This window comes from Mytilus trossulus, chromosome 12, assembly GCF_036588685.1.
Source record: "Mytilus trossulus isolate FHL-02 chromosome 12, PNRI_Mtr1.1.1.hap1, whole genome shotgun sequence".
NCBI classification, from domain to species: domain Eukaryota; kingdom Metazoa; phylum Mollusca; class Bivalvia; order Mytilida; family Mytilidae; genus Mytilus; species Mytilus trossulus.
The window spans coordinates 29,947,034-30,091,212 of NC_086384.1; the positions used below are offsets into that span (position 1 = coordinate 29,947,034).

The 144,179-nt window shown below is 34.5% G+C and overlaps 3 protein-coding genes across 3 annotated transcripts in view; all 3 read left to right on the forward strand.

Moving 5' to 3' along the window:
* The first annotated feature begins 3,115 nt into the window (after window positions 1–3,115).
* Window positions 3,116–48,278, forward strand: LOC134693436 (mitogen-activated protein kinase kinase kinase 3-like). Its single transcript, XM_063554260.1, has 7 exons — window positions 3,116–3,254; window positions 5,143–5,321; window positions 6,236–6,384; window positions 7,432–7,560; window positions 9,404–9,533; window positions 44,198–44,387; window positions 47,513–48,278. The coding sequence occupies exons 2-7, from the start codon at window positions 5,189–5,191 to the stop codon at window positions 47,826–47,828; spliced, it is 1,047 nt and encodes a 348-aa protein (XP_063410330.1). The 5' UTR covers window positions 3,116–3,254; window positions 5,143–5,188; the 3' UTR covers window positions 47,829–48,278.
* Window positions 48,279–118,605: 70,327 nt separating this feature from the next.
* LOC134692349 (myosin-2 heavy chain-like) lies at window positions 118,606–119,844 on the forward strand. The gene has a single exon (XM_063552804.1). The coding sequence runs from the start codon at window positions 118,606–118,608 to the stop codon at window positions 119,842–119,844; it is 1,239 nt and encodes a 412-aa protein (XP_063408874.1).
* Window positions 119,845–137,835: 17,991 nt separating this feature from the next.
* LOC134693135 (neuronal acetylcholine receptor subunit alpha-3-like) overlaps window positions 137,836–144,179 on the forward strand; it is a 6,624-nt gene continuing 280 nt past the window's right edge. The window contains exons 1-6 of the mRNA XM_063553842.1: window positions 137,836–138,008; window positions 139,208–139,359; window positions 140,920–140,964; window positions 142,404–142,513; window positions 142,961–143,490; window positions 143,946–144,179. The exon at window positions 143,946–144,179 is cut by the window's right edge and continues 280 nt beyond it. Of these exons, the coding sequence (XP_063409912.1) occupies window positions 137,912–138,008; window positions 139,208–139,359; window positions 140,920–140,964; window positions 142,404–142,513; window positions 142,961–143,490; window positions 143,946–144,179 (1,168 nt within the window). The 5' untranslated portion in view covers window positions 137,836–137,911. The remainder of the gene's footprint in view (window positions 138,009–139,207; window positions 139,360–140,919; window positions 140,965–142,403; window positions 142,514–142,960; window positions 143,491–143,945) is intronic.

Genomic DNA, 144,179 nt, shown 5'->3' on the forward strand with positions numbered 1-144,179 from the left:
AAAAACGTTTAGAGAAAAAATGATGACTAGAAAAATTCAAGACTATTGACAAGATAAAAAAGATAAATAAAAAATGAAAACAAAACAAGAAAAATGAAAATAAAATAAAATATATCATAGGTACATTAAACAAAATTATAAAGTCATTGTTTTTATATGACAGTTGTACATAAATATGGTTGGACTAATTAATTCTTAAACATGTTGAAGATGCCATTTCCCATTTAGCACAAAATGTAAGGGCTTTTTCAAATTTTCTGCCGAGACTCTTGTTCCTTCGTTAATTTTAATGTGAAGATCATCTTTGTCATAAAGATTCATCTTGACATTATATGATGTGCTGTCAAGACAAAAGTTAGAGTTGTCACACCGTGTAACATTTTTGTTGTCTCTTATTTTTTAGTACAACGTTTCATTGAACTGGAAAATATGTCTAGCAAGCCTAGTTGTCCTCCATGGTAATAGCGATGAGATGACGATTCTTGCGCCAAGTCTTTCAAGATTTTCAATTATTTCTACATATTTATCCATCGCCGAATATACCACATTAGGTGAATGTCGTTTATCATTTTTGTTCCTATATGACAAATTACTGGCAGTCAGATCTTCATACTGTTGAATATATCCTTCAAGGTCTGCTTATGTGGCGGTTCTTTTAGCCAGACCCTCCAACTAAAAAGATGCTTTCAGCCGCTTGATATCAATGAACTTTGGGATGGAACTATAAAGAAAGATAACCCTGTTTTAAACAGGGTTTTGTTTGAGAGTGGAAAAATCAGTGAACTACACTTCTTTCTCCTGAATCACTGAATCCCTTGATTCTGAATTTTAATTTACACACAAACATGTAACGAAATGATTCTTTATTATTGGATTCAACCAATTAACGCCCACCTTTGTTTTTGTTTCCATGTTAATACTTTATCTTTAATTGACTGAACCCACTATTTTGGGTTCTTTTGTAACTGAATAATGTGGTATAGACTTTGCTTTAGAGGTTGATGAGAGTTGTCTCATTGGCAATTATACCACATCTCCTTTTTTTAATACATGAGTAACCAATCTAAAGAGAATTGGTTGAATAAAAATGTCACATGAAAACAGGTCAAATCGATCACTAGGTAATGAATTCATCATCGATGTTTGATAGCTTAGTTTGACAAATTTGAACGAATCGTGCTGCTGAAAGCGAATTATTATTTAAGATTTTCATTTTAATTAAATGAATAGTCAAACAAAAAAATCATATTTTTTTTTTAATCTCGTAGTCATTAATTTGAACAGAAATAAAGGCAACAGTAGTATACTGCTGTTCAAAACTCATAAATCCATGGACAGAACACAAAATCGGGGTAAAAAACTGAAACCGATGGAAACGCATTTAATATAAGAGGAGAACAACGACATAAAACTAAAATGTAACACACACAACAACGGACCAAGCATCATACACAATCCCACGAGAATAACAAATATAACTTCAAAACCAAATACATGAATAAGGGATAGACAAGTACCATGACACGTCTTATCGCAATGTGAATTTATACTAAACAAATAAGAGAAAACAAACGCCGCAACGTTAAAATGTAACACACACAGAAACGAACAATAAATAATATAACAATGACCATATTCCTGACGACAATGTACATGCTGCAAGTATTTAATACACAATGAATTCCATTTTGAAGATGCATCTTTAAAGAAGTCATGACTATGTTTTAAATATTTTGCAGGTCCATCTACAAAAATCGTTGCATTTTCTGCCATTTTAGACCATACAGTCACTTTAGGACCGCTACAAGTAGTTAAATACATCAAGATTTTTTACAAACATTGGCAATGCATATGACCCACACCATGGACATGCCATTGTGCGAACAAAAGGAATATACTTAGTTTCTGTGACCGGCATGAATGATGGTGCGAAAGCTGCTCACTTAGAACTTGTCCGCAATGATGATTTGATAGGATCGTTGTATTTAGCCGGTAGTGGATGGTCTTCCATGGGTCAAACATTGGTGTTATCTCTTGATGAAAATGACCTTATGTGGGTTCATGTTTATAATAATAACGCCTACGCAGGTCATAGTATTGTTGGTTCTTCCAGTCAGTATTTCAATTCGTTTTCACTACTTCTTATGACTCCTCTCTAAATATATGACACACAAAAGTACAAAATGTTAAGATAAATATTAGAAAATAAATACAATTTTTTATTTGTTACCCTGAGGTAAAGTTAAATGTTATGACTACCTAACTTCTATGAGAAAGAGAAAAAACAACGTTAACGTTTTCAATCCAAAGTTGTTTTCAATGAGTACTCACATCTTAAATTTTCAAACGAACTTACAATTTATAATGAAACCAACAGCAGAAGATCTGCCACATATCTTTATATTTTCATTGGCTCGTTATTGACAGAGATGGACGACGACTTCAATCTAGAATCTTTGACAATCGTGATGATTAAAAATTTTCATTTGTCGACTTCCAATGTTTGGCAATAGGATACTTTATGCTTCGTCGTTTGCTTTTCACGCATCATTATGAAGAGAATTCCGTTCGTTCACGTTCATATTATACGGACTGCTTTTAAAGGAGCCGTTTCCTTAGTCAAAAGCTCCACCATCATAGGTATGAGGAGGGACAACTGAAATCGACGATACAAGTGTTTCCTGGCCAATATAACAAATTAATTAACCGATACGAGGTGTTCGTGTTTCAACTAACTTTACAGACATCTTGTCGAGGTATTAAATCATAGATATACTGTACCATTTAAATCGAATGTCTGAAATTTTTATTTATTTATCCATAATAAAGTTGCTACGGTCCAAGTATTTCGAAAATATTTTTTTAAGAACAAAAACAATTGTGGTCAATCCGAGAATAGAACATGAACTTGATATCATGGTATTTAAACTTAATTTAGATAAAACGAAAACAAATAGGAAATATTAAGCCGGAAATTTCTTAAAAGTTGGGTTATACATCAGTAAATTTGTTATAAATTTCTTTTGAAACTCAATCATTCAAATCATTTAAAATACATTTAAATCATTGTGTTGCAAATTACCACCGTCAATGTGTATTGGCAAGGTTTGTATTTGGACTAGATGGAGGAAGTTTTATTCAGGTGAAAACTTATTACAGGAAATCTGTTCAACATAAAATTGAGAACACCAATTTTTATCGATCAAGCAGTACATAGAAGTAAATTGCGAACACGTGGACATTGATATTGATATGTGAGTATGTTTTAAAAAAATTACAGACAGAGACTGCACAGGGCCAGTGATAAGACAGTGTTGACACAAAAATTAAAATACACATAGAATATTTCTTGAATGTAATGTCAGTACTAATAGTACCTTCATTTGATATATAAAGATATCAGAAGATGTGGTATGCATATGTCTGTCTTTAAATTGAAACATTGGATTAAATGACATGTGCTAGTAATCAAAAGTTAATAAGATAAATAATCCATGACGAAAAAAGTGAAAGTGACTATTTTATTATCACACCTTTCAAAGTAGTATAGCTCAGAATGTGTAGGGTAACATACTTACGCTGTCATAATGACTTCTATTTAAATACGTAAACGGCATAGTTAACTAGTCGAAGATATTTGCAAACCGTATTGTTGGGTAGTTACAAAAGTTGGATAATAACAGTTCTGAATAGACACAAAACTTCACGAGGAAGTAGTATACGTTTATATATTTTTCTCTTGTATACGTTTACTGTCATTTTATATTTAGTGATGGCTTTTAAATTTGATACTAACTTTAACAAAACAAATTCTAAAGTTTGTCAAATACTTTTTTATCGGGAACTTATTGGCTAACTTTTTTCTTTCCTACAATTGTGCTGAATTGTAGAGTAGATTATTTTTCGTATTTGACAAAGACTGATAATGAAATTGCAGTATTATTTGGCAATACTATGATTGAGAGAAAAAAAATGAGGAATTAACCCTGTAATACAATTTGACTGTGATCAATCAAACAATTCAAATGCTTAAAACTACATATATTTGTTACATCAGAATGGTAAGACGATCTTTAATGTATATCATTGTGTATCGTTCTTCAATACAAATCAGCTCATGTCAATTAATCTGCAAGCCGTGTTGAAGGCCATAATTTGATATATATTTTTTAAACTATTGGACAAGTGTGTTTTACAACAGTTATGCCAAAAGTAAAATAACATTGATCAGTTGCTAAAAAGATTATATAGATTTGAACCGTGCAAAGGGTGTATTACTTTGGTATTTCGAAGCTAGTCGAGTATGGAGTCTCTTTTATAGATTATCATGTTTCTCTATCAGAAATGTTTACAATGTTAAACGACCTAAATCACACATAAAAGTAAGATTCTACATAGACGAGCAGATACTGCAGTTTATTACACAGGCGTGACGAGTTTCAACTTCAAAGTTTATAAAAATCTGGAAAAAGTGGGGCCCTTATCATACCTTGTCCTTTCCTATTACAAAACATTTTCGTAAAAGCTAAGAATGTTCTTATTCAAGGATTAGATTTCCTTACCCGTATTCGGCACAATTTTTTGGAATTTTTGATCTTCAATGCTTTTCAACTTTGTACTCGTTTGGCTTTATAACTATTTTAATCTGGGCGTCACTGATGAATCTATGTACACCCTGGGGTCGATGCCCCTGCCGGTGTCCTCGCGGGTATCACTAGCCCAGTAGTCATCACTTCGGAGATGACATGAATATCAATTATATGATCACTTTTAAAAATTTCCTGTTACAAACTTTGAATTTTTATCGAAAAACTGAGGATTTTCTTATCCAAGGAATTGATTACCTCATCCGTATTTGGCACAACTTTTTGAAATTTTGGATCCTCAATGCTCTTCAACTTTGTACTTGTTTGACTTTATAACTATTTTGATTTGAGCGTCACTGATGAGTCCTTTGTAGACGAAATGCACGTCTGACGTATTAAATTATAATCCTGGTACCTTTGATAACAATGTATCTACTCATATCAGGTGTTGACGAATGTTTTATATTTCAAATTGTTTAATTGCACCCACTATGTGCACTATGTCCCGTAAACGTAGAAAAGTGAATTAATATATTATGAACCATTTCTTTTGCAGAAATTAGTTACTGCAGGATTTCGAAAAGATACATGTCAAAACAAATATGCAGTTACAAAATCCGTTTATATATGTACCTTTGTGCCAACCACAACAATTACCACCTGTACCTATTAATCCTTTTCTACAACCTATGTTCAATTTCCAAGTACCTCTTTTCCGAAGGATAAATGCTACAGGTAATTGACGAAGACATATTCAACAATATCATAATACAAATTATTTAACCAGATACACTGTACTAGTTAAACTATACTGATCGTATGGGAAATGAAATGTTTCTACAAATTGAATAAGCATACACGTTTTATAAAATTTCAATCAATTTAATTTGATACAAAAATGTTCTAGGTAAATTGAATACAAGTAATCTTTATCAATAGGTCATATAATCAATGTTATTGCAACTGATCGGGCGGAGCTAACGTTTTAATTTGCATAAGGACAGTCTATTTGAAGATGTGTGTGATAAGGATGATTGCCGTTATAATTAATTAGCTGATTTCTAATCACTTATAAATAAAGGCAACAGAAGTATACCGCTGTTCAAAACTCGTAAATATATGGACAAAAACAAACTAAAACTGAGGGAAACGCATTAAATATAAGAGGAGAACAACGACACAACATTAAAATGTAACACACACACAGAAACGGACTACGCATTAGACAACATCCGATGAGAAAAACAAATATAACATTAAAACCAAATACATGAATTTGGGATAGAAAAGTACCGTGACACGTCATATAGTAAAGTGAATTCACACTCAAATATAAGAGAAAACAAAAGACACAACGGAAACACAACGTTAAAATGTTACACACACAGAAACGAACTATGATATAACAATGGTAATTTTCCTGACTTGGTACAGGACATTTTAAAAGATAAAAATGGTGGGTTGAACCTGATTTTTGGCATATCAGTGTCATAAAAGGAATTAACAAACGACTGACTGGACACTTCATTGATAAATCGAGTAAAACATGTAAAATATGAATTAAAACGATTGTAATTGCATTGATTTTACGAGCATACACTTACAGGTATAAAGTTATGACGTAAATTTACTACATAACTGTATTTCAGATGAACTATCCCCGTATGGTTACATATTTGTCAGACTTCTTGGACAGGGATCATTTGGCAAAGTATATTTAGCAAAGCATTTGAGTTCTCAAGGGTTTTGTGCAGTTAAATGTGCATCGCAAACACTCTGGAACCCACAGTCACAAGTGGTAGGTACGTTTAGATTTGAGAACATGATGTCCTGTTTATTATTATCATGTTATTTTAACGGTACATGTACGAAATTTCGACCTCAATGTGAAAGAATATACCATTAACATATCACTTTACTCTATACTACAAAAATATATCAGATAAGATACGGTTTTGATCAGGTATAACATGTATTAGGAATAACTATTTTGTGCTGTTGGGTGCTTTTATATATATTTCTGTTAAGACATACGTATTGCATATATTTTGTCAACCAACAGATAATTAAACTTGCATTTAAAGGTTTATGTCTGAGCTTTCTGGCTTTTCAGATGGAAATACCCTCACCCCGTACCCCCTCCAAAAATGCACATTGGTTGCACGTGATTTATTATGCCGGATTATAAGTTACCATGATAAAAAGTACAAACAGAAACAGAATGAAAAATGTTAAACTTTATAAAACACAAACCATTTGGGATGTTCGCACCTCTGTTATCCCGCCAAACTATTCGTCACTTAGTCAACTTGTTATAAAACGTATTCACAGGTTTTCACGCAACCATTAAATGTTAATTTGATGACAATGCCGTGACAGATATAATGCATAATACAAGTTCAAAATTACATAAAAAGGTCAAACAGATTTCTTATGCCTTGATAGAGCGTTATTATTATTGCTGTCACAGGACGTCATCGTTGTCATCAATCCACAAGTCATCGTCACAGAAGTATACGATTTTTCAAACTTTCTTTTTCCTTTTTTACTTTGTCTCCTCTTTGTTCACCTATGAAAGCTAGTATTATATTGTATAAACTGTTTGTTTTATATGCATGTCCATTATATTATACTGTTATTGTAACTTTATATTGTATTATGGAAAAGACTTCATAAGTATGATTTACTTGTGTCTAATCCATTTTGCTTTAATTCAGCAAATAAAATATGTTTAAACTAGATATAATGCATAAATCAAATTGAATTATCGAATTAACGAATTGCATTTAATATGATTGATAGCATGTCAATTGCTTTTATTGTTATTTTATTAATTTTTTTTCAGAATGTAACAGCATTGACAAATGAATACACCATTCTTAGACAGATGTGGCATAATAATATTGTCAGTTGTTTAGGTATAATTACTTATGATTCTTCGACGTGGTATCTGTTCTTGGAATATATGGACATGGTAGGAATTTCTGTTCTATTTCCTTTATGATTTCATTTTAATCAGTTTTCCAGGTCGTGTCTGTTTGTATATTTCTTTTTACATACAAAACAAAGCAACAAACGTTTTATTTTGTAAGAGTTTAATCGATGATAAAATTTAAAAAAAAAAAAACACGTAACTTGTAAACTATGTATACATTTAATCTGAACACGCTAAAAGACATTTGGAAAAAGTTTCTAGAAAAAGCCCCGTTGGTGTGAGGTAAACATTAATTTTGCAGTAATTTCAGAATGTTTGTATTAGCATTTTATACTAATAAATACAATATATTTCGTGTCTGTTTCGACGCGATAGCGATATTTTGTAAAGGATGATGAAAACCAGAGGTTTTGAAAAGTAAGATAACAAAAATACTCAACTCCGAGGAAAATTAAAAAGAAAAAAAGAGCTTGAAAAAATATTTAATTTTAATAGAAATAAAATTCTGCGTAATTTCATAAATGATTCTGGCTAAAAAAAAGTCATATAAATAGAACTTACAAACTAAATGTTATCATTTTAACTCTATTATTCAAATGTTGATAAATTATTTCGAAACGACGATTTGTGTTGTTTTATTTTTTGATAATATTGTACATTTTTGTAGTAATCAAACATTTGTTGATCTAAGTAATTAACAATGATGGATTTCCCCTAGTTATTTCTGGTCAACTGTGGAATTGACGGTAACTTTTACCCAATAACAAATAATATTTTATAAAAATTACATTCGAATGAGTTCTTATTATATATTTGCATTTTTTAATTATTTTTATACATTAACAATGATTAATTAGGCCGTTAGTTTTTTCGTGTGAATTGTTTTTCGTTTGTGACTTCGGGCCTTTTATATCTGACTAGACGGTGTGAGGTTAGCTGATTGTTGAAAGTCTTACGATGAGCAATAGTTTTTTTAAATTTCTGTGTAACTTACATTGCTCTTCAGGGCGTTTAACAATTTAACATCCTCGGTTCAAATTATCCATAATGAAGGTAAATCCTGAAAATTCAGATGTAAAAATTTAAAGTATCATCTTGATTCGAGAGCCTATTAAAAGATGAATAAAGGCAACAGTAGTATACCGCTGTTCAAAACTCATAAATCCATGGACAAAAAACAAAATCGGGGCAACAAACCAAAACCGAGGGAAACGCATTAAATATAAGAGGAGAACAACGACACAACACCGAAACGCAACAGCACACAGAAACGGACCAAGCAACAGACAATACACCACGAGAATAACAAATACAACACCAAAACCAAATACATAAATATGGGACAGACAAGTACCGTGCCACGTCCTATCTCAAAATTAAGAGAAAACAGAAACGACTCAACGTTAAAATGCAACACACACACAGAAACGAACAATATTATAACAATGACCATCTTCCTGATTTGGTACAGGACACTTTTAAAGGGGAATAAAAGTGGTGGGTTGAACCTGGTTTTAAGGCATGCCAAACCTCGCACTTAAATGGCACAGTTAAATATAACATAAATATTACAGGACTACAATACAAATAAAAAGCAGAACACATTAGACAAAGAAAAGCATGATTAATAGATAACAAAAAGCATCAGGTTTAAAATTCAATACGCCAAAAACGCGTCTATTCCACACGAGACTCACCAGTGACGAAAAAAAAAATTACAAAATTGTACAGCACTGAAGATCTAAAGTTGAAAAGGTTTTGCCAAATACGGCATTGTTTGTATGCCCAGGATAAGGACATTCATATTATATAAAACAATTACAAGAACAGAGACATAAAATAAAACTTCTTTTATATCCTGCTGTTATTCTTTTTCAAACAGGGATCCATTAAAAGTATATACAAACAGTCTGGACCTATGGCTGAGATTTGTGTGAGTTATATAACACATGAGGTTTTAAACGGGGTTCTTTTTCTTCATGCAAAATTAATTGCCCATAGAGATATTAAAGGTAAGTAACAACACATGCCTACACTATGAATAAAGTAGCTGACAGATATGGAACGCCGGAACTGTCTTATAGTGTAAATATGATATGTGTTTTGTCGCTTTGCCTTTACGTCCTGTCATTTCTTCTTTATGTTATGTGCAGATGCCTTTATATATTCTGACACGGCATATCTGTGTTATGTCAAATAAGTAATTTGTTTGGTCAAACAATTGTATGATATGTCATTGCTAAACTTTGTTGTGTAAAATATGCATTACATTATGCTGTAACTACTATATATTCTGTGAATACTTCGGAACTTTATGGTCATCCACCTTTACATTCTCTCATCTTTTATCTATGTTGTTTCTATTCTTCTTTCACGTAAGTCAGTTACTAACTGCGTCCTGTCTCAAGTGTTATTGTTATGTCAAATGTTCTAAACGTTTTGTTTTGATACACCTTTGTTCTATGTAAATCTCACGGTAATTTAGTCTTTTGGCGTTATGTTGTGTTTATACATATGCATCTCCAGTGCAAACAACTGATACGTTTTGTGCAAACCTCGTTTACCTTATTTGCAAACATCGTTCACTCTATGTGCAAACATCGTTTACCTTATGTGCAAACACCTATTACGTTAAGTGCAAATACCTAGTAAGTTATTTATAAAAACTACATCATTATGTGCAAACACTATTACGTTATGTGCAAATACTGCTTATATTATGTGCAAACATTATGTTTGTTATGTTCCAATGCCTATTACATTATGTCCAAACACCTATTACGTTAGGTGTAAACACCTATAACGTTATGTTTAAACTCCTATTACGTTATGTGCAAACACCTATTATGTTTTGGTAAACGCTTTTTTGAAACAGATTTAAAAAAAAGCATCAATGATATGCATTTTGAAAATGAAAAAAAAATAAAAATTGACCTTTCTAACAAACTGTGGATTTTAATAATTATATTGATTGGTGTAAAAATGCTATATACATACAATGTATCAAGTTTTATTGGAAATTACTTTGCTCCAATTTAAAAGTGTGCGTTATGCATCCATGCTGTTGTTTTTTCTATGGTCGGGTTGTTGTCTCTTTGACACATTCCCCATTTTCATACTCAATTTTATTTGAAAATTTGTTGCATTTTTGTTAAAAATTTTAACAAATATACAGACACGATTCTAGTTTCCAAGAGGTGCAACCGAAAGGAACAAAACGATATAAAAAAGAAGATGTGGTACGAATGACTATGTGACAACTCTTCACAAGAGACCAGGATGATTTGTTATTACGTATACCCTCCCAGTATGGTTTTCATCTGTACTAGATTAATGCTATAAATGTAATGACGTCTCCCACGTTTCATGTAGCAGATAATGAATCCAACAAAATGTTCAGGATATTTTGATCGTTCATTTCCTTTTACAGTTGTGAATATTATTCTGAATAACCTTTCTAAGATTTATTATTTCCTCCGTCCCTGACAAGGCGTGTTGAAAAGGTTGGAGTCCTGAAAAAGGGTGGTCAGGTGACCAACCCCTCTTATCTGAAAATATTTTTTTTTTAAACTCACAGAGATGTTGGAAAAAATGATCCGATTTTAGATCATACAGGTAGACAAACGGGTTAAACAAAAACTCCGCAACTTGAAACTCCAGATAATGACTTTCATTTATTTGTATTTGGTTGGTATCTTTTCGAATCCTGTCATCAAGAACGATACAAAACAAAATACATATCTAATAAATTGTTATTGTTTTCTTCTATTATTTTTTTTTTTAATTTATCATATTTTATTGAAATCTGTACATTTGTTAGTTTTAAAACATCAAGTACCGGTACCTTATCCCGGCCTCGTTAACATTAGTAAATAACATATAATATACAACTGTTAGTTTTTGTTAGTATTGAACAAACAATTTTCTATATTTGAAAATATTATATACCATATCAGTAATATCAAAAAATGAAGTTTACCATTAAGATAATCAAACATAATTATCTAATATAACAAATGCACAGGTTATGAAAAAATATATAATATGAGTAGTTGAAGTAATAAAAAATAAGTGTCTATAAGCTATATATTTTTAGGTATGTCTGTAGATTATTTTGAATTTAAAATTATGAAAAGAGAAAACAAAAAAACAAAAAAAAGAAAAAAAAAAGAAAAAAAAAGAAAGAAGAAACAAAATTAAATAGATAGGTAAATAGATAATTGAAAGATAAATATTCAATTTTAAGGAAATTAAAAGTTTTTTGTTTGTTTTTGGTTATTTATTTGCAGAGATGAATAATGTAGTTCTTTCTCATGTGAGAAACAATATATCATATGACATTTCTATTTCTACTAATTTATGTACACACATATACAATGTAAAACAAAATATCTGATCATTCGTCAAACAGAATGGCAAAAGCATTCCAACTTTGTCAAAAATTTCTACTCTTGTATTTTTAACAGCAATTAATTTTTCAGTGTTGTATAAAGATTTTATTTTACTTTGCACTGCCTGCATTGATAGAGATTTCTTAAAATATTTGCAGTTGAAAATATATTGTTTTATCTGCATATAAATCAAATTTGCAGCATTCCCCCTAAATGATTTTGTAATATCCCTAAATAGAAAATATTTTATGGTAAATGGAACACTTATACCATTTGACAATAACCATGAGTCAATTTCATCAATGAATGTTTGAACAATCTCACAATTCCAAAATAAATGTACAATAGTTTCTACTTCTTCTTGGCAAACAGTACAATTTGGGTTGTCAGTGACCTTAATTTTATTCAAAAATTTATTTGTACCTAAAATATGTTGATTTATTCTATATTGTAACCACTGCAGTTTGGTATTTTTTGTGACTTTAAAATGTAATTTGAAAATTAATTTCCATTCCTTTTCATCTACCTTCACAATTTGATCCCATTTTTTCTGCCCCGTTGAAACTATATTATTTTTTTATTAACAGTGAATACATGTCTTTAGTTACCCTTGAGCTTTTAAAAAAAATCTTGTCAAATGAAGGAATAAATGTGTGACTAGTTTATAATTATCAAAAACATATCCCTTTCTTGCATTCTTTACTGCAGAAACTATGCTGTTATATTTCATAACATTTCTATCAATTTTAAATGTTTCTTCTAAATGTTCTAAACTGAAATAATTTCCAGCATCTGATACAATGTCATTAATGAAAAATATACCTTTATTATCCAGTTTTTATAAAATACAGGTTTATTTTCTATTTTAATACAATTATTCATCCACAGTGGACTTGACAAAAAATATTCCCACATATTCTTTTCTTCTTTATCAACAATAATGTCCCATGAATGGAATACATCCTGCCAAAATTTATTTTTCATGATTACTTTATTGTTTGACAGATAACCATTTCCAAACTTAAATATTTTTTCTTGATTTATTATGGAAAATAAAACATTTTTCCATTTATTGTTAGATTGAAAAAGTTTTCTAACCCATGTAGATTTGAGTGCTATGATGAAGGAATTAAGATTGATCATTTTCAATCCACCTTCACTGTAATCCTGTTGTAACAGATCTTTCTTGACTCTATGAACAGGTGAATTCCAAATAAATGTAAAAATAATCTCATTAATCTTTTTCACAAGTTCTTGATTTGGGTTTGGCAATGTAATTATAAGGTAATTTTGGAGAGGTAAAATCAGAGTTTTCACAACTGTAATTTTACCTATTACTGTAAGATTTCTTTTTAACCATATTTTGATTAGATTTTTATTCTGCAAAACTCTCTCACTATAATTGATGTTAATAATTTTATCAAGATCTACGTCAAAATTTATACCCAATAACTTAAAAGATGTTGCACCCCAGGATAAATTTCTGTTTGGACAAAGTTTGTCACTACAGTATCTTTTACTCCCAATCCAAACTACCTGTGTTTTAGAAAAGTTTATATTTAGCCTTGAGAGGTTTGCATACCAATCTAATTCATTTAAAGTTTGATTTAAGGAGTGTTCACTTCCATCTAAAATAAGTGAAGTATCATCTGCAAACTGTGATAACTTATGTTCTATCCTAGCCACAGTTATGCCAGTAATATTTTTATTCCCTCGTATTCTAATTGCCAAAATTTCTGCACAAAGTATGACTGCAGATGAGATATTATTATAAAATACTTTAACCCAGTTAATAATAGATTCACCAAAGTTAAAAAATTGCAACACTGACAACAAAAAGTCCCACGATAGAGAATCAAATGCTTTTTCAAAATCAATTAAAAGCAATAAACCTGGAATATTATGTTCTTCTGTATATTGTAAAAGATCATAAATCAATCTGATGTTATCCCCAATAAAACGCCCACTTATAAAGCCAGTTTGATCTAAATCAATCAGTTTGTCTAAAACTTTTTTAAAATCTACTAGCAATAACCCCTGAACCAATCTTGTATACAGTATTAAGTAAGGAGATTGGTCTCCAATTTTTGAGTAAATGTCTTGGTTTATTGTCTTTTGGTAAGCATGTAATGATTCCCTGCCTATGAGTCACTGATAAATGTCCCAAATTTGAACCATAATTTAAAGATTTAACAACAAAAGCTTTCAAATCCTTCCAGAAAAACTTTAAAAAATCTGTTGAAAAACCATCTGACCCTGGTGATTTATTATTATTCATTTTTTGTAAAGTAATGCTAGCTTCATTAATAGTTATCTCCCCTTCTAAATCCAATAGTTCATCCACAGATAGTTTATTAAAATTTAAATCTTTCAAATCTCTCTTTCTAAATCACTCAGTTTACACCCATTGCCAATAGTAACCTTATTTTTGTATAAATTTTCATAGAAGTATTTTGTCTCCTTTAAAATATCAAATTGGTTTGTAATAATTTTACCATCATCCTTTTCTACTTTGGGAATTATTTTGCTTGTAAACTGTTTTGATTCAAGACCACAAAAATACTTCGTAGGTTTTTCACCTTCGTCAATCCACTGCACTCTAGAGCGTATAAATTTACCCCTAATCTTTTCTTTTCTTATACTTTCTAATTCTTGTTTTTTTAATTTCGAAGCTATGTAATAAATTTTTTTCCAGTTTAGCTTCTAATATTTCAATATCACATAATAGATCTTTTTCCTTTTTATCCTTTTGTTTTTTCTTATAGCTTGAATAAGATATGATTTTACCTCTAATTTCTAACAACAATGTTTCAAGAAATAACTGACTATTTACTGTAAAATGAAGATCATCGTTACAAATCTCATGTATATTATCAAAATTATAAACCAATGCACCATACTGCTTTTTAACATCTAAAATCTTATCTTTAACCATATTTATGTATTTTATTCTATTATTTTTTTATAAGTGGTGTGCATATCGGTTTTTTTGGTTTTCTATAAGAATACATAAATAATTTCGTTGCTAAAATGGTCATCATAACATAATTTTACCTTTGAATTTCAGAAAATACTGACTATCTAGAAAAAAGATGAGGTATGAATGCCAATGAGACAATTCTCAACGAAAATCCAAATGACAAAGAAATAAATAACAATAGATCCTCTTATGGCCTTTGACAAAAACCCGTTCCGCATAGTCAGCTAATCAATTCATTTTTTAACCCATTTATTTTTTTCACCAGTTTTTTAAAAAAATGTTAAGAGTTAAGTAATTTGCTTTTATCCTGCTATTAGCATGATTAGCTAGTTATTGTATACAAATAACAGGTACACAACATGTTTTTGATTTGTTTGTACATGTTCAATTCCTGCTACCCGCTTCCATGTTGATCAATCGGTAATATGGATTTCTTTCTGGTAATATAAAAAAGAATAAATTTCCCGTTTACAAACAAAGTACATTTAAAATCAATACATTATTCCACAGTTGTTGATATGAATTTATCTTTTTGTTCAATATTTCAACGAATATCGTGACCGTCGTATGAATTAGAAACATAAACTTATTTTTCGAACGGAGAGTCATAAATTCAATGAATATTATAATGGGATATATACGGTATAAACGTTAGGCTTCGATGCGTTTAGTTATGAACGCGAATGATTCTATAAATACAGCTAAATACACAATCAAGCCAAATGTTCACAAAAGGAATTTGCTGCACATCATTATTCTGTCAAATCTTATTTTAAACAAGAACCATCTTTAAAAAAGATATCCGACGTATTTAAGTTTGAGTATATGTTTAAAAAAAAACCGAGGAAATATCACATGCATAGATGCGTTCTAAAAGTCATGTACGTTCGTACAACAAAGTTTTAAAAAAAAATATATAATTGATCAGAATAAACAGCTGGCATGGATACAAAGAGCTATCGGAGAAACAATTATTTGAATAAAAATATAAATCTTTGTAAATCTCGTTCAAATATTTATAGTTTTTCACTTGCTTTCCATCACGATATAATTAACGAGACGTTTCTTTTTTTTTCAAACACAACCAAATCACCCACCATGACAGCATTTTGTCCAATCACAGAAAGGATTTTCGAGCATGCGTATTGTGTTGCCATAGTTAAGCGTCCTTAAGTTCAAAGGGCACAAACCGAAACTATACCGACTACGTCGGAAAAATATAAAATTTCATACAAATATATTGTATGGGATCTAAATGTTATCATTCTAAAATATGTTTCGACAGTTTCCGTTAAATATTGCCATTTTTGTCCATCCTTCGACTTTAGTGGAAAAAGCGAGACATATCGATCCTACATTCCGTCGTCGTCGGTGTCGTCATCGTCGTCGGCGGCGGCGTCCACAAATACCACTCTGTGGTTAAAGTTTTTTAAATTGTAATAACTTTCTTAAACTATACTGGATTTCTACCAAACTTGGACAGAAGCTTGTTTATGATCATAAAAATTTGTAAAAATAAAATTCCATTTTTTCCGTATTTTACTTATAAATGAGCTAAGATTTTCTGCCAGGAAATATTACTATCACTCTGTGAAACAACATATTCACTCTGTGGTTAATGTTTTTAGAATTATAATAACTTTCTTATACTCTTTTGGATTTATACGAGACTTGGACAGAAGCTTATTTGTGATCAAAAGCTAGTTTCTGGAAAGAAATTTTGTTAAGAGTTTTTATACCTGTGTTTTACTTATGAAAGGACTTCCAGCGATCCCGCTAACATGTTTAACCCCGCCACATTGTTTATGTATGTGACTGTCGCAAGTCAGGAGCCTGTAAATCAGTGGTTGTTGTTTGTTTATGTGTTACATATTTTTTTTCGTTCATTTTTTTTTTACATAAATGAGGCCGTTAGTTTTCTCGTTTGAATTATTTTACATTGTCTTATCGGGGCCTTTTATAGCTGACTATGCGGTATGGGCTTTGCTCATTGTTGAAGACCGTGCGATGATCTATAGTTGCTAATGTTTGTGTCATTTTGGTCTTATTTGGATATTTGTCTCATTGGCAATCGTACCATATCTTCTTTTTTATATTCTTGTTAACATTACTGAAGTTCATTTTTTTAAACATTTATTAAATTAGCCTATATTTTTACCAAACGTGGACAGAACCTTCTTACAATCAAAGATCGTATCAAGAGGAATATTTTTATTGATATTTTTCCTCATTTTTGTTGAGCCTGCGATTAACCGTAAAAGTAATCGAGACACTGGGTTCCACGGAACCCTTACGAATTTTTAGATATATCGATCCCCCTTTTCTCGGCTACTGTAAAAGCGGGACGTTTTTTTGTGTGTGTATAAATGGCTAGCGAGGCATAATAAGATTAATTAAGTACCAATTTTCTTGCACCAGATGCGCATTTCGACAATACATGTCTCTTCAGTGATGCTCGTTGCCAAAATATTTGAAATCCAAAGCTTATATAAAAGATGAAGAGCTATAATCCAAAAGGTCCAAAAAGTATAGCCAAATTCGTGAAAGGAATCAGAGCTTTGCACGAGGGAGATACATTCCTTAATTTATAATAATTTCTATCATTTTGTAACAGCAAATTTTAATAACACAAAAAATCCGTATTTTCATAAAGTTCATATGAGTCAATTAAAATTTTCCTCCAAGTGCGGAAACAATCTTGAATTGATGCAATCTTGTTCGCCCTGAAATCGACGTAACATATTTAGTCAAAATTATTTTTAAAAAAATCACCTAGGCTGTATAACGAAAAGAAAACTGTGACAGACTTTAACACCAGAAGGGAAGGCTAAAATTCTTCTGTAATTTTTCTGCCACTGGTTATGATTTAAGAAAGTTCACTAGTCATGTTTTGTATTACTGGAATTTCGGAACCCTCTTGTTCATCCGTTTAAGGCACCATGAAAAAACTCCCAGTTTTCAAAAATCGTTAAATGTGCAGTATGTCATTGATACGATATGAGTTCTCAAAATGAATCAAGATAATATAAGGGCAATAAGACATTTGTAAAAATATAAAACCCTTGTTATGTTTTATTTCTATTTGAGAAAATCGTTATGTTAAAGATATGAATCAAAGTACTGAAGTACTGAACATCGGATGACCGCAAGTTCTTGTGGACGGTCACAAACACTTGTCTCGGAAAACCAAATCACATCTCTTTACCTGAATGTGACGTTAAAGTACAGATATATATTTTTTTTCTGTGCGTGGATGATAAATTCAACCTCATCGTAGTATTGATATAAATCAGTGAACTCTTTTTTTGTTATACATTATTTTAATATTTGTAAATTACAGTTACATGTATATATAATTTTCATCCATTTGTATATCATTATATTGCACCAATTAATTATAGTGCTGTGCAAGTGCATGGTGGACAATCTTCTGTATTATTTCGATTTTTCTAATAGATTACATTTGAGTGGGCACTCATATTTTCCAGCAAAACATTCAATGTCCCAACCAGAGAGAGGGAGCAAAGACAGATAACTCTGCATGGGATATCGCAAACGTTCTTGAGATATTCTTCCGCATGCGGTAACACACTATTTCTGTACGTGTGTATACCTATTAAAGATTTTTTTACTTTATTTATGTTTCTAACAAGTTTAACAAACCTTTCATATTATTAATTTATTTAAAAAGTTGTCTCGTTGGCAATCATACCACGTCTTATTTTTATATCAACTTACTTTCCGTTCACATTTTCCGTAGAGAAATGAGGTTGCATTTTGTTTTTTACATGTAGCTTTATTTTGCTTCGAATAACAGTGCATAGCTTTAAGTTTCAGTCGGTATACACGCCATCTTGAAATAATTACTTGTCATATATAAATTATGTTTTGTTGCTTCATGATGTGGCTGAAATTCAGCAACAACTATTTGCTTAAATGAGATAAATATTTACAGACTGTTCTCTTCTTAGGATATTAAGCCATCAAATGCCGGAAAATTAACTGTGTGTATTACATTTCAGATCAAATTTTATTAATTCATGGTCGTTTTATTATGCATATATTACACACTGAAATTGAAAATTGAAATATCAATCATTAATACGTTTTTACTTGCATTGCTCATCTGCAATATGTAAGATTTGTTTGCTAAATAAATCGAACAAAATATCAATAGACATGTTACGAAAAGGTATATTCTCGTCGCTGAGGTTGACAAATTAGACTTAAAATTTGGGGACGGTGTCAAAACATTGATTATAGATATAAATAGGTAATATTTAAATCCTATGCGTCTTGGTTAATTTAAATTACATTTATTTAGACCATCATTATGCATTTAACATCTTATACGACAATTGCTTTTGATATCATTGCTGGCTAAAACTTGTCATAAGACATAAAAGGTGTACGCTCGTAGGAGTAGGTGGTATGCATGGAAAAGGGGGGCTGAGGGTTATACAAGTTCTTTCAATTCTAGATTGATAATATTATACATAGAAAGCAAGTTAAATTTTATGTTTTTTTTTGCCAAGTTACGCATTCTGCCTTTTCTTAACTCACAAATCCCGTCCTGCCTTTTCAAATTTAATCCTAGTCCCCCTCTCCCTGAAAAAAAACCCAACTGCGTAGGGTAGTAATAGGTACCCATTCAACAGATTTAATTTTTAAAAAAACATGTTTGTTTTAGAGAAACTCCTAGCAGGAAAGACCCATCGGTCATCGGTGTCGCTTTTATTTTCATATTCTCGTTTTCTTATGAAATGGTTGGCGAATTTCCACAATTTTTTTAGGAATTTATGAAATACAAAATATCTGCATAAGGTGGTTTTAAGATGTAATTGCAAATCTAAGTCATTATGCAATGCTTTTGAAACTCTGCAGGGTTGTTCAACCGATGAGTAGCGAGTCATATTTTACACACACCTCTTCTTGTTCTAAACATACATGAAATATTTGCCACTGAACACTAAGCAACCAACAATCAATCAATCAATCACAAACTATTATACAGAAAATACAAAATGAGCTGAAACTTTTGAAATTGAGACAAAGTTGGAAGCCTGAAATAAAGAAAGAAAATACATGCCTTCGAAGCTATATGACCGGGCGAAATTTTTCTATATAGTGCAACATGCCTCAAGTTGAAATCGTGTTTTAGTTATTTAAAACAGACCCTGTTATATAAGAATTTAGGTGGCAAACAACTGGATCAAAATACATACACTGTTTTTTTTTTGTTTTTTTTTTTAACTATATAAAATTGATCGTTACATATATATTCACGAGTAGGTTCATGAATACAACATATTATAATACTTAAGACTATTTATAAGATATATTAAGGGCTCGCCAAAGAATTCACACACGTATGTACCCCGTATCTCCGTTGCCCCGCAGATCTACTGCATTAACATGAACGTCCCCCCTTTTTGCAGTATTATTATTGTTACTTAAAAAATATAATGGAAATTATTAATATCTATTTCTTATATTTCTAATCGTATAAATGTTATTGAATATTCGTTCCATACGGAATTGCCTGCGAAAGGATAAATACAGTTTTTAAATATAATACAATGTATTCACAGGTAATCTCTTTGGTGTTGTGACACAGTCCCCACATTTAAAGTGTAAATTGTCAACCTCAGCGTCGTGAATATACCTTTTCGTAACATGTCTAATAGAATGGATGTATATCGCACATTCTTTAAGAACAAAAAACTAAATATTTATATAACATTTTTGTATCAATCAATATGTGTATATAGATACAACGGATAAGCGTTGATTCTTGAAAAAGAAACCATGAGCCCGCAATGCGAATGGTTTGTTTTTCATGAATCAACGCTTATCCATAGTATTTATAACTTAAACTATTGTGTGATGTCTTTCAAAATTATAGCCTATTCTTAATTAGAAGGCATTGTAAGTAAGTTTAAATAACCATGTTATCGTGACAAACGATGCATTAAAATAAATTATATATCACATTTAAAGGTTAAAACAATACACATACATGTTTTACACAACACGTCTGCCCTTAAAGATTTTCATTTATCAGGCATCTGAATATTATAATTTTTGACAAAATGAGACATATTTGATCTTATTTCTAAAAAAAATTGAGAATGAAAATGGGGAAAAGTCAAAGCCGGGGACAACAACTTGACAAAAAACATATATATAGCATATAAATAAAGCATGTGTCTGTTATTTCTAGCAAGAAGTCTTATTCTTGGAACATCACGATTTTCTAGCATAAGAATTTGCGAATAAACAGATGAAATCATACTGTATCGATTCATAAAACAAACATCGACACCTATAATGTTATAATTATTTTCGTTTTAAACATGTGGAATAGCTAACAATGATCAGATAATAAACGACCAAACTCGCTTTTATGAAACAAAAGATTCAAAATAATTTAAAAAACAAGAAATAAAACAGAAAAACTAGAGAATAGGGACAATAAAATTTTTTACCAGGGTTCGAACCTAAGCCGACAACTTCTTACTCATTGAGCATATCCATGAAACCTCGCGGCTACCAACTCATACTATACGATTACCTATTATTGTATATATAAAGGTACAATCCATGTGTGTCCGTTGTACCGATGTATATCAAATATTCATTTATATCTAAGAATTACACAGGTAAATCGTAACGAATTGGTAGCCGAGAGGTTTCGTCGATATGTTGATGTTAGTGACACTTAAGAAAAATCATGGACGGGTTCTACTCCCTGTGCAGGCATATATAAGTTTTTAAATTAATTCCATTACTGAACAGAAATCAGTAAATTGGCCAATTCAACCTTAATGTCATTAAGCACACAAAGGAAACAAAAGAATATAAAATGGTGAGTCTATTTCAGCGACGAATGGAGAAGGCGTTGATTCTAGAAAAAATAATCCACGGTAAATGAATAGGCTGACCTCACCACAATGGTGTAAATAAAGATACGTCATTTCCAATACTATATCAACAACCCGATGCACACATATTACCTTCAGTTCACAGTCAGCATCCAATGGATATTACCTTGAAAAATAATACAGCGAAGTAGGTCAGAGCTTTTAAGAAAGCTAAAACTTATAATTTTCTTAATTTTCAAAGTGTATGTCACTGATGCGTTTTGTTTTAATCTGTGTCAAAAAAGCGTTTACAGAACGTAATAGGTGTTTGCACATAACGTAATAGATGTTTGGACATAATGTAATAGGCATTTGCACATAGCGTAATCGGTGTTTGCACATAATGTAAGAGGTATTTGCACATAACGTAATAGAGTTTGTACATAATGATGTAGTTTTTATGCATAACTTAATAGGTATTTGCACATAACGTAATAGGTGTTTGTACATAAGGTAAACGATGTTTGAACATAGAGTGAATGATGTTTGCACATAAGGTAAACGAGGTTTGCACAAAACGTATTAGTTGTTTGCACATAGTGTAAAAGGCATTTGCACATGATGTAATGAATGCTCACAGAGAGTATCAACTGTCCGGCAAAACGGATATTAACTATACCATGATGTATTATGTTTTTCACTGGAGATACATATGCATAAACACAACATAACGCCAAAAGACTATAATATCATGAGATTTACATAGAACAAAGGTGTATCGAAACAAAACGCTTAGAACATTTGACATAACAATAACACTTGAGACAGGACGCAAGTACTAACTGTATTACGCGAAAGAAAATAGACACAACATAGATAAAATATGAAAGAATGAAAAGGTGGTTGATCATAAAGTTTCAAAGTATTCACAGAATATATAGTAGTTACAGCATTATGAAATGCATAATATACACAACAAAATTTAGCAATGACATATCATACAATTGTTTTACCAAACAAATTACTACTTTGACATAACACAGACATGCTATGTCAGGATATAAAGGCATCTGCACATAACATAAAGAAGAAATGACAGGACGTAAAGGCAAAGCGACAAAACACATTAAATATTTACACTATAAGACAGTTCCGGCGTTCCATAGTTTAAAGCTAATTCATCGATCATCATCACATTTTATTATATTCTTTTGGATTCTAGACTTTGAACATGAATTTTTCGAAGAACATGTTGAGTGGAACCGAATTTAAGAACCACTTAGTTGTATGACTGCTGTTTATAGATATGTTATATTGACAAAATTTAGTGGGCAACCCAAACAGATATACAAGTTTAATGAGCAATTTCTAAAAGTAAAACACCGTGCTTTATGCCTTAGATTGTGACCTGGTTACGTCTCAAGTCTGTCAAACAAAAACGCAAAATAGCATGAAGACAAATAACAGGGCAAATAGTCAAATTACCAGTATCGTGACCCTTAATACCGACAATATAACAACATATAATAACAAAGAATTAGAAAATGGAAAAATGGAAAAATATCATGATGACAAATATTACATATATAATAACAAAGTATTATAATTATGACAAAGGATTTTCATATAATTAGACAATATACGTATAGTGTCTTGAAATATGAAATTTATTTGTATGAGGCTTTGAAACGGAAAAATGTGAGGTTTTACCAAGCATTTTCCCGTTTCATGCCGAATACAAATAAATTTCATATTTCAAGACACTATACGTATATTGTCTTTATACTGAAATCGAAAAAGAAAATTTAAAAATAAAAATAAAATATAACAAAAAATGTTAAAAAAAGCGTTTGGAATTTCCCTCTTGGGGTACCATTTTGGGATATTTCCCTATGAGCGTAGTCCAGGCGATAAGACATTGACATATTAAGGAATTAGAAAGGGAAAATTTACTTAATTAATAACATTTGATAAAAATGGTATATAAATAACCAATTTGAAGACATAAAAGTTTAATTTGGTCGGGTTGTTGTCTCATTGACACATTCCCTATTTCCATTCTCAACTTTATTAAATTCATAAAAGTTTGACCATTGTTACTTTACGTTGTCATGGTCGTGACAAGTGACGTTGTTGATGAAATACAATAAGGAGGCGGGGCTTATATGTTAGTTGGGGTCATTGACGTATAAAGCTAACGTGTATACGTATAGCTTTATTTGTATAGTAAAATAGCTGATTGCAGTATAATGACCAAATATCAGCACAAAATGATAAATTATAAGCATATATATACTGACAAAGTATCAGCACGACTGAGTAGCATAAATTACATGCTGATACTTTATCATCATGCTGCATAATGATCGAGTATCAGTTTATACTATTAAAAATAGAATTAGGTTTTTTGTTTGTGAAATATATGTTTTTCGTAAATGCTTGCTTACTGTATAAATAATCATGTAAGTTATATAAATTGAATCGTTTCATTTGCTGATGCATTTCCTACACTACAAACCAGTAACAGTCTGCAATGACCTATATCCTTACTCGACTGTACTGATTTTTACTCGACCAGTCTGAATTGTTCTGAATTTTACTTGACATCACACGACCCCAGTCTTAACCGTACTCGTCTGTACTGATCTGTACTTGACCCTTATTTTTGACATTGAAAATAGTCTGAAGTGTTACTCGACCAAAGAGTCTTAACCCGTTCTCGACCTGTACTCGACCTATTTTTTAACTATACTAGACCAAAGGTCTGAACAATACTCGACCTGTCTGAACCATACTTGAAAACATAATCTATTTTTTTAACAGTTAAAAAAAATCTTTTTAACTGATTTGACAACATCCACAATAAAATAAAGACTCAGACGTACTTATGAATATAATTTTTTTCTGTGACTGTATCTTACATTAATTTGTAGGATCCTTTACTATAGATAATTTAGCTGATCTGTAACAATAACATCTTCATGCCTTATATATCATGTAATGTAGTACGCCGCTAGATTAAAACTGACGTGGAAAGGTAACACATGGCTAGCGAAAGCTCTTTTTTTTAGAACCCAGGTGGTCGTGTGGTCTAGCGGGACGGCTCCAGTGCAGGTGATTTGGTGTCACTATATCACAGTAGCATGGGTTCGAATCCCGGCGAGGGAACAGATCTAACATTGTCGGGTTGATGTTTAGACGAGTTGTATATACATTATGTACACAGCCATGTATCACCATCATTGATGGCGATCAGATGGATACATCTGTTGTAGGGTTGTCACTGACTCAGACGTACTTATGAATATTATTATTTTCTGTGACTGTATCTGACATTAATTTGTAGGATCCTTTACTATAGATAATTTAGCTGATCTGTAACAATAACATCTTCATGCCTTATATATCATGTACTGTAGTACGCCGCTAGATTAAAACTGACGTGGAAAGGTAACACATGGCCAGCGAAAGCTGATTACCGAGGAAGGATATCAGTTTAACCAAAATATCTAACATATTGTTCGTTTCAATGTGTTTTTGGTGGTGTTGTACTCTTTTAGACTTGTTATATATTATATTTTGTAGTGTACTGCATCATGTGTATATGATCCATCGCCCCAAAAGATTTATCGTTGACTATTTATTCAGTCATTTTATATATATATATATATATATATATATGTATATGAGTCTGAATGTCTGAAAGATATATATATATATATAATAAAAACTGTAACACAAATTCGCATATGTTTCGGCCATTACGGCATTCTTCATTGGAATAAATTTTAACATTGAAACAACAATTACATCACTTGGATACATTACGTTATAATAACTTCTGTGACGTTCATTTGACGCGTTTTTCGCTTTTTTTTATTATAAATCTGTTTATTACCGTTTATACATTGTGTTGAGTTTAGGTTCTAAATTTTTTATTTTTTTTTTTATTCTAAAGACTTCTTTAGTTTTTCTGTAAGTTTCTGTCCCAAATACTCTTTCTACAATGTATGGCGACAACTTTTAAATTTGTTATTGAACGAATGTTCTGAAGGAAATGGTTGGCTACTGAATCTACTGTTTTCTTTGTTCGTATTTTTGAAAAGTTCAATAGCATTCGTTTATAAAGTGTATCACCCGTTTGTCCTACAAATATAACTTTTTTCACATTTTGTACAAATAATTGCATATACTACCCCTACGGTTTTACAATTTATTTGTCCTTGAATGTAAAATTTTTTCCTGACGTTGTCACAAAAATATAAAGTCAATTTTAACATCTTTACATGATTCTCATATTTATCAAATAGAGAAGGTTCAATTAGATTATCTTTTATAATAATTTTATTTTACTAATTTTAAAGTTTGAGAGTTAGATAACATATTTGTTTTACCTAAAAACTACACTTACATGTATACTGAGGGTAATACAACTGTAGTAAGGTGATTTTTGCTTGGCATTTTTTTAGTCTTAATTTTCTAAAATATCGAAATAAAGGCTACATAGGTTTCATGGTTAAATATAGAAATATATTTTTCTTTTAAATGAGGTACAATACGCAACCGCCAACACAATCCCTTAATTTTCCAACCTATATTAGAAATATATATCTTTTATTATAATTTTGGATATGTAATTGTGATATAAGTCAGATTGAAAAAAGAATAAAAAAATAAAGAAATGAATACAATTAATTAAATTGTTCTTCTGATTAGTGTATAAACTATAAACTTACCTCTTATACATTTCTAGGAATGTGATTGGTTAAAAGCGTCCTCATGGAGATCGTGTATTTTTCATATTAGGTTCTGTTTGTCTTTTTCTTTTTTAGCCATGGCGTTGTCAGTTTGATTTAGATTTACGAGTTTGACTGTCCCTTTGGTGTCTTTCGTCCCTCTTTTAGTAGAGAGGCGGAACATATTTCATACACGGTTAGTAGTGGAGTTACGTCCCTTTATAATCCATATTTGGTAGTAATAGGCGGGGTTTATTTCATACACGGTTAGAAGTGGTGGTACGTCTCTTTATAAAAAAGGCACTGAGAAAAAATCGTAAAGGTTTCAATAGACGAAGAAATTTATGATTAAGATTGAAATGTACAAATAAAACACATTTAAACCTAACAAGTTTTTATTGGTGGTATCTGTTTTATAGGATCAATTAGTTTCTTGATTCAAACAGTATTGAAGACTTGCTCATTTTGATGGGTCTCAATTGCACACGTAGATTTTTAAACTACTGCCACTTTGGAACACATTTCCACGGATTAAAAAGGTTATTTATAATGATTTTATAAATTCAAGGTTTTACAAAACAAAGGTGTCAATTAAATTGATTATATGCTATTTTACACAAATGTTACATGCATATGTATTTTATTATGAAAACAAAAATGCACTGCATTATTTACTTTACTCAACTGAAATCTTAAATCTTCACTAGGCTTAAGATGCTTAAGTTTAAATGATTAGAACTGTCCAGTTATATTAAAACATAAAATATATTTGAAAATAATAGTCATAATTCAGTTTTTGAGATAATTTGATCAGCTTGCTTTATTTTATTTTAAAGGCTTGTTATACAGCTACTAAACCACTCAACGTTCCCTCTTACACGGAACGAAAACGGAACGAACACGCGAGTGGAATGGAATGAGAACGATCGAGTTAAATCAGTCAGAATCGTGTTCCTCCACTCATTTCATTCATAGAAGTCAAATCGTGTTTTCCGCTCACAGTCGTGTGAGAACGAAACGAACGAAACGATCAGTATATTCCGTGTAAACAAACATGTTCCGTTCAGAAACGATACTATCTCACCTGATTGGTTGTTTGGCGATTATGCTAGTTTTCAAATTTCCAAATGAAACGAATAAATATACTAAAATTAATCGGTATATTATACTACTCATTATATTTATTTATGAATAGTTTTATTCATTACATTATTTCGTTATTGCATTTAAAATAAAAGTAATAAGTCTGAAATTAATGTATAAAAAGACAAGTAACATAAAAAAAAAATTAAATTATGAAAGGCTAACAAGATCAATCTAAATATTAAAATACTTTCTCTTCTTTTGCCGGCTTGTTATACGAGTTCTTAAAAAAAATGCATATTACTTGTAAACAAAAAATGTACGCAAACATTCTTTATTTCATTATTCACATCTATTATTAAAGTTGTCATTTTTTCTACTTATTTTGCTTAGGGATCTTCATATTAGTAAGTGAAATATACATCGTAAAAGACGTGGACAAATTTAAAAGGGTATCTCAGAAACATAATTTAGTGACAGTCGCTCTCCCTGGTTAAAAGATATAGAAATTATTATATTAACATTTGTGTTTCAATCTTTTTCGTTTTCAACGTCAAACGATTTGCATAGGTTTTTTTTCATTAAAGAAATGAATGACTGTATTCGTGTTTGTAATTAATCTAACGCATATTACGGTTTTACGAAAAATAAAATAACAAATCTTCTTATTCCGTTTCACGTAGGGAAACCATGTCTTACCATGACTGTAGTGAAAACATATCCCTTTTTTTTTTTTTTTTATATTAGCGTATGAACAGTATACATGTATTTAACCGTTTTCAAATCTAGTACAATATACTGCAAACGACATTCTTCAATTAAACCATTAACTAAATTCTGTTAATATATCTGCATAAGCAGGCCAAGTCCAGTATTATCTACATATACAATGTTTTTGTTTTTATTCAAGTGCAAACACCGGTAATGATTGGTTGTTGGTTTCTTAACGTCCAGTGGCACATATATCATGCATGCTCAGGACGAATTACGCTCACTGATATACTGATATGGAGACTATTCAGTGAAGAACATAATCATTCAATATATAGTACTTTCTGTTTACCTATATGGCTCAAAACAATTAAACGGTTGATAACAAGACACAAGAGAAGGGAGTCATTCTAAAAGTGTTTGAAAAAGAAATAAAACTGCTTTGAATATCTAAAAATACTATGAAAATATTGGAATTGTCTTAGACAGTAAAATAAATACCAAATATGAAAAAATATATACTCTTATAAGATATTTGTTTTGATGTAATATGCAAGTAAGTGACGATTGGCTTGCCAGTTGGAAATAGAAATAATCATCTTTAAAATAATCTTTATGATCTTTTAAATTAATAACATCACTCTTAATTTGTGCTTTTTTTGCGTTCTTCGCCGACCGCAAATACAAAGCTTTGATCGGAATCTCGCTAATTGATAACAGTTTCCAGAATAACTTCATACTTGAAACACCTTTTTATTTCTCGTTCATCATGTCCATATAATGTACATGTTGATTTTTAGCATCCGTCTATCACATCGTCACTCTTTGAAGTTTCCCACCTTGGGAGAGAAATAACTAGTCGCTATCTATTTCACAATTTGGAACTTTTAGGTGTTCGAACTAAAATCGGAATAATGTTTCAGTTTAATCACGTTTATCATCGATAGTTTACCAATATTATGATTTAGTTTAAACTGTTATAAATCAGAAAATTTTATTTTTTTTAAAAACTTGTTTCGTTAAGATTTAATCGTTACAAAATTGTTATAGCAAACTTAAAAATTGCCAAAATGTCAATATGTGTATATATAAAGGGACCCTTTATAGCTTGTTTAAATAGAATGCATACTAGTATGTTATTTTTCATGTCATAAGCTTTGACATATTAATGTATACCTTTAATATAAAACATGTTTAGCCCCTCCGTATTTTGTGCTTGTCTCAAGTCAGGAGCATCTGGTCTTTTTTAGTCTTGTATGCTTTTTAATTTTAGCTCATTAATATATTTCGGAATTGAGTATGACGTCCATTAGCACTGAACTAGTACACATTATTTTGGAGGCCAACTGAAGCACGACTGCGGGTGCGGGATTTTCTCGATGTCAGGAAGACGCATTTGTGGCCTTTGGCTGTTTTCGTGTCGTTAGTCGGGTTGTTGTCTCTTTGACACATTCCCCATTTCCATTCTTAATTTTACGTCATGTTAAGTTGGAAATATCCAGTATTTTCAAATCATGGTCATATACATACACGTATCTATAATGGAAATAGAAAATATTCTTGGTCGGATCAAGCCATTTTAAAAAAAAGTGGGGTTCCAACACAGGATAAAGAAGAGTTCCAATCATATGACCCCATCCAAAAGCATTGATCGTAAAAAATAGTTGGTCCCAACCCCCGTAACCCAACTGAATAAGATTTGAAAGACTCCCTTATATTTACGACAGATAGGTACTTATTCAAACTTTAATACTAAAACATATGTCTTCGAATTTTTTTTTTTATAATAGAATCAAATTATCAATTCTTTTTATTTTGTCAAGTAACATAATGTATGATAGCTTTGTGAATCGATTCTTAGCTTATTTTGTTACGTTTTCCAAACGTACAGTGGCAAATATTTCACTTCAATTCCGGATGAAATAGTGGTAATAACAAACTCTTACAATACTAAAATGTGTTCATCAAAATAGGGTAAGAATTTGACAGCTACTGAACATTGGAGAAATATTATAAAGGGGCATACATTTTGAAAGTACAGCAGGCCACATATATACGATCATTCAAAGTGTTGTTGTAATTGTTCGTTAATTCGCATATTGCACTGTAATGTACCTACTCGATGTTACACGAGTCGTCGGTTTTAGCGTCCGTTTTCAACGAAAATTGGATGTCTATACTGCCTGCTCATCCATACTTATATCTCTGTTCACGGCATTTTGTTTTACTGCTAGGTGGAAGGTTCGATGATGTTTTTCATTTTACACATATACATACATGTATGTACTATGAAGACGACGAAATCTAAGCCATAATAATTTATCAATAATAAAGCGGAAAGGGTGCTCTCAGAATTTTCAAATGGCGGTTTTCTTTTATCAAAGACCAATTAACAGATTTTTGTTTTAATATTCGGGACAAATTGCATGACAAGCAAGTATCATCAACGATCTATCCTCTTTTTCTAATGGTGAAACAGACTCGAAATAAAAGATATAGTCATATAAGCACTTGGGGTTTAAATCAAGATTTTTTTAGCACAAAACACTTTATATGCATTTGGTTATCAAAATTATTGAAAAAGAACTTGGCAAAACTATGATTAAATGTTTAGAATAGTTTAGTGGAAAATAAAATGGACCATAAACCAAATATTGTACGATACAGGAATTAATTTATTGCGTGCTACGTATACAACTCCAATGAAGATAATAAACATTTCATTTCATATTTCATAAAATATATCTCTGGCATTTTATAAAAACATCAGTTTTATAGACAAAAAAAACCAGAAATATTCAAAACAGGGAGTTAATTGAATAACACCTTGCATATTAGAAACAAAAAGAGAAAAACATTAAAGAAAAACTGCGAAAAGATACGGGAACAGAACTGAAATTAAATGTATCTATCTCTGATGTTTAGATTGTTCTTTTTTTAACAAAATATTTCTCTTTTCGCGAAAAAATTAAGTTAGACACACAGCAATGCCGTGCAGTAAGCAAAAGAAAGCAATTGAAAAATTGATACTTTCTTTGAACCATTTAATTCATAAACAAAACTATTATGAAGTCTTTACAGCAACAGGATGACTTATTATCTGGTTTGAATCGTTTTGTGTCAGAACCTTTTTAGAGCTTACTATTCGGTATGGATTTTCTGTATAGTGACTTATGGTTGCTTTCATCTGTCATTAACTCTTGTGGATAGTTGTCTCTTTTGCAATCATACCAAATCTTATTATTTAAGATTTATGTCATTGTCTGTATAATAAAACTATTAAACTATTCCTTCGGAATATATACAATTTATGAATATTAATTGTATATCATTTTGATGTACCCCTGTCACGTACGTAATTGCAGCGAAATTTCAACTGAAACGTGCGTAGGATTTAGAGATCGTGACCTATAACAACTAACATCTATAATAACTGGATCCCTGAACATTGTGTTAACTTATCTCTACACTAACAGTACAAAGATATAGGTAGAATTGCGGACCAGTTTAATATCTATAAGTCATTTGGTCTCTGTTGGCAGGGCCGGATCCACCCATTTTAAAAAGGGGGGTCCCAACCTAGAGTAAAAAGGGGTGTCCAACTATATGCTCCAATTCAAATGCATTGATCGTCCAAAAAAAGGGGGTTCCCACCACCGGAACTCCCCCCACCCCTGAATCCGCCACTGGTTGGGTAGTTGTTTCATGCAAAATATAGCTTTTTTATTCGTTTTCTCGTCCTCAATACACTTTAAGTATTGACCAGTCGATAAAATGCAACTGTAGTATATTTCTAAGGGTTTTCATGACTTTGCGACGACGCTTTTTGTTTAATATTTATTGAATATTCTTTTCTACGATCATTGCGATTTTTTTTTATCCTGGTTTAATCTTAATATTACTTATATAATATATGATATATGAATAAACGAAAATTCAAAACTCTAAATACACTTTGTACTTAACACTAAATATGACTTTTTGTCCTTACTGACACAAAAGTGCAATATTTGAGATGATTTGTTGTAAAATTTCATATTGCTGTAAGTTATGAGTACACTTGATTAGAAAAGGAAAACTTGTTTATACCAGTTCCTTGTTTCAAACAGTTTTGATTCAATATTTGTAGGTACTTTTTTATTGAAAATTTAAAGACAAAGCTGAAATATCTACACTACATTATTCATGGTTTTCTAAAATCTTTCATCGGCAACATTTAGGATTGAATACCAATTTCTGGTTTGTGGGAATTTGTAAAAGATCAATTTTTTTTTAAACATCATCATAAGCTATAATTTACCCCCCCCTAAAAACAACCCCATTTATTATGATTGAAGTTTTTTAACGAACTTGACTGGCTTTACAGCCCTTACATACATGTATCTACAGGTTTGCTATGCGTATAAAAATTAATTTTAAGCGTCAAATGACGGTAATAGTAAAGGTTTCAGTAACTGAAAAAGCAACTGTCAGTGAAAAAATCGACCACTTGTTCTGGTTTATGCTTTTGTTTACACAACACATATCATGCATATATATAAAAAAAGAAGATGTGGTATGATTGCCAGTGAGATGATTCAGAGCTCCACAAGACACGAAATGACACAGAAATTAACAAAATTTTAGTTATATATATAACGGCCTTCGACAGTGAGCAAAACCCATTACACATTGTAAGCTCCCGGTGATTATTTTTCATGTGACTTCTATTATTGTGGCTTTTTTCCTGCGACTTCATTTCCTAGGGACTTTGTGTGACTTTTTCCGTGACTTTTTATTCGTGTACCGTTCTCTTAACAGGTATCACGTTATAACTACACTGCTATTGTCAGATTAGCTGAAAGCTAAAACATTTTGAATAAAAGAAATTAAAATACTGAATCATATTACTGAATAACATTTTGAACACCAAAAAAAATAATCTGTATATATTCATATATCTTTATCAGTCTCATTTGCTAAAAATAACAAAAATAAAAGATCCGTTTGATAAAAGAAATTTAAGATGATTGGCGGTAGAATAATTATCTGTTGAACAACTACATGTAAGTGTGAAATGTCTGGCAATTTCTCTAAAGATGTCCTGCAGAGTTCGCCCGCTGCTTATTTAGATTGATTCAAAAATGCATTCTAACCTCGAAAGCGTTGTCACCACTTTAATTATTACACAACTGTTGCAATAAAATGTTTTTATAGCCATGTTAAGTATTTTTAGCCTTACAGAAATATTTTATTTTTAATAGTCCACTAAACCCAAACACAATGCTGCATATACTTGTTTCATAATATGCATGATATTTATAATATGTAAATAAAAAAAAAACACTTTCCTATATCAGTAAGATAACAGTAACTGAATTAAAAAAATGATCTACAATGTTTAATTTAACGAAACACAGACTTACTGAAATATTGTCCCTATTTTTAAGCAATCGTAGATACATTTTATTTAGCATAAATTTTACTTCATTTAAAACAGAAAGAAAAATAAACAAACTAACACACTGCAATTCTATACATTTGTTTTTTTTGTAAATTAGTTAGACAACCATAGCTGAAACTTAGCGTATACAATAAGCCATGCTTATAATACACTTTAAGATAGATATATTTTAAAACATCCTTTTTACTAAAAAAAATAAGGAACCAGTGAATACATTTAATCTCAATATGGAAGTAAAATATATAATATTTCCCTCGAGATATTTCCATGTCTCAACAAGTTTTAATGGCTATACTGTGAAACAAAAAGTTTTACCATATTTCACAACATTTTATTATAATAAACGGTCTATTCAGACCTGAGCCAGTGACCATCATTATCACTGTTGAAATTTCGTTGTTCCATCTTTAATTATAATCTCATCCTCATTCTAGACACGTTCTTAGATTTTTTTCTTTCACGTTCTTTAAATTTACACTTTTGTGTCTTCGTGACATATACATTTGAGGATAGTGATAAACATTTTCAATAACAAATCGTATGGGAAGAGCTAGATAAGTTCATGAGAGAGAGAGACAAAAACACAGTAAATAGAAATCGAGTTTGTTTTTGGTTCAAACAACTGAAATCTTTATCAGAAAAGTATACTGTACTTAGTCTAAAGTATGTATTGAACAATGGACATACATTTGAGATTAGTTTTTTTATAATAAGAAAAATAACACACATAACTTTGCAATTAGAATATAAAATGGAAGGTTTTTTTGTTTGCTAAACATATATTCCGCAATTAACGAAAACCTCGGAAAAACCTATACGGAGGCAAGTATATAGGTTTATATGTGTTTTAAAATAATTTACGTAATATGTTTGCGTTAAAATGTCATGAGTTACCAGTGTGATCAATTGGCAACTCCTACATTGTGATCGTGTTATTTTTTTTGTATTCAGTTACGAATCATGGGTTTGATCATAATTAATAATAACAAAATGACTGGTATGACTTTTTGTAGACTGTTATCCTGTGAACCTTTAGAAGTAGAAGTCATAATTATTACCCACCGACCCTTTTTCGCGTTTATTTACATATATATTTGACACTGGACATCAAATATAAATTGATCATCATCCTTAACGGTGTTATCTGAACACCCAGTGACACATATCACATTGCTACATTGTACCTATTCACATGGATATGTGCAACAATCCCATAAGAATATACTGTGTAACGTTCCATGCAGAGACAACAATCCAACAATTAACGTTAGAATAGAAATCTATACGACAAATTTGACCTATAGATATAGACAGGTGTCCACAGTTTATCATACATCCTTGACAATTCATTTTAATTTCAGCAGAAGCTACAACAATACATTGTTCATGATATCGGAATGAACACCATTTTTTTGGCATGCAAAATTTTATTTTGTTTAGTATTTAACTATAAAAGTTATAAGTATTATATTTAAAAAAAGCTAGTGCTCCAAAGAGATTGTATGCAGTCGTTTTTTAGTCTTTAACTGATTCTAATCAATATTTTTTTTATACAAATAGTATATTTATTCTTTTATTGTTTAACTAAATAATCATATTGTTACAGGAATGGCTTCATTTAAAATGAATAAACACATTGTGGTGGTCGTCGGTTTTGTTGATGAAGAAAATACATGTGATGATGTGATTATAAAATACGAAATTTGACTGTGAACCGAACCAAATTATATTTTGCATTAGAATGATATAATCGTTCACACACGCTTTAAACGTTATAAAACGAAATGATTAGCTTTACGCGTTTACCGAACAACACGCTTGATATCATTCTATGTCGTGTATAAACGGAATGGAACACGGAATGTAACACGGAATGAACTCAAACGAAATGAACGAAATGAATGAAATAAATGACACGGAAACGGAATGAACGAAACACGCAAACGGAACGAATGAAAAACGGAGCGAAAACGGAAAAACGGGAAACTTGAGTGGTTCATTCGCTGTATATATATAAACGTGTAACTATTGGTATTGAAGTAATATTATGTTCACTGTGAAATTTTGGTTTAAATGCTATAATGAATACATTTATAATTTGAAATTGCTGTTTAAATTACAAGTTCCTTAATTGACAAAATACAATGTATAGATACAAAATATAGGTCAAGCTTGGTTAAAACTTGGTCGAGTAGAGTTCAGACTAGGTCTAGAATGGTTCAGACGAGGTCGAGTATGGTTCAGACTAGGTCGAGCATGGTTCAGACGCGTTTGAAATTGTTCAAGTTTAGACTATAAAGTATGGTTCAGACTACAGTCGAGTATTATGGTAAATATCAGGCCAATTCAGACTGGTCGAGTAAAAATCAGTACAGTCGAGTTCAGATATACATGTAGGCCATTTCAGACTTATACTGGTTTGTAGTGAAAGCCGACTATACGGTATATGTTTTATTCCATTATTGAAGGCGGTTGAGGGTCGCCTATAATACCTACATCCATCTTATCTAAACTTTGGATGATAGTTGTCTTATTGGCAATCCTACCGCATCTCTTAAATTTTGAACTGCATTATAAGTGAAGTGTACATTGAATATTTATATAGAAGATCTTGAAACTTTCAAACGGATTTTGTTTTTTGAAAAATGTCGAAATGTTTTGCTAACGAAATTGACATTGAAATTGACAACCTCGTGTTAGGTAAAATAGCGATAAACAAATTATCATTGGTCATCTCAACTCGATTGCTTTTCTCACTTTCGCTGTACCAGCTCAAGCGAGAAAATCAATTCGTTGAGATAATCAACGATAATCTATAAAAATCTGCTTGTGGCGCAAAAGCTGTTCTGCTTTACGACCAACTTATTTATACTGTCAGTTATTTTCAATTTTCTGCATCAAAATCCCCAGTTTTAATACGCCAAGGTTCAGATACATTATATGTCTATAGCAAAATAAACAAATCAATCCATTTCAATTGATTTTTCAGGTAAAAATTTCATTAAACGAATATTCCACGAAATGGTGTTATTGTCTTGGTATGGCAACGAAACAAGGTGACGTCACACGTATGTTTCCGTAAACAAAACTCTTATTGTAAATACCGGGCGTTTTAAAACTTAAACGGAACAGCCAAAATAGTGGCGTATGTATAGGGCTTTCACGGTTAACAAAATTACAGAATTGGTTATACTATAATCGAAATATTTCATGGCAGCCGTAGATTTGTTTTCATTTAACCATTGGTTGGTCATTTATTTTCCTATTTTACCCCCTTGCTAACGTTCAGGGTAAAATAATCGAATATAAATGCCAAACCAATGGTAAACGAAACAAATCTACGGCTGCCATGAAATATTTCTTAAATACATATTTTGCAAAGCTAGAAGGAGAGAGAGAGAGAGAGAGAGAGAGAGAGAGAGAGAGAGAGAGAGAGAGAGAGAGAGAGAGAGAGAGGAAACGACCAATAACCTGCAAGAGGTTTTTGAATTTAAAAAAAATAATAATCTGATTCCAAATTTGACAGGGGACAATACTGTGGCCAAGCAGGTTTCGAACACAAATTCTGATTTTTCCCCGAACCTTATTGTGTTAAAACTTAGAAGAAAGCAATTCATTTAATTGATAGCGTCTAAAAACTAACTTAAATGATTGTTTTAAAATTTGATTGTTTTTTCTTCTTTTTTTAAACCATTTTATTAACCCCTTTTAAATAGTTGAGCATTGTAACATTCATATCATAATAAATTTTTAATAACTATTATATAATAGTTATAGTTTCACATTTGTTGCCTACGATTGCAAGAGTCGCATTACTGTTTTCAAATTTAAGGCGAAGTGTACGTAATTAAACTACACAACGGATTTTTTTTTAAATTTCACATACGAATTCTGCTTGTAAAATAACACCAGAAAATGAAATAAAAAAAGGGGGTAACCGTTTTCGTTTTTGAGATACGAGCCGTTGAAATTAACTACATGATACACCAAAAAAACAAAGGATATATAGGGAAAATCATCAAAATTAGCAGATATTTTTACATTATCAATATTTTCTATTTTGTTGGACAATGGATTTTTTTCTGAAATTGTTATACGATTTAAAAATGAAAGACGAATCCATCGGTGCAAAGAAAGTCCTTAGCAACCGTATTAATTGTTACGCTACTCTCTGTTGAAATTAAGTTTTTTGGCCGGAACATTAAAATTATCTGGCGACGTCATTGTCTACAGTAACGTTGCCACAACTTCTACGTCGAAACTCTATTATACCGTACACTGTCGTAGCAATGGCGAGCGTGTGTATTACCCATCTTTCTATGTATTACAAATGACCTAAGGCTATAAATTGATAAGGAAATAATCTAAATAATTATAAAAGAATATTTCTGTCGCAAAAGAAAAGAAAAGTTTGTAAATTAATTTACCGCAAATGAAATAAATTTACCGTACACTCTAATTTCATCTTTTCTATATTAGAGTGATTTCCGAATCTTTTTTAATGCTGGCATGGATTTTTTAATTCTTTTATGAATCAAATATCGAGTTTGATTTTCTCCCGGTTAACACAGTGTTGTCAGAATGAATTGATCGGCTTTAATAATAAGATAGGGTATACACCTCGTTTTCAATCATGATACTTCTGCATGTTTCTATTTGAAAAAGTATACCTATTTTCTGCATATTTTCATGTTCGTCATTTCTGCATGTTGTTAAGCTGAGGATTTGCACACAATATAGTCTACATCATAAACCTATTTCATTAGTCATGTTTACACACATGCTCAAGACGCATCTCTGCCAAAACATATTTTATTTTACAAAATTCCAATCTCGATCACTTTCCATTTTCTTAACTAAATGACAAAGAATGATGTAATGTTTGCTGAATGAAGTTTCAGTAACATAAGAAAATATTTGTTTGTTCCATGCATTATTTGTTAAAAATCCATATTTAAGGGTTTAAATTGATTGATTGATTGTTGGTTGCTAAACGTCCAATGGCAAATATGTCATGCATGTTCAGGACGAGAACAAGTTAATAATAAATACAATAAGAAGTTTTGTTCATAACAGAGGCCATCCGGGATGATGGTCTTAGAAATTTGGAGGGCCACTGGAAAATGAAGGTATATTGGATAGAGACATACATTTTGCCGCGTGCAACAGTCCACATACTCAACCCTTAAATTATAGTTGCTGCAATGCTTTTTAACGGACAAAGAGTGTGGCACTCTCTTTACAAGGGGCATCGTATCTAACTTTCCCATTCTGACCGGACGTGACTGCGAGCATGATAAATCCTGCACAGCCAAACGGACGCTCCTCTTCGGCAAATGTTTTACTGCCGGTCGGGAGAAGACCAAGCGACCATATTTCGTTTCCCCAGTCACCCTTGAGGTAACACGGATTTAAACAATAAGCATAATGCATACTATGGCTCTATTTTAGTTCTTATACATCCGTGGCTTTATTTAATGTCTTGCCTTTAGTGTCCCTTATAAAAGTTAATCCAGAAAAGCGCTTCATTTCATTTAATCTTCAGAATTTTTTAGACCGCAATGAGGTTAAAAAGAAGGACTCGCTTATGTATACATTTAAAAAAAAAAGAAAAGATCGGAGTATTTGGTGTAACTACCCGTAGTAGATAGTTCATACATGTATATTCAAAATGAGAACCTTACACCTGATATGATCCTTTTGAGATCGACGTACCTAGTCAGTGCAATAACGACCGTAACATACCCATGCAGTGTTATTCAATAAAATTTATGTAGGGGAATGCTTTAAATAGCGATGAATATAGGGTAATGCTTTAGATTAACTGGTGTAAATTTAATTATATAAGAATGCGACCTTATGAGAATTATGCTGTTCGATGCTTTAAAAATTTACCTAATAAAATGTTACAAGAATGTACTCAGTGTAATGCACGGAGATTATTCATACTGTATTGCTACACGGGTTTACCTAGCGAAGTGCCGTACGAATATAGCCTCTGCATAATGCAAATGCATAGCTTTCATATTTATATTATATAAAACAATAAGGAGATGTGGTATGACATCCAACGAGCCAGCTACTCGCCACTGGTTAAATGAAGTCGATGTACAAATGTAAGCAATAACTATTAACAACCAAACTCAACAATTAAAGGGACAAAAACATAATGTGTAGGCCACAAAAAACCCGATATGAAAAATGCAAAAAAAATCCAACGAGAAAATCAACAGCCTTATTCATAAAAAAAATAGTTACGAAAAACAAATACCATGTTAAGAAGTGACAGACTTGAACCAAAGTGAATAACAACCAGTAAACTATTAGTCCAATAATACAAAACTTTGGAGTTTAAAATGATTTACATTAACCGATTGTTATCGGATACATTTCATTTTTTTCAAACAAGTAATATCCTATTAAAAAACGTTGAATGTAAATGATATTAAACTCCAAATTCTTACATTATTGGGCAAGTAATTGGCAGATCCTTACGGGAGTTGCCCCCCTTTTGGGCCGATCAATGCATTTGAATGGGGACATATAGTTGGAACCCCCCTTTTTCCTGGGTTTTAGTACACCAAAGGCTTCTCAATTCTTATATTATGATCTGTTATCATGAACTAAGTGAAAGTATAGAGCTGGTCGAGTGCGAGATCTTCCTGGATATTCATTGAGGTCGTTCAAGCATCCCTTGCAGTAGACTCTTAGAGTAAATCTTTAAAATGCTATCGAAATGTACTAAAAGTCTAGACTCATTTCACCTCTCATTCCACTAAACATTAAATTATAGTTACAAGTACCACAAAACTTCCCTGACCTCTTTTCTTTAACAGTTATGATATATTCTACTCATTCATAATCTTGAATTGAGACTTGGGAATAAAACGTTTCTCTAATTTGAAATGATGCACACTAGCACAAAAAAAAATAAGAAATCTCTTCGAAATTGGAATTTGAAAAAGAAGAAATGACGTGTTATATTTTTATCATACATGCATCATGTGTATTTGTACTTTCAATTTCAATTTGGTTCTAAATTTAGATTCAGTTTCCCATAAATTTCGGACGGAATAGAAGACACCTGATTATTTTCTGCACATATAGAAAAGGTTGAAAACTGGAAGCTGAATGACATAGATTTTACTTATTCTAAGATAAATGTTTAGAGTGATCACTTTTTAGTTTACTATGAGTACTTTTTTGGGGCCTAATTTGTTAATTTTCGTCTTTGTTCTCCCGACTTGTAAGTGTTGCCCTAGACTTGTGGTCAAATTATATTCTCTTGGTATCGTCTTATTTTCTAAATGGATATAAAACATGTCCTAAAATTTTCATTTGCACAAAATACGAACATGTCAACGTTTTTTTAATTAAATAATTAATATCACATGTCATTCATTAATTGTTCGGTAACCTAAAACTTTATGTTGCTCAGTACTGTAAGGCTTTTTAAATGATATTGTATGGTCAATTCAGGTTTCATTTTAATTAATTTGATATCAATAGAAGTAGAATCGTCACATATTTATTTATTTATAATTCTGTTGTGAGGCGTTTTTACAATCTGTTGATATCATAAATTTTACACGAAATACCTTTCATGTCCCATGCGTCTAAAACAAAAAAAACTGATATTAAAGTCAGGCTGCACGAAACAATAGAATGCTTTTATTTCTAACTGGAGTAATTCAGATAATTTCTCATGATTAGGTTTCTTAAGACAGCACGGGCGTGCTTGTTGGATTTATGATAGACAGCACGATGCATTTTCTCTTTCGTGTGTCCTTTCTTGGAGTAAGGGAGATAGCGAGGAGTCGAACGTTATTAATCCCGTATTCCGCTAGGGGCGTACAATTACGTGCACTTCGCCTAAACATAAAATTGATGAAAAAAAATGATCATACAATTGTTTTTTCCTAGATTTATTCCACATTACTTTTTAAAAAAATTGTAGCATCCTTGTCTTGCTAATCCCTATATTCCACCTTGGGAATTGGCTGATAGTGTACTCATAAAAAAAAAAAATAATTGTGAATCTTGTCGTTAAATTTAGAGTACCATACTTCTATAATGCCATTAAAATATGAATTGTGAAACTGATGCTTAAACAATTTTCGGTGAAAAGTGTGCAATCGTGGTTAACATTGAACTTACGTGTATTTGACACTATTTGTCATTATTTTCTGATATTAAAACGAGTATTATTTGCGATATGCCCGTTTTTAAAAGAAACATTTAATTAAAAAATTAAATAATTGCAACCGGATAAAACAAAGTCTCTTAACTGTTATTGTGGTAATATGTGCTCCCTTTACGTTCATATCTTAACACGTTTCCCCAAAATGCATGAAATCCTTATGGTGTAATAATTTTGCATGCCAAAGACGAAATAACGGTCGACGGCAAACGTGTACATTGCACCAAACGTATTAATGCATTCTATACTCACATTGTATTTTACAATTTATTTTACAAGCATACATATACATATACATATATATATATACCGTTTCGATCCCTAACATCACTGAAGAGACATTTATTGTCGAAATCTGGATCTGGTGTACAAATAAAATATTGACACGTTATGTTTGTGGCATAACATCGTGGCCACACGTTAATTGTTTTCTGTGTAGTATTAAATTTAAAGTAAGATCCATTTTGTTACATTATGTGATCAATTATATTTGGTAATCGCCAATGGCAGTCAGCACGGTTAAAAAAAAACATCAGTTATTCGACCTGTTAGTAAAATGCGTTTTGTTTAGATATACCTTTTCACTTTATTGGTCTTTTGGAAAATGTTGTGTGTGCTGTATTTAGATCCTTCTACAACGAAATTTGTTTTACATGCACACGTAAATGCGGTTTTTATCCAACACAATCATAGGTTTGAACGTAGTTTCCAATTTAGACTCGTATAACATATATAAATATATTTATATATAATTTAAAAGTAAAAAACACAAAAACAATCACATCATATATCGAACATTGTTTCTGTTAGCGCTTTCACCGAATCTCCAGCGGTTCATCAGACAGAATTGTTATCGTTAATAGTAACGACTTGTGACGTTACGTTATAGTAACGTCATGCGGTAATTGTATATATCGTACGGAATTTTATTAACGGACCGAATTCCACTTCCTATTTAGTGTGGGCTTATAAAGTTCAATAAATATTGTTCCTTGACTTCACGCTGAATTTAATCTTCGGTCCACATCTTAAAAAGGGATATATTTTAAATTTTCCCTTTCCACATCGGTCAAAGTGTTAAGAACGGAGAATTTCGAATTGACGGGTCTTTTATCTGCTGTTTATGAACTCTCACTCTATCAATTAGTCTATTTGTTTGACCTATGTAGTTTTTATTACAAGTGGGACAGGTTGCACAATAAATGACATTTTCCGATTTGCAGTTCATGCTTTTATTCGGTTTGATTACTGTGCCGGATTTCAGAATTTTACTTTGTCGCACTTCTAGCATTTCGCACTTTCCACATCTGGGATCCCCGCATATATATATAAGTACGTCCGAGTCAGTGAAACCTCGCCAGGATTCGAACACATGCTACTGAGATATCGTGACACCAAATCGCATGCACTGGGTTCGAATCCCGACGAGGGAAGAACAAGCAATTTGCGAAAGCAAATTTATAGTTCTAACATTGTTGGGTTGATGTTTAGATGAGTTGTATATAAATTTTGTACACAGCCATGAATCATTATCATTGCTGGTGGTCCGATTGACAAATCTGTTGTACAGTTGTTACTGACTCACTGACTCAGACGTACTTATAAATATAATTATTTTCTGTGACTGTATCTTGCATTAATTTGCAGGATTATTTTCTATAGATAATTAAGCTGACATGTAACAATTACATCTCCATGCCTTATATATCATGTACTGTAGTACGCCGCTAGATTAAAACTGACGAGGAAAGGTAACACACGGCCACCGAAAACTTTATTATAGTGAAGCCCAGGTGGTTGTGTGGTCTAGCGGGACGACTGCAGTGCAGTTGGTGTCACGATATCTCAGTAGCATGGGTTCGAATCCCGGCGAGGGAAGAACAAAAAAATTGCGAAAGCAAATTTACAGATCTAACATTGTTGGGTTGATGTTTAGACGAGTTGTATATTTATATACATATATAGCAAAAGAAAATAAATAAGGTGTACAGAATGTATATATAATGTTTTTAAATTCGCAAACTACATTTCACATCAAATAAAAATATTGTCACTAGTGCTTTCATGCATTCTGGCAATCTTCAGGCGACGTTTTACAATGTCCTTGACGACACTACTATTGGTAATGTTCATTGCGTAACAATAACTGTAAAGGGAGATAATTCAAACGCATTTAAAACAGTACACTTACATGGTAGTGATATAATTTTTTATAACATTAATACGTGTTTGGTATGATTTAATTAGTCCTTTATATATTTCACACAAGCCGACAACATACTTCTAAACTCAGCTGGTATGATAAAGATAGCCGATTTTGGCATTACCAAATATATATATCCTGTACATGCAGAGGGAGTTGGATTGCAAACAAAAATGACAGGCACAAGATCTCACATGGCACCAGAAATTATGTCTGCAGACTGGCAAACGCTGTACGACGTTCGGGTTGACATATGGTAAGGACATTATTATATATTTGCATAAGTTTGAGCTACATGGTATATACTTATCCTGACCATCATTATTTATTTGATTAATTCTCTTGTATACAATATATTTTTCATTAACATTTGTTGTCGTTTACTGTTTGCAAAATCCGAAAACAACTCTTTAATTTCATGTTCTGTTTTATTCTCATTAAATTCAGACAGTCATCTTAATGATTGCCATATTGTTTGTTAGATGATTCATTGCTGGCAAATTTAAAAAAAAAAAAAGAAAAAAAAGTTAGAAATATAGTTCTAGCTTCTTTTACCATATAATTGAATCGTTGAATTGACAACGATATCCATACCTACTAAACAACCTCAGGCTTGTATTCTGTAAGTTCAGCGTATAATTCAGATATACAGCTGTGATGTTTTTTGAAAAGTTAAGTTGATATGAAAGATTAAAACAAACAATAATTACAGATTATCGTTGATCATCTTAACGAGATATATTTTCTAGATCGAACCTCTACGGCAGAATCGAGAAAAACAATCGAGTTCAGAATACCAATTATAATCTGTTTATCGCTTTGTCACCTATGAATACGTTTTCAATTTGATGTCAATTTCTCCTTTTCTAGCGATAACTTTCCATGTCAATCAAGTAGCATGATATGAAAAATGATCACAAAAAGATCAGAGGAAAAATGCACAAAATAGCGATAAAAGGTGACTATCTGAATTAAATTAAAACAAAGTATTCTACTTATAATTCAATATTTGAATTTGACAGCAATGATCCCAATTTACAAAAAAAAAATCTTGTCAGATCATTATGTGACTGAGTAAGATAGGCTATTTCAGGTCGGCCAAGACTAAATTAAAAGGTCCAATCTGTGTCGAAACAGGTCGTGCGTTTTTTTTAGCTCATATTCAGAATATTATCAAGTTCTCAACCAAATCTGTTTAGTAAAGTCGAGACTACAATTGAGAGCACTTAAGCATTGTCGAGAATAGGTTGAGTTTTGTCAAATCTATCCTCGAACTTACTGGTCAAGAACTCACGATGGTCTTTCAAAATCTGAGCATTTTGTAGTGTACACCAATAAGGAATCAAAGTATGGTTGTCATTGAAACAACTAGTCACAAAGTTTCGAATGATGTAACAGCTCTACCTAAGAAAAACTGTAAATAACAGTTTAAAAAGGGTTAACGTTTCAGATCGATTATAACAGAAAAATATAAAAACAAAACCACTGTACTGTACCAAGTTAGGAATATGGCAGTTGTTTAATTCGATTATTTATATGTTGGCGTTTGTGTTTGTTCCAATTAAGTGTTGGTTTTTTTAGTTACTCTTCTTATAGTTAGGGTGTTTCCCTTAGTTATAGTCTGTAACTAAAATTTGTTTCAGCGAAACCGTCTAATTACCCTTGAAAAGCGGTATACTTCTTCATTTAAAAGATAATTGCAACTAATGCAATAACAAACAAAAACAACATCAGTACACACCCAACATTCAATAAAAAGCCACAAGAAAATAGAAGAAAAAGAAACCACGAACTTGAAACAATGTTAAGATATAGGTACAATATGTACGATGTAAACTTATAATTTCCGGGCACGGCAAATACCACCATCGTAAATGCAGCGTCAAAGATACTCTGAATCCTGAGTTACTATGATCTTTTATTGCAGACCTCAAGAGAAGGTCAAAAACTGAAAATACAGAAAAATGAAATCTTATAAGCACAGTGTTCACAAAATAATAATACAATAAGTTTTTACAATGTTCTCCATATCTAATGAAACAACAGAAATTATCATAAAGTTACATACAAGTACATCTTGGATAACAATATTATAACACGAAAAGCGACTCATACACATATTGTTTTTTTAAAGAAAAAAACGTACGCCGAATTATATAGCTCTAGTTACATATGGACATTCCATACACAATATATTTTGCCCATCTGATGCAGTATTATTACAAATCGGGAATTAATAAATTTTAACTGACTAGGACTGGTGTATAATAAAGGCAGGAATAAATAACAATCATATAAACATCGGAATGTTTAATTTAACATGTGAAATTAAAAACAATTGTGACATGAGATATGACTCCTCAGAATCGTTTGAAATCAAAATTCAATTTTAAATACCCAAGAAAAGTTTGTTTAGTTTTGCTGTATGACAGACATCAAAATGAAATACGACATAATGACGGACAAATCTGAAATTATTAACAGTACATTTAACACTATCTGTTGACACATTGCATCTCACAAACTGTGCTTCGAATGATACAAAAAGACAGATATAAAAGAGGGACGAAAGATACCAGAGAGACAGTCAAACTTTTAAATCAAAAATAAACTAACAACGTCATGGCTAAAAATGAAAACGACAAACAAACAAACAATAGTACACATGACACAACACTTAAAGCTAAAGAATAAGCCACACGAATCCCACCAAAAGCTGGGGGTAATCTCAGATGTTCCGGAAGGGTACGCAGATCCGGCTCCACATTTGGCACCCGTCATGTCGCTTATCTGATAACAAATTCGGTGAATAGTCTTATTCGGTAAGTCTCATTCATGAAGGGGAAGGAGATTGTAGTTACGACGTAAGGAAACTATCCGATATAATTTGTGAAACGGTTATTCTATAACGGTCAACTAACTCGTGATGGCGGCCGTAAAATTTACGAAGAGATGATTTCAACTTCACTATTTTGAACTCTTGGTTTAATAGCTTCCTTGTGAGCAGCAACCCTCTATCTATCGATAAGGATTTTTTACATTTGGCGAGGATAAAAACCCGCATTCATTTGGGAGTAGATTTTATATTGAAACTTACTCCTATCAGTCATTGCAGATTTGATCTTTTGAGCGATAGATAGAATATAACATTCAGTAAGCTTAAGATTTGGGGGCGCTTTACCTAAAATAGGCGAGACATTGAAGTGTGTGTACTCTTTAATGTTCTCGATACACATTTACTCGGTCTAATTACTTTGAAAGTATATATCGTTTTTCATAGTAAATCGATTTGTCCCTATTGAATCATCATCATTCTGAGAAGAACCGCCACTCAGAGTTGTGTTTCATGATGATATATTTGAATATTATTTTCTTTTACAGGAGCTTGGGATGTACTATCATAGAAATGTTAACAGCAACTTCTCCTCAATCTGAGAGTTATTTTAGTTCCATTGTTTGCGGAAATGTTGGTGCCATTGATACCTATAAACCAGCAAACTGTTCATATGAATGCTGGCTTTTTATAAAGAGTACACTCAACCCAAACCATTTTTTTCGCCGAGATGCTGCATTATCGTTATGTGATCCATGGATCACGATGATGATGGCGATGAATGAGAGGGCGATGATGGTTCAGAGGGCAATGATGATGAACAATCCGATGATGAATAACAATGCGATGATGTTGATGAGATGAAGTTGTCAACAACCCTACTCTTTTTCATCTAGATACTAAATTAAATGAGGGTAGACTGTACTGTCATGGAAATGGAAATCGCAACGTCTCTTTGACAGTAGTAATTATTTAAATTCCATCGTCTGGGTAGGGTGATATTGCTTTTGTTCCATTTATTCACGAGAACGATATGGATGTAGTGGAATTGTGTAGATTTCACACGAAACTACAAAGAATACATGTAATTAAATGTTTGTGTATGTTTATATGTGAGAATTTCGGTTATATCATATGAATATTTTGAATTTATCAAAAACATGTTTAACGTGTATATGATAAAATAATTAGGGGTGCATGTGAACGTCTTTTTTGTTAGTCATCTAAAACCATATTAATGTTAAAGACTCCATATCAATTCATTTTACAGTGTTAAAAAACAAACATTGCATTTTTTCTTGTATTTTCATATTAAGTTTTACGCTATTAAATTTAGTTATTAAATTGTGATACTGTATCAAAAAAAAGTAGACATACACAATTAAAATATGCATTAGTTTATGGAAAGTGTGGAATAAATTTATATAGAACTTTGTAATAATCAGCGAAGGAATCTTCGTGGCAGAACGTCTCCCCTCCAATACAGATATGGCAGAGTTGTGCCTTCATTTGTAGAATTACGTAAACAGATACACAACGTTTTGGAATTTTGGGTCCTCAATGCTCTTCAACTTTGTATTTATTTGGCTTTTTAACTGTTTTGATCTGAGGGTCACTGATGGGTCTTATGTAGACGAAACGCGCGTCTGGCGTATAAAATTATAATCCTGGTACTTTTGATAACAGATACACTTGTACTATTACTTTCCTTGTCGAAAACTTTCCAAGGTTTAACATAGCAAATGTATAACCCTTCTCCCTATTTCTGTAATAAACAATCATATCTAATGAAATAATAGTGTATATTTAGCCACGTACAAAAGTGACAACCAGATTGTAGATAAAAAAAATGTTTTTGGTTTTAGGCAATCTTCGAGAGACCTTTTATCGCAATTAGAAAAAAACTTTTAAAAAATGAGATTGATTTAAAATCTTTAAGTACCTAATAGACATATAACTTCTATATATCGTCTCTGAGAAAGCTTAATTCGCATTAGAAAAACAAATTCTGAAAAGGAAATTGATTCTCAATCATAATATACCGAATAGACATACTTAAAGATATCATCTTTGAATCAAGTCACAACTACTCTTATTCAAAAAACAAATCATCAAATAAGAATAAACCATCTTCAGGACACGGAATGTGCAGTTACAAAAGATAAACAAATATAATTTGGAGTAAATATAAATAAGCTAAACAAGCTGCATATATGATTCACCAAATCATGCATTAACAAAGCAATAACATAATAAACCTGTAATTAAAGACACACCTTTAATTGCATATAAAATTGCATATAACGTACAGTATACACAGCGATACATATGGAAAATCATTATAGAAACTCGATACGGACAAAATATAAAATATCCTATGATATTAGTAGGATTAGGTAAGATTGGTTAACGTACAAAATTATTTATAAAAAGAAAGATACATAAACCATTTGATTGAACGTTCATGCCTTACTTTTATTGATACCACAAATGAATGAAAGAGATTCAACTCAATTGTTTCATTATCATTTGTGTTATAATAAGAGGAACAACTGAAAGTTCCATTCACCACTTTGATTTTTATAGCCCGTTTAGGTATGGTCGAGAAAAGAAACTTAAATACAATTAAAAACCAATTGTTCAGAGAACAATTGAAGGTCTTTCCATCAAAACAATGTATTTTGATATGAAAAGTTGTGAAACTAAGTTTAAAATGTCATTTCAATCGTCAAATGATAGCTCCTAGTAAGCTGATTCCAAAAATATATTGTTTCCATTCATTTTTTTTTAATAAGGGAGATAATTTGTTACTTCCGGTTTGAAAAATGTTACTTCCGATTATATTTGAATATTTACTTGACACTGATTCCAAAAATATCTGGTTCTATATACTTTTATATTAATAAAGTACAAAAAAATAGCTACTTCCGGTTTACAAAAAGTCACTTCCGGTTGTTTTTTCAAGGTTAAATGGTTTGATACCTTTTTCTAAAAGTTGTATATCTTTATCATGTATACATATAGAATAAAAGCAAAGGTCAAAATCTAGAACGATCAATTTCAAGGTCATAAACCAAGAACCTCAAATCAAAAGACCATAGGTCTTAATTATATTTAGTTAATGAGTTATATCACCCAACGCGTATTTTTAAATACAAGAGGGGAGAAAACTCCCTTTTACATTCAACGTACGCTTGCAATCAAAATTTACATCTTACGACATGTCGCAACTAACAATTTAGTAAAAATAATTTGTTGATATCTTATAATGTCTTTGGATATAAGTGAAAATAAGCCAAATTCAAATATCAGAATATGAACTTGACCTTTGACCTTGACCTAATTTTCATTTTTTTGGGACCAAGGACCTCAAATCAAAAGATCCTAGGTCTCTATCACTTATGATTTATAAGATAGAATTTCATATCACTTATATCAGATGCATAAGGGGAAATAACTCTCATATGGAGCGGTCATATCGCTTCGGTCAAAATAGGACAAATCATGCGAAGGATATAACGAGCAATTTTGTAAAATAAATTTGTCATAATCTTTTACGGTTGCGAAGGAGATGCGATAACAAGGAAAACAGTGTTTGGGGAGATAACTCCTACAAAGAAAAGTATTCGTTTACGCAGGGTAAATTTCAAAAGCGCATAAACTGTTCCATGTCATATACAAAATATCTAAGCGACATCTTGCGAAACAAATGTTTATCGCAAGAACAAAATTAGGCGGAAGAAAAAAAAATAATCAGAAGAAAAACAATAGGTCTTTCCACAGAAAAGTGGAAAGACCTAATAATCAGAAGAAAAACAATAGGTCTTTCCACAGAAAAGTGGAAAGACCTAATAATACAAGACTAACAAAGGCCAGAGGCTCCTGACTTGGGACAGGCGCAAAAATGCGGCGGGGTTAAACATGTTTGTGAGATCTCAACCCTCCCCCTATACCTCTAACCAATGTAGAAAAATAAACGCATAACAATACGCACATTAAAATTCAGTTCAAGAGAAGTCCGAGTCTGATGTCAGAAGATGTAATCAAAGAAAATAAACAAAATGACAATAATACATAAATAACAACAGACTACTAGCAGTTAACTGACATGCCAGCTCCAGTCTTCAATTAAACTGACTGAAAGATTATGATTTCATCATATGAACATCAGGCACATTCCTTCCCGTAAGGGGTTTAGTATCATACCATCATAACATATATGAGAAGAACATAACCCGTGTCATGCCAACAACTGTTTTTAGAATAGATGTCTTTAGTTCCGACGCAAAAACCTTATCAGTGACTCAATATTAACGCCAAAATATGCAATCTTTAATGACTTGACAACAGTATCGTAATTATATCCCTTCTTAATCAGTCTATTTAAAGGTTTTGTAAGTTTCTGAGGTGAATACTGACACCTTTGTGCTATATAAAGAATATTTCCATAAAAAATTGGATGTGAAATACCTGAACGTATAAAAAGTCTGCATGTTGAGTTATATTTCAAATGATGTCTTTATACCGATGATAAAATTTAGTAAAAGTTTTGACTAGTTTGTGATATCGAAAACCCTGGTGTAATAATTTTTCAGTAATACATAAATTTCTCTCGTTAAAATCTAAAACATTGTTACAAACACGAGCGAATCGTACAGCGTTGTTTCTTTGAAAATACATAGTGCATGTGCATACTGATTCGCCCAACGTCCATTTACTTTTCTAAACGTATCCCATGCTCGGACAAAATATCGATTTGGCTTAAAATTAGCGGCGTTTTTTTTTCTCATTCCAACAGTTACACTGCCTTTCCAATCAAGCATTACATTCGCCACTGTAGATGATTTTCTGACAAAATATGTAATACACGTTATTGCTACTTAATCAAAATTTGCACCTTATTAAACCTTTAGAATAATAACAAAAACGTACATGTATGTAAGTTCTGTGAAATGTTTAAGAAAATAAAGTTATAGTATTTACCGTTTTCAACTGTTTCGACAACATAAGAAATCACCAAAATTTGTTTTGATTGTAGATGAAAAAATGTGTGTCCATGTTTTGAATTAGACAATTTTATGTCATTATTAAAACGCAATAATCTTCTCCATTGACCTAAATGATGAATCCCTTACATGATGGCAACAAAATCCCTTGAAAAACATTTGTTTTAAGCATTTTTCTGTAAAAGTGAATGCATATTAAAATAAGGGCAACGTTTATGGTGACTCATAACTGTATTGTCCTATAAATTGTTTTTACAGAATGATTTGTATCCGTTTTAAATGACCATCAAACCCAAAGTAGTATAATTAATTTGTTCGATGATATCTTGTTCGTATTATTAACACACAAATATACTGAACTAGTTTATTATGAAATTTAATTGAACCTTTAGTCTTTATACATTGATTTTTGATAAATTTAACTCGAAGTTTACTAAAGAACCGTACTCGACTCTCACTATACTAAGAGCGAGAAGAAAAAATAGTATAATTTTCTAAAAACTTCATAAACTATTTCTGTCTCGATGTACTTACCAACTGATGGCTTTGGCGGAATTGGTGTTGTTGTTGGCATGGTTGTAGTTGTGCAGAAATCTATATGGAATAAAATTGGAATATCAACATCAAATGCAAAAAGTTCAGGAAACTCATTACAGAACGCCATGATAATTTTTGACAAGGATGATCTGTACCAACTATAACACAAAACTTATTAAAAATATAAATCAATTGCTTTAAAAAAGCAATTGTAGGGGGTGTTTCCCCCTTTAAAATTAATTGAATTGGGGGGGGGGGGGTTTGTTTGTTTGTTTGTTTGTTTGTTTGTTTGTTTGTTTGTTTGTTTGTTTGTTTGTTTGTTCGTTTCTGTATGGGGTCTATATTATTGTTACCGGAGAAGTTTCATGTTTAGTTTGGAAAGTTTTTCTTTTATTTTAGGTACAGCGCGCGCGCCACATCACGTGACACGGGTTTATAATAACGAAAAGATAGTCTTTTTATTTCTTTTTAGGTGGGGACGTTAAACAGACAACATCTATAGAGATGGAATGTACACAATGTAATTTCTTTTGTCATTGTAGGAAATTGACATTTTGATGACAGTTCACAAGCAGTGCATGTTTTGGATTTAATTGATCCGGTGTAACTTTAAAACACATTTATTGATTATTTTCTGATAATGTACATTTTTCAGCACCTGTTTGTAACACAGATTAGTATTTCAATCTCGGAGCGGACATTTTATTGTAGGTTTTTACTGAGATTTACGGACCTAGCAAGCGATTTTTACGGCATTGCCATTGCTTTTCTCTAGGAAAAGCTGTGAGAGATATCTGCACCAAGTTTTTTTATAAACTTTTAGTACATGTATGCCCTGCTGACTGCAAATTTTGAGGTCGATTGTACTTGTAGTTTCAGAGAACATGTGGATTTTTTTTTCAGAAGTGACTTAAGAACAATATTAAATTTCAATTTTTCTTGAATAATTGAGAGTTTGTTCCTTCAATAAACTGTCATGATTAAACAGTCATACAGATTGATTGATTGATTGATTGATTGATTGATTGATTAGTTAGTTGGTTAGTTGGTTGGTTGGTTGGTTAAACACGTTGGATAGGGTCAATTGAAACACGGAAAAAGAAACAAAGAAGATCTTGGACCCTATATTAAACACATGAGACGGAAACATGATTGATTGATCATGATCATGATTGATTGATCATGATCATAATTGATTGATTAATTGATTAGTTGGTTAGTTGGTTGGTTGGTTGGTTAAACACGTTGGATAGGGTCAATTGAAACACGGAAAAAGAAACAAAGAAGATCTTGGACCCTATATTAAACACATGAGACGGAAACATGATTGATTGATCATGATCATGATTGATTGATCATGATCATGATTGATTGATCATGATCATGATTGATTGATTAATTGATTAGTTGGTTGGTTGGTTGGTTGGTTGGTTAAACACGTTGGATAGGGTCAATTGAAACACGGAAAAAGACACAAAGAAGATCTTGGACCCTTTATTAAACACATGAGACGGAAACATGATTGGTTGATCATGATCATGATTGATTGATTGATTGATTGATTGATTGATTGATTGATTGGTTGGTTGGTTGGTTGGTTGGTTGGTTGGTTGGTTGGTTGAACCCTATAAGAAACACATGAGACGGAAACATGATTGATTGATTGATCATGATCATTATTGGTTGATTGATCATGATCATGATTGATTGATTGATTGATTGGTTGGTTGGTTGGTTGGTTGGTTGGTTGGTGGGTTTGTTGGTTGGTTGAAATTCAAACACACATCAAACTGTTTAAATAGTGCCAAAACCACATAATTTGATGACCTTGACCTTTGACCTTGTAACCTTCGTCAAGGTCATTGCTCCACAAGGTCATTGCAAAAGACCCTATGGGTCAAGGACCTTTTGTTTAAGAGTTTTGCCTAAAAATGGCTTTTTAAAAACCATCGATGGGAGTTATGTCCCTTACATGATGGTAAAATCAATATAGTCATAATGTAAAAAAGTTGCCCCTTGAAGTACCAAGCATTTTTCACTGCTTAATTTTTTTGTATCTATAACCGTTCAAGAGTTATAGGGAAATCAAAGACATATGAAAATCTAAAATATGACCTTGACCTTTGACCTTGACCTAATTTTCTAAGTTAGGAATCAGGGGACTCAAATAAAAACATTCCAGGGTTATACGGTTAACGGTTTATGAGTTAAAAAAACATACCGACAAATTTATTCCGAAAAGATAGATAACTCCTATAAAATTTCTTCGAATCGCTTCGATCCAAATACGCCAAAAATTACTGAGGATGTAACGAACAATTTTGTAAAATAAATTTGTCATAATCTTTAACGGTTGCGAAGGAGATGCCATAACAAGGAAAACAGTGTTTGGGGAGATAACTCCTACAAAGAAAAGTATTCGTTTACGCAGGGTAAATTTCAAAAGCGCATAAACTGTTCGATATCATATACAAAATATCTAAGCGACATATTGCGAAACAAATGTTTATCGCAAGAACAAAATTAGGCGGAAGAAAAAAAAAATAATCAGAAGAAAAACAATAGGTCTTTCCACAGAAAAGTGGAAAGACCTAATTAAAAAGTCAATTGTTCATGAACAATTGAAAGGTCTTTCCTTTTTTCTTTTATTAATTGCCTTCTTAGTTAAAAATATATGGTTTCTAATGACTTTTATGTTCTTAACAAGTGGTTGCTAAGGACAAAAAGCATTCATAAGGATAAAAATATTACTACCAGTATTAAAAATGTCATAATGTACTATTCATAGTATTTAAAGTTGAAAAACTAAGTGATTTCTTAGGACTTATATATCGTTGCTAGGGATAAAAATGACATTTCCAGTATTAAAAAAAATCATATTTATATTATTCATAACCGTCTAATTTCAAAAATATATGGTTTCTAATGTGTTTTATGTCGTTGCTAGGAACTTGACTTCTGACTTTGACCTAGCTTTGTAGATCTTATTATACTGAACATTTCTGCAATTAAAAGTTTCTTTCTATCTCTAACCACTTTTGAGTTATAAGCAAACAATCATCATTTCGGACCCCAAAAACAGTTTTGGTGCCCTAGGTCCATAACAGTTGGTCCAATAAATTTGAACTCACATGACAAATGTAAATCTCACTTTTTATCCGTTAAATTTGATCAGCCATCTTCTACGGTTGTCGAGTAAATCCGATAACAAGCTTAGGTCAAAATCTAGGTCATGACCTTGACCTTTGACCTTAAGTCAATTTTCATGGTCAAGTGAATTGATTATCATTGGTGATGATCCTAGGTGGCTACAACTTACTGTTTCTGAGTTTAGTGGCCAACCGACATTGGTTAATCTTAAAAGGGGCATAACCCTACCAATGAGTCGTTGAATCTTTTCGATCCAAATGTAACGAAGAACCAAGGTCTGTTCTTGAATAAATTCTATATCACTTTCGGTTGGCTTTGTAAAGGTCACATTGCTTGCAACCATATGCAAAAAGTCCCATGGCTTTATAATGTCTACATACATGTATGAGGTAAAAGCAAAGGTCAAAATCTAGAACGTTAAATTAACATACGACTTTAAGCTCAATTTTAAGGTCATAAACCAAGGACCTCAAATCAAAAGACTCTTGGCCTTTACTTTATATTGTTAATGAGTTATATTACCATGCGATTGGTATAAGATATAAAAGGGGGAAACTTACATCAAATGTCTACGTACCCTTTAGACTAAGATGTATGTTTTACGACATGTCGTTACTAACAATTGTTTGAATTTTTTTTTGAGATAACAAAACAAAATAAAAATTTTGAACAAGGCCTTGTCCTTTGACCTTGACATAATTTTCCTTTATTTGACCAAGGACCTCAAATCAAAAGACTCTAGGCCGCTAGCCCTTATTGTTTTCCTGTTAAAAAACATTTTACTTATATCAAACTCAAAAGAAGAAATAATTCTCATATGGAGTCTCCGGATAGCTTTTGCCAAAATTAATAAAATCATCCTGAGGATATGACGAGCAATTTTAAAAATAATAAATTTGTCGGTTTCATATACAGTTGCAAAGATAAAGCGATAACAAGAAAATCAGTGTTCGGGAAGATAACTCTTATATGGGAAAGTATTTGGTTAAGCAAGGTCAGTTCAAAAAGCGTATAACTGTTTGATATCATATTCCAAATATCTAAGCGACATATTGGAAAACAAAAAAAACAGCAAAGGAACAAAATTTAGCGGAAGAAAAAAATAATAAATATAAATCAATTGCTTTTAAAAAGCAATAATTATTGTAAACGGTCTTTCCCCCTTTGAAACATGATTGATAGATATGTGTGTGTTTGTGTGCGTTTGTTTGTTTGTTTGTGTTTTTCTTTCTGTAAGGGGATTATATTATTGTGTTACCGGGGAAGTTTCATGATTAAGTTAAAAAGTTTTTATTTTATTTCAGTTCCCGCGCGCGACTCTCGCGCCAGATTGAGGAGACATCATGTGACGCGGTTTTATAATAACGAAAACTTAGTATATTCATTTCTTTTTAGGTTGGGACGTTGAACAGACATCATGTATAACTACCGAATACATACAATGCATTTTTTTTGTCCTTGTAGACAATTAACGTTTCGATCACAGTTCACGAGCAGTGTATACCTTTGATTTAATTGATTTAAAACACGTTTGTTGATGAATTTCATACACTGTACAGTTTTCAGCAGCAGTTTATGACACAAATTTGTAATTTAATCTAAGAGCAGACATTTTATTGTAGGATTTCACAGACATTTACTTCAAGCTATCAAGGGAATTTTACGGCATTGCAATTTCTTTTCTCTAGGAGAATTCTAGATATCTGCTTCACGTTGTTTTAAGAAGATGTAAAACATGTATACCCTGCTAACTGCAAATTTTGGGGTCAATTGGACATGTAGTATCTGAGAAGATCTTTTTTTCAGAAGAGATGTAAGAGCATTATTAAAAACCAATTGTTCAGAGAACAATTGAAGGTCTTTCCACCAGTAAGAATCTATTTTGAAATGAAAATATTAAAAAGCGATTATAAATGTCAGTTTCAGCGTCAAATGACAGCTTATTGTACGCTAATTTAAAAAAAAAATATAGTTTCTATATAAAAAGTTTTAATAAATTGTTACTTGGAAATAAACTATTAATTTGCTCTCCTTCTGGAACATTTTGAGAGAAAAAATAAGAATAAAATAGTTTATTTTGGACGACACTAATCCCCCTGTTACACATGATAAATGTTCGATGATTTATTTATTTTAAAGATGCAAATTTTGGATGTTGTTTTCACTTGCATAATAACATAAGCATTGGATGATTGAGTAGCGTTTGGTTATTCCCGCAGCTGGAGGCGTCCTTCGACTAGCCCATAAACCAATATGCATACTAGTTTAGAGATAATGGACGTCATACTAAACTCCGAATTATACACAAAAAACTAAAATTAAAAATCATACCAGACTAACAAAGGCCAAATGCTCCTGGTTTGGGACAGGCACAAAATTGTGGCGGGGTTAAACATTTTTTTTAGATCTCAACCCTCTCCCTATACCTCTACCCAATGTATACCAATACGCACAGTAAAACTCAGTGTAAGTGAAGTCCGAGTCCAATGTAAGAATATGAAACAAAAGAAAATGAATAAAATGACAATAATACACCAATAACAACAGACTACTAGCAGTTATTGACATGCCAGCTCCAGACATCAATTAAACTGATTGAAAGATTGAATATCAGACACAATCCCTCCTGTAAGGAGTTTAGTATTATACCCTCATGGGAATTATTTTGATAAATATATTCTTTATCAAATTTATTCTTTCAGTGTATGTTAATTTGCTATACTACGTCTTCTGATAGAGTAAAGCGATGCTAATTGATATTTTATAGTTCGTCTTTCTATGTTGTGATGTAACACTAAAGTTTCAAATTAGGATGAAGGTTTGGTACCATTTGAACGTTTAGACCCGCTACAAGTGTGTGCACCTGTCCAAATTCAGGAATCGGATGTTCAGTAGTTGTCGTTTGTTTATTTGGTTCATAAATACAATCAACATATATTCAATGATGAAACTTTGTATTTACGCCAGACGCGCGTTTTGTCTACAAAAGATTCGTTATTGACACTCGAATCCAAAAAGGTTAAGAATGGGAACATTAGTGTCATAGTTAAAGATGTTACATTAGTTTGAAGCATTGATTCCACTGTCTAAAGATTATATAGTCATGTGTTACGACTTACTTAAGGTGATATTTAACACTACATGGAGATGACTCTGTAAAGTCAGATAAGCGTTTTGATTACGTTGTGTTGCAAATGGAATTATTAAGCTTTTCAGTGACTAAAAATGGTGTTTGTCAAACTGCTATATAACCAGTGTAATTTTTCTGCCAAAATTCTGTTTCAAAATTTTAGATTTTTTTTATATTTTTATTAAAGAGTCAAATTAAATACTTTATCAAAATTTTGTGAAAATTAAACGAGCCAACATAATTTTAGTGAAAGTGTTGGGTAATACCTTAATGATGTCGGAAAGATGAGAAACCCAACACAAATTTCATTAAACATCAATGAGTTTCAATGATTTACTTTACAATAAAAACATTTCTCAACAATTTAAAGTACATACTAGATACATATTTCCTGAATCAATTAGCATACAATGTACCGTGATTTTTGTGAATCCATAGATTAAAGTTTTTTGAAACAAATTCGTAATCTATCTTCCAATAATAAAAACCATCAGTATATTTTTTTTATTATTCAGTTTTGAAACTGTATTTTACCTCTAGGTTCAGTTCTGTAAAACTTATCGTTTAGAAATTGTATCATTGTCGTATATGGACATGTCACTGGTCTATATGAAAATAAAAGGAAAACGACAACGCAGGTTTAATGGATTTGTTTTTATTAAACCCAAATATTGCATGATACTGTATAGCGAGTTATGTTCGTAGGGTGTAAATTTTCGCCTATTTTCGCGGATAGAACAAAATCGCTAAAATAAATTCCGCCAATTTAAAAATGCTCATGCAAAAGTATTAATAAAAGTTTTAAATCCGCCAAAATAATACCCACCAAAATATTTCGTATAACTTATCAAATGCAAATCACGAAATTTTACACCCGCGAAAATAACCCGCAATACCATAATATGCATACACAAGTTATATGATGTCGAGTTTTGATTTGGAAAATAACACTGTAAACGATTTGCCCATTCCGAAGACGGAATCTGCATATCTTTATCTATTGAATAACATCTATATATGTTCAGCTTCTAAAATATCATTACAGATTTTGGATATTCAAGGACCATGGTGGTTGCAATGTCATTTCGGCAGTCACTTGTATGTATTCGCAACATATTTTGAATCTCAAAATGACATAAGACATATATCATGTAGAAGAAAAGAAGTATAAACAAACTCCTTTCAATTATATGTACATGTACCTATATATCAACTAGTAATAGTAAGTGTTTCTTGATTCTCGTTTTTTTTTAAAGATTAGATCGTTGGTATTCCCGTTTGAATGGTTTCACACTAGTTATTTTTTGGGGTTCTTTAAAGTTTGCCGTTCGGTGTTATCCAAGCCTCGAGTGCCAGACCGTATCATGACCTACATGTATGATGGTTTACCTTTATAAATTTGACTTGGATGGAGAGTTGTTTCTTTGTCACTCTGGTATCTATGATGAGTTCATTTACAACAACTGGGTGGATGCCACTGCTAAAGGAGTTGCTCGATAGTGTCACCAGCCTAGTAGTCAGCATTTCTATACTGACATGAACTATCCTTGATATGGTCTTATTTGAAAACTAGCTGTTCAAAAACTTGAATTCTTGAAATTACTAGTATAAGGTTTTTCTACATCAGGAAAAGATTATCTTAGCTGTATTTGGCAAAATATTTAAGAATTTGGTCCTCAATGTTATTTAACTTTGTACTTTATTTGACCTTTTGAACTTTTTGGGGTTTGGGCGTCACTGATGAGTCTTTTGTAGACAAAACGTGCGTTTGGTGTCAATACAAAATTTTATCCAGGTATCTATGATGAGTTTAATCATATCACATCTTCCTATATCTTGATGATTGAATGTACATGCATAGATATACTGCTGTACATTTCATAAAATATCTAAATTTGCAATACAATACATTTGATCAACATTTTCCCTAGTCGCAATGCATTTGCACCTGCAGTAGTACTGCTCAGATATTACATAACTCACTTTATAGAGATATACAATAAACTTTGAATGTTGTTGTGATCGTACTATATCATATGCGATTTCCAGTCAACATCTTTAGACCATTAGTCCGTCTTCAATCACTTAATGTGAACACAATAGTATGCTTCATGAACATACCTTTCCTGACGATCTCATATCTGATATGTTAACCTTAGAGAGTCTTTATGTTGATGCTATTTTTGGTTAGACGGGTTCTATCGTTTGGTGTAAGCTAATCTCGGTTGCAGAATTTGACAAAGATATTCCTTGGATATTGCTTATTGACTGAATTGACAAAACAACATTCGTAAAATTTTTAATGTACCCTTTTTAGAGCATTTACAAATTTCGAGATGTTCGATTAGAATTTATGATACGTCTGCACTGCAAATTTTGTTCTGAATGAAATTCTAAATTTATCAAAACAATGAGTTGGACTTAAGGTTTTCAAACTTGGTTAAAGATAGAGGGAAATGAAATTCTTAAAAACCCTGATATTAACGAAGACATTTCCATACCAAATTATTTTACCGAATTGGATGTTAATACCTAAAGTGGTTCCTAATGGGGAGAAAAAGTGGAATCAAATTTTGGAACTTAATGAATTGGAATGTAGAGAAATTTTCAAACTTCCTTTTGCAGTTACTAATAAACACAAAATTACAATGGTTACAGTTTAGAGTAAACAAAGTTTTGTGTAAAATTAATGTCATAAATAGCCAGCTATGTAATTTTTGTAAGGAAGAAATAGAAACTATAGAACATGTACTATTGAATTGTGAAAATGTCCAGAATTTATTAGAAGAAATAGATATATGGTTTTTATCTAATGGTATTAAGTATTTCATTCACCAAAAATATTTTTTTGTTTGGTGAAGTCTCACATGTATACAAGGGTGAAATTTCAAACCTGATTTTTCTGTGTCTTAAACAATATATTCATAATACAAGATATTTCCTGAAAGTTTTATCAATTCATGCTGTGAAGAAAGTACATAAAGATCTATATAATTTAGAGAAGTGTAAAGCAGTAAGAAACAATAAACTTGAGAGTTTTAATAAATTGTGGATTCTATTTACTCATTTGTTTCGATTGTAATTAAAGTCCTATTATAATTCATATGTGAAAAACATGATAGAATGTTAATTTTGAACTATCAAAAAAGTTACATCAAAAATATTCATCAGAACATTATATTCATTTATATTTTTTTTATTTTTTTTTCTTTATTTTAAATTTTGATTAATTTAATTTTTTTTCCTCAAATTTTCCATTCTTAAAAAAACTAAAGAAACTTGAATATCTGTATGTTTGTTAAAATGATTATTCTAATATGATGAATACATGTATTTGTGGTCAATATTTTTGAACTTTTATTATGTTATTTTTTTTATTGCAAATGAAAAATGTTGTATTATATTGTAACTACAGCTGATATATTTTTTTGTAAAATGAACTAACAAATACTAACACATATATATTTACATGATATATTGCTAACATTAACGAGGCCGGGATAAGGTACCGGTATTCGATGATTTCATTACTAACAAATGTACAGATTTCAATAAAAAATTAAGATTAAAAAAAAAAAAAAACATTTTGCCGAAGCTGGGTTTTTTTTATTTAAGGTGGCACCCTACAGATATGGCAATTTTTTTCCCCCCATTGAATTTTTTTTTAAATTTGCATACATATACTATGCAATGGCCTCTATAAAAATTTGAGTTAAAAATAGTATGTCACCAGACTCGTTTCCATGGTAACGGTCGCCAAAGATGGTATATCACGTGTATGCATAAAAACATACCTGATGTAGAAACTCTGCATTTTTTTTAAGCCTTTGAAAGTATTTTGAAAGGTTTGTTTTACATTTATTACAAAATTATTATTTAAAATGAAAATAAAACACAAATAATGGCAGTTTTATTCATTTTAATTGATTTCAGCTCCAATTTCATCAACATTGCACCACCAAAAAAAACACAGATTTTGTTAAAAATTTCTATTTTTCTTAAATTTAAAAAAAAATGGTCCAATGAATATTTTTTTAAATTTGACATAAGATGGTCATTACAATGAGCTTTGAAAAGAAATAAAAAAAAATATGGGTCACCAGACTATTTTTTGCCCAAAAAACGTTTGTGTGACCCCTAACGAAACAGTGATCAACAGCAGTTTTTTGTATATCTTTCATCATCGGTGATCAAACTTCACCAAAGTGTGACATATGTTGTCATACCCTTTGTTAAACTAACACAGAATAATAGTTTCACAAGGCAATGAAATGAGAACATTTATTTTGTTTCTATAAACAACGGTTACCATGGCAACAGGACACGTAGTTGGAAAATTCAAGTTTGTGCATTGTTCTGATGTGCAAGAGTTACAACCAAACAGACAATAGAAGATCAAATCCCATGATTTTAGAGCAACAACACATGGCTTCTATGTAAATGTGAACAAATACTATGATACATTATAATTCAGCTTATATTAGCATTACTGTGGTATTAAATTAGCAAAATAAATTAGTCAGAAGTTAGCACAAATCACCAAATATATTTTTTATAAATTATATAGATAACAGACATGCAACTAAATGGATAAAAATACTTTGTCACCTTTTTCACAAAAAATTATTTAAGTTAATTATAACTTTTTCAAAGGTTTTTCAACTTTCTTTATTTTGAATGCCTCAATAATCAAGCAAACATATAATTGTTATATTTACAAATATGTAAATAGTTTACTCCTCTGATTCAGTCAAGTATTGATTGATAGTCATAGCATTATTAGAGTTCACTTTGTTCTCAGTCAAAATTGTCAATCCTTCTATATTGATTAGTACATGTTGCTCCCAGTCAGATTTATCATATTACTATTAGTGGCAATTCTTTTCTTTTAAAATCTTTGTTTTCTGGTTATCTGTAAGTGTTTCCCTCTCTAATTTCTTATTCATACTTTCCCAAACTCTCTGGGTAAACTTTCCTGGGGAATATTCTGAAGCTGCATTTACCTGAAAGGTTAATTTATTTATTTGTAATGAAAAGGTGTAATATATACAAATAAACTACTAAATCTATATATTATTTCAGTGAGTGCAAAATTAATCCAATCATGCATTACATAATCAATTTAAAAAGATTATATTATACTGACTAACAAAGGTACTCCTTAAGTGTTTTATAATATGATATATGGCCAGGTTTTTGAAGTGATTGCAATAATTAGGTCAGCTGATGGGTATGCATTTTATATTGCTTCTGCATATGATGGACATCCTTTTGAGTGGTTTTTGTATTGTGTACAATGACACTTTGGAATGCAATAATTGACAATATATATGCTATAGGCAGCATTATAGTTTCCAATGCAAATTCAAGGTCTACATGTATATTAAATGGGTGTGACCTTTACTGTCTACCTTAAATCAATACAGTTGAACTGTTCTTTTTGGTATAAATTTACATATACAGCATGTGACCAAGTTTGTGATAAACATAAGTAATCTACATCACATAGTTATCTTCATTTTCATAATTGTGGCACATAAGAACCATTGGCAGTCTTGATAATATACTTTGTATTTGAATTATAAAATACAGTACAAATCAATAGTGTAAAATGTGGATCACTGTGACCTTCTTTTGCCTGGAAGCTGAGTTACTAACTGAGACTCTGAGAGTGTATATATAAGTTTGCATGATCTGACACCTTTTAGTTGCTGAGATATACATTTGTTGTATATGAAATTGGATGTTTAATGTTACCAAAGTCAATGAAGTGGAAAATGTAGGTCAGTGACATATGTGTACAAGTTTACATGATCCTTCATTTTATAGTTGAGTCTACTAAATATATTGTCCAAAAAGAAATGTTATAAATGCCTGCAAAACACCATTATTAGATTAAAAAGTCTCAAATGAAACCTCAAATTTTTTCTCAAAGGTAACTACATGTAATCATCCTAAAATGTATGTATTTACCATTGACAGCCATCCTTCATTTTTCTGCATAACTGCTGTTAATAACCTGCTGTTAAATGATGACCATGGGACCTACAATTGATAACAAATATAAAAAAAAAAAAAAAAAAGTAAATTTATATTATATAGATTTATAATAAGTGAGAGTTTTAAATTACTTGTTATCAATGTTGGTTGTTCAATATCAAAATAATGAAAATAATGATAAAAAAAGCCATTTCTTTTAATGAAAAAACTATAAATCCACTCACATTGAAACTTAGAAAAAAATTCATATTCCATATAATAACAAGATCATTGCTTAGTATGGTATCCTCTCACCATAGAAGACTGTTGCTTTCACATGGTTGTTTAGAATCTACAATGTCCACTTTCACCTTGACATTTGGGAATATCTTGGTCTCTGATCACATGCAAAAGAAGACTTAATATGAAAATTCTGATGATAAAATAAAGAAAACTAATATTTTAAGTTTGTAAAACATTATTTTTATGAATGAATCATTGTGACTGCATTTGTTTACTTTTTCAATTCTAATTTTATTTATGGTTATATAACCAAATAAGTATTTACAAAAGAATCCTCCCCTTTTGGATGCAAAACTAAAAAGTCCCTTATGTATAGATGTCTTTGTGTTCATTGCAAAAATGATACATTTGTAAATAACTTCCAGGAGCAAAATTCCAGAAAATTACTAAGTCCAGCTTCATAAAGAATTTGAGCAGCACTTCCCCTTAAAATAAAGCTTTTTACCCTCAAACCACATAAACCCCAGACCATAAAAGAGGGGAATTGAAGAAAGAAAAAGAGAGGTGTGGGGCAGGTTCATTTATTCAAGACATGAAACCATACACCTTCTCCACCCAGTAAAATTAAAATGTTTAAAGAGAAAATTGAACTCTTACCATGTACAGCTTTTGAATTGATAACAATTCACCAGTCCCATTTCTTCCCTCGTTTCAACACTGGTACACATGTATGATAAGCAGGTTACATTCACTGCAGCTACAACGATATGGTATGGACAAAATGCTCCACGGCCTCCGCCTCGGCTCCTGGTCCAAGCCGACGGTCGTATTTCCGTTCACAGACAGTATCCGCAGGGGACAGTTTTATATCTTAACGAACTTATTCTGCACTAGGTGATCAACTAGAACTATCCGTCGACCTTCTTTCCAGGTTTCGTAAAACGGCAAGTCACTGTCTGTGATCGGACGCCCAATTTCTCCAACTTCCAAAAACTTATATCATATGATCTTATAAGTTGAGAATCATTTAAGACTGTGTGAACTTTCAAGTTGAAGCTATTCATATTCTTTATTTTAAAAGAACGCATGCATTTATCCTTTCTGATAAACTTTCCTTTCTTCTGAGCGATGGGCTGTAGGCCTAACTTAGAAGTTGTTTACACACGTTGTTAACAGACGATATCGGAACTGTTACCGTGACCTAGATATATAGGCGATATATCCTAAATTTTTTTAACGGGAACCAGTTTTACATCAGTAAAACGTTGTTATCTCCCTTAATGCCGGGAGCTACCTTAAGTTCCACAAAAATACGTGAATTATAATATATATTAACGAAAATTGGTTTTTAATGCCACACCCGAAGGTGAACAAATAGAAAGACTTCCATCAACTCTTCAATATTTGGATTTTTCTAAAAATAAACTTATAGACTGTCGTTTTAATATGCCGAGTTTAAAAAAAAATTATATTTAGCATAATTATCTAGGTTATTTGTTGGCATCTGAGTTATAACTTCAATGATCGAAAACTACACAAGCTACTTATCTGAAACAGTTGATCTGTCCTTTAATGAAATTTATGATCTAAAATGGTCAATGTTTAATAACCAAATAAAATTAAGAATTATTCATTTAAGTAACAACTTCTTATGACATTGCTTTTGACATTTCTCAATTAACAAAGTTTGAAATGTTTGATTTATTCAACAATAATATAACAAGCATATCGAACATGCAATCAAAGGAGGCAATTACCAATATCACAATGACGTCAAAATTCAAAGTAGATTTATCAAATAACATTCTTCAATGCATATGCAAAGAGAAAGATTTTCTCAGTTGGATGATTAAGCATGCCACTGTTTTGCATAACAGTTATCGTTACAAACTCAATAGTGGAAAAGTGCTAAATAGAAATTTTGCTGCACAAGTTATCAAAGAATGCAGAGACTACACAATTTTAGTAATTCGTATATCGCTGGTTTTGTGTTTGGCCATTGTAGCAGTTGTTGCTGGATTACTTTATCGATATCGTCGATAGTTTCGTTATATGTATAATATGTCTAAGGGCAAATACTATCGATATAGTGCCCTGGATACAGAAGGCATGTACACATATGATGCCTTTATATCGTATTCTGACAAAGAAAAAGATTTTATAATTAAAGAGTACCTTCCAAATCTTCAAGTGAAAAGAAACCTTAAGCTTTGTATTCATCAGAGAGACTTTATACATTACGGTGAAAAGTACAAGTGCCATTCATGACAGTAAGAAAACGATTTGTATAATGACAAGATCATTTTCAGATTCATATTGTTGTAATTTTGAATTGAATATGGCTAGGATGGAAAATATTTATCACAGAAATGGGCAAAATATATTATTTTTAGTGTTCTATGAGCAGATTCCAGCACAAGATTTGTCTTTGGTTATGCTAGAACTTATTCAGGAGCAGTCCTATATTGAATACCCAAATGATGAAAAAGGCAATGTTGTGTTTTGGGACAAGATCATAGAAGCAATAGAATAAAAATTCTCTTTATATATAAATATATAATCTGACATATGTACTTTTGACGTAATTGTTTTTGAAAACTGATTAAGACGTGTCTTGGAAAAATAGAATACTAATAAAATAGGCAGAAACGGATGCGGACTTACTAGTATATAAGTATTATGGATTCTCATCATAATCTATCCATCAATCAAACTTGCAAGGGCATGAATAAAACATAAAAGGATAAAATAGTTCACCAAAAAACAAAGTAGTATACACCAAACCAAACATGTCAAACATTTACATACGAATATTTTGTCATAAATAACATACAAAGAAACGTGACCGAACCCTGTGTTATTATTGGTGCTCTTTCACATGTGTATTATTGCTCTAGTTAATTCCAAATGATTGATAATTGAAGGCGTTAATGACGTTACTATACATGTATAGCCTTCTATGTGAAAAGGGGGAACATTCAGAATTCAACTAAATTTGTTTTTTTCACAGATTTTAAAGAAATTAACTCAAATATGAAGTTTTATAAATATTTTATGAATAATTATTATAATAATTTGTTTGCAATCAAATCTTGTTTTCAAAGAGTGCTCACATCTGACATTTTCAACTTGCGATTAATGATGAACCTAAAGCATAAGATCTGCCACAAATCTTGATATTTTCATTGGCTCGTTATTGGCAGAGGTGAACGACGACTTCAAACTATAATCTTTGACAATCGTGATGATTTCAATATTTCAAATGTTGACTTCCAATGTCTCGACAGTAGCATACTTTCTGCTCCGTCTGTTGCTTTTTACGTATCTCTATTAAAAGAATTCCGTTCGTTCACGTTCCTTTTATACGGACTGCTTTCATTCTGTTAAAAAAAGTGTTGGGTGAGTTTGATCTCACGAAAACGCAAAATGGCCTTAACCGGCAACCATAGATTTCGCTTATTTCCTTTCACTGTGTTTATATTTATTCTAATTTGATTTTTTTCTGAGATGGCTGGTGTTTATTGTTCAATGAAGAATGTATGCCACACATAGTATCATTTCAATATACTTCACCGACAGTGAGACCCTCAACAACCAAATTGGTCTTTGTTTTTTAATGTAACAAGTTAACGTTTTGACATTTTTACATATTACATATGTCTATTTATTTTGTTCACACATCGTTGTCAATATAATGGAATTTAATGCGACTTTCATATACATGAGAGGTTTAGGTAGCTTTGAATCAAGGTTGAATTTTCTACATAAGAAAATGCTTGTAGCGACTCAGGATATGACAGTGGTTATCCGTGCGTTTGATGTGTTTGAGATTTTGATTTTGCCAATTGACGAAGAACTAATCATTTTAAATTTTCCTCGGAGTCCAGTTTTATTGTGATTTTACTTGTTCTTATGTTGAATGCTTCAAATTGTGAATATTATATTTCAAATAGGGCATTTTTGCATCTTACCCTTTTTCCGTGAATGAAGCTGTACCATTATTATCATCCATCCACTAGTCCATGCCATTTGATTTTGCCTTTTAAAAATGTCCTTTGCTTTTAAATCGCTCTCTAAATATAGATATATGCTCTATAAAAGATGTATTTCTATTATTATTGTATTAACTAAATGTCCACTATTTGCCAGCGATGTAGCGGTTTATTGTGACTACGGAACTCGTTGTTATCTTTAACGAGATAGTACATGTATCCAAATGATTGGTACGTAATCAGTCTTCGAATAAAAGTGCATTTTTTAAAAAGAAAATAAAACACAACAGAGCTGTGATTCGGCTCTCAATATCGACCGATCAGAGTTACACAATGTAGTCCGATCCGCTTGAAACAAGAATCTGACAAGCAGATACCACTAGAATTTGTAACTAAATATCGCTTTTCGTTAGGAAATATAAATAAAGCGTTAAACATTATAAAAAAAATACGCTGCAGTGCGATTTGTAGGGATCTTTTTCCAAAACCATCAATAGTGGCGTATAGAAGACATCGGAACTTATAAAAGAAATACTGACTAGCTCGGTAGTCAAACTTTAGTACAACAAAAATTGGTAAGGACCCCTAAAGAAGCATCCATTCTTCATGTGACCCATGGAGTATTGTAGAGTTTATCCTATTCTGTAATAAAGAAACACGATGTGTTGGGTCAGGGAGAATATGCAAACGTGGCTTCTTTCAGAAATCCAATATTTAGTTTATAGGACCTCGTCCTTTTTAGTACATTCCCGTGTATCGCTTTAACTGTAATTGATGTCGATTTGTATTTCCTGTTCTCAGGGACTCACACTTGGTGAAAGAGGAGCGTGTCTCTATAAGGCATTCTGATTCCATTATGAAGTTTCGCCATTGTCACAAAATGTCTGACACGTTTTTCTTTATGAGTTTGTAAAAGCAGAGCTAAAAGAATATCTGGTAGCCTAGTTCGATTATTTCGTTCATATTATGAATAAGACAAAAAGGAACAAGTTTAAGATTAAATTAACGAAAACTAAAAAGATGGAAAGTTCGCATCCACAACAAAAGCACTAGTAGTTAATGAATATAACGACAGTGATTTCGATGATCTGGACTTCACGGATCCTATTGACAGTAGAGGGCCATCCCTTATATTTTGTTTTTGAAGCAGTTAAAAGAAAAGTAAAGAACCAGAGTATGGCGAAAGCCAGAAAAAACTGTAACCTGAACACGAGGTGCACCCCTGATCTACGCAATAGTGAAATGAATAATATGTTTATGAATCAAATGTAGAACATCACCGAAGAAACACAAAATAAATGTCCTGTTTTATACACATTCTCGGTTGTAATTGGTTATTTCCGTGTGAATCTTTTTTAAACTAACATAGTTTGTAACGAAGGAGGGACGAAAGATACCAAAGGGACAGTCAAACTCATAAATCTAAAACAAACTGACAACGCCATGGCTAAAAATGAAAAAGACAAACAGAAAAAACAATAGTACACATGACACAACATAGAAAACTAAAGAATAAACAACACGAACCCCACCAAAAACTAGGGGTGATCTCAGGTGCTCCGGAAGGGTAAGCAGATCCTGCTCCACATGCGGCACCCGTCGTGTTGCTTATGTGATTACAAATCCGGTAAATAGTCTAATTCGGTAGATCAAATTCATGAAAGGGAAGGTGATTGTAGTTACGACGTAAGGAACATATCCGATATCATTTGTGAAATGAAAATGATATAGAAACACTTTAACAAACACTTGATACAGATATTGACCTAATTTAACATCCGACATCTTGGGATGACCGTGAATGCAGTTGCGGTTATCAGCTTTACCACAGTGAGATAGTAGGTAACAAATCAAACTTCAGGGAGGACTCAGCAGGGGCGTATTTTTTTGTTCTTCGGTAGTGAGTCTAAAGAGGTCCATTTCTGTTGTTTTTGTTGCACTGAGAACCTCTTCTGGCTCTCTTTCACCTCTTCTTTTTAAAAAAGGGGGTTCAGACGGCATAGACATAAAACAAACATGGCGTCGTTTAGTCTAAATGACATTAATAAAATGAATGCAGATATATTAGAATGTTAGTTGTGTTATAAATGTTTTTTTTATGGTACGACAACCTTTTTAGGACATCTATGTAGACCGACAAGCTGGATAAATTTAAGAACTACATGGACAATAACAATTAATAACTATTTGAAATTCAAGGGAAGGGATTTTGATTTATTGTTAACTTTCGACACTCATGATTTCGCTAGTTGTCAATTTAAAGCAATAGGATGAGGAATGGAGAGGGAAAGATGGCATTATTGTTCATTTTAATTTGTCGTGAATCATCTCTATTTTTCAGCTCTTACCAGACAACCATATTCACTGAAATACGAACCCACACCGACAAGTTGATAAATATCATATGGGTTTCTCTTATTTAACACAAGTTTAAATTCATGCTTATTCGTATCGCCCAGTTACAAATATTGCATGCATATTCAGGAAAACACAAGATAAAACGTCAGATATAAACTATTCAACAGAAGAAACGATATAGATTCTTACATTGATACCAGTGGATTATCGGATTTATCCAATCGAGATAGTTAAATTATCAATTTTAAAGTCCGAGCCGCCTCGGCGAGGACTTTAAAATTTATAATTTAACTATCGAGATTGAATAAATCCGATAATCCACGAGTAACTATGTAAGAATCTGTTTCTCTAATGATTAAAAAGACATTTTCTTTTTTTGTTAACCGAAAATCCCATTCGAGTGCCTTTCACATTGCACGAAGTTGTCAATTTCATTAACACCTGTTATCGTATTTTGATTCATTCCTGTTAGCTAAAAAGGTCATGACCCTCAAAATCATCCAATGATCTTTTGAGATCACCAGCAACCACACGTTGATTAATTTTTTTTATACAATGGGTTCGGAAAGGGATAAATTTCCATAGAGTTAGAGAAACGATTTTTTCAAATTAAAGTTAAGATGAAGTTTTCCGTTATATGTCCATTATTGAAGGTAGTAATATTTAATCTCCGTGGAAATATAAATCCGTTTAAAAAAAATGTTTTACTTTCATGACGACATTTGGTGAATTTTTCTTTTTACAAAATAAACATAAAACGACAATTTTAAAAACAGAATTTCATACTAATGATGTTAAACTCTCATTTAAAGATAAAAATCAATGTTTGCCATCAATTTTTTTTTAACAAAATCGTACAGTTTCTTTGTTTATTTGAAATCGTTAAAATGTAAACATGTTCAATTGCCTACCCATTGACAGTATCAGTGTATATAAAGTGCGAATCCAGCTAGTTCATTTTTACTGTTATATGCGGGTATGTCTATTGTAGAATAAAGGATCATGGGAAAACTGTATTTGTTTACGTTTTGAAAATATCAAGTTAAAGGATTTTAAGTTAAGTTTTAACATATTTTCATTGTGATATGTCTTTATAATATACAAACATAGCATTAAAGTTCAAATAAGTGTTATAAAAGCATCATAATATAGCATATCGATTATTGAAAGCGAGCCATTTTAACTATAGATGCGATGAATTATTACTGTTAGTGCAGTCATTATTAATGTAGAATTTTCAAAGATGCGAGGAATTTTTATTGTAGAATTATGTGATAAATGCACTTGCAACAAATGAAAAAAACTTAGTTGATGACTTTATGATTTATGATACATGTATTTTCAAATTGAAATACAAACTCCTCATTCATTCCTCATCAAACATATAGCTTTTCAAACTTGTAACAAAAGCGATTCTCAAAATGTCATATTGTATTCTTCAGATTACGTTTCTCCTTGATTTTAACTTATAAAATTAAGAGAATCACTGGAGCGTGACAGCAGCGGGCCCTCTTAGGCAGTCAGTGGGCCCCTACTTATGAAAAATTCTAGATCCGAGAATGGATACTACCGCAGAGGTAAAACCGTGCACATTTGGGTTATTGTACACGAAATGCATGCTATAATTCATTTTTGTTGATTTTATACCCTTTGGAACTCTATGTGGGCTATTTCAGCAACTAGGCAAAAAATCCCCAAACTAGATACACGGTTAGATTCAGCATGTCAACGAATTTCAAATATCTACATTAAAGGACTTTTGTCTATAAATTTGGACCCCACAAAATTGAAAAAGGGACCAAAAATATAAAAAAAATGCATGCATCGGATACATTGTTATTGAAGGCATGACTGTAACAATAGGATGAATATACAAAAATATCTTATTCTGGGGTCTCATTGGGGGTTCTGATCCCGGATCCCGCTTACTGTTTTGGCAGATTCCCGTATTCCGCTTATTGTTTTGTCAGATTCCCGTATCCCGCTTATACTATGCAGTTCTAATACTTTGTATTTATCCGTGTCCCGCTAGACTTCATTTCCCGTTTTCCACTACACAATCATTTGACTTTCACATGTCACGCTTGCAAAAAATCGGCAATCCGGCGTGACGCTTATACGCAAATGCGATCTACTATTTTACTCTATTTTGACTCATATTAAGCCCATTATAAATATATTAAAAAAGTAGCGTAGATTATTTTTATCCTTTTTTATCCCGTCTCGTTTCGTTTTTGAGCCATATATAGATGTCGTATGTGACAATGAGACAACTCTCCATCCGAGTCACAATTTATAAAAGTAGACCATTATACGTCAAAATACGGTCTTCAACATGGAGTCTTGGCTCACACCGAACAGCCATCTATAAAGGGCTCCAGTGTAAAACCTTTTAAACGGAAAACAAAGGTGCAATCTATAACAAGATGTACGTAATTAGTGTTGAAGTGTCATGGAAATAGATAAAAAAAAAATAAGGATAAAGATCCCTATACGCTTTATAAGAAACTAAATGGAATACATTTGAAATAAATGTTATTTCTATTGAATTTATTAGAGTGTTTTAAAACCAAACTTTCCTCCGTAAGTTAAATTTTATCAAATCTTTCTCTTACTTTATCTATTGTTTGAGCAAGTCGGTTAAATTAAGGCTTTACAGCTAATTTCCTAATGCATGTAAAGCAAAACTTTGGTTGGCTTGCTTGCTTTGTTTGTATAATTGTTTATACAAACTTTGTAAATAAGATTGACATTTTTAAACAATACGAATAGGCATAGTTTAACCTGTATTTTTAATATTTGAATTAAATTGGGTGTTATCATAACGATTAACCAATAAAAAAAAGCAAGCAAATCAACTAAAGTCTTGCTCTACATGCTTAAAGAAATAAGCTGTAAAAGATAAAAAAAAAAATTATACAATAATAATGCACCCATATACAATAATAATGATTCGCTCCACAGTGAAAATGAAAGAATAGTATCATTATTCGACAGTAAACATGACTAGCATTACGAAATCATCATAGTGGAATTTAGTTAAATATGAAGAAACTGAATGAAAAAACATATTCTACGTTATACAACTTTAATAATTGTATTAAATTGAATATTTTTTACTGCAACAACATCTCACCTGTTAGTTATAAAGCACCTGCACGATCTGTTCGTGAAATGTCCTAAATATTCACCTATTTTGGTATATATTTCACAGCTGGATGGCTTATGGCGCGATAAAACCCCGCTCGCATCTCTAACATTGTTTTATTAGTAGTATGTATTTCTGAACATATACATTTTAACTAATTTTCTTCATTTTCTTCAAAAATTAAAAAAAGTTCGTCTGTTTATTTATCATTCTACATTAGACATTTATTGCATATACAGTAAAAATGATATTTTAGGATCCGCACTTTACATACACTGAGTATGTGTAAAGGGAAATTTAAGAAATCGTTAACAATATTAAAACTAATCCGAAAGGTTCCAAATTTACAGTGTGTTGTTTTCATATCTAAAACATTGATTTCACACGTAAATATTTCTTTTTTTGCATTTTTTTAGACTTGAACAAACACTTTTTTTTACCAAAATTCTTAAAAAACAACATTACAACCCATTAGTTACAATAGGAAAATAACCTGATTAGCATATTGAATAGTTTTAAATAAATTTGAAAATTTATTAAGTACTTTGAAAATTGTGTGTCGATTTTGTGTCAACTTTCCGCAAAAATAATTTGCACCCTATGATCGTTTACCCGGAATTTAGTTACTTTCCGACAGATTTTGATTTTCATTATCATATGTGCATAATATTATATATACATTGCAAATGAAAGTTTTTTAAAATAGTGTATCTCATTTTGTTTTAGTTTTAATACTTTTTAACAAAATTGATTCAAAAGTCGTGTATTATTTCTTTTGTTGACTAGTATATAATATAAAAACGAAGAGATGTGATATGATTGGGCCATTTCAGTTAAAATATCTGCTAAAGGGGGATGGATGGTCCTTTCTGAGTGGTGTAAAATGTATACATCTTAGAGGTGCAATTTAGGGTTTTTTTCATCTGACACGTACACTTATACGCAAACAAAACTTCTGAGGATCTTGCAGCAGTAAATAATTAAAAATAATTACATCTTAGTGGTTACATAAATGTCTATGTCAGATCTTAGGGGTGCTTTGGAATGAAGACAGTTTCGTATCATGCATTATCTGGTATTGTATTTAAAATTCTGATGGGAACAATCCTTGCAGTACACACATCTGTTATGTATGAAAAAACATCTCTCCATACATCCCCACCTGTCAGAAATTAACTGGAAGGGCCCATTGCTTATAAGGCAACTATCCACCGGAGTTCAAATATGAAGTGTACATGTATGTAAGCAATTATAGGCATTCCTTTGGTTCCGTGTTGCAAATAAAAAAATATGCCATTATTCAGCAAAGATGTATCCCCATTTTCAAAACACTTTGTTAAAAATAATTTGAATGTACTTGCTATAGACTACATGTATGTGGATTTAATGTTAATAAAAATCGCACCGGAAACTGCAAAACTGTTTAAGGTATTTGGATGTATATTGTATTGGGCAAACGATACGATTTACAGTATGCAAATATTTGTACAGGTTTTTTTTTAAGAATCAATCTAATTAAAATATTGATCTAACGTAATCAGAGATCATTATATTTTAATTAGATTGTTTAAGAATATACATATGCATGTCATTTCCATTCTCAATTATATGTGATGCGATGATGTCTTCATAAATACTTGCTGAAGAATGTTTGAAATTCAACATTTGCAATGGTACATCAACCTAACGACGAAATATCCCCTTGCAAAGAATAGTGCATAAGCATTATAGAAAAATATTGATGTACTTTTTTTTTGGCTGTTTCCATTAAATGTAAACAAAAATAAAACACGCATATTTTGCTCAAAAAAGTCATCTTCCTTAATTTGTATCAAGGTGCGTTGATGCGGGAATACCTCAAATATAGCGCAACAATGTTTAAGATCTGCAAATATTCAATGTAAAGTTTAAAATTTGTTCTTCTATCAGCTGTAGTCGAACCTCTGCATCTGAGACATCGTGGCAACACGGGACAATCTGAAACAGAATTGTGTAAAAACATTAAGAAATATTAGTATCGAACATTTTTGAGGAAACTCATTTTGTAATTAAATAAGTTAAACTGTATAAACTTCCGATTTGCATATGAATTTTCTCTACTTAGGGACGACATAAAAAAAATCAATGAACAACATGATGAAGGATAAACAAAACACTTAATTCAAATAGTTATGGGTTGGGGGTCAAAATTGCTGCAAGTTTTGTTTAATTGAAATCAATTTTATATATGTATCCTTATCGGTCAATCAATTTTTCTCAAATTAATTTAAGAGGTGGGGGGGATTTACTAACAAAGTACCTCAAAGTTCAAAGATCTAAATATTTAAAAAACGATCCAAGGAATCTTTTCAATATCAGCATTTTGCAATGATAAAATGTATTAAAGTATATAAAAACGTTGCATGAAAACTGGAACATATGGTTGATAAGAACACTGTAAATATGAAATGAGTTGACCGTAGCGACCGCACAGTTCTGTCCGCAAATTCACTAGTGTGGATCTAGCCGTCGATAGCAGCCGGCGTTAATATTCATGAGGCCAGCCTTCAATAATATTCATGAGATGACTTGCGTTCGAAGAAGTGTTGTTAGAAACTATGAACGATAACTATGATTAAATAACATTCCCATGTATATGTGATATTACTTCAAACAGACATGTCAATGGGTGTCTTCTTCGAGGTCCGCGTTTACTAAATTAACTTTTGGTCTTCTTCAAGGACTTCTAGGTCTGCGTCTTTAAATAACATTGTAAATGTAATAAAAACAATGCAAATGCTTCCATAAATATAAAACAAAGTAATGGTCTTTTAACATTCTGTGATAAGAGAAATAATGTAAACTGAAGCAATAACAAGTTGAAATAAAAATAATTAAATATAGAAATTTAATGGGACATTACAACAAACAAATAAAGTAAAGAACAGTTCTTATTAAAATTTTGTGATTATTGAATTAATGTAAGCTACAATAAATGAAAAAAATGATTGAATACTAGTATAGAAATTTAGGAATTACAGAGAATTGATGGTCACATGGGCATTCCATAATTTGTTCGTTGTTCGTTGTCTACAAATATAGTCCAATCATGCAACTAAAACATACAATGCAGACAGCATTTTCTATTTAAACAGATCAGAAAAAATAGAAACATAGTTAATTGCAGAAATAAAAACAACAGAAAAATAAAAACTGTCAAGTACTATTTCAATGACATATAATTCTTCAAAATAACGGAGACCAATCTCAGTCATTAATCTTTACATTAACAATTTATATCATTGCCTTTAAAATGGCCCATAGCACTTATGCCCTAAACCCGTACGAGTTAGTCAGGAAAGGAAAAGGGGGGGGGGGGGTACCCTGGTATATCACAAATTCGAAAATGAACTATTGCCGTCTGGCCAAACGAAGAGATTCTCCACGTGGGCAATAATACCAGAGGAAGAGGTACTTATTGCCTTTAAAATGGCCTATAGCACTTGTACCCTAGACCCGTACGAGTTTGTCAGTAGAGGGTTAAAAGGGGGATATGGTATTCCGGTTTACAACGAATTCGAACTGAACTATTTCCGGCTGGCCAAACTAAGGGATTCTCCACATCGACCATCATACCAGAGGTAGATGTTGGTATTGCCTATAAAATAGCTGATTGCACTTATGCCCTAGACCCGTACGAGTTTGTCAGGAAAGGATAAGGGGGGTACCCTGGTATATCACAAATTCGAAAATGAACTATTGCCGGCTGGCCAAACGAAGAGATTCTCCACGTGGGCAATTATACCAGAGGAAGAGGTACTTATTGCCTTTTAAATGGCCTATAGCACTTGTACCCTAGACCAGTACGAGTTTGTCAGTAGAAGGTTAAAAGGGGGGATATGGTATTCCGGTTTACAACGAATTCGAACTGAACTATTGCCTGCTGGCCAAACTAAGAGATTCTCCACATCGACCGTCATACCAGAGGTAGAGGTTGGTATTGCCTATAAAATGGCCCAGAACACTTATGCCCTAGACCCGTACGAGTTAGTCAGGAAAGGATAAGGGGGGTACCCTGGTATATCACAAATTCGAAAATGAACTATTGCCGGCTGGCCAAACGAAGAGATTCTCCACGTGGGCAATAATACCAGAGGAAGAGGAACTTATTGCCTTAAAAATGGCTCTTAACACTTGTACCCTAGACCCGTACGAAATTGTCAGTAGAGGGTTAAAAGGGGGATATGGTATTCCGGTTTACAACGAATTCGAACTGAACTATTGCCGGCTGGCCAAACTAAGAGATTCTCCACATCGACCATCATACCAGAGGTAGAGGTTGGTATTGCCTATAAAATGGCCCAGAGCACTTATGCCCTAGACCCGTACGAGTTAGTCTGGAAAGGATAAGGGGGGTACTCTGGTATATCACAAATTCTAAAATGAACTATTGCCGGCTGGCCAAACGAAGAGATTCTCCACGTGGGCAATGATACCAGAGGAAGAGGTACTTATTGCCTTTAAAATGGCTCATAGCACTTGTACCCAAGACCCGTTCGAGTTTGTCAGTAGAGGGTTAGAAGGGGGATATGGTATTCCGGTTTACAACGAATTCGAACTGAACTATTGTCGGCTGGCCAAACTAAGAGATTCTCCACATCAACCATCATACCAGAGGTAGAGGTTGGTATTGCCTATTAAATGGCTCATAGCACTTATGCCCTAGACCCGTACGAGTTAGTCAGGAAAGGATAAGGGGGTACCCTGGTATATCACAAATTCGAAAATGAACTATTGCCGGCTGGCCGTACAAAGAGATTTTCCACGTGGGCAATGATACCAGAGGAAGAGGAACTTATTGCCTTTAAAATGGCTCATAGCACTTGTAGCCTTGACCCGTCCGAGTTTGTCAGTAGAAGGCTAAAAGGGGGGATATGGTATTCCGGTTTACAACGAATTCGAACTGAACTATTTCCGGCTGGCCAAACTAAGGGATTCTCCACATCGACCATCATACCAGAGGTAGATGTTGGTATTGCCTATAAAATAGCTGATTGCACTTATGCCCTAGACCCGTACGAGTTTGTCAGGAAAGGATAAGGGGGGTACCCTGGTATATCACAAATTCGAAATTGAACTATTGCCGGCTGGCCAAACGAAGAGATTCTCCACGTGGGCAATTATACCAGAGGAAGAGGTACTTATTGCCTTTTAAATGGCCTATAGCGCTTGTACCCTAGACCCGTACGAGTTTGTCAGTAGAGGGTTAAAAGGGGGGATAAGGTATTCCGGTTTACAACGAATTCGAACTGAACTATTGCCGGCTGGCCAAACTAAGAGATTCTCCACATCGACCATCATACCACAGGTGGAGGTTGGTATTGCCTATAAAATGGCCCAGAGCACTTATGCCTTAGACCCGTACGAGTTAGTCTGGAAAGGATAAGGGGGGTACCCTGGTATATCACAAATTCTAAAATGAACTATTGCCGGCTGGCCAAACAAAGAGATTCTCCACGTGGGCAATGATACCAAAGGAAAAAGTACGTATTGCCTTTAAAATGGTTCTTAGCGCTTGTACCCTAGACCCGTACGAGTTTTTCAGTAGAGGGTTAAAAGGGGGGATATGGTATTCCGGTTTACAACGAATTCGAACTGAACTATTGCCGGCTGGCCAAACTAAGAGATTCTCCACATCGACCATCATACCACAGGTGGAGGTTGGTATTGCCTATAAAATGGCCCAGAGCACTTATGCCTTAGACCCGTACGAGTTAGTCTGGAAACGATAAGGGGGGTACCCTGGTATATCACAAATTCTAAAATGAACTATTGCCGTCTGGCCAAACGAAGAGATTCTCCACGTGGGCAATTATACCAGAGGAAAAAGTACGTATTGCCTTTAAAAGGGTCCATAGCACTTCAATGACTTGTACCCTATACCCGTACGAGTTTTTCAGTAGAGGGTTAAAAGGGGGGATATGGTATTCCGGTTTACAACGAATTCGAACTGAACTATTGCCGGCTGGCCAAACTAAGAGATTCTCCACATCGACCATCATACCAGAGGTAGAGGTTGGTATTGCCTATAAAATGGCACAGAGCACTTATGCACTAGACCCGTACGTGTTAGTCTGGAAAGGATAAGGGGGGTACCCTGGTATATCACAAATTCTAAAATGAACTATTGCCGTCTGGCCAAACGAAGAGATTCTCCACGTGGGCAATTATACCAGAGGAAAAAGTACGTATTGCCTTTAAAAGGGTCCATTGCACTTCAATGACTTGTACCCTATACCCGTACGAGTTTTTCAGTAGAGGGTTAAAAGGGGGGATATGGTATTCCGGTTTACAACGAATTCGAACTGAACTATTGCCGGCTGGCCAAACTAAGAGATTCTCCACATCGACCATCATACCAGAGGTAGAGGTTGGTATTGCCTATAAAATGGCACAGAGCACTTATGCACTAGACCCGTACGTGTTAGTCTGGAAAGGATAAGGGGGGTACCTTGGTATATCACAAATTCGAAAATGAACTATTGCCGGCTGGCCAAACGAAGAGATTCTCCACGTGGGCAATTATACCAGAGGAAGAGGTACTTTTTGCCTTTGAAATGGCCCAGATCACTTGTACCCTAGACCCGTACGAGTTTGTCAGTAGAAGGTTAAAAGGGGGGATATGGTATTCCGGTTTACAACGAGTTCGAACTGAACTATTGCCGGCTGGCCAAACTAAGAGATTCTCCAAATCAACCATAATACCAGAGGTAGAGGTTGGTATTGCCTATAAAATGGCTTATAGCACTTATGCCCTAGACCCGTACGAGTCAGTCAGGAAAGGATAAGGGGGGTACCCTGGTTATCACAAATTCGAAAATGAACTATTGCCGGCTGGCCAAACGAAAAAATTCTCCACGTGGGCAATGCTACCAGAGGAAGAGGTACTTATTGCCTTTGAAATGGCCCACATCACTTGTACCCTAGACCCGTACGAGTTTGTCAGTAGAAGGTTAAAAGGGGGGATATGGTATTCTGGTTTACAACGAATTCGAACTGAACTATTGCCGGCTGGCCAAACTAAGAGATTCTCCACATTAACCATCATACCAGAGGTAGAGGCTGGTATTGCCTATAAAATGGCTCAGAGCACTTATACCCTAGACCCGTACGAGTTAGTCTAGAAAGGATAAGGGGGGTACCCTGGTATATCACAAATTCTAAAATGAACTATTGCCAGCTGACCAAACTAAGATATTTTCCACATCGACCATCATATCAGAGGTAGAAGTTGGTATTGCCTATAAATTTGCTCAGAGCACTTATGCCCTAGACCTGTACGAGTAAGTCTGGAAAGAATAAGGGGGGTACCCCGGTATATCACAAATTCTAAAATGAACTATTGCCGGCTGGCCAAACGAAGTGATTCTCCACTTGGTCAATGATACCAGAGGAAGAGGTACTTATTGCTTTTAAAATGGCCCATAGCACTTGTACCCTAGACCCGTACGAGTTTGTCAGTAGAGGGTTAAAAGGGGGGATATGGTATTCCGGTTTACAACGAATTCGAACTGAACTATTGCCGGCTGGCCAAACTAAGAGATTCTCCACATCAAACATCATACCAGAGGTAGAGGTTGGTATTGCCTATAAAATGGCTGATAGCACTTATGCCCTAGACCCGTACGAGTTAGTCAGGAAAGGATAAGGGGGGAACCCTGGTATATCACAAATTCGAAAATGAACTATTACCGGCTGGCCAAACTAAGAGATTCTCCACGTGGGCAATGATACCAGAGGAAGAGGTACTTATTGCCTTTAAAATGGCACATAGCACTTATACCCTAGACCCGTACGAGTTTGTCAGTAGAGGGTTAAAAGTTGGGATATGGTATTCCGGTTTACAACGAATTCGAACTGAACTATTGCCGGCTGGCCAAACTAAGAGATTCTCCAAATCGACCATCATACTAGAGGTAGAGGTTGGTATTGCCTATAAAATGGCCCATAGCACTTATGCCCTAGACCCGTACGAGTTAGTCAGGTAAGGATAAGGGGGGTACCCTGGTAGATCACAAATTCGAAAATGAACTATTGCCGGCTGGCCAAACGAAGAGATTATACACGTGGGCAATGATACCAGAGGAAGAAGAACTTATTGCCTTTGAAATGGCCCATAGCACTTGTACCCTAGACCCGTACGAGTTTTTCAGTAGAGGGTTAAAAGGGGGGATAAGGTATTCCGGTATACAACGAATTCGAACTGAACTATTGCCGGCTGGCCAAACTAAGAGATTCTCCACATCAAACATCATACCACAGGTGGAGGTTGGTATTGCCTATAAAATGGCCCAGAGCACTTATGCCTTAGACCCGTACGAGTTAGTCTGGAAAGGATAAGGGGGGTACCCTGGTATATCACAAATTCTAAAATGAACTATTGCCGGCTGGCCAAACAAAGAGATTCTCCACGTGGGCAATGATACCAAAGGAAAAAGTACGTATTGCCTTTAAAATGGTTCTTAGCGCTTGTACCCTAGACCCGTACGAGTTTTTCAGTAGAGGGTTAAAAGGGGGGATATGGTATTCCGGTTTACAACGAATTCGAACTGAACTATTGCCGGCTGGCCAAACTAAGAGATTCTCCACATCGACCATCATACCACAGGTGGAGGTTGGTATTGCCTATAAAATGGCCCAGAGCACTTATGCCTTAGACCCGTACGAGTTAGTCTGGAAACGATAAGGGGGGTACCCTGGTATATCACAAATTCTAAAATGAACTATTGCCGTCTGGCCAAACGAAGAGATTCTCCACGTGGGCAATTATACCAGAGGAAAAAGTACGTATTGCCTTTAAAAGGGTCCATAGCACTTCAATGACTTGTACCCTATACCCGTACGAGTTTTTCAGTAGAGGGTTAAAAGGGGGGATATGGTATTCCGGTTTACAACGAATTCGAACTGAACTATTGCCGGCTGGCCAAACTAAGAGATTCTCCACATCGACCATCATACCAGAGGTAGAGGTTGGTATTGCCTATAAAATGGCACAGAGCACTTATGCACTAGACCCGTACGTGTTAGTCTGGAAAGGATAAGGGGGGTACCCTGGTATATCACAAATTCTAAAATGAACTATTGCCGTCTGGCCAAACGAAGAGATTCTCCACGTGGGCAATTATACCAGAGGAAAAAGTACGTATTGCCTTTAAAAGGGTCCATTGCACTTCAATGACTTGTACCCTATACCCGTACGAGTTTTTCAGTAGAGGGTTAAAAGGGGGGATATGGTATTCCGGTTTACAACGAATTCGAACTGAACTATTGCCGGCTGGCCAAACTAAGAGATTCTCCACATCGACCATCATACCAGAGGTAGAGGTTGGTATTGCCTATAAAATGGCACAGAGCACTTATGCACTAGACCCGTACGTGTTAGTCTGGAAAGGATAAGGGGGGTACCTTGGTATATCACAAATTCGAAAATGAACTATTGCCGGCTGGCCAAACGAAGAGATTCTCCACGTGGGCAATTATACCAGAGGAAGAGGTACTTTTTGCCTTTGAAATGGCCCAGATCACTTGTACCCTAGACCCGTACGAGTTTGTCAGTAGAAGGTTAAAAGGGGGGATATGGTATTCCGGTTTACAACGAGTTCGAACTGAACTATTGCCGGCTGGCCAAACTAAGAGATTCTCCAAATCAACCATAATACCAGAGGTAGAGGTTGGTATTGCCTATAAAATGGCTTATAGCACTTATGCCCTAGACCCGTACGAGTCAGTCAGGAAAGGATAAGGGGGGTACCCTGGTTATCACAAATTCGAAAATGAACTATTGCCGGCTGGCCAAACGAAAAAATTCTCCACGTGGGCAATGCTACCAGAGGAAGAGGTACTTATTGCCTTTGAAATGGCCCACATCACTTGTACCCTAGACCCGTACGAGTTTGTCAGTAGAAGGTTAAAAGGGGGGATATGGTATTCTGGTTTACAACGAATTCGAACTGAACTATTGCCGGCTGGCCAAACTAAGAGATTCTCCACATTAACCATCATACCAGAGGTAGAGGCTGGTATTGCCTATAAAATGGCTCAGAGCACTTATACCCTAGACCCGTACGAGTTAGTCTAGAAAGGATAAGGGGGGTACCCTGGTATATCACAAATTCTAAAATGAACTATTGCCAGCTGACCAAACTAAGATATTTTCCACATCGACCATCATACCAGAGGTAGAAGTTGGTATTGCCTATAAATTTGCTCAGAGCACTTATGCCCTAGACCTGTACGAGTAAGTCTGGAAAGAATAAGGGGGGTACCCCGGTATATCACAAATTCTAAAATGAACTATTGCCGGCTGGCCAAACGAAGTGATTCTCCACTTGGTCAATGATACCAGAGGAAGAGGTACTTATTGCTTTTAAAATGGCCCATAGCACTTGTACCCTAGACCCGTACGAGTTTGTCAGTAGAGGGTTAAAAGGGGGGATATGGTATTCCGGTTTACAACGAATTCGAACTGAACTATTGCCGGCTGGCCAAACTAAGAGATTCTCCAAATCGACCATCATACTAGAGGTAGAGGTTGGTATTGCCTATAAAATGGCCCATAGCACTTATGCCCTAGACCCGTACGAGTTAGTCAGGTAAGGATAAGGGGGGTACCCTGGTAGATCACAAATTCGAAAATGAACTATTGCCGGCTGGCCAAACGAAGAGATTATACACGTGGGCAATGATACCAGAGGAAGAAGAACTTATTGCCTTTGAAATGGCCCATAGCACTTGTACCCTAGACCCGTACGAGTTTTTCAGTAGAGGGTTAAAAGGGGGGATAAGGTATTCCGGTATACAACGAATTCGAACTGAACTATTGCCGGCTGGCCAAACTAAGAGATTCTCCACATCAAACATCATACCAGAGGTAAAGGTTGGTATTGTCTATAAAATGGTTCAGAGCACTTATGCCCTCGACCCGTACGAGTTAGTCAGGAAAGGATAAGGGGGGAACCCTGGTATATCACAAATTCGAAAATGAACTATTGCCGGCTGGCCAAACGAAGAGATTCTCCACGTGGGCAATGATACCAGAGGAAGAGGTACTTATTGCCTTTAAAATGGCACATAGCACTGTACTCTACACCCGTACGAGTTTTTCAGCAGAGGGTTAAAAGGGGTGATATGGTATTCCGGTTTACAACGAATTCGAACTGAACTATTGCCGGCTGGCCAAACTAAGAGATTCTCCAAATCAACCATAATACCAGAGGTAGAGGTTGGTATTGCCTATAAAATGGTTCAGAGCACTTATGCCCTCGACCCGTACGAGTTAGTCAGGAAAGGATAAGGGGGGTACCCTGGTATATCACAAATTCGAAAAAGAACTAATGCCGGCTGGCCAAACGAAGAGATTTTCCACGTGGGCAATGATACCAGAGGAAGAGGTACTTATTGCCTTTAAAATGGCACATAGCACTTGTACCCTACACCCGTACGAGTTTGTCAGTAGAAGGTTAAAAGGGGGGATATGGTATTCTGGTTTACAACGAATTCGAACTGAACTATTGCCGGCTGGCCAAACTAAGAGATTCTCCACATTGAACATCATACCAGAGGTAGAGGTTGGTATTGCCTATAAAATGGCACAGAGCACTTATGCCCTAGACCCGTACGAGATAGTCTAGAAAGGATGAGGGGGGTACCCTGGTATATCACAAATTCTAAAATGAACTATTGCCGGCTGACCAAACTAAGATATTCTCCACATCGACCATCATACCAGAGGTAGAAGTTGGTATTGCCTATAAAATGGCTCAGAGCACTTATGCCCTAGACCCTTACGAGTAAGTCTGGAAAGGATAAGGGGGGTACCCTGGTATATCACAAATTCTAAAATGAACTATTGCCGGCTGGCCAAACGAAGTGATTCTCCACGTGGGCAATGATACCAGAGGAAGAGGTACTTATTGCCTTTAAAATGGCCCATAGCACTTGTACCCTACACCCGTACGAGTTTGTCAGTAGAGGGTTAAAAGGGGGGATATGGTATTCCGGTATACAACGAATTCGAACTGAACTATTGCCGGCTGGCCAAACTAAGAGATTCTCCACATCAAACATCATACCAGAGGTAAAGGTTGGTATTGTCTATAAAATGGTTCAGAGCACTTATGCCCTCGACCCGTACGAGTTAGTCAGGAAAGGATAAGGGGGGAACCATGGTATATCACAAATTCGAAAATGAACTATTGCCGGCTGGCCAAACGAAGAGATTCTCCACGTGGGCAATGATACCAGAGGAAGAGGTACTTATTGCCTTTAAAATGGCACATAGCACTGTACTCTACACCCGTACGAGTTTTTCAGCAGAGGGTTAAAAGGGGTGATATGGTATTCCGGTTTACAACGAATTCGAACTGAACTATTGCCGGCTGGCCAAACTAAGAGATTCTCCAAATCAACCATAATACCAGAGGTAGAGGTTGGTATTGCCTATAAAATGGTTCAGAGCACTTATGCCCCCGACCCGTACGAGTTAGTCAGGAAAGGATAAGGGGGGTACCCTGGTATATCACAAATTCGAAAAAGAACTATTGCCGGCTGGCCAAACGAAGAGATTTTCCACGTGGGCAATGATACCAGAGGAAGAGGTACTTATTGCCTTTAAAATGGCACATAGCACTTGTACCCTACACCCGTACGAGTTTGTCAGTAGAAGGTTAAAAGGGGGGATATGGTATTCTGGTTTACAACGAATTCGAACTGAACTATTGCCGGCTGGCCAAACTAAGAGATTCTCCACATTGAACATCATACCAGAGGTAGAGGTTGGTATTGCCTATAAAATGGCACAGAGCACTTATGCCCTAGACCCGTACGAGATAGTCTAGAAAGGATGAGGGGGGTACCCTGGTATATCACAAATTCTAAAATGAACTATTGCCGGCTGACCAAACTAAGATATTCTCCACATCGACCATCATACCAGAGGTAGAAGTTAGTATTGCCTATAAAATGGCTCAGAGCACTTATGCCCTAGACCCTTACAAGTAAGTCTGGAAAGGATAAGGGGGGTACCCTGGTATATCACAAATTCTAAAATGAACTATTGGCGGCTGGCCAAACGAAGTGATTCTCCACGTGGGCGATGATACCAGAGGAAGAGGTACTTATTGCCTTTAAAATGGCCCATAGCACTTGTACCCTACACCCGTACGAGTTTGTCAGTAGAGGGTTAAAAGGGGGGATATGGTATTCCGGTTTACAACGAATTCGAACTGAACTATTGCCGGCTGGCCAAACTAAGAGATTCTCTAAATCGACCATCATACCAAAGGTAGAGGTTGGTATTGCCTATAAAATGGCCCATAGCACTTATGCCCTAGACCCGTACGAGTTAGTCAGGAAAGGATAAGGGGGGTACCCTGGTATATCACAAATTCGAAAATGAACTATTGCCGGCTGGCCAAACGAAGAGATTCTCCACCTGGGCAATGATACCAGAGGAAGAGGTACTTATTGACTTTGAAATGGCCCATAGCCCTTGTACCTTAGACCCGTACGAGTTTGTCAGTAGAGGGTTAAAAGGGTGGATATGGTATTCCGGTTAACAACGAATTCGAACTGAACTATTGCCGGCTGGCCAAACTAAAAGATTCTTCACATCGACCATTATACCAGAGGTAGAGGTTGGTACTGCCTCTCAAATGGCTGATAGCACTTATGCCCTAGACCCGTACGAGTAAAATAAGTAGAGGGTTAAAAGTGGGGATATGGGATACCGGTTTACAACAAATTCGAACTGAACTATTGCCGGCTGGCCAAACGAAGAGATTCTCCACGAGGGCAATGATACCAGAGGAAGAGGTACTTATTGCCTTTAAAATGGCCGATAGCACTTGTACCCTAGACCCGTACGAGTTAGTCAGGAAAGGATAAGGAGGGGGTACCCAAGTATATCACAAATTCGAAATGAATTATTGCCGGCTGGCCAAACGAAGAGATTGTCCCCGTAGGCAAAGATACCAGAGGAAGAGGTACGTATTGACTTAAAAATGACCCATAGCACTTATACCCTAGACCCGTATGAGTAAGTGAGTAGAGGGTTAAAAGTGGGGATATGGGATACCGGTTTACAACAAATTCGAACTGAACTATTGCCGGCTGGCCAAGCTAAGAGATTCTCCACATCGACAATTATACCAGAGGTAGAAGTTGATATTGACTCTAAAATGACCCATAACACTTATACCCTAGACCCGCACGAGTCAGTCAGCAAAGGGAAAGGGTTTTATTGAACTGTTGCCGACTAGCAAAACTAAAAGATTCTCAATTAGGGCCACGATAACAGGGACAAAGGTAGTTATTACCTTTAAAATGGATAACAGCACTGATGCCTTAGACCCGTAAGATTTTTCAGAAGAGGGTTAAAATGGAAATTAACTATTGTTGACTGTCCATACTAAGAGATTCTCCACATTAGCCATTATTGGTTAACCTATCGCGGGAGCATAACGTTCGATTTATTGTACTTGTCCATTGTCGACGTCGTACTGTCAGTGACTTCGCCTTGGAATACGAATATGTATATTTAATGTACTGGCTGAACAGTTGTTGTAGTACATATTGCCTTAACTATCATCTTTATTTATGATACCGTGACCCGGATCTCGAAAACATGAAATCAGTCAGATCGGAGAACAGAAGACAGAAGCGCTGTTACCAGACTATTCCGAAATAGAATTACCGGAGAAATTATATCTCGGAAATACGTTGTGTGTCGCTTTCTCAAAGTCGCTTGCTACAGTAATCCTTAGAGTTTTCCGAAACGTGTTTATCCCAATTCAATCCACTTTTCCATAGATCCTGTATGAGCTTCTTTGTTCGTATTGTGACCGGGCTAAGTATTCTAAGTGGATCGTATTTTTTCGAAGAATTTTCAAAATCTCACTTTTTGTTACAATGTCTAGTATTGGAATATCACATTTAGTCCGGCGGCCACAAGTATATTTCAGACGAGTTGTGCACATCCTGATATAAGCATGAACATTGGCATAGATCTTCCTGAAATATTACTCTTTTATTTCAGATAAGAAGGCATTTGAAAAAAATGTCTCACTGCCGGTTAAATAAAACTGGCGGACATCATACTTTAATCGGCCCAATATAGAAGGCTAGTAATTTGGATTCATTTATTTTCGTGGGTACCAATTTTCGTGGATTCAGGGAAACTTACATAGTCGTGGATATTTAATTTCGTGGTTTTACCGAAGTCTGCATACTAGTACAAGGCTTTGTAAAATTTGTCATTCGTTGAACATCAAATTTCGTGGTTTGCCTGTACCAACGAAATCCACGAAAAATTGGTATCCCACGAATAATAATGAATCCACAGTATGTGAAAAGGATCTATCAGCATGCTGCTATAATAATATTTGGTACAAACCTTTGTTATGTAATGCATTTGGATATATTATATAGATAAAATGTCTCTAAAAACCCTACTTTCGGTAGAATCCAATATGGCGGATACAGACTAAAATAAGCTTATTTTTTAGGGAGGGGGATTGAAATGTGTTTTAACGTATTGTTACTATCATTAAATTGTACAGGAACATTTCTTTGATGCTTCCAAGGGATACAATGTATAAGATATATGTCTTAAAAATCCTTTCTTCCGGTAATATTCAAAATGGAGGACATAAACATGTAATTTTTTTATTTTGATATTTATCTTTTTTTCAAAATGTGAAGAAAGTGGTTTTTTTTTGTGGTGGTCATCAACTTTAGGCTTTAATTTATCCTCTAAACCACTTATCATATTCTGTAGTTAATATTTAAATACAAAGGTAACACTTCCGGTAAAAAAAAAACAATATGGCGTAAATGTCAGAGATGAGTCTTCACTCCATATGTTCGATGTAGAGCTTTGGATAGATTGATTTAATCAAAATAAAATCACTTAAGTACTAAACCTTTTAAAAATTACCACTATTTGGCAAAAAAAACTTGTAAATTCCCAGTTACCACCACATGCACACGACGCAGGGCACAGGAGACTTGATTTTCCTCATAAAAACAACCGCGACAACCTTTCTTACATCCACAATGTGCAAGCTTCTGACAACATGATGAGCCCTCAGAAAGAGTTTTTTAAAAGTGATCCTCTTTGTCCCGTCGTCATCCATTAGCGCCTGGACTTGGTAGCATACGAGCCAATTTCAGGCTCGTCCCCTAAACACGTGTCTTAGTATATTGCACATTTTGCATGCTGGAAAAGACTAGACTAAGTTGATAACCTCAATTAACCTATCCTTTTGCGTAAATAGATATTTCTTGCTTTGTTAACCATGCTAACCCCATATGATTAATGTTTGCTATCTTACAGTAAACACCGGTGATTTAGGCGGATCAATTATCATTCTTAAAGTTAAAGTCACATCTTCAAATGCTATCAATGTCTCCCAAACAGTCTTTTCCCCCCTTTTCAAGAAAACAGAGAACCGTATCACAACCGGAAAATGGATCACAATATTTGTGTGTGATCCCTAATCGCGAGTGCATTTGGAAGGTCATTTATATATATTTATCCAAAGCTTTTCCTCCTCTTAAACACAATCCATAGTTCGTCTACCCCTATGTCACGGAATAGCGAAACAGTAATGACAGCATCATCAGTAACGACTGTTCGAATAATGACTTGTTTAATTTCGTGTTTCACTGCATCAGACACATGCACCATGATTCTAGTGTCAGCCTTTTAATACATATGTATTAATATGGTGTTTAACTTGAAGCGCATCACGGCGGTAAAGATAGAATATCCTGAACATGTGTTGCTACAACTGTCATATGCATCCAAGACTTTATCATAATAGTTTCATGCTTTTAAAGATAAGGGCATAATACCCTATCAGCATACTCGTTATGAAACAACTTGAAACTGTAACAGTGGATGAATGCATATATAGACAATACCGGTAGTTTGAATGCTGCCACAAGAAAAAAGAAATACACTTTAATAGGGGTAAGAGAATACAAAGAAGAATCCAGAGTCGAAACAAATCTCAAAATTGGTAAAGTTTTCTGAGAGATGACGACATTAAGAAAGAACTTTTTTAGTTTTTATTCAAAGGCGCTTGCTCAATAGATTTTGAGGAAGAGTCAGTTGTAGCAACAAATGCTCAGGATGTTTTGTGTTATTCACCACATGATGGTGTTTCAAGTTTAGCCCCATGTTAAAATGAATAGGCTTATACTATAGAATCAATATACAAAAAAAAATGTGTCTGATGCAGTGATTCACAGACTTAACTGACTCATGACTTGAACAGTCGATACTGATGTTGCTGTTATTGCTGTGTCATTATTCCGTGACATGGGGCAGATGAACTTTGGCTTGTATTTGGAAGTGGAAAAAGCCTTAGATATAATATATCCGTGACCTTTCAAGTGCACGTTTACTTGAAAGGGAACTTCGTTGTTGACATGGATGGCGTTTGAAGATGTGACTTAATGATTTAGAATGATGATTGATCAGCCAACATCACCAGATATGGATTTGATAATGCCATTGATAAAACGATACGTGGTTTTGTAGTAAGATCGAACAAACTTATCAGATGGGGTTTACGAAGCAAGAAAACATGTTTTTGAAAGTGGAAAGACTTATTGATGATATTTGAACGACTCGGCCTAATGTTTTTCATCATGTAAAACGTGCAATATACCATGGCGGATGTGGATGAGTAACAAGCTTGAGATTTGGTTTCTATGCTTACTATTCCAGACGCTTATAATGGCGGGGAAAATATGAAACATTGGAACCCCTTTGGACAACTCTTTGTGAGGCCTCTTCACCTTATCAGGAGCTTGTACATTATTGATGTAAAAACCAATGCCGCCGCTGTCTTAGTAAATGAGGAAAATCAGCTTTCCGATTGTGAATATTTGCGGCCATAAATGATCTGTACTTTTAAAGATGTTTTAGTACTACAGTGATTTTATCTCATTTTCATCACTCTATCCAAATAAAAGCTCTATTTCGAAGATATGGACTGAGGACTCATCTTTGAAATTTACTCCAAATTGGTTTTATATACCGGAAGTGTTAGCTTTGTATTTAATCATTATCTATAGAATACAATAGGTGGTTTAGAAGATAACATAAAGCCAAAACCAAATGGTAACTGACCAGCACAAAAAAAAACCCAGTTTCTTTACATTTGGAAATAAAGTTGAATATTAAAGTAAAATAATGATGTTTCATGTCCGCCAGTTTGACTATAACCGGAAGTAATGCTTTTAAAGACATATGTCTTATGTTTTGTATCCATTAGCAGCATCAAAGAAAGGTTCCTGAACAATTTAATGATAGTATCAATACCCTCCTTTAAAAATAAGCTTATTTTAGTACAATGTCCGCCATGTCGGTTTTTACCGAAAGTAGGGTTTTAAAAGACATCTAATCTATATAAAATATCCAAAAGTAGTTCATAACAAAGGTTTGTTCCAAATATTATTATATCAGCATGATAAAAAACGCTTTTCACACACTTACACTAGCCTCTGATATTTGGATGATTTAAGTATGATGTCGGCCATTTAAGATTTTTACCGGATGTGAGACATTTTTTTCAAATGCCTCCTTATCTTGAATAAAAGAGTAACAGCTGAGCTGAGTCTATGCCAAATTTTATTCCTGTAGCATGATTTGCACAATTTTTCACAAAGCGGCCGTATTAATTTCTGGTACATCAGATCATCGAATCAGCTATTCCATAACATACCAAGTACTTTTGTGTTTTATCCGCATATAGTAGTACTTTTTCCGTTTTAGCTAGCTTACGTATATCCACACGGTTTGACGTCCAGGATCGTAGATAGAATCCAGTTTCCTCCATCATTGATCTCCCTTCCTTATAGTCAGCCCACCCTCGTTCTGTAAACTTAACAGAATGTTGTCCACATACAAATCAGTCATTCAAACTGTGCGAATTATGCGATGTCGACAAATGCAGTCGTAAACAATTTTGATAGGAATAGTGCTTGATTCCTTCTGTACATGATCATAAGGAATGTAGTGATACTTTTCTCAAGTTCATCTGTTTCATCTACCTTCTCTATGAATCCTCTTCGTTCCTGTTCTTGTATAATGTTCCCGTACTTCTTTAACATATCTGAGTTTTGAGTAAGTCTTTGAAGGACGTTTTCTGTCCTTCTGTTCGTGACTGCTTAATTTATAGGCAATTCATCACGTTTTCAAGGTAACATAGCGGAATATTTGTTTTCTCAGAACTCAATTGATCTGTCCGGATAGACTTAAATATATGCATTGTCGTCTTCGTCTACCTCCCTACTATTTATTCCTATTGAATCTAAATTCCAAAATCTCTCCAGATTGAATTCTTTAACTTTGTGTGATACTAGAACATTACACATACTAGTCTTCGACGTGTTTGTTTTCTTACCGTATGTAAGTACCGAAAGCATTTATCTGATATTGGATTTCAAGGCGGTCGGATCGTATACACGGACTATATAATCTTTAACAATGTCCCCGTAGTGATATGCGCCTACCAGCAAAGATATCTGGAATGAATCGTGCTTTGTCACCGTGTGCGCTATCTTTAAACCACGCAAATAACCCTTCTGTGTATCAATATTACGTATGTGATTCTGTATAGGCATGCCGATAATCTGTACTATCAGTACTTTGATTGACAATACGTATCCTACATCGGTTTTCAGATAGATTGTTGACTTTTCTATGTGTCTCACGTTTTTCTCTGCACCTCCAAATGCCGATTAATATATTATTTATGTTCCCGCTATCTGTAAATTTAGTTAAGTTTTGCGTTTCAAAAGATGTTTGCCCTCCTTCGTCAAAAAGAATATCCGTATCGATAAAGAACTGATTTGAGCCTACTTGTGCCACGGCAGTTTTCAAAAGTACATTCGATTGCAATTCTGTCCGTTGAGAATACAAAATAGTAGTATTATGTTCCGTATCATCAATGTCATTCACGAGTTGAACGTTGAGCGAATTCGAAGATAGTGGGTTTAACGTGCATTACATTAGTTTGTGTGGTGTTTCTCATTACAATGTGCGTTTAGATTTACATTCGTTTAGTCTGTGTATATCAAGGTAGTTAAAGATAACAAATTTATTCATACGGCATTATGTGTCGGCTGTTTTACTGCAATGAGTTGGTGGATGTATTTCGTACATTAAACGCTAGGTCTAGTCTCAATATTCTTGTAAGATTTAGATTTCACCAATTTCGGATGTCGACTCTTTTGTCCTGTATAACGATATCGTCTAATATGCTTTCAGGGAGGTCCGTTATACCAACGTTTTTGTTCTATGTTCTCGCGCGAGATATTTTCTGACTTCAACGGGTAATTTGTTGACAATAATGGGAAGAAGTAGTGTGCCGTATGTTTCATGTGTCTTACCCAAAGTTTCTAGACCTTGACGCTACCTCCAATTTGATCGTAAAAAACTTCGTAAGCTTGTTTACTGATTTATAGGCGAAGGAATTTCTAAATCTAGTGCTTCGTGTTCTACTTCATGAGCTTTCAAGCAGTTACACTTTTGTATATTTGTAAGTAACTAGTTAAGATGTACGGACGACTCACATGAGTCCCAGAAGGTTTGCCATTCTGAAATCGTGCCTTCGAAAGTTGGAAGCGAAAGTTTTGGTACGTTACTCTGATTAAAAGTTGCACTTTATTGCGTGTTGATTGTGAGAATGGCTTGGGCAAACTGGTTTTCAAACGACAGTGCGTTGTGTAGGTTTGCTATGTTTTGCGTTGAAACAAACGGTATAGTTTTTGGATTTAAAGTGTGCGTTCTAGTACTTTAGTATTTGATTCAATGTGACGGGACTGCAGGATTTTGGACATTTGTATGAACTTACGTACGTGTCAAATCAAGGTTATCATATTAACCGAAAATTCATCTGAATGAAATAATCTTATTTACCACATCTTCCGGTTCCGTTAACTTTAGAGTTTGTTCATTCAAGTCCTAAAACAATGTTTGTGTTTGCACAAGTTTTCCTAGTGTTGTAATGACTTCTACTTGATCGAATTTTGTATTCTCCTTTGTTTCATCTAATCTTCGGTATACCTTGAACTTCACGTATTTTGCGACTGACTATCTGAACAACGGAACCGAAATTACGTTAGTGATTGCGAAAAGCAGATTAGCGCAAGTGAAAACCCTTACATAACCGCAACTAGAACTTATGGCCGCAGTTATTGGAACTAGACTAGTTTTTCATGTAAAATCGACCTTCTAATGTAAAAACGTGGCTTTCTGGTCGGATAGCTGTATAGTACTGCACTGGTTAAATCATCGAAACTGTTTAAACGATTTATTGTGAATCGAGCGCGAGGAATAACAAAATCTACAAAATCAACATTAAAGGAGATATTGCCCAAAAGAATGCAACCCAACCAATCTCTTAACACGAGGAATTGACGTCGATCAATACATCGATAGTGTCCTTTAAAAAAAGACAGAATTAGTTAACGGTATTGACAATTACAGAAAAAAACGAAGACGAGTAATTTCTAAACAATGAAGTTCATACTGATCACTGTGATATCAGTAACGTTATAGACAATTGGAAATATTGAAATTTTCAGGAAAGTGATTTGAGTAACTGCTTACGTTCAGCGGTTCATAGTTAACTACCAATATACCGATATACCAAACATCTGAGATAAAAACACAAGGCAATATCCTAGCACTAGACAATTGTGACTCTTCATAGATGACGGTAGCTTTTTGAGATGCAATGGAAGGATTCACAGCGGAATCATTTTAGAGAATACCAAATTTCCGTATTTATTACCTGCGAATCATTTACTTACCAAACTGATAGTGACAGACGCACACGAGCGTTCACTTAATTCGGACTCAATGCTACGTTTACTTACGTATTACAATCGTATTGGGTACCGATACTTAGACAATATGTTAAGGAGTAATTGATCAAGTTTTCGCTGTTGTTAATCATTGTAATGTTACGTAAGTGTCACGTGTTGACATTAGGGTCAAAATAGATATACATACATTCTATTCGCTTTTGTTATTGTTAGCTATATAGTTGTCCGATCCGATGTAACCTCTTAACGATATTGGTGTCAAGTGAACCTCTTAACTATATTGGTGTCAAGTGACCAGGATGAATTTACAGCTGAAATCGATACTAGCAGGACATAGTAGTGCCGTCTCCGGAATATTCCAGAAATTCGAAGAAAAATGGGGAGAGCGGCACAAAACTTGTTGATTCCAATAACCTTCGAAACAGAAATCGTTAACTCTGATGATTATTTATTTAATTTAGAAAAAAAATACAGCCAATAGCAAAATTTATATAAGTACAAACATCAACGCTAAACACAAATGCCACAAGTTCGCAACATCACGCAAACGTACATGAATGCATAATTTTACATACCTTCATACAAGAGCTTACGTTATTTTTTATGACAAAATTGAAACATATGTACGTGGTTTAGAATCCTTTGGTCAGACAGAGAATACATATGACCCATTATTGGTCCCTATCATATTGAAAAAGTTACCGGGGACGTACGCATAAATCTTACAAGACACCATGAATCAAATATATATAGTTGGCAATTAAATGAACTACTACATATACTATCTCAAGAACTCAACATTATGGAGAGAGGCAATTCCTCTGATCATACGGAAACTTAAACCACTACAGCAGCATTTCACACCAATGCAAAGGTACGTACAAAATAAATCAACACAAATAAACGTAAAATCATGTGTACTTTTGTAACGAATCACATGTTCCCGTTAATTGCACTAAGATAATTGATCAGACAGCAAATATTTCTGTGTTAAACAGCATCGTTTATGTTTTAACTGTCTTTGACCCCCAATATAGCTGATTGCAAATCACACAAAAGTTGCAGGACATGTAAAATAAAGCAGCATACTAGTTTATGCAAAGACGAGGTTAAAATGATGAAAAACAGAGTAACACTAATGAATATATTACTAGTAACACAATTCAGTAAACACAACACAACGCGAAGAAAACGGGTACAGTTCTTCACTCACAGACACAGACTAAAAACTGTCGTAGCGCAAGTAAGTTCGGGCATTCAATGTACTTACACAAACACATTATTTGAAAAGGGCGCACAGATGCCCTCATCACAGAAAAATAAGCTACAGAGCTTGATTTGACAATTACCAGACAGAAGACCATAAACTTGTCAGGATTTTGTGACACAAGTGATGGCACAGACTATTACTGGTCAATTGTCGATGATAGAATAGTATGAGGAACAGGACCTTCTACCTTCAAGTCGGAAATCCGTAACCTTCTGTCCGGCACAATCAATTGAATACCTGCAAATCCAGATCACACACTTACGTCAATGATGAACATATTAGTAGGTCACAAAGTTGAAGAGTAGAACTTTTATAATGGAGAAATTTATGGAAGTTGAAGCTGCTAGTATAAATAATAGTGACAACAAATCTGAAAACAGACAATTCCAAGATGTATATAAATCAAATGGTAGAGGTTACCATATGGAAACATAAAGATATGTTGATAAGTTACCTTGTAAGGAGGAACACCACACCTTACTAGACAACAGAAGTATTGAATAACGGAGAACAGAAAATGTCATTAAGCGTCTTAATCGTGAATTTACACTTTTACAGAAAAACGGAAAAATTATTAATGAACAAGAAAAACGTAGATTTATCGAGAGAGTTGATGAACGATCAACCAAAACAATTGTTCATTCCATACCGCACCATCATTTCCGTAAAAAGTCGTCAACCACGCCAATCAGAATTGTATTTGACTGTAGCTGCAAACCTTCACCTATTAATCTAAGCTTAAATGCTTGTTTGATTGATCTTTGGCCAAACTTTAATGATTTAACCGGAATTTTTCTCCGATTTAGAATGCACAAATACGCCGTCTCGACAGGTATAGAAAAAAGCCTTACTTATTATGGGCTGGATGAAGAGGATCGTGATGTTACCAGATTCTCTTATGCGTAGTAACCCGGAGGACCCAAATAGTCAACTAACCGCAAACAGATTCAAGTCAGTATAATTTGGAGCAACTTTCTCTCCGTTTATCCTACATGCTGTTATACGTAAACATTTGACTGCAATTCAACAGACTGCACAGCAATGTTAAAGAAATACTTTTATGTTGACAATATTTAATCGAGCTTTAATTAATAAAGAGCTTTGTTAGACTTCTTCCATGCATCACGTTTAGTATTTGTAAATGATTTTTATGATGCGAGAGCATAAGAAATTGAACATTTATCAAAATCATCATGTAACCGAGAAGCTTAATCCTTATGGAACAATTTTGTTCGGTGGATGGTGGGAGAGATTGAGAGGAGTAACGAAAAACTGCATTAAACGAGCACATTTGAACAATAAAACACTCAACACGATAATGACTGAAGTAGAACGTTTACTCAGTGATCGCCCACTAACATACGTTTCATCGGATCAAACGCGGACGACGAATCCCTTACTTCGTCACATTTATTATATTGAAAACGGACCAAGACGCTACTGTATAACGGCCTTAAAGACTGTAGTTTACAACCAGGAAACAAAGACACTACGCATGAACCAGTAACTGGCTAGACAATCGAAGTTTCTTTCATTAAATCTTAAAAACTACATAAAAAGATGGAAGCAGGAATACATAAATTCGCTTAGGAAATATTACCGATACACAGATCGAAACACATAGAACATTAACGTCGGAAATATGTAGTTCATATTCAGGACTATGTATCTAGAGTAAATTGGGCTTTGTTGATCATTGACAAATTATTTTACGGCAAAGATGGACTTACACGATCAGCCATAATTCGAACAAAAACTGGTTTGATATCTAGACCAATCATCAAACTTGAATTCTTTGGAACTTGAAAATATAGCAGCTCAGAGTGAGGAAAAGACGAAAATAAAAACATAGACTAACATGTGTTAAATATAAATCGGGAAAAGTAAAATGATAACGTGTGATTAGCATATGGACATTAAAATGAATTTAAACCGTGGGCTGTTAAATATTTTACATATAAACTTTAAAATTTTACTAGTAATTTATTTTATTAGAACTTTAATGATTAATGTTGTGATCACTTTCATTTATTTTAAAGTAATTCATGTGCGGCCCAAGTATGTTAAGAGCAAAATCACAAACGCAACGTTCTCGCTGCCCATATTCATTGTAACAAGTGTGACATGTTGACATTAGAGCTTGAATAGAAAGAATTATTCACACGAGTCATTATATCAGAGGGAGAGGTATCCATTGCCTCAAAAATTACAAAAATCTTTAATGCCCTAGACTCGTCCGACTTATAAGCCAGGAAAGGATAAGGTTGGTACCTTTATATATCACAAAGTCGAAATGAACTATTGTCAGCTGGCCAAACCAAGACATTTTCCACATGGGTCATGACACAAGAGGTATATGTAGTAGTTGTATAATGGCCCATAGTACTTATGTCCTAGACCCGTACGAGTTTGTCAGGAAGGGATAACAAGGGTTGTGGTACTCCGATTCATCACGAAGTCGAAAAAAACTATTGCCGGATGGCCAAATTAAGAAATTCTCCACGTGGGTCATTATATCAGAGGAAGAAATAGGAATTGCCTCTGAAATGACCCATACTACTATACCCTAGACCGTACGACCTAGTCAGCAAAGAGAAAGATGGGCACCTTTATATATCTCAAAGTCGAATTGAACTATTAAAGACTTGTCAAACTAAAAGATTCTCCTCGTGGACCATGATACAGAGGTTAAGGTACTAATTACCTTTAAAATGACAAGCAAGTAAAAGTATGTTTGAATATTTTGATATACAAGAGTACTTCCCTTACACTTTTCCTACCAATACGTACGGATCTATGATATACGATACATGGGCCTTTTTAGAGAAAACACCTACGCTAATCTTTTTGTAAGCCCACAAGGAGAAACTCTTAGTTTGGTCTTTGTGATATACAAGAGTACTTCCCTTTGCTGTTCAACAGGTACGGGTCTGGGACATAAGAACCATGGGTAAATTTCGAGGCAACATTATTCCATACATCTGATATGTTTGACAACGCAATCAGGGTTAGTGCTATGGCCCATCTTAAAGGCAATGGCTACCTCTACCTCTACTAATATGGTCCACGTTTAGATTATCTTAGTCGGTCAGCTGGCAATATTTCATTTTGACCTCGTTGTACACTGGAATAATATATCCCCCTTTAAACCGTCTGCTGACAAATTTGCACAGGTCTAGGGCATGATTGTTATGGGCCATTTTAGAGGCAATACCAACCTCTTCCTCTGGTATCATTGCCCACGTGGAGAATCTCTTCGTTTGGCCAGCCGGCAATAGTTCATTTTCGAATTTGTGATATACCAGGGTACCCCCCTTATCCTTTTCTGACTAACTCGTACGGGTCTAGGGCATAAGTGCTATGGGCCATTTTAGAGGCAATACCAACCTCTACCTCTGGTATAATGGTCGATGTGGAGAATCTCTTAGTTTGGCCAGCCGGCAATAGTTCAGTTCGAATTCGTTGTATCCGGGATACCATATCCCTCCTTTGAACCCTCTACTGACAAACTCGTACGGGTCTAGGGTATAAGTGCTCTGAGCCATTTTAAAGGCAATAAGTACCTCTTCCTCTGGTATCATTGCCCACGTGGAGAATCTCTTCGTTTGGCCAGCCGGCAATAGTTCATTTTCGAATTTGTGATATACCAGGGAACCCCCCTTATCCTTTTCTGACTAACTCGTACGGGTCTAGGGCATAAGTGCTATGGGCCATTTTAGAGGCAATACCAACCTCTACCTCTGGTATAATGGTCGATGTGGAGAATCTCTTAGTTTGGCCAGCCGGCAATAGTTCAGTTCGAATTCGTTGTATCCGGGATACCATATCCCTCCTTTGAACCCTCTACTGACAAACTCGTACGGGTCTAGGGTATAAGTGCTATGGGCCATTTTAAAGGCAATAAGTACCTCTTCCTCTGGTATCATTGCCCACGTGGAGAATCTCTTCGTTTGGCCAGCCGGCAATAGTTCATTTTCGAATTTGTGATATACCAGGGAACCCCCCTTATCCTTTTCTGACTAACTCGTACGGGTCTAGGGCATAAGTGCTATGGGCCATTTTAGAGGCAATACCAACCTCTACCTCTGGTATAATGGTCGATGTGGAGAATCTCTTAGTTTGGCCAGCCGGCAATAGTTCAGTTCGAATTCGTTGTATCCGGGATACCATATCCCTCCTTTGAACCCTCTACTGACAAACTCGTACGGGTCTAGGGTATAAGTGCTATGAGCCATTTTAAAGGCAATAAGTACCTCTTCCTCTGGTATCATTGCCCACGTGGAGAATCTCTTCGTTTGGCCAGCCGGCAATAGTTCATTTTCGAATTTGTGATATACCAGGGTACCCCCCTTATCCTTTTCTGACTAACTCGTACGGGTCTAGGGCATAAGTGCTATGGGCCATTTTAGAGGCAATACCAACCTCTACCTCTGGTATAATGGTCGATGTGGAGAATCTCTTAGTTTGGCCAGCCGGCAATAGTTCAGTTCGAATTCGTTGTATCCGGGATACCATATCCCTCCTTTGAACCCTCTACTGACAAACTCGTACGGGTCTAGGGTATAAGTGCTATGAGCCATTTTAAAGGCAATAAGTACCTCTTCCTCTGGTATCATTGCCCACGTGGAGAATCTCTTCGTTTGGCCAGCCGGCAATAGTTCATTTTCGAATTTGTGATATACCAGGGAACCCCCCTTATCCTTTTCTGACTAACTCGTACGGGTCTAGGGCATAAGTGCTATGGGCCATTTTAGAGGCAATACCAACCTCTACCTCTGGTATAATGGTCGATGTGGAGAATCTCTTAGTTTGGCCAGCCGGCAATAGTTCAGTTCGAATTCGTTGTATCCGGGATACCATATCCCTCCTTTGAACCCTCTACTGACAAACTCGTACGGGTCTAGGGTATAAGTGCTATGGGCCATTTTAAAGGCAATAAGTACCTCTTCCTCTGGTATCATTGCCCACGTGGAGAATCTCTTCGTTTGGCCAGCCGGCAATAGTTCATTTTCGAATTTGTGATATACCAGGGAACCCCCCTTATCCTTTTCTGACTAACTCGTACGGGTCTAGGGCATAAGTGCTATGGGCCATTTTAGAGGCAATACCAACCTCTACCTCTGGTATAATGGTCGATGTGGAGAATCTCTTAGTTTGGCCAGCCGGCAATAGTTCAGTTCGAATTCGTTGTATCCGGGATACCATATCCCTCCTTTGAACCCTCTACTGACAAACTCGTACGGGTCTAGGGTATAAGTGCTATGGGCCATTTTAAAGGCAATAAGTACCTCTTCCTCTGGTATCATTGCCCACGTGGAGAATCTCTTCGTTTGGCCAGCCGGCAATAGTTCATTTTCGAATTTGTGATATACCAGGGAACCCCCCTTATCCTTTTCTGACTAACTCGTACGGGTCTAGGGCATAAGTGCTATGGGCCATTTTAGAGGCAATACCAACCTCTACCTCTGGTATAATGGTCGATGTGGAGAATCTCTTAGTTTGGCCAGCCGGCAATAGTTCAGTTCGAATTCGTTGTATCCGGGATACCATATCCCTCCTTTGAACCCTCTAATGACAAACTCGTACGGGTCTAGGGTATAAGTGCTATGGGCCATTTTAAAGGCAATAAGTACTTCTTCCTCTGGTATCATTGCCCACGTGGAGAATCTCTTCGTTTGGCCAGCCGGCAATAGTTCATTTTCGAATTTGTGATATACCAGGGAACCCCCCTTATCCTTTTCTGACTAACTCGTACGGGTCTAGGGCATAAGTGCTATGGGCCATTTTAGAGGCAATACCAACCTCTACCTCTGGTATAATGGTCGATGTGGAGAATCTCTTAGTTTGGCCAGCCGGCAATAGTTCAGTTCGAATTCGTTGTATCCGGGATACCATATCCCTCCTTTGAACCCTCTACTGACAAACTCGTACGGGTCTAGGGTATAAGTGCTATGGGCCATTTTAAAGGCAATAAGTACCTCTTCCTCTGGTATCATTGCCCACGTGGAGAATCTCTTCGTTTGGCCAGCCGGCAATAGTTCATTTTCGAATTTGTGATATACCAGGGAACCCCCCTTATCCTTTTCTGACTAACTCGTACGGGTCTAGGGCATAAGTGCTATGGGCCATTTTAGAGGCAATACCAACCTCTACCTCTGGTATAATGGTCGATGTGGAGAATCTCTTAGTTTGGCCAGCCGGCAATAGTTCAGTTCGAATTCGTTGTATCCGGGATACCATATCCCTCCTTTGAACCCTCTACTGACAAACTCGTACGGGTCTAGGGTATAAGTGCTCTGAGCCATTTTAAAGGCAATAAGTACCTCTACCTCTGGTATAATGGTCGATGTGGAGAATCTCTTAGTTTGGCCAGCCGGCAATAGTTCAGTTCGAATTCGTTGTATCCGGGATACCATATCCCTCCTTTGAACCCTCTACTGACAAACTCGTACGGGTCTAGGGTATAAGTGCTATGGGCCATTTTAAAGGCAATAAGTACCTCTTCCTCTGGTATCATTGCCCACGTGGAGAATCTCTTCGTTTGGCCAGCCGGCAATAGTTCATTTTGTGATATACCAGGGAACCCCCCTTATCCTTTTCTGACTAACTCGTACGGGTCTAGGGCATAAGTGCTATGGGCCATTTTAGAGGCAATACCAACCTCTACCTCTGGTATAATGGTCGATGTGGAGAATCTCTTAGTTTGGCCAGCCGGCAATAGTTCAGTTCGAATTCGTTGTATCCGGGATACCATATCCCTCCTTTGAACCCTCTACTGACAAACTCGTACGGGTCTAGGGTATAAGTGCTATGGGCCATTTTAAAGGCAATAAGTACCTCTTCCTCTGGTATCATTGCCCACAAGGAGAATCTCTTCGTTTGGCCAGCCGGCAATAGTTCATTTTCGAATTTGTGATATACCAGGGAACCCCCCTTATCCTTTTCTGACTAACTCGTACGGGTCTAGGGCATAAGTGCTATGGGCCATTTTAGAGGCAATACCAACCTCTACCTCTGGTATAATGGTCGATGTGGAGAATCTCTTAGTTTGGCCAGCCGGCAATAGTTCAGTTCGAATTCGTTGTATCCGGGATACCATATCCCTCCTTTGAACCCTCTACTGACAAACTCGTACGGGTCTAGGGTATAAGTGCTATGGGCCATTTTAAAGGCAATAAGTACCTCTTCCTCTGGTATCATTGCCCACGTGGAGAATCTCTTCGTTTGGCCAGCCGGCAATAGTTCATTTTCGAATTTGTGATATACCAGGGAACCCCCCTTATCCTTTTCTGACTAACTCGTACGGGTCTAGGGCATAAGTGCTATGGGCCATTTTAGAGGCAATACCAACCTCTACCTCTGGTATAATGGTCGATGTGGAGAATCTCTTAGTTTGGCCAGCCGGCAATAGTTCAGTTCGAATTCGTTGTATCCGGGATACCATATCCCTCCTTTGAACCCTCTACTGACAAACTCGTACGGGTCTAGGGTATAAGTGCTATGGGCCATTTTAAAGGCAATAAGTACCTCTTCCTCTGGTATCATTGCCCACGTGGAGAATCTCTTCGTTTGGCCAGCCGGCAATAGTTCATTTTGTGATATACCAGGGAACCCCCCTTATCCTTTTCTGACTAACTCGTACGGGTCTAGGGCATAAGTGCTATGGGCCATTTTAGAGGCAATACCAACCTCTACCTCTGGTATAATGGTCGATGTGGAGAATCTCTTAGTTTGGCCAGCCGGCAATAGTTCAGTTCGAATTCGTTGTATCCGGGATACCATATCCCTCCTTTGAACCCTCTACTGACAAACTCGTACGGGTCTAGGGTATAAGTGCTATGGGCCATTTTAAAGGCAATAAGTACCTCTTCCTCTGGTATCATTGCCCACGTGGAGAATCTCTTCGTTTGGCCAGCCGGCAATAGTTCATTTTGTGATATACCAGGGAACCCCCCTTATCCTTTTCTGACTAACTCGTACGGGTCTAGGGCATAAGTGCTATGGGCCATTTTAGAGGCAATACCAACCTCTACCTCTGGTATAATGGTCGATGTGGAGAATCTCTTAGTTTGGCCAGCCGGCAATAGTTCAGTTCGAATTCGTTGTATCCGGGATACCATATCCCTCCTTTGAACCCTCTACTGACAAACTCGTACGGGTCTAGGGTATAAGTGCTATGGGCCATTTTAAAGGCAATAAGTACCTCTTCCTCTGGTATCATTGCCCACGTGGAGAATCTCTTCGTTTGGCCAGCCGGCAATAGTTCATTTTCGAATTTGTGATATACCAGGGAACCCCCCTTATCCTTTTCTGACTAACTCGTACGGGTCTAGGGCATAAGTGCTATGGGCCATTTTAGAGGCAATACCAACCTCTACCTCTGGTATAATGGTCGATGTGGAGAATCTCTTAGTTTGGCCAGCCGGCAATAGTTCAGTTCGAATTCGTTGTATCCGGGATACCATATCCCTCCTTTGAACCCTCTACTGACAAACTCGTACGGGTCTAGGGTATAAGTGCTATGGGCCATTTTAAAGGCAATAAGTACCTCTTCCTCTGGTATCATTGCCCACGTGGAGAATCTCTTCGTTTGGCCAGCCGGCAATAGTTCATTTTGTGATATACCAGGGAACCCCCCTTATCCTTTTCTGACTAACTCGTACGGGTCTAGGGCATAAGTGCTATGGGCCATTTTAGAGGCAATACCAACCTCTACCTCTGGTATAATGGTCGATGTGGAGAATCTCTTAGTTTGGCCAGCCGGCAATAGTTCAGTTCGAATTCGTTGTATCCGGGATACCATATCCCTCCTTTGAACCCTCTACTGACAAACTCGTACGGGTCTAGGGTATAAGTGCTATGGGCCATTTTAAAGGCAATAAGTACCTCTTCCTCTGGTATCATTGCCCACGTGGAGAATCTCTTCGTTTGGCCAGCCGGCAATAGTTCATTTTCGAATTTGTGATATACCAGGGAACCCCCCTTATCCTTTTCTGACTAACTCGTACGGGTCTAGGGCATAAGTGCTATGGGCCATTTTAGAGGCAATACCAACCTCTACCTCTGGTATAATGGTCGATGTGGAGAATCTCTTAGTTTGGCCAGCCGGCAATAGTTCAGTTCGAATTCGTTGTATCCGGGATACCATATCCCTCCTTTGAACCCTCTACTGACAAACTCGTACGGGTCTAGGGTATAAGTGCTATGGGCCATTTTAAAGGCAATAAGTACCTCTTCCTCTGGTATCATTGCCCACGTGGAGAATCTCTTCGTTTGGCCAGCCGGCAATAGTTCATTTTCGAATTTGTGATATACCAGGGAACCCCCCTTATCCTTTTCTGACTAACTCGTACGGGTCTAGGGCATAAGTGCTATGGGCCATTTTAGAGGCAATACCAACCTCTACCTCTGGTATAATGGTCGATGTGGAGAATCTCTTAGTTTGGCCAGCCGGCAATAGTTCAGTTCGAATTCGTTGTATCCGGGATACCATATCCCTCCTTTGAACCCTCTACTGACAAACTCGTACGGGTCTAGGGTATAAGTGCTATGGGCCATTTTAAAGGCAATAAGTACCTCTTCCTCTGGTATCATTGCCCACGTGGAGAATCTCTTCGTTTGGCCAGCCGGCAATAGTTCATTTTCGAATTTGTGATATACCAGGGAACCCCCCTTATCCTTTTCTGACTAACTCGTACGGGTCTAGGGCATAAGTGCTATGGGCCATTTTAGAGGCAATACCAACCTCTACCTCTGGTATAATGGTCGATGTGGAGAATCTCTTAGTTTGGCCAGCCGGCAATAGTTCAGTTCGAATTCGTTGTATCCGGGATACCATATCCCTCCTTTGAACCCTCTACTGACAAACTCGTACGGGTCTAGGGTATAAGTGCTATGGGCCATTTTAAAGGCAATAAGTACTTCTTCCTCTGGTATCATTGCCCACGTGGAGAATCTCTTCGTTTGGCCAGCCGGCAATAGTTCATTTTCGAATTTGTGATATACCAGGGAACCCCCCTTATCCTTTTCTGACTAACTCGTACGGGTCTAGGGTATAAGTGCTATGGGCCATTTTAGAGGCAATACCAACCTCTACCTCTGGTATAATGGTCGATGTGGAGAATCTCTTAGTTTGGCCAGCCGGCAATAGTTCAGTTCGAATTCGTTGTATCCGGGATACCATATCCCTCCTTTGAACCCTCTACTGACAAACTCGTACGGGTCTAGGGTATAAGTGCTATGGGCCATTTTAAAGGCAATAAGTACCTCTTCCTCTGGTATCATTGCCCACGTGGAGAATCTCTTCGTTTGGCCAGCCGGCAATAGTTCATTTTCGAATTTGTGATATACCAGGGAACCCCCCTTATCCTTTTCTGACTAACTCGTACGGGTCTAGGGCATAAGTGCTATGGGCCATTTTAGAGGCAATACCAACCTCTACCTCTGGTATAATGGTCGATGTGGAGAATCTCTTAGTTTGGCCAGCCGGCAATAGTTCAGTTCGAATTCGTTGTATCCGGGATACCATATCCCTCCTTTGAACCCTCTACTGACAAACTCGTACGGGTCTAGGGTATAAGTGCTATGGGCCATTTTAAAGGCAATAAGTACCTCTTCCTCTGGTATCATTGCCCACGTGGAGAATCTCTTCGTTTGGCCAGCCGGCAATAGTTCATTTTCGAATTTGTGATATACCAGGGAACCCCCCTTATCCTTTTCTGACTAACTCGTACGGGTCTAGGGCATAAGTGCTATGGGCCATTTTAGAGGCAATACCAACCTCTACCTCTGGTATAATGGTCGATGTGGAGAATCTCTTAGTTTGGCCAGCCGGCAATAGTTCAGTTCGAATTCGTTGTATCCGGGATACCATATCCCTCCTTTGAACCCTCTACTGACAAACTCGTACGGGTCTAGGGTATAAGTGCTATGGGCCATTTTAAAGGCAATAAGTACCTCTTCCTCTGGTATCATTGCCCACGTGGAGAATCTCTTCGTTTGGCCAGCCGGCAATAGTTCATTTTCGAATTTGTGATATACCAGGGAACCCCCCTTATCCTTTTCTGACTAACTCGTACGGGTCTAGGGCATAAGTGCTATGGGCCATTTTAGAGGCAATACCAACCTCTACCTCTGGTATAATGGTCGATGTGGAGAATCTCTTAGTTTGGCCAGCCGGCAATAGTTCAGTTCGAATTCGTTGTATCCGGGATACCATATCCCTCCTTTGAACCCTCTACTGACAAACTCGTACGGGTCTAGGGTATAAGTGCTATGGGCCATTTTAAAGGCAATAAGTACCTCTTCCTCTGGTATCATTGCCCACGTGGAGAATCTCTTCGTTTGGCCAGCCGGCAATAGTTCATTTTCGAATTTGTGATATACCAGGGAACCCCCCTTATCCTTTTCTGACTAACTCGTACGGGTCTAGGGCATAAGTGCTATGGGCCATTTTAGAGGCAATACCAACCTCTACCTCTGGTATAATGGTCGATGTGGAGAATCTCTTAGTTTGGCCAGCCGGCAATAGTTCAGTTCGAATTCGTTGTATCCGGGATACCATATCCCTCCTTTGAACCCTCTACTGACAAACTCGTACGGGTCTAGGGTATAAGTGCTATGGGCCATTTTAAAGGCAATAAGTACCTCTTCCTCTGGTATCATTGCCCACGTGGAGAATCTCTTCGTTTGGCCAGCCGGCAATAGTTCATTTTGTGATATACCAGGGAACCCCCCTTATCCTTTTCTGACTAACTCGTACGGGTCTAGGGCATAAGTGCTATGGGCCATTTTAGAGGCAATACCAACCTCTACCTCTGGTATAATGGTCGATGTGGAGAATCTCTTAGTTTGGCCAGCCGGCAATAGTTCAGTTCGAATTCGTTGTATCCGGGATACCATATCCCTCCTTTGAACCCTCTACTGACAAACTCGTACGGGTCTAGGGTATAAGTGCTATGGGCCATTTTAAAGGCAATAAGTACCTCTTCCTCTGGTATCATTGCCCACGTGGAGAATCTCTTCGTTTGGCCAGCCGGCAATAGTTCATTTTCGAATTTGTGATATACCAGGGAACCCCCCTTATCCTTTTCTGACTAACTCGTACGGGTCTAGGGCATAAGTGCTATGGGCCATTTTAGAGGCAATACCAACCTCTACCTCTGGTATAATGGTCGATGTGGAGAATCTCTTAGTTTGGCCAGCCGGCAATAGTTCAGTTCGAATTCGTTGTATCCGGGATACCATATCCCTCCTTTGAACCCTCTACTGACAAACTCGTACGGGTCTAGGGTATAAGTGCTATGGGCCATTTTAAAGGCAATAAGTACCTCTTCCTCTGGTATCATTGCCCACGTGGAGAATCTCTTCGTTTGGCCAGCCGGCAATAGTTCATTTTCGAATTTGTGATATACCAGGGAACCCCCCTTATCCTTTTCTGACTAACTCGTACGGGTCTAGGGCATAAGTGCTATGGGCCATTTTAGAGGCAATACCAACCTCTACCTCTGGTATAATGGTCGATGTGGAGAATCTCTTAGTTTGGCCAGCCGGCAATAGTTCAGTTCGAATTCGTTGTATCCGGGATACCATATCCCTCCTTTGAACCCTCTACTGACAAACTCGTACGGGTCTAGGGTATAAGTGCTATGGGCCATTTTAAAGGCAATAAGTACCTCTTCCTCTGGTATCATTGCCCACAAGGAGAATCTCTTCGTTTGGCCAGCCGGCAATAGTTCATTTTCGAATTTGTGATATACCAGGGAACCCCCCTTATCCTTTTCTGACTAACTCGTACGGGTCTAGGGCATAAGTGCTATGGGCCATTTTAGAGGCAATACCAACCTCTACCTCTGGTATAATGGTCGATGTGGAAAATCTCTTAGTTTGGCCAGCCGGCAATAGTTCAGTTCGAATTCGTTGTATCCGGGATACCATATCCCTCCTTTGAACCCTCTACTGACAAACTCGTACGGGTCTAGGGTATAAGTGCTATGGGCCATTTTAAAGGCAATAAGTACCTCTTCCTCTGGTATCATTGCCCACGTGGAGAATCTCTTCGTTTGGCCAGCCGGCAATAGTTCATTTTCGAATTTGTGATATACCAGGGAACCCCCCTTATCCTTTTCTGACTAACTCGTACGGGTCTAGGGCATAAGTGCTATGGGCCATTTTAGAGGCAATACCAACCTCTACCTCTGGTATAATGGTCGATGTGGAGAATCTCTTAGTTTGGCCAGCCGGCAATAGTTCAGTTCGAATTCGTTGTATCCGGGATACCATATCCCTCCTTTGAACCCTCTACTGACAAACTCGTACGGGTCTAGGGTATAAGTGCTATGGGCCATTTTAAAGGCAATAAGTACCTCTTCCTCTGGTATCATTGCCCACGTGGAGAATCTCTTCGTTTGGCCAGCCGGCAATAGTTCATTTTGTGATATACCAGGGAACCCCCCTTATCCTTTTCTGACTAACTCGTACGGGTCTAGGGCATAAGTGCTATGGGCCATTTTAGAGGCAATACCAACCTCTACCTCTGGTATAATGGTCGATGTGGAGAATCTCTTAGTTTGGCCAGCCGGCAATAGTTCAGTTCGAATTCGTTGTATCCGGGATACCATATCCCTCCTTTGAACCCTCTACTGACAAACTCGTACGGGTCTAGGGTATAAGTGCTATGGGCCATTTTAAAGGCAATAAGTACCTCTTCCTCTGGTATCATTGCCCACGTGGAGAATCTCTTCGTTTGGCCAGCCGGCAATAGTTCATTTTGTGATATACCAGGGAACCCCCCTTATCCTTTTCTGACTAACTCGTACGGGTCTAGGGCATAAGTGCTATGGGCCATTTTAGAGGCAATACCAACCTCTACCTCTGGTATAATGGTCGATGTGGAGAATCTCTTAGTTTGGCCAGCCGGCAATAGTTCAGTTCGAATTCGTTGTATCCGGGATACCATATCCCTCCTTTGAACCCTCTACTGACAAACTCGTACGGGTCTAGGGTATAAGTGCTATGGGCCATTTTAAAGGCAATAAGTACCTCTTCCTCTGGTATCATTGCCCACGTGGAGAATCTCTTCGTTTGGCCAGCCGGCAATAGTTCATTTTCGAATTTGTGATATACCAGGGAACCCCCCTTATCCTTTTCTGACTAACTCGTACGGGTCTAGGGCATAAGTGCTATGGGCCATTTTAGAGGCAATACCAACCTCTACCTCTGGTATAATGGTCGATGTGGAGAATCTCTTAGTTTGGCCAGCCGGCAATAGTTCAGTTCGAATTCGTTGTATCCGGGATACCATATCCCTCCTTTGAACCCTCTACTGACAAACTCGTACGGGTCTAGGGTATAAGTGCTATGGGCCATTTTAAAGGCAATAAGTACCTCTTCCTCTGGTATCATTGCCCACGTGGAGAATCTTTTCGTTTGGCCAGCCGGCAATAGTTCATTTTGTGATATACCAGGGAACCCCCCTTATCCTTTTCTGACTAACTCGTACGGGTCTAGGGCATAAGTGCTATGGGCCATTTTAGAGGCAATACCAACCTCTACCTCTGGTATAATGGTCGATGTGGAGAATCTCTTAGTTTGGCCAGCCGGCAATAGTTCAGTTCGAATTCGTTGTATCCGGGATACCATATCCCTCCTTTGAACCCTCTACTGACAAACTCGTACGGGTCTAGGGTATAAGTGCTATGGGCCATTTTAAAGGCAATAAGTACCTCTTCCTCTGGTATCATTGCCCACGTGGAGAATCTCTTCGTTTGGCCAGCCGGCAATAGTTCATTTTCGAATTTGTGATATACCAGGGAACCCCCCTTATCCTTTTCTGACTAACTCGTACGGGTCTAGGGCATAAGTGCTATGGGCCATTTTAGAGGCAATACCAACCTCTACCTCTGGTATAATGGTCGATGTGGAGAATCTCTTAGTTTGGCCAGCCGGCAATAGTTCAGTTCGAATTCGTTGTATCCGGGATACCATATCCCTCCTTTGAACCCTCTACTGACAAACTCGTACGGGTCTAGGGTATAAGTGCTATGGGCCATTTTAAAGGCAATAAGTACCTCTTCCTCTGGTATCATTGCCCACGTGGAGAATCTCTTCGTTTGGCCAGCCGGCAATAGTTCATTTTCGAATTTGTGATATACCAGGGAACCCCCCTTATCCTTTTCTGACTAACTCGTACGGGTCTAGGGCATAAGTGCTATGGGCCATTTTAGAGGCAATACCAACCTCTACCTCTGGTATAATGGTCGATGTGGAGAATCTCTTAGTTTGGCCAGCCGGCAATAGTTCAGTTCGAATTCGTTGTATCCGGGATACCATATCCCTCCTTTGAACCCTCTACTGACAAACTCGTACGGGTCTAGGGTATAAGTGCTATGGGCCATTTTAAAGGCAATAAGTACCTCTTCCTCTGGTATCATTGCCCACGTGGAGAATCTCTTCGTTTGGCCAGCCGGCAATAGTTCATTTTCGAATTTGTGATATACCAGGGAACCCCCCTTATCCTTTTCTGACTAACTCGTACGGGTCTAGGGCATAAGTGCTATGGGCCATTTTAGAGGCAATACCAACCTCTACCTCTGGTATAATGGTCGATGTGGAGAATCTCTTAGTTTGGCCAGCCGGCAATAGTTCAGTTCGAATTCGTTGTATCCGGGATACCATATCCCTCCTTTGAACCCTCTACTGACAAACTCGTACGGGTCTAGGGTATAAGTGCTATGGGCCATTTTAAAGGCAATAAGTACCTCTTCCTCTGGTATCATTGCCCACGTGGAGAATCTCTTCGTTTGGCCAGCCGGCAATAGTTCATTTTCGAATTTGTGATATACCAGGGAACCCCCCTTATCCTTTTCTGACTAACTCGTACGGGTCTAGGGCATAAGTGCTATGGGCCATTTTAGAGGCAATACCAACCTCTACCTCTGGTATAATGGTCGAGGTGGAGAATCTCTTAGTTTGGCCAGCCGGCAATAGTTCAGTTCGAATTCGTTGTATCCGGGATACCATATCCCTCCTTTGAACCCTCTACTGACAAACTCGTACGGGTCTAGGGTATAAGTGCTATGGGCCATTTTAAAGGCAATAAGTACCTCTTCCTCTGGTATCATTGCCCACGTGGAGAATCTCTTCGTTTGGCCAGCCGGCAATAGTTCATTTTCGAATTTGTGATATACCAGGGAACCCCCCTTATCCTTTTCTGACTAACTCGTACGGGTCTAGGGCATAAGTGCTATGGGCCATTTTAGAGGCAATACCAACCTCTACCTCTGGTATAATGGTCGATGTGGAGAATCTCTTAGTTTGGCCAGCCGGCAATAGTTCAGTTCGAATTCGTTGTATCCGGGATACCATATCCCTCCTTTGAACCCTCTACTGACAAACTCGTACGGGTCTAGGGTATAAGTGCTATGGGCCATTTTAAAGGCAATAAGTACCTCTTCCTCTGGTATCATTGCCCACGTGGAGAATATCTTCGTTTGGCCAGCCGGCAATAGTTCATTTTCGAATTTGTGATATACCAGGGAACCCCCCTTATCCTTTTCTGACTAACTCGTACGGGTCTAGGGCATAAGTGCTATGGGCCATTTTAGAGGCAATACCAACCTCTACCTCTGGTATAATGGTCGAGGTGGAGAATCTCTTAGTTTGGCCAGCCGGCAATAGTTCAGTTCGAATTCGTTGTATCCGGGATACCATATCCCTCCTTTGAACCCTCTACTGACAAACTCGTACGGGTCTAGGGTATAAGTGCTATGGGCCATTTTAAAGGCAATAAGTACCTCTTCCTCTGGTATCATTGCCCACGTGGAGAATCTCTTCGTTTGGCCAGCCGGCAATAGTTCATTTTCGAATTTGTGATATACCAGGGAACCCCCCTTATCCTTTTCTGACTAACTCGTACGGGTCTAGGGCATAAGTGCTATGGGCCATTTTAGAGGCAATACCAACCTCTACCTCTGGTATAATGGTCGAGGTGGAGAATCTCTTAGTTTGGCCAGCCGGCAATAGTTCAGTTCGAATTCGTTGTATCCGGGATACCATATCCCTCCTTTGAACCCTCTACTGACAAACTCGTACGGGTCTAGGGTATAAGTGCTATGGGCCATTTTAAAGGCAATAAGTACCTCTTCCTCTGGTATCATTGCCCACGTGGAGAATCTCTTCGTTTGGCCAGCCGGCAATAGTTCATTTTCGAATTTGTGATATACCAGGGAACCCCCCTTATCCTTTTCTGACTAACTCGTACGGGTCTAGGGCATAAGTGCTATGGGCCATTTTAGAGGCAATTAAATGGACTGGTAATGTTGAGATTAAAGACTCTTATTGATCTCCGTAATTTTGAAGAATTATGTCATTGAAATAGTAATTGACAGTTTCTATTTTTCTGTTTATTATATTCCTTCAATAAACTATGTTTCTTGTTTTTCTGATCTTTTTAATTGTGTGATACTATCGTATGTATTGTATATTTTAGTTTTAAAATTGGACTATATTTGTAGACAACGAACAGATTATGGAATGCCCATATGACAATTAATTCCATTTAATAACCCTATATTTAATCATCTTGTTTACTATAGTTTACATTGATTCAATAATAACAACATTTTAATGTTCATAATTGTTTTGTGTTGTGTGAGGCAATGCAATTAAACTTTTCATTTACTTTCATTTTAAATGACGCGGACCTTGCAGAAGACACCTATTGGCTTACTATTTCCTAATTACTTTATATTGCTATAAATAGCATAACCATAATGGATATTAACAGCAAAAGTTATTTTATTGTCACAATCTAATAACTACCCAAAACATTTCATCGAACGCGGTTTTGATCTCATGAATATTATTGACGGCTAGCCTCATGAATATTAACGCCGGCTAGATCCACACTAGTCGCAAATTCGTATAGACATTGTTATAAGTGACCAGTCCCAAAAGTATAGAAAGTCCTTAATTCGGAAGAAAGTAAAATTTCTAATATTTCTGTTTGTTTGTCACGCACATGTTTCAAAAACGTAATATTGGTCAGGACAACCTTCAAAAATGTGTGTAAATTGGCGCAATCGTATATTTTATTTTTGGCGCAAATGATACCATGTAATTTTTAAAATAGGTGGCGCAAACGTAGCATTGGAGAAAAAAAGTTGTGGCGCAAAAGGACGCATTTTTGGCGCAAACGGATCTCTCCCGATTTAATACGCCAGGTGGGTGTTTTGTCTACAGAGGACTCACCAGTGACGCTCAGATCAAAATAGTTAGAAAACCATACATAATTATAATGAATTTGCCAGAGATGAATTATTGTTGATTAAAAATATCAATATTACAAACACTATTTTTTTAATGTGTAACAATGTAAAATCTTGTCAAATCGTGATTTGAGATTGCTGAACATTTTCCTTCATTGAAAAACACTTTAAAAATATAGGAGAATTAAGAAATAGCTGGTTAAAAAAAAAAAAAAACAGAAATATGTAAATTTTAATTGAGAAATTTAAAGTTAAAAGGTGTCTTTATTCAATATCACTATACTTGATTGGGAAAATTTTCATTAAGTTTGATGATTCAATTGAAAGTTAAATTCAACTATGCTACTTTTGTTAACTTGTGCAATTCATAATTACTTTCGAATATGATACAATTCTTTCAATTGCCCTGAAGGCCTGGGCGGTTCATTACTTTTGCATATGCGGTGCATGTTCTTCCCGGTGTTTTTACCAAAGAGGGGCACAGTACTATAACGAAAATGCGTAACTAACGGTACAGTTAACAATTTCATAACCAGATGAATATTATACAAATACAGCCTTTGTATGAGGTCGATACAAGGATATATTGACCTGAAAGAAGTATATTGACTGAGGACGAAGTCCGAGGTCGATATACTTCTTTGGGTCGATATATCCTGTATTGACCTCATACAAAGGCTATATTTGTTATATTATTAATTTCAGACCATATTTGTATCAAAATCGTCATTTAGGATTATTGCAATTTTATAGATATTACATTGTCTCCTTGACAGTAACAACAAATTAGTTGTTATTTCATTTACTTTTTTTTTTTTTTTTTTTTACATCTTATGTTTTTAAAGATTTTTTGTCAAATAATCGATGACAAAATATCACGTGTCATAAAACGTTAAACAATATCTTGAAATTCATTACATGACGTCACAAAGTATATCGGTTTTTAGATATTCTAAAAATAACCGTGCGATATGCTTTTTGCCGGTCAATATGCTTTTTGCTATCCGCCGTTTTCTCTCTACCTTCGAAAATATAGTTTAACATGTGACTATCTCTAAACGAATCAAATTTGTTAAAATATACGAATTAATAATATTTTATTATATCATAATGAATACAATTTATCCATATACTTGTATGAAATATTACTAAAATTTACGGTTCAATAACATTTAAAAATATTAAAAGGCTATTAAAGGTTTGCTAGGTTTATTGAACAGATTCATAAGAACTTCCCAAGCGGGCTGATTAAGGGACCTTTATTGACTGCTTCCGGAATGTTATCACATGCCTTTCCGTTAATTTCTGTGACGTTTATCACATGCAACTTCGTGAATTTCCGGAAATTTGTTCGCAAACGACAAAACAGTGCGGAAAACCGCAAGTAATTTACATGTAATACTTTTCACAAAATAGTTGAGGAGCAAATATATGTTGTGACAAGATAAATAAAATGCTTGTTATATAAATAAAAACAATTAAATTCAAAAAATATATTTTGTTGTCTGTTAATTATTATCTAAAAATTCGTAGAAAGACAAACTTTAATTAAAAGTCCTTGTCTGTATTTCTTCTGCTGAAGTATATGATAAAAAGATCATTACATGTAATTTTTCATATCAGACCCTTTATCGGCCCTCGTTCATGATATCATCCCTCGAGCCTGCGGCTCTTGGGCCGATATCATGACCTAGGGCCGATAATGGGTCTGATATGAAAAATGCCATGTAATAATCAATACATACATGTACCAGGTATGCGGTATATTTTCTACAGGAATTCAATTGTGGTAAAACAAATATTCAAATCCATAATTTTGTATTTTCAAAACTTAAACACACATGCTTTTTCCCATCATCCTTTATTCTACAATGTTTATAGAAAAACTCTCGTACGACTATGAACATGCCGGACTAAATAGATTTATATAACGTTAAGTTACAATGTTGAATTAAATAAAACATGTTGTAAGGCTAAGCATTTGTATTTATGAGATCACATGTACAACTGAAACAGTTATGGAGAAGACGGAACTAAGTTGAAAACTTGACAATGTGTCTAATTAATTTGTTTTGAACAATAAAACATGTTTAAACTAACTGAAATAGAAATTGACCAGACCCCTCTTTGTGAAAGATGAATATAAGTTGAAGTAATTTTTCGCGTTAAAATTGAGTGAAAAGGGAAACTAACAACGCCAAATTGATAATAAAAAAAACATAAGTGTTTCTTATATGAGGTATTGATTTAACAGGGTTGTTGAATTCCATAATCTTGAACTCTTAATGAAAATTGAAGTAGACACGTTTATTCAACAAATGCATTAATTTAAAAAGCCAAAATTATATTTCCTGTCTATAGAGATTTTTATGTAACCATCTGTAGTGAATTATTTTCATACTATTTCAATCGTGGATCAACTTTGCGTCAGACAGCATTCGTCACAGCTCGGTCGATTCTAAGAAACGAAGGAGAGTAGCGGATTCACCCGATAATTGTCGATTGCCTCATTTCTCTTTCGTCACAACTCGGCCGATTCCGTACCTTCGTCTAAGGAACGAAGGAAATTAGCGGTTTCACCCGATGATTGTCGATTGAGTCAGCCAGGTGCTTTATTGAAACAAAACGTACATGACTGCAATTATACATGTTTTAAAGAATACGCAGTTAAGTCGTTACGATGGTCGTTGTTTTTGTCATTTGTTTTTGTATTTGTTTTGCTGGTTCCTCAGCCAGTTCAATCGGATCTCCGTTGGAAGAATCACTGCAATGTTCAAAATATCATTTTGAAGAAAAAGTTTTGGAAAAACTTGTTCGTCTAGAACTTAAGATGGAAATGTATGAAGCAAAAATAAAATCTTGGGAAGATTCGATTCCAACTTACCTTGATAAAATTGATCATGCCAAGAGACGGACTGAAACATTTTTAGAATCAATGCAGAACATACTAACCCAGGAGCAAACACGATTAAATGAGTCTTTCCATGAAACTGTCGAAAATATATATCTCAATTCGGAAGGTAAAATAAACAGTGATTTGGAATCTAAAATTGGTGAATTCGAGAATAAGAGTGAAAGTGCCCTTGAATTTTGGCAATCTTCCCTCGTGCAAGATCAGACACGATTTAACGAAACTGTTACAAATATGTATACTCAGTCGGAAAGTAAATTGAAAGGTGTATTAGATTCAGTATCATCTAAAATGGACGAATTCAGCAAATCCCATAAGAATGGAGAAAACGCCCTTGAACTTATGAAATCTTCCGTCATGCAAGATCAGGCTCGATTTAATACGTCCTTCCACGACACTGTGAAAAATGTCTATATTCAGTCGGAAAGTAAAGTAAAAGGTGTTTTAAATTCAGTATCATCTAAAATGGAGGAATTCAGCAAATCCCATAAGAATGGAGAACACGCCCTTGAACTTATGAAATCTTCCGTCATGCAAGATCAGGCTCGATTTAATACGTCCTTCCGCGACACTGTGAAAAATGTCTATATTCAGTTGGAAAGTAAATTGAAAGGTGTTTTAGATTCAGTATCATCTAAAATGGACGAATTCAGCAAATCCCATAAGAAAGGAGAAAACGCTCTGAAAGTTTTGCAATCTTCCCTCATGCAAGATCAGGCTCGATTTAACAAGTCCTTCGACGGAACTGTGAAAAATGTCTATATTCAGTTGGAAAGTAAAGTGAAAGGTGTTTTAGATTCAGTATCATCTAAAATGGACGAATTCAGCAAATCCCACAGAAAGGGGAAAGATGATCTTCAACTATTAAAATCTACTATCCTTCAAATGCAAGAATTATTCAACAAGTCATTCGATATGTCGATGAATAAGATTGAAACGGAATCGAAAAATTTGATACAGAACTTTAGTTTGGAACACAAAAATGGTATGTATTTAATTGTATCTTAATGCCAACGAACACTCTTTATTTAAGGATTGAATGCTTCTTTTTGTAACTATATTGGGGTGTTAAAGCGTTGACCGAAGTACATATTCATTCTAAAAATGTGCGCACGGTCAACGCTTTTACAACCCTATGAAGTTACATGTACAAAAAGAAGCATTCAATACTTATAATTACATTTATTTAAGCTAGGATCATGACATTTTTTTAACACGATTTTTATCAATTTTAAATTTAATTCACCTGTACATTTTATTGTCGGACCTCGTGTTATTATAACTGATAAGTTTTATCGTGTAATGCAATTGCTTAAGGAATAACACGTATTGTGCAGTAAGCCAATCAGAATAACGTATCATAACGAAACATACATCTAATGTTATTCATAATAGTACAATTATAAGTATTCTTTTAAATCATCAATAATAAATCAGATATTTTTATATGATTTGATTTAACCATGGAAATATTATATTAACTCAAACCTATAATACTAAAATAACGAGGTCCAATTTGTCATCGGGTAAAAACGACAAATCGAAGAATTCAATTTTATATATAGCCAATATCATAGGACAATGGTGTTGATTAAAAATTACACCACTCCAGACCCTTTTGTTTTCCACATAATTAATATTGCCAATGGCCCAAGACCACAATTAATGACCCCGCTTTTCGTTGCGAATATAGTTCCTCAAATTTAAAAAGAGTGTATTTTTCCTTAATTTTTTTTCTTTCCCTTCCTCACTCATTTCTTAGATTATTTTGGGTGGAAATGAAAGAAAAGAGATGAAATAATTTTTTGGATGTTGTATTTAAACTGATTTTGATATGGAATGAGTGATTAGGCCAAGTGCAAAAAGGTAGTACAGTTTACAGTTTTCGGAACATCTCTTGACTAGTCCATAGGGGTATGGATGTGTATTGGCTAAATTTGTAAAAGTGATTGCTTCAATCTTTCTGAATTTTGGATATATATTTGGACTAGTACTATACAGTACACACACAACAAAATTGACAAAAGTGCATGGTGCAATTTTTTTAATGATACAAAACGTTCTAAAGAACTGATAGAGAAATTAATTGTGGTCTGTGGCCCAATAATTGACCAAAAGTATATTCACCTGTTACCTATTACCTTATCTGTACGTTCCGCATTTGACAGGCGCACCACCAAACGGTGTATTTTGGATTTTGCTATATACACGGGTCATAATCACAGGGTTGACACTACTAAATTAAATCATTGTCAAACTGTTCCCTATTGTAGTATTTTAATCAGTAAGACGTCTAAGATGATAATACGAATACTAAAACTATGGACTTAAAATAAGTCGTATAGCCACAGTTTTCAATTTGTTAGCGGGCATGACATAAAACAGCGAATCAAAGAATTCAACTTTATTTATAACTAATATAGGACAATGCTGTTGATTAAAAAAAAAACACTCCATTCCAGTACCTTTTGTTTTTCAAATAATTAATATCACCAATAATTGCTAAGTTCCAGGTCGACGTGCTCAAACAAAAAGATGTTAAAAGAAAGCAGAAACAACTGTGCATCTTTAATCGCTATGACTTTATCAGATGACAATCCCAATTCCAAAATAAGGCTCACGCATAGCTACAATGTATATAATAGTTTAATTCAGTCAACGACCCGCGAAATCACGGGTGTGTTCTAGTATATTATAATTAGAGGTGGTGTCATGTAGACGTCAACAACAAAGCAACCAAACAATGTACGTGCCAACCTTATTAGTGTTTTTCACACATTGACCTTTATTTTTTAAAAATAATACCCGTTGTAATGTTAGAAAAGTCAAAACGATTCTGGTGCTAATGTTAATTATCCGTATGTATAATATATACTAGAACACACCTGTGACATCGCGGGTCCGTGACTGAATTAAAGTATATATTATAAGATACACAGTTTTCTCTGCTTTCAAATCTTTCTGTTTGAACCCGTCGAACTGGAACTTATCAATTATTGGTCAGGATAAATACTAATTATTTGGAAAACAAAAGGTCCTGGAATGGAGTATTTTTTAATCAACAGCATTGTCCTATATTAGTTATAAATTAAGTTGAATTATTTGATTCGCTGTTTTACGTTACTCATGCCCGCTAACAAATTGAAAACTGTACCTATACGCCTTATTTTTAGTCCAGATTTTTAGTATTCGTATTGTTATCTTAGAAAGTCTTACTGGTTAAAATACTACAATAGGTAACAATTTGACAATTTAGTAGTGTCAACCCTGTGATTATGACCCGTGTAAATAGCATATTAATCCCGCATAACACTGTTTGGTGGTGCCCCTGTCAGATGCGGAACGTACAGATAAGGTAATAAGTAACAGGTGATTATACTATTGGTATCGGTATCGGACTCGACCCGGAACTTCTTAATTATTGGCAATATTAATTAAGTGGAAAACAAAAGGGCCTGAAGTGGTGTAATTTTTAGTCTACACCTTTGTACTATATAAGTTGTTTATAAAGTTGAATTCTTTGATTCGTCGTTTTCACGTGATGACGGCTGACAAATTGGACCTCGTAATTTTAGTATTTTAGATACATATGGTGTTAATGTAGCATTCTACTGTTTTCATTGGCTATTACGCTCGCGTTTTTCAAAGAACGATATAACATCGTATTGACCTCACCAAAGGCTTCAATTATTATATTATCAATCAACAACTATTGCACGAACAAGGTAAAACTAGAGATTTTTTAGAACATGCCGTATGCTACATATATATGTAGTTGTAGCTACAAACATATTTTATGACCGAATTCATATGTTACACTTTCCCTCAAATCTTGTATAGATTATTTTTTTGTCATGCATCCGATTTCACCTTGAGAGATGCGATTAGTTTAGCACAGCATTATTGGCGTGCAAACTGAGTACATACAAATGCCCATGTGATCAAGTTTTAACATATTTTATTAATAACATCACTAAATATCCACCCGGACCATAATGTGCTTAGATTTATTACTTTTTTCTATTCCAGTTGGTTTATTTGGGTGCTATTCTGGTGGACAAAGCTTCCAACCCGGAACAGTGGTTAAATTTTCATCCATCAAAGCTTCCACAGGGATCCGTGATCTGAACTCATTTCAATCTACCGGTAAATTTGACTGCGCAGTTCCGGGATTTTATATGGTATCCGTTGTTATCATGTCGAGTACAAATGAAGCACATTATGAAATTACAAAGAACGATAACCGCATATTGCATATATATCCGATCAGACGCACAACAAAGTGGTCCACATCATCCACAAATGTGGTATCAGCGAACTTACATGTAAATGATACCATTTCTATAAAAACTTTAGTCTCCATGACAATTGACGGAGATGGGAAGTCTTCATGCATTTCGATAATCAAAATATGACAATATAAAATTAATTTGAGGATGCCAAGAATGAAACGTCGAAAAAAAACAATACTATGTTCCCATATTGATTGTCGTATTTTTTTTTAACAAAAACGATCAAATGCAACTATGTTGGTTTTATAGTTTTTTTGTGAAATACTTGTCATATGCCAGATGCCTCCATTGTGTTTATATTCATAAGTGTATGTCTAGCTATGTTGTGTTTCATTTATGAAATTGTTTTGGTAAAATGTAAAAGAGGTAGATCATAATTTCGTTGGTTATCAATCGAATGACTGTTGTAAAAAAAAGGCGGGAGTAAGGTCTGTTACATATTTGTTTTTCGTTCATTTTTTATAAAAGAATTAGGCCGTTAAGTTCATCGTTTGAATTGTTTTACATTTATTCTTTCGGGGTCTTTTATAGCTGACTATGCGACATGGGCTTTGTTGAATGTCGTACGGTGACCTATAGTTGTTAATTACAGTGTCATGTGGTCTCCTGTGGAGAGTTGTCTCATTGGCAATCATACCACATCTTCTTTTTTTTTTATATTTGCTGAATAGAAATAAATAACCATACACTGTCTCATATAACTGGCAGTGCCGTTAAATAAGAAGCTACGAGCTACACAGGATTTACGTTTTGCACTCGAACAGAACATATAAAAAAGAAGATGTGGTACATGTATGATTACCAATGAGACAACTATCCACAAAAGACCGAAATGACACAAACGTTAACAACTATAGGTCACAGTACGGCCTCCAACAATGAGCAAAGCTCATACCGCATAGTCGGCTATAAAAGGCCCCGATAAGACGATGTAAAACAATTCAAACGAGAAAATTAACGGCCTTATTTATGTAAAAGAAATGAACGAAAAACAAATATGTAACACATAAACAAACGACAACCACTGAATTACAGTTCCATAACGATCATACATCTGACTCGAAATGATATATCGATGATTGATTCAATGAGGCCGAAATCGTAATGTACATTTTGCATTACTTTTATTTGCATATGATGGCAGCACAATCAGGTAAAACTTCACAAAATGATCATTTCAAGTCTAATTATTGCGTTATGCTAAAGATGTTTGCTTTCCTTGTTTTTTTAATTTAGCCAGATATTCGGAATCCTCTGGTTTTTCCATGTAGTGCTATTAAAAAAAATACCCATTAACCCCTATTTTTATTACCATGATTCGATAACATATAGATAAAAATGCCGTCTTTGAAAATCTTATAAAACCCTCGTTATTTTTTCATAGTTTTTGAAAGAAAGAAAAAATGCCAATGTTAAATGTAAGAAAAGTCTAGAGAGAAAGTTTCCCGCAAGATTTTCAATGGCTTATACTTCAAAAACAAGCACACTCCTTTTTCTGCTTTTTTTATATCCTTTATCTATATTCTTTCAATTTCTAACGGTCTTTATAAAGCTGGTTATTTTTGAAACAGAAAAGGGCACATCCTTATATGTTATTTGATTTAGAATACTTTTTTTATATTCTCTTTCATTTTACTTTCATCTAAAGATTTTAAGTCGGCAATCATGTGCACACTCAAAATGGGTTTTATTCGTAAACGGCGATTCTGAGATTCTATTGGCTCGTAATGGTTTTGCGCTTTGACTTGTTCCCTGTTGGCTTAACTATTTGTAAAATGAATTATCATCAATCTAGTTTCAACATGAAACCTTCAAACTATCTTTCATAATCAAAGGCTGATTTTAAGTCGCTTTCGGTTATTGGGGACAGGAAAAAAATGCTTTTTTTTTAATCTCTCCTCCTTTATTTCCTTTTTTTGATTTTCTATCAATTTCAATATGAGCATACATTTAGTATGTTTTGAACATTCAAGTAAGGAGCCTGTAATTCAGTGGTTGTTGTTTGTTTATGTGTTACATATTTGTTTTTCGTTCATTTTTTTTTTGTACATAAATAAGGCCGCTAGTTTTCTGGTTTGTAGTATGTTATGAACATTCAAGTAAGGAGCCTATAATTCAGTGGTTGTTGTTTGTTTCTGTTACATATTTGTTTTTTGTTCATTGTTTTGCTGAGTATGTGGTATGGGCTTTCTTGTTGTTGAAGGTCGTACGGTAACCTATAGTTGTTAATATCTGTGTCATATTGGTCTCTTGTGGAGAGTTGTCTCAACATGGCAATCATACCACATCTTCTTTTTTTGTAATCAATGAATTTTGTAAAAGATTTAATGACTGGAGAATTTCAGAAAAGGTATCAAAAGTTCACCTGAATATTTTTAGCGCTTATCTGTATATTATGAACATTCATTACAGTATAAAAAAGTAACTATATACATATAGTGTATTTACTTTCAATTCGAAGTTTACTAATCAGTCCATAGTGTTCAATGATATATTATACAAACCCTCTCTATTTAATAAACTCTGTAACTGCCGTGGATAGTAAACTTGAAAATGATAGCAGATAGAATTCTAAAAATACACTTTATTCTTTGTACATGTATATGTATGTTCAAAATATACAGAAAAACGCAAACCGGATGTCTAATATAGTATACAGACCCTCTCTATTTAATAAACTCTGTGACTGCCGTGGATAGTAAACTTGCAAATGATAGCAGATAGAATTCTGAAAATTCACTTTATTCTTTGTATATGTATGTTCAAAGTATACAGAAAAACGCAAACCGGAAGTCTAATCTGACTTAAAATTTCGTCCAATGACGGAACCATATCCGGATGCCTTTTTTTCGTTTTTCTCCAAAAAGAACTCAATCTGAATAATCAGATGAATGGATGACAAATGGCACTATGCACTGTACCTATAGGACACAGAGGCGTGTTGATTAATTTATTGTGGAAAGAAGAAAAGCGACACCCAAAATGAGGTCTTCTCATTTAATAGTATAGATACTAGATAAAATCTTCACTTGTTATGTATTGTGTCTCAACATGTTTTTTTTTATTGTACTTAGAACCCGCCGAGTATTTTGTCCGATATTACCGAAGGAGTATTTTTCTAAACGCTCGCTGTTCAATTCATTATTTCGAAATATCGTTTTCATACGACTTTTTTTTTTAATTAACTAATCTAAATTTCTACTGTATAGCAAATTCATTTTAAGAATTGAATACTCCTTTTTAGGTTGTAAATGCGTTGACCGAAGTACATTTTGTATTCCGCGCTTCATTATAAAATGTGCACACGGTCAATATAAAAATGAAGATGTGGTACATGTATGATTGCCAATGAGACAACTATCCACAAAAGACCAAAATGACACAAACATTAACATCTATAGATCACCGTACGGCCTTCAACAATGAGCAAAGCCCATACCGCATAGTCAGCTATAAAAAGGCTCCGATAAGACGCTATTAAAACCCTATAAAATTACAAAAAAGCAGCATTTAATACTTAAATTTACATTTTTAGCTAGGATCATGAAAATGCGATTTCTATTAAATTTTTAATCAATTTATCAGGGATGAGTTCAATAACGTAGCAATGGCTATGTAGCAACTCGGCTATAGTTATGCGTTCAATAGTCAAAATCTACGTATTACTACGTAGCCGCTACGATATTCAAAGCAACCCTGTGCACTTTATTGTGAGATCTCGTGTCATCATAAATGTCAATTTCATTGTTTAATGAATGTTGATTTCAGAATGATCGACGCAAGACTTCTGTTAGTCAATCAAAATAACGTAACAAGTACCACAATCATATTTATTAAATGTAGATGTTTTTTTTTGCCTCTCGTCTTAATTTTCTGTCTAGAACGAACTGTCTTTCGTTGAACGCTGTTTTATTCCACATGCAATTGAAAGATATATATATAGTAAAAATAAATGCATGTCAAACATGTTGCATTGAAGTATCCGTTCAACATGTATTGTCGGAATGCCAGGCATATAGGTGGCATGCAATGTACCACCAATTACTCCCTCAAATTTAGAACGTGAAAGTAGGCCTAATCGGACATTACATAGTGCATTTGATGTCATTGTTCACCTTAACTAACCAACAAATTTGCAGAAATGACACTTTTGTTGAAAGAGAAATATATTAAGACCATTTTGAGCCAAATTTTACCTGTCTAGGAGTTTGCATTTAAAATTACGGATTAATGCGCTCCATGGTATACTATATTAAGATTTACAGAAAACCAGGGGTTATTTTTAGTGGTACCTCCATTGGGAAGCTCTCTTCTTTCTTATATGATTTTGAATGTATGTTGAAAATTGACATGCAGAAAGGTGACACCTGTACAAGTACTATATATATACCATGGTTTTTACGAGTTAACATATTTAAACAAACGAATCCGAAGGATGAGTTTGTTAAATGTTTAAATATGTTAATGAGTAAGACACATGGTATATATAAAAATTGTAATATAAATAAAATGATTGACAGCTTCAAGACCTTCAACTTATATTGGAAATTGTTCACGTTACAATTTTATCCAATGAAATGGAAGCTCGCGCAAGTCACTTTGGCGCCTCGTGTATGATCTTCTGTGTATTCCATGTAATAAAACCCCTGAATTTGCAAAAAGGAAAAAGAATGTCGGATTTTCCCGATTTTTATTTAGTTGTGCGCCCCGTGTATGATTGTTTGCGCAGGTAATTTCATAATGTCATCAGACTGAGGTAAACAAAAAATATCGAATTCCAGCGACAAGGATTAAATAATTATTCTAATGACGGTAAGAATTGTTTTTTTTTTGTTTTGTTTCAAGGTACCATTCAAATTAATCATATTTTACAGAATTTTCATCTCATTGAAAAATACATATTTATACATTTATAGTTTTCGTACAATCTGCTTTTCTTCCGTTATTTTATTAATTCGATTATTAGTCTAAGATTATTTTTTAAAACACAGTTTTAATGATACCGTAAAACACTGTATCTAAACAGTAGCGAATCCAGGGAGCGTAGATAGTGTACGTTCCCCGAATTGATCGCCAAAAAAATCATGCTTTTCACAGATATTTGTAGCCGATATTTATTCCTTTTCTTTAGGTACTACCCCCCTATTTAAATCATAATTTAATTGGATTTTCGCAAAGGAAATGATACTTTCACATTTCATTTTTTTCACAACTAAAAGAAGAAAGTTTTTGTAATTGTTTCCAAAATTAGGGGAATTCGTAACAATCCTATATAGTTTGAAAAAGGTTTCTTAAGATGTGGTACACATGATTTATTGCTTTTTGTTAAAAAATGAAAACAAATGAAGATCTTGACCTTTTAGTACGTTTTATAGTTTCCTTAATATTTACGAGGCGGATACCTAACACAAAAGAAGGTGGAGCTTCAGCCATGGAATAACATTGAAAATGAATATGTTATACCATGGCTGAAGCTCCGCCTTTTTCCTTTGGATTCTAGTTGAGTTGCATATTTAATTAGCAAAGTATTGTACAACATTAATTTGCATATAATATACCATGGTTTTTCCTCACCACACTTTTTAAGCAAATTATTTCATAAAAACATCAAAGGAAAAAATCCAATTTATGTTACAATTCAGAATATACCTAGTTTCTAAGAAGTTAAACTTATTAGGTAAAATATTTAGGAAGCTGTGAAAATTGCAAACTTTGGTTGAACAGATAGGGACTTTTAATTGGTGGTGTGACACCTATATTGATATCCGAGTTGCCTCGCTTTGATTTATTATCGACGAAACTTTTTTGTTCTGTGATGCTATTGGAAAAAAAGTTGATGAAATGGACAAACAATATCTGAAATAAGTCATTATAGCTTGAAAAGTTGAATGTTTATGTCTAAATTGATTTAAATGTATGAAAGCTCGAAAGTGTGACAAGTTTATGGCAACATGTATTGTTAGAAAAAGTCTATATGTAAATCTTTTAAGATTGCGCGATGTACTTTTACGGTGTCTTTTATTCACTTTTCCAAATGTTAATTGTCAAAGGTCAGTTTTAGAAAGAAAAAAAACTTTTACAAATATATTGACATTTTAAATTATATTCATTTTGATGTTTTTATTTACGTACACTTTATTTATTGTATGTATACTAGTAGTTTGTATGGCGCAAACACTTATACCTGTTGGTGTTTGCCCCGATGTACAGGGGTAGATTCTGAATAAATATACGTATATATATTTCGGAAGCTTATTGAAATCAGTTTATAAAAAAGGTCTGAATTTGATTTAGTTTAGTCAGATACGCAGCCATAAGACTTTATTTCTGTATAATTTGAGGTTTGGCATATCCGTCGAGAAACTCAGTTTCCAATTTTAACATGGTGTATCATAAGATTGTAAAGTTTACATTTTGACGCAAGGTAAGTAGTAGTACGCTTTATGAATCATATATTAAGTAAGACTCTATTTAAAGATCCTTAATTTTGACATATTTATGTAATCTCAAATCGAAGCTAGATGATTACCTTAAAGGTGGTATGGATGTCTTTCGCCATCTTGGATTGTAGGTAATAGAGAACCAAATGTATAGATTTTCAATCAAAGTTCGCAAAATTTGATGAAGAATGTAGATAACTAATTTGAATTTTTATATAAAATAATAAATTTTATAAAAAAATAATTTATAAATATTAAACATTTGTACAAGCGAAGATGTATTTTAGTTCGATTTTTAAAGTTTTTAAATTAGCATTTTAAGGGAAGATAACTCCGAAATTGTGCATTTCTGATAGAAACTACATGAATCCGTTTTGCTATTTAATATATTAGCCGGAAAAAAGTACGGTGACACTTTCTTATCTTTTGATATTCTCAAATCATTTACTAAAAGCTATATTCTCGGTTTTTTTTTACAATTCTATCATATTTTTTTTTACAATTCTATCATTTTGTTTAGCTTCTAATCGTATAATTATGTTTTTCCTGTATATATCTATACAAAAAGTGTCAATTTGTCGCTTGAGAAAATGACACAGTTTGGCTAAGTATGAAATAAACTCATCAATGATACAAGGATTACATTTTGTATTTACGAAAGACGCGCGTTCGTCTAGAAAAGACTCATCAGTGACGCTCGAATCCAAGGAAGTCAAAAATCCCAAATGAAGTCTATTATTTTTAATTTATACTTACATACCACCTTCAGGACCATGACACCGGACGCAACGACACATGTTCAACTTCGTGAGATGATGGAATTTTGGAACTTACGAAAAGTTAAAATCTAATACCACTACATGTAGGTGAAGGAGATAACTTTACGCAATTTCTTAACTATGAAGAAAAACAAATAAAATGTATACCTTTAAACTAAAAGATTGTCCCCCTCCTCCCCTCAAAAAAAAATTTCCAAACCCCCCAAAAAAAATTTAAAAAATTACCGCCAAAATATAAATGAAATTAGATTAAAATATAATCAAGACAAACAAAGGCCAGAGGTTCCTGATTTTGGACAGGCACAAAAATGCAGCATGATCAAACAAGTTTTGCGAGGTCTCCCCCTACACTATATACATCTAGCCAATATAGAATAAAGAAACACGTTCACACAGCACACTGTACACCCACTGAAACTCCGTGTTAAAAAATTCAGAGTCCTCTGTCAGAATACGTTACAAAAGCAACTTAGCAAAATGAGAACGGTATATAGATTAACAAAAGCCTACTAGTAGTTACTGACATGCCAGCGCCAGGTCTCAATTAAACTGATTGCAGGATTAGTGTATTCATCGTATGAAAATCAGGGACATTTAGGAGTTTATTATCATACCATCATAAAATATATGAAAAGAAAATATTTTATCAATTTGACGAGTTAATAGATATAGGAAGATGTGGTGTGAGTGCCAATGAGACAACTCTCCATCCAAATAACAATTTAAAAAGTAAACTATATATGATTATAGGTTAAAGTACGGCTTTCAACACGGAGCCTTAGCTAACACCGAACAACAAGCTATAAAGGGCCCCAAAATTATTAGTGTAAAACCATTCAAACGGGAAACCAACGGTATAATTTAAGTCTTTTTTCAACTGATTTTGTAGTTTGTTCTTATGTTATACTGTTACACCACTGTCCGATTTTCAGATGGACAAAAATACAAGTGGACGTGGCCGGTTACTTATACATCCCGATAGAAAAAGACACAATTAACAGATATGAGAGTACTTGCAGTTATCTCACAGCTAGTTCAAAGCCACTAATAACTAATAAAAAAAATCTGCATCTAAGTCTAAACCATGATCAATCCGTACACATCCAATGGATTTAGTGTAAAGACGTCTTAGGCCGTGTTCACATTGACCTAAATTCGGTGTTGTGTAAGTGTAACTCACACGTAAACTAAACACAATTGCGTTCCCATTGATAAAACTCAATGTTTACATGTAGTTTAAATCATGTTTTACCTACACACAGTCGATAGTCGATGTAGGCCTTGTGTAGGTTAAGTGTACACAAAACTAGGCAATTAGGATATTAGTTTTATCGTGTATATATTTAAGGAGGAAACCATGTGTGAGTAAAATTGATATTTTTGATAATTATTAGTTGTCTAAATTTTATTAACCCCTAACCAAGACTCAATGCAGCATCATTGCCGAACCCAAAAGGCAGCAACCAATTCATTTTCGGAGGGGGGGCTATTATAGTTGAAAATGCTTCTAGTTTTTGGCCCTGATAAAAAACATTGTTTGTTTCACCCTCAGCTGCCACTATATATAATGCTACAATTGATTTCGACTTGTCACCAAAATTTGTCCTGAAAAAAATCAATAGCTCACGCCCCCCTCCACCTCCACAAAAAATGAAATAAATAGTTGCTGCTTAATTCATTTGAAAAGGTCTTTTCGAATCGAATTGACGTACACAGAAATATTCGCCACTGCATGGTCTTTACTCAAAAAACGATTCACGCATAAATTCATGACTAAAAAAAGGGTGAGGTAAATGATATGTTTGTCTAGTATCTCAGATCCGTTAAATAACACGTAAAATAAATTAAAAAAAACGTTACCCTGTTCCTTTAATAAATACTCCTTGGAGAAGAAATACTATTTGAAACGAACAGAAAAGATAAAAATGAAGTGATCCCTAATATCTCAATCCTTTTTTTCGGCTGTAAGCACGCTGTTGCAGCTAAAGTTTTCTAATGCGTTATGATATCGAGACATCTCTAGTATATTCAAACTACTGCAAATTTTAAAAATGGCTTTCATAAAGTAGCAACCACTTAACTTAAACTAGAGGCTCTAAAGAGCCTGTGTCGCTCACCTTGGTCTATGTCATGTATGTGAATATTAAACAAAGGAAGCAGATGGATTCATGACAAAATTGTGTTTTGGTGATAGTGATGTGTTTCTACATTTTACTTAACTAAACATTCTTGCTGCTTACAATTATCTCTATCTATAATAAACTTGGCCCAGTAGTGGAAAATGTTAGAAAAAATTTACAAATTTAAGGAAAATTGTTAAAAATTGACTATAAAGGGTAATACAAATGTAACTCCTAAAGGGGTAAATTGACCATTTTGGTCCTGTTGACTTATTTGTAAATCTTACTTTGCTGAACATTTTTGCTGTTTACAGTTTATCTCTATCCATAATAATATTCAAAATAATATCCAAAAACAGCAAAATTTCCTTAAAATTACCAATTCAGGGGCAGCAACCGAACAACGGGCTGTCCCATTCATCTTTAAATTTCAGGGCAGATAGATCTTGACCAGATAAACAATTTTACCCCATTTCAGATTTTCTCTAAATGCTTTGGTTTTTGAGTAATAACCAAAAACTGCATTTAACCTCCATGTTCTATTTTTAGCCGTGGTGGTCATCTTGGTTGGTTGGCCGGGTAAAAAAAAACACAATTTTTAAACTAGATACATCAATGATGATTGTGACCAAGTTTGTATTCATTTGGCCCGGTAGTTTCAGATGAGAAGATTTTTGTAAAAGATCATGGAGATTTACGAAAAATGGTTAAAAATTGACTATAAAAGGCAATAACTCCTAAAGGGGTCAACAGACCATTTTGGTCATGTTGACTTATTTGTAAATCTTACTTTGCTGAACATTATTGCTGTTTAAAGTTTATCTCCATCTATAATAATATTCAAGATAATAACCAAAAACAGTAAAATTTCCTTAAAATTACCAATTTAGGGGCAGCAACCCAACAATGGGTTATCTGATTCATCTGAAATTTTCAGGGCAGATAGATCTTGACCTGATAAACAATTTTACCCTTTGTCAGATTTGCTCTAAATGCTCTGGTTTTTAAGTTATAAGCCAAAAACTGCATTTTACCCCTATGTTCTATTTTTAGCCATGGCGGCCATGTTTTTTTGATAAAATGGGAATTAAAACACAAACTTTATTTTAGATACCCTAGGAATCAATCAGATGAAGTTTGATTGAATTGGTTCAGTAGTTTCAGAGAAGATTTTTGTAAAAGTTAACGACGACGGACGCAGGACGACGGACGCCGGACGCCGGACGCCGGACGCAAAGTGATGGGAAAAGCTCACTTGGCCCTTCGGGCCCGGTGAGCTAAAAAGGGGGCGGGTTAATTTTTTTTATCTGAGTCAGATTTTTTTTCGCGCGTACGTTTTTATTCCTTTTTTTCGATGCTGGTGATCAAATACTTTTTTTTCAATATTTAACACTATAATGTATGGGGAAACTCTAGATTCAGAATATTCTTGTTTATCATCTGTATGACCATATTTTTTTTTTTATCAAATTGGGGATCGGAATATTTCCATTCCCATCCCCCATCTCCCTTTTGAGTCAAATGGTTGTTCCCTTACCGCTAGAAAAAAATTCCAAAAATTTTGAATTCAGTTCTACGTAATGAACATTTAAATGACATATAGTTTACAAGTGGGAACAAATCTTATGTACAGGTAGCTAAACAAGGTGTATAGATGTGAACAAATGTAATGTGAAACCAGTGTACACTACACTAAACTAATTGTAAACATGTTTACTCTACACGGAGTTTGGTGTGAACACGGCCATAAACAGCCATAGAAAAACATAACTTTGTGCAATGCCAAGTTACAGGTATCGACAGATTGTAAATCCATAAATATGGATAATAATTATTATATGTATATAACGTACTAGTAATATTTAGTTAACTTTTAATTTACTGATAACAAAAACGTTATGTATACCAATAAAAACAATATTCAATGATCTTATTACAGTGTTAGTTTAAACATATTTATTTTTAGTGGATTGGGAAACAAGTTTTGCAACTTATATTAATCCCTTTCCACTTTGCGGGTTGAAAAGGTAACCTGTTAGAATAAGTTAATATCAAGGAACGACAAGTTTACATGGATTATTTCTAAATTTTCGTTCACGGTTAACAACATTTCCGTAAAAATGAGGATGTGCTATCCCGTTTGAAATCAGTTTTCTACAGCACAGGTACAACCAAACTTCAAAAGTAAATCAATGTATGGTAACGATACCCTGGTTTAATAATTTACCAGTAATCCATAGTTTGCGTTCGTTTAAATCAAGAACGTCACAACAGACACGGGCATAGCGAACAAATAGTGAAAGATAAACATCGTAAAATGGTAACAAAGGAACATATCTAAATCCAGGAAAGGACAGTTATTACCGAATAAATTTGATTTATTTAAAGTAAGTTCCTTGCGGTAAATTTCAGCAGTTTATTGAGAAAATTCTTGATTACTAACAGCTTCAATCATCTCATCACACCTCCAGTAAGTATATTTAGCATATTTACCTTTCTCATTAGAGAGGAAGGCTTTAATCGATTTGCAGCAAATATATCTACATTCAGCTTTACCACGACCATTTAATTAGATAGGAAAACTTTTGTTTAATTAGATATATATAGTGTGGAAGTGTAGTGTAAGAGTAGAATAATCAAAACTATTACCAGAATCAAAAGCACGTAATTCATCTAAAACATCCAAAGGTTTTGTTACACTCAAAAAATGGTTTATACCACTATGTTCATATATTTTATTACAATTGTTTATGATAAGCTTTTTAATATGCCTGCCTTAATGACCTGACAACAGTATCGTACGTATAATTATCCCTTCTAAACAAGTCTGTTTAACATGTTTGAAGTTTTTGTTAGCTTCACAGGTGAATGTCGACATTGTTGTGCTTTGTAAAGAAAATTATCTGAATTTATAAGATGTCTGCATGCTGATTTATATTTACGAATTTGTACTTGTGCTGATGATAAAATCAAGGAATTGTATATTTAAATATACAATTCCTTGATAAAATTAAGTAAATGTTTTGACTAGTTTGTGATATCAAAAAACCCTGGTGTATTTTTTTTTCAGTAGTACAGAGATTCCAATTCTTTATATGTGCTGGAACTTATGTATTCCCATTAACTTCTACGGACACATCACTTATCATTGCACGACTGCATTATCCCATAATTCTGTAAGTATAGCTGATATACGTGGTAGTAAATAATCAGATCTACTTTAACATTGTTCGGTTGTTTCCGCTGGCGGTCGCCATTTTCGCAATTTGCGAAAAAATAATAATTGTGGCGATTAAAATTCGTCATTGGCGAAAGAATTTGGCGAAAGAAATATATAAAACGATTTATTTTCAGCCATCTTGTTTATTTACTTTTTACGGGTTTCTCTGACTTTACCGATCAGACTCGGAATTCACCTTGAACTCGTTAAGATTTTGACAGAAAATCAATAATCAGCTGATTGCATTCAAAGTATCGACATCAAAGGACTAATTAATAAAGGTGTTGATTGTATGATATTACAAAATGAAATTATGGTTAAATGGCTTCTGTCACATGTCACAAAAGGGATTTATTAACAACTTTGCAACGCACGTGTTTGAAGCAAAATTTGTACGCTTCTTCTCCTTCTTTTAATTATAGTCCAGAAAAGAAAATTGTTGTTATGACAAAAAATATTTAAAGCAAGAAAGGTCTCTGATTTAAAACTTTATCATTTAACTTTCATATAGGTCATTGATTTGAGTGGGTACTTTAAAGTCGTTTCAGTTACACACATGTTTCAAGCATAAAGTTTTACTTATTTACGATGGTCTAGAAAAGAAAACTGTCGTTATGAAATCTATCCAAAAGGTTGGCATGAGAGTAACTCTTCAATGTAATGACTACACCTTACACGAGGGATCAATTCCAAGTGATAAGATGCTTCATTTTGTTGTAAAACAATTCTTATTTGGGCGGTGAGGGAGGGGGGGTGTGCTGGAAAAAAAGGAAAATTTTATAAGAAATATATATTTGTGTTACTTGGCGAAAAAAATAATAAAGTGGCGAAAAATATATTGTTTTGGCGAAAGAGGTGGCGAAAAAAATAATTGACCCAGGGGAAACCCTGGTGGCATAACAACGATATAAGGATGAGGCTTAGAAACGGGGATATGCGAGGCTCTGTCGACTTTTCCCCCATTTCGGGCCGAATCCCTATATCGTTGATATGTCAAGTCAATGCACTAGAGTTGCCTGTATACTGCAATCTAAAATAACAAACATTTTTTCTAATTGTTTTTTAATGTGTTAATGTTATTATTTGATTCAGATATTGGGAAACTTTCCCCTTTTCTAAAAAGGCCTCATATCATGGAGGTGGAGAAATATACAACACATTGAAATGTACATCACCAGTTGAAACGCGCAATCAATGGTGAACGGTTTTTGTTCAAATGAACTTATATATAGACAATTAGCATAACACATAATGATTTATAGTTTGAAAACCAAACATATTAACAAGTGAAATATGTTTTTTTGCTCTCAAAAAGTTGCAAAAGAAATAAGTTTGAGTCGTTGTATACATTGGAAACAAGAACAGGTTGAATAGGTCGTATGAATAATTTTTTGTAATTTCGTCAAATTCTATTTAGATATTCACGAGGAAAGTAGTATCAGGTCAGTGACTGTATTTGACATAGACATGTACGGTCAACGCATTTTGACTGTCCAAAAAGAATGAGTGCAGTACAATTCCTCATGATAGGTATAATTTGCAGATGGCAATACACATGGTAAACGTATATCTACATGTACAAAATGCGTTTATATATCTACATGTACATGTACTTGTATCTATATATATATATATAAACGAGTCTAAATTGAAAACTACGTTCAAACCTATGATTGCGTTGGATAAAAACCGCAATTTTTATACGTGTGCTTGTCAAACAAATTTCGTTGTAGAAGGGTCTAAAAACAGCACAAACAACATTTTCCAAAAGACCAAAAAAGTGAAAAAGTATATTTAAACAAAACGCATTTGACTAACAGGTCGAATATATATATATATATACATGTATCTATCAAAAGAATGATACAACTCATAGTTGGAGAAACTGAACTGCATGAATATTTTATAAGTGAAAAGATATACATGTACGTATATGTTAAACCTGTCATATTCCTCATAAGATATTAATAAATAATCAATGTAATGTACAGTAGTAACAAGTTTTACAACCTTTTATTGTCCAGCGTGGTCAAAACATGCCAAAAATGTGTCAAATATATTCAGATACTTGTCCTTTTGATTGATATCTTTTTCCGTGTATCTGATGAAAAATTTAAATGTTGACACTTGCTAAATGCATATGATAAACAACTGTCTTGATATATATGTGTGGTTTGTACATTTTCTAGTTGACCCTTCGGAATGTAGAATTATACATTGAAATATGTCCCTTGTTAAGATACAGATCATTACACTGCTGAAAATGACGTTTAAAGGATTTTTCACTGAAAGAGGAATTTTTATTTTCCTTTGTTTCTTAGGTAAGACAGACAATATTAATTTTAAGGGTCTCGATGGTACAAAAAAATCAGCAAAATTTTAAACATTTTATTTTCATTACAATTTTTTTTTATTTCACTATTAGTTGTTACTTTATGAAACGGTACAAAAAAAAACCCCAAAAAAAACCGTTTTGGCCCCAGATGACTTTTCCAATGTTTTATATCATTGAAAAAGCTCTAAATTATCTGCCTTTGGTGAAAAAAGGCTTTTCTTGCATTTAACTTGAAAGAACTTAATATTTAACTTATCGTGGACCTATAATTTAGTATAGCATAAAGTGTATTTATAGAAAACATAGCGAAATCATATATTTAAAAAAATAATGATTTACACCCGCGAGTCCGCAAGTCCGTTCTTAATTATAATATGGAATTTGTAAGTACACGATGATGCTATTTTATAGATCATAGAAATATAGGTTTGAATCATGCACGATCATAATTTAATCTGACAATCTTTCGTAACCATATGTCCGTTTGATATCTTTAATTCCACATATTAAGAATCTATAAAAAAGTGAAATGAAAAAAAAAAAAAAAAAATCAAAAAGAATTCCCTTATCAAATCAAAAGTTCAAACACATCAACGAATTCAAATAACTTTCACTTTCCAGACTTGGTACAGACATTCCCTTATTCTTAAATACACATTACATACATACTCGTATCAAATTATAAAATTGAGAATGGAAAATAGGAATGTGTCAAAGCGACAACAACCCGACCAAAGACCAGAAGACAGACAAAGGACACCAATGGGTTTTCAATGTAGGCTTTATATAGATTAGACCGTTGGTTTTCCCGTTTGATTGGTTTTACACTAGTAATTTTGGGGCCCTTTATAGCTTGTTGTTCGGTGTGAGCCAAGGCTCCGTGTTGAAGGCCGTACTTTAACCTATAATGGTTTACTTTTTAAATTGTTATTTGGATGGAGAGTTGTCTCATTGGCACTCACACCACATCTTCCTATATCTAATTAGCGAGAAACTCCGCACCCGGAGGCGCCCTTCAGCTGGCTCTAAACAAATATGTATACTTGTTAATTGATAAAGGCGTCATACTTAACTCCAAATTATACACAAGTAACTAAAATTAATTATGCATTTAGTAAGTACATGTACTTGTTTCATAATTTCTTCAGAGTTAACAAATATAGTTTTTTTTTCTTTTTTTTTCAGATTTATTTAAATATTCCACATCATACAATGTGAGTGATGCAACTTATCTTCACAATCAGTTATTCGATCAGTCTGTTTACAAAACATTGGTACTACCAGACTACCCTGTTATTGTTAGTGTAGAATATAACATGCTGACTGTTAATTCATTGGTAAGTGACTGTAAGTGTAAAATTCAACAAGTTGGCGGTTAACTCATTGGTAAGTGACTGTTAGTGTAGAATACAACACGCTGACTGTTTCTTTATTGGTAATTTACTGTTGGTGTAGAACACAACATGCTGACTGTTAATTCATTGGTAAGTGACTGTAAGTGTAAAATTCAACAAGTTGGCGGTTAACTCATTGGTAAGTGACTGTTAGTGTAGAATACAACACGCTGACTGTTTCTTTATTGGTAATTTACTGTTGGTGTAGAACACAACATGATGACTGTCAAATCATTGGTAAGTGACTGTTAGTGTAGAATACAACACGCTGACTGTTTCTTTATTGATAATTTACTGTTGGTGTAGAACACAACATGATGACTGTCAAATCATTGGTAAGTGACTGTTAGTGTAGAATACAATATGCTGACTGTTTCTTTATTGGTAATTTACTGTTGGTGTAGAACACAACATGATGACTGTCAAATCATTGGTAAGTGACTGTAAGTGTAAAATACAACAAGTTGGCGGTTAACTCATTGGTAAGTGACTGTTAGTGTAGTATACAACACGCTGACTGTTTCTTTATTGGTAATTTACTGTTGGTGTAGAACACAACATGATGACTGTCAAATCATTGGTAAGTGACTGTTAGTGTAGAATACAACATACTGACTGTTAACTCATTAGTAAGTGACTGTTAGTGTAGAATAGAACATACTGGCTGTCAATACATTGGTAAGTGACTGTTAGTGAAGAATACAACATGCTGACGGGTTACTCATTGGTAAGTGACTGCGAGTGTAGAATACATCATGCTGACTGTCAATTCATTGATAAGTGGTTGCTAGTGTAGAATACAACATGCTGAGCTGACTGTTAATTCATTGGTAAGTTGTCTCTTCTTTTTGTTTTAACTCGGCTGAAAATTACACAATAAAACAACAAAGCAGAACATGTCAAATAAAGACAAAGAACACCCAAAGCAAAAAAAAACATCTGAAAATCAAATCACTTTTCGATTCTTTGTTTCATTATTTCGAAATTGATAAAAGCACTCATCACATAAATTATGCAGTTTTTACGCCAGCCGCTCTACAAAAGACTTAATATTTATGCTCAAAAATAGAAAGCTAACAAGGTAAAATAAGAGACGTGCGAACGAGCCCAGGCATTAACTTCTCATTATTTTGATAGTTTGTTTTTATTTTATTTTTATTTTTATCTTGCTGTGCATATTCTAAATTAAGGAAGATACATTCAACTTCCAGGGAGGGGGAATGTGGTTATGGGTTATTTACAAAAATATATATTCTGTTACCCAATGTGCTGAAAAAAATTATTCTGGTAAGGCTGATGACCAAAATAAATATTCTAAGTGATGGCGTGGAAAAACTGAATAAATTTGTTCGTGCTTTTCGCGAAAAAAACATTTCTGACTAAGAAAAAAACCCATAACCCCCTAATTGAAATTAAATGGTTGATCTCTAATGCCATTGAACTTGTTATCAACAGTAACTGTTGCCTGTAAAACTATAATTCGACAGATCGAATTCATTTTAGGATATGAAGTCACAGACATTGTCTACATCCGGTTGGTTTACAGTGGTATGTAAATATGTTTAAGGTGGTACCTAACAATAAAGGGAGATAACTCTGTAAAATCATCTGAACTTTTTACATGTAATCATATTGTGATGGTAAACATTTATTAAGTTTCTCAGTTATCAAAATTAGTATTTGTCAAACTGCTATGTATTTAATGATTTTTTCCCAATATAGTGTGATGTTCGGTTTTTTTTTTTTTTTTATGTTTTTTGTCAAAGGTTACCTTTTAAAGGTAAATGTTTGGTCAAGTTTTTAAGAAAACTAAACGAGCTATATTAATTTTAGTCAAGGTATTAGGTACCATCTTAAGTTCCAAATATTTCTTCTAGCGAATTGAGGGATGGTATTTTCTTTAAAATATATTTTGCATGATGGTTCTATTATAAGACCTGTGGTCAGTTACTACTAGTTACATAGTCAAGTGTGTAAGTGACCTAATATGATATATACAGGGTCAGTAAATTCATATGGAATTTACTTACCCTGTATATATCAAATTAGGTCACTAGCACACTTTGTAACGAATTTATCTCACCGACTATCTTCATTTGTTGAATTTAGACTAAAGTTGTCGTATTTGCTATCATAACACATCTTCTTATTTCTGTATTAAAGTGTTCAAGTGTTCGATTTTAAGAAACTTCTTCAATTGGTCTGCACTAAACCACTAATGTTAACGATAAATCTTTATTATCAACAACCTTGATATCACAAAAACCGAATTTTGATAGTTATGAATAATCAAACAGTGCCCAAGTCGTAAATCCACAACTAACCGTGTATTGAAATAAGCCCCGCCTCCCTACTAACCTAATATTGAATATACACGGTCTCCACGAGGTCGCTTTTAACCAATCATATGCCTAGAAATGTATAGGAGGTAAGATAATAAAGTCTATCTACTTGTACAGAATACATACTTTGAAGCTGATATACAGATAAGAAGCTGTGGTATTATTGCCAATGTGACATACATCCTCCAAAGTGAAGTGGATCAAAGCAAGTAAAGGCAACCGTATGACCTTCAACAATGAGAAAATCCCACACCGAAGAGTCGGCTGTCAAATGCCCCGACAGGACAAAAATGAAAAAACCCCAATTGAGCTCACTAACACCATAATATAAATAAATATATTGAAAACAATTTACGAAAAAAACAAATGTAACCAACACTAAACTACAAGCTCCTGACTTTGAACAGGCAGACACATACCGGGATAGTACTTCCACGCAAAATTAACTACAGGAGAATGTGTATATAACTACATGTATGTTAAATATACATTTAAGCAGTTGTATGGTTTCATGTAAATGTACAATGCTTCTATATGTTGTTTCCCTGGATTAATGATGTATATAATGTTAAATTCAAAATAACAACATTTATGAAGCTCACCATCTACATGTACTGTGCTATTCTAGAACATTCGTTTTTTTAGGTTTGGAATGATAGCCGATTGGCCTGGAACAAATCTTCCCATGGAAATATTGAAAATATATATGTATCCGAAGACTCAGTTTGGCACCCTAAACTGATTGTGCAGAATTCGTACGTAGTTTTACTATACAAATAAAAAATACTGTAAAAAAAATGTAGCTACCAAATTCGTGCACATTGTATCTTAAATTCATCTTGTTACTCATTCTTCGACAAACTTTTTTACGTGCCTGTCCAAAGGCAGGACCCTGTAGTTCTATTGTTTCGTTTGTCCATGTCTGTCATACTGTTTTTTTCTTAAATAGTTTTGTTAAAAATAAGGCTTTTAAGTTTCTCAATTTAACTGTTTCATATTTTTTAATAAGGACCATTTTCTAACCGACTATACTGCATGCATATATCTCATTGTTAAAGGCTGTAAGGTTGTCTATGATTGCTAACATCTACTTTATTTGAACTTTTAAGTGGATAGTTTTCTCATCGGTAATCTTACCATATCTTCTGATTTGTGTACAAGTTTTTATTGACAAACAATATTGGTTTACAATTTCATTGTAGTATTGATGACTTGAGTAGTCTTGGCGATGGTACAACAGTTCGTATACGAAACGACGGAAAAATACGATGGGAGCTGCCCGCCATTTTGTCTACGTCATGTGACATGGATGTCACGATCTTCCCATTTGACAGTCAAATATGTGACATAGAATTAGCTAGCTGGGGTTTCCACACAGATGCCGTCAACCTTACATTCTTGAAAACGAATTTAGATTTGGAAGACTACAATATCAATGGAGAATGGAATATTGTATCAACCTCCCAGCATGCATCTGAACTTACGGAAGAAGATCTGGTCTATTCGGAACTGTTTTTCCGAATAGTGTTTGAGAGACTGCCTAATTATTACATCATGAGCGTTATAATTCCGGTTATACTAACAGCTGTATTAACATCTGTAACTTTTATATTACCCGTAGAATCTGGAGAGAAAGTCGGGTATATTCTGACAGTGTTACTTGCTCTGGCTGTTTTATTGACAATGTTTACAGACAGCATGCCTACAACATCAAAACATACATCAGTTCTAGGTAAATTTACAGATTACAATTTCACTCTTTTTAATTACTATATATATATATATATCAGAATTTGGATGACTTTACCAGAATTTCGGAAAGATGTTTTAAATCATTATTCAGATTTATCCAGTAATGACAAGAATTTACTGTATTATATACAAGACAGAAGACTAATTTGTATAGATATTGTTATGCATACTATTGGTAGTAATCTATATCAAAACAAACACAGAAATGTTAGTACTATCTCCTTTTTTTATATTCAAGCATATTAATTGGTTCTCATATTTCTTTCAACAGCTCCGTAGAACTGAATTACTACTCAAATAGTTATTTTTTCTGTTAAGTGATTTGGGATTTTTTTAAACAAATAATTTTGGTATTTTGCTTCATCATTTTTGATTTTTATTGTGCCTCATCATTATTCAAAATATATATTTTTTCATTTTTCTATTTTTTTTCAGTTGTTTTTCTAACAGTGACAGTAGGATTGGCCTCGTTTGTGATTATCGTGACGATTTTAATAATAAGACTCTATCACGAACCAGAGAACTACATTGCTCCGGACTGGATGCATTCTTTAGTGCGGAGATTCAGAAAACCACAAAACAGCGGCGTAGATAAAAATCAAATTGATCAAACTGAGCTCACAGAAAATAACAAACTGCAAGGAAGCGGCCATCGAAGCTGTAAAGAAG

Excerpts from the sequence above, each read along its gene's own strand:
- LOC134693436 (XM_063554260.1), top strand. The coding sequence starts at position 5,189 with ATGCAGTTACAAAATCCGTTTATATATGTACCTTTGTGCCAACCACAA. Across the intron at positions 5,322-6,235 it reads CCGAAGGATAAATGCTACAG|ATGAACTATCCCCGTATGGT; the intron begins GTAATTGACGAA and ends ACTGTATTTCAG. Across the intron at positions 9,534-44,197 it reads TGCCCATAGAGATATTAAAG|CCGACAACATACTTCTAAAC; the intron begins GTAAGTAACAAC and ends ATTTCACACAAG.
- LOC134692349 (XM_063552804.1), top strand. The coding sequence starts at position 118,606 with ATGGTCGTTGTTTTTGTCATTTGTTTTTGTATTTGTTTTGCTGGTTCC.